Genomic DNA, 142,433 nt, shown 5'->3' with positions numbered 1-142,433 from the left:
CAAGGTCCATCCACTCATCAAGGTCAAATCTCTGATTTTAAACTATATTCTAATGTGAATTATGTATCAAAGATTTATGAAGCATTTTATGTGCAGGATGATGAAGTGGCATGGTGGATTGACTCGAGTGCAACAACACATGTTTGCAAGGATCGTGAATGGTTCTGTAGTATGAGCAAGTTCAAGATGGATCTGTACTTCATATGGGAAACGAGTCAACTGCCCCTATCCTAGGTCGTGGAAAAGTGGCGTTAGAGTTTAGTTCTGGAAAACCCCTTGATCTCAAGGATGTACTTCATGTACCCGGAATTAGGAAAAACTTAGTCGCTGGTAGTGTTTTAAATAAATGTGGTTTTAAACAAGTGTATGAATCCGATAAGTATATATTATCGAAGTGTGGTGTATTTGTTGGATTTGGATATTTCTGTAATGGAATGTTTATGCTTAATATTAATAAAGTTGTCAATTCTATTTATATGGCAAGTTCTAGTAAAAATGATTCATTTCTGTGGCATGCTAGATTATGTCATGTACACTATAATCGTATGATTAATATGTCTAAAGAAGGGTTAATTCCTACTTTTGATATAAATTTAGAAAAATGTAGTACTTGTATGTTCACAAAAATAATTAAGCAGCCATTTAAAAGTATTGAAAGAAATTCGGTAGTGCTAGGACTTATACATAGTGATCTATGTGATTTGCATGCTACATCATCTTTAGGAAACAAGAAGTATTTTGTCACTTTTATAGATGATTACTCTCGTTTCTGTTATGTGTATTTATTACATGCTAAAGATGAGGCCCTAGATAAATTTAAGATTTATAAAACTGAGGTTGAATTGGAACAAAATGGTTTGATTAAGAAGTTACGCATTGATAGAGGTGGAGAGTATTATGATCTTGTATATTTCCAATCCGTAGGCATTATTCATGAAACTACGGCTCCATATACACCACAACAAAATGGTGTATCAGAAAGAAAATTAGAATCCTAAATGAAATGGTTAATTCTATGTTATCTTACTCGGGTTTAAGTTATGGATTTTGAGGTGAAGCCATGTTAACGGCTTGTTATTTATTAAATAGAGTTCCTAACAAAAAGAACAAAATTACCCCTTATGAACTTTGGTATAAGAGAAAACCAAACTTGAATTATCTTCGAGTTTGGGGATGTAGGGCTGTTGTTAGACTACTCCAACCCAAAGTTAAAACTTTGGGAGAGAGGGGTATTGATTGCATTTTTATTGGATATGCAGAGCATTCCAAAGATTATAGGTTTTATGTAATAGAACCTAATGATTCAGTAGCAATTCACACTGTAATTGAATCAAGAGATGCAATATTTGATGAAAATCGGTTTTCATCTATACCTATGCCAAAGGATTTGGTACCAATTTCAAGTAGAGCTAATAAAGGAGACGACACTTTAGTGCCTCCTGACATGTCACCTATGCTCCGTAGGAGCAAACGAGGAAGGATTGAAAAATCATTTGGTCCTGATTTTCAAATATATTTAGTTGAAGGATCAAGAGATAAGATTGGTTTCCAACACTCATATTGTTATCATATAGATAACGATCCAAGAACTTATAGTGAAGCTATGAATTCTCAGGATGTTTCTTTTTGGAAAGAAGCAATAAATGATGAGATGGACTCCATCATGGGAAATAATACTTGGGTCTTTTCGGATCTCCCACCTGGTTGCAAGCCTTTAGGCTGCAAATGGATCTTTAAAAAGAAGATGAAAGTTGATGGAACAATAGACAAGTTTAAAGCACGATTGGTTATTCAAGGCTTTAAACAAAGAGAAGGTATTGATTATTTCGATACATATGCTCCAGTTGCTAGGATCTCTTCTATAAGATTATTAATTTGATTATTTCGATACATATGCTCCAGTTGCTAGGATCTCTTCTATAAGATTATTAATTGCTTTGGCAGCAATTAATAACCTTGTGATTTACCAAATGGATGTTAAGACAGCGTTCTTAAATGGTATTTTGGAAGAAGAGGTGTATATGAAGCAACTTGAAGGTTTTGTTATGCCTGGTAATGAGCATAAGGTGTGTAAGTTGATCAAATCATTGTATGGGCTAAAGCAAGCACCTAAACAGTGGCACCAAAGGTTTGATGAGGTTGTCTTATCAAATGGTTTCATGTTAAACCAATCAGATAAGTGTTTATGTAGCAAATTTGACGAATTCGGTAACGGAGTAATCATTTGCTTGTATATTAATGACATGTTGATCTTTGGTACTGACCTTAGACAAGTAGAGCTTACAAAAGCATTTTTGTCATCAATGAAAGACATGGGGGAGGCGGATGTGATTCTTGGAATTAAAATCAAACGTGAAACTAAATGACTATCTTTGACACAATCTCATTACATTGAGAAAATTCTTAAGAAGTTCAATTGTGATAATTGTTCTCCAATGAGCACTCCCATTGATGCGAGTGTGAAGCTTATGCCTAATGCAGGACAAGCAGTATCACAACTCGAATATTCACAAGTGATTGGCTGCTTAATGTATGCCATGACGAGCACTAGGCTAGATATAGCTTACGCTGTAGGAAGGTTGAGTAGATACACTAGTAATCCTAGTACTCAACATTGGCAAGCCTTAAAAAGGGTGCTCAAGTATTTGAAAGGAACCATTAATTATGGTTTGACATATGTCGGATTTCCTTCGGTGCTAGAAGGATATTCGGATGCAAGTTGGATTACCAACATAAAAGATCATTCTTCTACAAGTGGTTGGGCGTTTTTGCTTGGGGGAGGTGCCATTTCTTGGGCTTCCAAGAAGCAAACTTGCATTACAAGTTCGACTATGGAGTCAGAATTCGTAGCATTAGCAGCTGCTGGTAAAGAAGCAGAGTGGCTAAGAAACTTAGTGTACGAGATTCCATTATGGCCGAAACCAGTATCACCAATTTCTATCCATTGTGATAGTCAAGCTGCCTTGGCTAAGGCCTATAGCCAAGTGTATAATGGTAAGTCTAGACATCTGGGCATTAGACATAGCGCAATACGTGAGCTGATCACTCACGGGGTGATTACAATAGAGTTTGTTCGGTCTCAACAAAATTTAGCTGATCATTTGACGAAAGGATTAGCTAGGGACTTAGTGATTTAGTCGGTTAAAGAGATGGGTTTAAAGTCCATTTTAAATCTTTAATGGTGGGATACCCAATTCCTCCTAATACGACGTTAGAGGCTGAATTCAATGTGGAAAGCCTACACTTAAAGATTGAAGCACATTTTTTTTATCATCTCAAGGTATGTGCTTGGACCTGCAAGAATGAGATAGGTTGAAATATTATTTTTAATAAATACTTTGAGAAAATGCATTTGCAGGTGCATGAGGGAAAGTATTTACCTATATGAGTGTGAAGTGATGCCGCTTCAATAAGCTGGGACTTGGCTTTGTACGCACTCAAGAATGGATTGGGACACATGGCTAATAATAGTGTCAAGTATAAACATTTAGAGTAGTGTGGAAACACATGTGTGTATTATCTTCATGTGCCCAAAATGGGTTGAGAGATTCAATCCGTAGGATATCCTGATTCTCGGACATTTGGAATGTGTAATACACTAAGATGAAAATTCAATTCTTCAAACATTTTCATTTATGCATGAGTTTGATATATGTATGATTTATTTAATGAATCTATGATTACACTTAAATGGGAGACGATTGTTATATATTTAAGTGAATGAGTGCAATATTATATATGACCCATTGCAATTGTTTATATGAACAATTACAACTATATAATGAAACCTTGCAACCATTAATGATTGCAACTTTTGGTAATTAACCATATTGATAATTGCAACCCTTGGTGATTAACCATTGCAACTCTTTACTAACCATTGCAACTCTTCATTAACCATTGCAACTTTTGGTTTAACCATTGCAACTATTGGTTGCAACTCTTCATTCTCTATATAAGGAAGTGTAGGCAATGGCAAATGGATATAGAAAAAATCAGAAACTAATAGTTAGTAAGAAAAAGAGAGAAAAAGATTCATTATTCAAAGATCATCAAAGCCTTTGAAAAAACACATATAAACACTAAAGCTTTATTTATTACTCTTGTATCTTAGCGTAGAACAAGAATGAGACTTTGATTGTCTTATCATACAAAGGGACTTCGTGTAACCCAAGGTTTGGAATAGAGTCGAAATATTTTTTTAAAAAAACACGACGATTCAATCATTATCCAAATATATAATTCACAGCTATTCGGGTTACAACCCTAAATAACCAACATAAACCATACAAACTTTAAAGTTCTCCTTGTCCACCACGACACAACAACTATAGCTACTGAAACTGTTACTAACGCAACTGTTATCTCCATTTTCACTCTCACAGAGATGGATAGTTTTCTATTATTCTTTTTTCTTTTTTTTTGTAACTTGATTTTCTGTTATTCTTGAGATTTTAAAGATTGAAAATTTTGGCGAATATAATCGCATGATGTTCTTTTACCATACATTTTTGTGATTAGGTCACATGCCACGTGGCGCAAGAAGCGAACTTCAATTTGTGTGGCATGTAACGTACGTCAATTACTTTACGTTTTTTTTTTTTTTGAAAGATTCTTACGTTTCTTTGCAGATAATGAATTTTGTATTTCTGTGTATGATGCATATTCAAGTCTAACTGTCTCGGATGATTGATAAACGATTCGGAATGAATCATGTCTACAATGTACTCCGAAAATCATTTATCAAGAGAAAAGAATGTACTCTGAATATCAAGGTTGCATGGTCTCTTACAGCGTTAGTTCAGTGTTCATAAAGAATTATCACTACAAGAAAACAACGGCATACTGAGGGAAAAAATCGTCGGTATGTCGTCGGAATAACGCTATTCCGACGACATACCGACGAAAAAAATCCTCGGAAATAACTCCTCGGAAATTCATATTTCCTCGGAAATCCCTCGGAAATTTCCGACGGAATTCCGAGGAAACCCTATTTCCTCGGAATTTCCGAGGACCACAAGTTCGTCGGAAATTCCTCGGAATATTCCGAGGAAGATGTCGTCGGAATATTCCGAGGGATAAACTTCCTCGGAATATTTCCAAAATTAAAAAAAAAAATTATAAATTTATTTTTTTAAATTGAAATTCGAAAATATAAAATTAAAATTGAAATAGAAAACATATTTAAAATACAAAAAATAATAAAATAGTTTTTATAAATAAAAAAATGTTTTATAAATACAAAATTAGTTTTAATAAATATGAAATCATCTTTTTATAAATACAAAATAGTTTTTATAAATACAAAAAATAATAAAAGAGTGTTTATAAATCAAAAAATGTTTTATAAATACAAAATTAGTTTTATAAATATAAATATTTTTATAGATATGAAATCATCTTTTTATAAATACAAAATAGTTTTTATAAATACAAAAAACAATAAAATAGTGTTTTTAAATCAAAAAAATATTTTATAAATACAAAATTAATTTTAAAATATGAAATCATCTTTTATAAATCCAAAAATCGAATTTATATACAAAGAACGGTTTGTATATTTAAAAATAGTTTTTATAAATACAAAAATAAAAAAAATAGTGTTTATAAATCAAAAAAATGTTTTATAAATACAAAATTAGTTTTAATAAATATAAATATTTTAATAAATATGAAATCATCTTTTATAAATCCAAAAATCGAATTTATATACAAAAAACGTTTTGTAAAGTCGAATTTATATAGAAAAAACGTTTTGTAAATACAAAAATAATGAACAATTTATAAAAAAAGTTCTAAATCAATTCAACACAACCAAATCACAATTCTAAACCTATTACACAACAAATCACAATCCTAACCAATCACCCTAACAAAAATCTATCAAAAACCTTCTAAAATCATCAAATCTACTTAAAAACCTAACAAATAGGACCTAAGAGAGTGGGATAGGGTCCTTACATGATTTGCAAGGGAATGGAAAGGATTCGCCGGAGAGATCGTCGCGAGAGAAGGTGGAGAACGCCGGAAGGAGAGAGAGATCGCCGGAGAGGAAGAAGAGAGAAATGGGGAAGAAGAGAGAAATGGGGAAGAAGATGCGTTTCAAGTTTATAAAACCTTGGGTCCGACGGATATTTTCCGTCGGAATTCCCTCAGTATTTCAATTTCAATTTTCGCGAAATATTTGGCGGCTTGTTTGCCCGGTTAAATGAAAATATTCCGAGGAAATTCCGACGGCCACTTAAATATCCGTCGGAATTTCCTCGGAATATTTTCATTAATTCGAGGAAAAAAATATCCTGTGCATGTATTTCTATTAATTTATATTGTTCCTCGGAATTTCCTCGGAATATTCTGAGGAAATTCCGAGGAACTAGTGTTTGGGGTTTCAAAACGTCAATTTTTTTTTATAAACGCATCGATCGATGTATATATATTCAAAAACGCATCGATCGATCACGTAGATGCACCGGGCCGTAAGAATGTGATCGATCGATGAGATTATCCCATCGATCGATTGAGGATATCAAGTGTTCCTCGGAATTTCCTCGGAATATTCCGAGGAAATACCGATGAACTAGTGTTTGGGGTTTCAAAACATCAATTTTTTTTGCCGTATTTCATTTCTTATACAATTGTAATGCATACCATTGAGGATTCTTTGTATAGATGAGCATAAACCATGAAATAAAAAATTTCAAAACGAATTGTAAGTATTCCCTTTACCGTTCATTAAAGTGTATAAGTGTTTCTCTTATGTTGTGGGGATTTCGTTCATACAATCGGAAAAGTGTTTATTATAGGGTAAGGAACAAATTTTTGACTTCATAATGAACGTAAGGCCCTTAATAAGGGTTATATAGGTGTTATTCAAACCGCAAAACGTTGTTTTCGGTTTAAAAACCCTATTTCCTCGGAATTTCCTCGGAATATTCCGAGGGAATTCCGAGGAAACCCTCTTCTTCCTCGGAATTTCCTCGGAATATTCCGACGAAATTCCGAGGAACTAGTGTTTGGGGTTTCAAAACGTCAATTTTTTTTTATAAACGCATCGATCGATGTATATATATTCAAAAACGCATCGATCGATCACGTAGATGCACCGGGCCGTAAGAATGTGATCGATCGATGAGATTATCCCATCGATCGATTGAGGATATCAAGTGTTCCTCGGAATTTCCTCGGAATATTCCGAGGAAATTCCGAGGAACTAGTGTTTGGGGTTTCAAAATCTCGAATGTTTTTTTATAAACGGATCGATCGATGGATTTATGTCCAAAAACGCATCGATCGATCACTAAGATGGACCAAAGCGTAACAATGTGATCGATCGATGGGTATATGTCCAAAAACGCATCGATCGATCACTAGTTCGTCGGAATTTCCTCGGAATTTTGTAAAATCCCTATAATATTTCCTCGGAATTTCCTCGGAATATTCCGACGGATTAATGTTTCCTCGGAATTCCGTCGGTTTTTTCCGAGGAACACATTTTTCCTCGGAATTTCCTCGGAATATTCCGACGGATTGATGTTTCCTCGGAATTCCGTCGGTATATTCCGAGGAAATTCCGAGGAAACCCAAATTTTGAGTTTCCTCAGAATTTCCTCGGAATTTCCTCGGGAAATTCCGAGGATTTCATTTTCCGTCGGAATGTCCGTCAGAATACCGCTGTTTTCTTGTAGTGTATATTCTCTTATTCAAATTTTATAGTTTTTGTACATAAATATTGTTTCATTGATAAATTAATTTAACAATTTATCAAAACACGGACATGTTAATAATGTCACATATGGGAAAAGTAAGATGTCTGCCAACCTTCTTTTTTTTTTGTTTAAACCTCAATTTTATGGAATCTTACTTCCCATGAACGGAGAAAATATTCACATAACATGATAACATAGTCATCTTGCCCAAAGAAACAACTATGACAAGGAAGTAAATACAACATCTATATATATATACTAATAAAGTTGAAAAGAAAGATTCCACAATGCGACCACCTCTCCTATCTCCATTTTGCGACATGTGTCGAGCAGAGAGACAACTTCTCTTATTTCATTTTGCTTCCAATTCGTGGATCTTCTTCTTCTTTTCTCTTTGGTGTTTCTAACTCGCCGATTAGCTGGATTTTATGATAATTTATTAGGCATTTATGTTTATTTATTGGCCCATGACATGGAATCCATAAAATTTTCAGCTTTAAAAATGGTTACTCAAACCGATTATCCTTCGCGTAATAATATAATTCCATTTACATTATCCACACGCAAGCCCCATTGGTATAACCTATGTCTATATATTTTAAATACACAACCATATGCATTTCGTATTTCTATTTTCATTATCAATTTTTTTTTAAAAAAAAATCTCTCATTCTATCTCACAAAAACCAAAGCATAACCTACGTATATAAAAACTACACCACATGAAGAGTTTTCGGTATAACTGACACGGGCCCACCGTCTGCAAAAACAAACAAATATATTTTCAAACGAACATCTATTATACTAAGAAAAATCTCAATATAAAAATAATGCAAATACAAAAGATAACTAATATTATCCAGCTCTCATACAAATACACACTACACATCATTATACATGGTCTTCGAAATAAGTAACAACTCAACGTAGACAAAACAACAAACTTATCACAAACCATTGACTCAAAATGATAACGCCCCTGAATAAATGGACCTTTGAACTAAACAGTTAAAGAATTAAAAAAAAAACTCACCTTCTATAAGACATAGCTATAACAACTTATCCTCACACAAAATACTACACCATGAATAACAAGTCACTTCTCTCTTACCAGCTCTCACATCAAACATAATCTACAAGAGCAAATCCACGGTAAACACTACAAAATTACATCCACAGGCCCAACATACAACAATCCATCGTTAAATTTAAGCTACCGTCTATCATTGACAATCAAGGTAATTTAAAAGACAACAACTAAGTACATGGAATTCATGCTAACATACAATCACATTCACCACCGCCGACTCAACCTTGCTTATTCAAGAGACTACTGAATATGTGATGAATAAACTACCAAATGGCTATAATACCATAACTAATGATCTTTAAGTTACTCTTACCATCTGGAACTACAACCAAAATACGACTGCAAGACTTGACGTCGATCTTATCATCACAGATCTAGAGGAAACAAATAGGCCTCCAACTACAGAAGAAGAAAACGATATATGCACTATATGCTTCGGAAATTACGACTATGGAAACAAACTTTGCTCTTTTACTTGCGGTCATAATTTTTATTTTTCGTGCATTGATCAATGGCTTCGTACAAACAAAAGTTGCCCAATCTATAGGGAAAGTAATGTATGATTTCACCCTCAATATGATTAATAACTAGGTGACTACCCGCGCCTTGCGCGGAGTGAAGTACTTTATAAAAATATATGTTACACACATATATGAATGTGCGTTCGGGTTCTATTCAGGTTCGATTTGGATCTATTCGGTTTTCCGGTTTTTGGGTTTTTGGGGTCAAAGACTTTATCTTCATTAAGTATGTCTAAATTTTGGTTCGGATTTGGTTCGGATCTTTGCGGGGTCGATTCGGGTTCGGATAACTCATTTAAATTATTTTTAAAATTTTAAAATTCATTTTGTACATAAAATTTCTCAAAATCAATAAGCAAAATAATATTACATATAAACTTTAATAACATATGTCATAATACCTAAACTTAGTGTATATATATATATATATATATATTGGTTTGATTTAAATATTTGGATAGGGAATCAATAGTTATTTTAAGTATTTTTGGTGTTTTGAGTATACTTTAATTTAGACATTTTGCATATTTATTTTTGACTATTTGTAAGTATTTTGGACAACTTAAAAGTATCTTATATATTTTAGATGTTTTTAATATACATTGAATCTAAAAATAATTAATATATTTAGGTATATAATTTTATTTCAGATATATTCGGTTACCCAAAATACTTCAGTTCTGGTCGGGATCGCTTTCAGTTATGTAAATAACAAAAATTTTAACCCGTTCGGATATTTAATCAATTCCGGTTCAGATTTACTATTATTTTTGGATTGGGTTTGGTTCTGTTTTTTGGATTCAGATATTTTTTCTAGTACGTATGTATTTACATATAAAATGCATTTATTTCATACGAAGTACATATATAATACACCACAAAAATAATTGTAAAAAGGGTTTAAGACACCGTAATTTATTTCAAATTATATATCTAAATTTTGTGTACAGTGGGATACAAAATTTAAAATTCCGTATTATATCTAATATTAAATGTATTACAATGTTTAGAAAGCTAAATATTGGTATTTCCATTTTTTAAAAGTGTCATTAAGCTTGATCAACTTAATCACTTCCATTAGTCATTACGCATATAAGGGAAATAGAAAATTTAATATCATTTTATCAAGTAAGAATAATATCTATGGATAATAAATGAAGATTGTAATAAAAAAATACCTTAAGCCATATATTTGCTCAAATTGCCATCGTATATTATAAAAAATATTTGTGATCAACTACAAAGATGGTCGATGACTCTTTATAAATGACTCTTACGCCATTGATATTATGTCCACATATTTTTTTGGTTAATATCTTATACTACAACAAAACAGCGGTATTCTGATGGACATTCCGACGGAAAATGAAATCCTCGGAATATCCCGAGGAATTTCCGAGGATATTCCGAAGAAACACAAAATTTGGTTTCCTCGGAATATACCGACGGAATTCCGAGAAAATATTCTTATGGAATACCGAGGAAAAATGTATTCCTCGGAAAAAACCGATGAATTCCGAGGATATATTATAGCCGCTAGAGAGCCGTTGGGAGATTTTAAAAATTCCGAGGAAATTCCGACGAACTAGCCGTTTCCGTCGGAATTCGGTCGGAATTTCCTCGGTCTGTCGGCAGGATTTCAACTATAAATACAAGCACCCCTCTTCCTCTTCATTCACTTCATATCTTCATCCTCCCTCTTCTCTCTTTACACACGAATTTGATTCATAAAAAACATGTCTTCTTCAAATTATTTTCGTTCTTGGATCGATCGACCTCATTTGGATCCGAACACGAGACTGCTTACGGAAGAATACCAACGAGGTATAACCGAGTTCATGGGGTTAGTTCACCGACAACCGGAAGCAAAAACAATTATGTTAAGATGTCTTTGCTCTAATTGTAAAAATAGAAAGGTTATTAAAGAGTGGGATGTTTGGACTCATCTATATTTGAGTGGGTTTACACGAAGTTACAAAATTTGGTATCATCATGGGGAAACTGATTAAGAACATGGTAGTACTAGCGAACTTCAGCCAGCGGTTAGATTAGAAGAACCAATTAGAACGGATGTAGATTATGGTGTAGGTACTGAGCAGATGGTAAATGATCATTTTAGAGGGGAAGATTTACCCAATGCACAAGCTAGGAGATTTTATGATATGTTGGATGCTGGAAAGCAACCATTGTACGAAGGTTGCAGAGATGGTCATTCAGCTTTATCATCTGCTACAAGATTGATGGGCATTAAAACAGATTATAATTTGGCTGAAGACTGTGTGGATGCGATTGCTGATTTTGTAAAAGGTATTCTACCCGAGGATAATGTAGCTCCTGGTTCATACTACGAGGTTCAGAAACTCGTAGCTGGTCTTGGTTTATCGTATCAGGTAATAGATGTATGCAGCGACAACTGCATGATTTATTGGAGGGCGGATGAACAGCGGGTTACATGCAAATTGTGTGGAAAGCCTCGTTATAAAGATACGAGTGGAAGAGTTCCAGTGCCATATAAAAGGATGTGGTATTTGCCTTTGACGGAAAGGTTGCAGAGGTTATATCTGTCTGAACGCACAGCGCAACCAATGAGATGACATGCAGAGCACTCAACAGGTGGTGAGATCAGACATCCTTCAGATGCAAAAGCGTGGAAGCATTTCCAATCAAAGTATCCCGACTTTGCGTATGAGAGAAGAAATGTCTACCTTGGATTATGTACTGATGGTTTCAGCCCGTTTGGCAAGTGTGGAAGACAATATTCTCTATGGCCAGTCATTCTTACACCATACAACCTACCCCCAAACTTGTGCTTGCGACGAGAGTTTTTGTTTCTCTCGATTCTCGTTCCCGGACCAGAGCATCCTAAGAGATCACTTGATGTGTTTCTTCAGCCACTAATATATGAGTTGCAACAACTATGGGCTCAAGGTGCTGAAACATACGATGTTTCGTGTAAAGAAAACTTTCAAATGCGGGCAGTACTAATGTGGACAATAAGTGATTTTCCAGCATATGGTATGTTATCTGGATGGACAACGCATGGAAGGCTATCATGTCCATATTGTCAAGATAACACTGATGCTTTCCAACTAAAACACGGAAGGAAAACGTGTTGGTTTGACTGTCACAGGAGATTCCTACCACCTGATCATCCATATCGTAGGAGTAGGAATTTGTTTACGAAGAACAAGAGGGTGTTTGACAGTCCACCTCCGGAAATTTGTGGGAAAGATTTGAAGACACAACTAAGAGATTTTGGTGCAGAAAGGACGCCAGACGTCGGTGGACATGAGCGTTTTCCGGTAGATGCTGTTGGAGACCTACATAACTGGCACACAAAAAGTATTTTCTGGGATCTGCCATACTGGGAGGATCATCTGCTAAGGCATAATTTAGATGTCATGCATATTGAGAAGAAATTTTTTGACAATCTCATAAACACGATCCTTAATGTTCAAGGTAAAACAAAGGATAATTTGAAGTCAAGACTGGATTTAGTCGATATATGTGCTCGTTCAGAACTTCATGTTGATGAGAATGGTAGGGCTCCTTTTCCCATATACCGACTTGATGCAGAGGGAAAAGATGCGTTCTTTGATTGGATTTCAAACAATGTGGAATTTCCAGACGGTTACGCATCTAATTTGCGTAACTGTATCGACAGAAAGGAAGGAAAGTTTACTGGCTTGAAAAGCCATGATTGCCATGTAATGATGCAGCGCCTCCTTCCCTTTGTCTTCAAGGAACTATTACCACGAAATGTTCATGAAGCAATTGCAGGGATAAGTGGTTTCTTCCGCGATTTATGCACGAGATCAGTGACTCTTGAAGGTATTGAAAATTTGAAGACTAACATAGCCGTGATTCAGTGCAACCTTGAGAAGATATTTCCTCCCTCATTTTTTGATGTTATGGAGCATCTTGTTATTCACCTGTCAAGAGAATTGGAACTTGGTGGTCCTGTGCAGTATAGATGGATGTATCTGTATGAGCGGTACATGTTCCATTTGAAGAAGATGGTGAAAAATTTAAGTAGGGTGGAAGGTTCTATAGTCGCACAGATGATCAATGAAGAAACTTCAAACTTTGCCGAGTACTACTTTCCAGCAGAAGTTCAGACCAAAAACAGAAGACCTGCTCGACATGATGATAGAGGCGAACGGGCAACATATCATGTTACGGTTCCAGACATTTTCACAGACGTTGGACGACTTAGCGGAAAACCAAAGGACCGTCGACTTACTGAGCAGGAGCGCAGTAATTTGCAAACATATTTGCTCACCAACTGCGAAGATGTTCTTCAATATGAGAGGTAAATAAATTAGCTTACAAATTTTTATTTTAACAAGTTGAAATTTAAATCTTAATTAATTACATTATTGTCATCATATGTACAGGATTTTCATGGTAGAAAAGAAGTTCGAATATAGATACGCCACAGAGGACGAACTAGAAGAAATGAAGCAGAGAGAATTTTCTAGATGGATGTTTACTTATGTGAGTGCTTTAAACAAATTAAAATATCATTTATCACATATTTATACTAATTCACATTTATTGATATAACATATATATGTGCTATTAATATAGGTGTCTGCTGGTTTGGCCAGAGGTGAAACATTTGACGATTGGATACGCGAGATGGTCGTTGGACCAAAATTTGTTGTGAAGTCATATCCGAAATTTTGTACTCGAGGATATGCATTCACAACTCAGAAGAGAAGACGTTCGAGTACGACTTATGATGCTGGCGTTTGTTCTGCATCAGGAGATGATGTATACTACAGACACATACATGAGATTTTGGAAATCAAGTATTTGAGCATGGTTGGATTGCGCTGTACTGTTTTCTATTGTGATAGGCACGACAACACTCTAGATCGAGGTGTGAGAACAGATTCATTTAGTGTTACATCAGTAAATTCGAGGCGAAAGCTGCAATATTATGATCCTTTCATTCTTGCTTCTCAGGCCGATCATGTAATTAAATGTTAATTATTTAGAATGATTCATCATCATGTGTATTAATTTATAATTTTACTAATAATTTTTTTAATGTTACAGGTTTGTTATATCAAGTACCCTCGGGTAAGGAACAGAGATGATCCATGAGTTACTGTTACAAGACTCAACCCGAGAGGCCGAGTTCAGGGAAGTTCTGAGCTGGAAGACCCACTACAACCAAGCACATCCGGCAACATAAGTGCAGCAGAAGATTTAGCTGGAGTTGGCCTTGTAGTCGATTTAACCGACTTCGGAGAGGAAGCCGTCGTTCACGTAGAGGATGAACCAGTGATTGGAGAGTTTCACCAAGATCCAGATTCAGATTCATCTGGTGATGATGATTCGGAAACAGACTAGCATCGACTTTTTTTTTTTTTTTGGAATCTTCCGACGGAATTCCGAGGAAGATAAGGGTTTCCTCGGAATTCTCTCGGAAGATTCCGAGGAAATTTCAAGGAAGTAGAGTTTTTAAACCGAAAACAATGTTTTGCGGTTTGAATAACACTTATATAACCCTTATTAAGTGTCTTAGACTGATTATGAAGTCAAAAATTTGTTCCTTACCCTATAATAAACATTTTTTCGATTGTATGAACGAAATCCCCACAACATAAGAGAAACACTTTACACTTTAATGAACGGTAAAGGGAATACTTACAATTCGTTTTGAAATTTTGTTATTTCATGGTTTATGATCATCTATACAAAGAATCTTCAATGGTATGCATTACAATTGTATAAGAAATGAAATACGGCAAAAAAAATCGATGTTTTGAAACCCCAAACACTAGTTCCCCGGAATTTCCTCGGAATATTCCGACGGAATTCCAACGGATATTTATGTATCCGTCGGAATTTCCTCGGAATATTTTCATTTAACCGGGCAAATATTTCGCGAAAATTGAAATCAGAATTCCGAAGAAATTCTGACGGAAACTATCCGTCGGACCCTAGGTTTTATAACCACAAGCCGCTTCTTATTCCCCATTTCTCTCTTCTTCCTCTGTGCGGCTCCTCTCCCTCCTCTCCGGCGATCTCCCCCTTCTCTCCGACGATATCTCCGGCGATCTCCCCCTTCTCTTACACAAATCATGTAAGAACCCTATCCCACTCTCTTAGGTTCTATTTGTTAGGTTTTTGTGTAGATTTGATAGATTTTTGTTAGGGTGATTGGTTAGGATTGTGATTTGGTTGAATAATTTGTTTTGTTGAATTGATTTAGAATTTTTTTATAAATTTTTTATTTTTTTGTATTTATAAAATCGATTTTTGTGATTAAAAACTATTATTTGGGATTTAAAAAAAAAAATATATATATATATAATATAAATTTCTATATTTATTAAACATTTTTAATATTATTAAAACTATATTTTGTAATTATTAAACTATTTTTATTTATTAAAACTATTTTTTGTTTATTAGAACTATTTTTATATATTTATTAAACATTTTTAATATCTATAAAACTTTTTTGTGATTAAAAACTGTTATTTGGGATTTAAAAAAAAAAGAATAGATATATATATATAATATAAATTTATATATTTCTATATTTATTAAATTTTTTTTTTTTATTTACAGGTCTCATGATGATCAGACCCGGCCTCGACAGCGTCGTGGTCGTGGTGGTACGGGGAGCCAGTCTCGGGATTCCAGCCATTTTCAGGATTCTCTTTCGCCCCACAGCTCCTACCATACATCTCCCTCTGCTGCACCCGCTCCTGCTCCTCTGGGTCCTCCGGGAGTGATGAGTGTTGCGGAGTTGGTTCGACAGCCCCGTCGTGACCATCTTCCCTATCTCACTCCGTATCCACATGGACGGGGTCAAACATGGTAATTAAACATATTTTTTTTTTCATTAAAATTTGATTCATTATTAACCGTTTGTTCTTTTTATTAGGTTCAACCGACCCGGGAACGGGATCAGCGCATGGATCAATCGTATGATGTACTCGGCCCTCGACAAGGGACATCCGACTTTCACTGACTTCCCTACCGACAAGCAGCATCTGTGGTTTCGTCAGTTTGCGGTAAGTATTCTAATTTTTTACTTATATTTTTAATCTTTAATATAAATTTTCTACTAATTGTTTTTTTTTCAGCAAGAATTCAACTGGAATTCCGATGAGACGCTCTTTATCTATCACCACTTCGTCCATAAAGTTATGGACAACTATGGGAAGCAGATCCACGAGTGGAAGAAGAAGTGGGAAATCAACAAGGTTTGTTTAATGTATTAAACAATTTTTTAATTTATTAAACTATTTTTTAATTTATTAAACTATTTTTTAATTTATTAAACTATTTTTTTTTTTTAATTAAAATGTCCCAAAGTCGATAAACAACACGGTCTGGATGGAGTTGTGTGCGCATTGGGATAAGGAAGAGACGAAAGAAACTTCTTCCACCAACTCCACCAACCGCAGGAGCGACCGTAAAGGGAAGGGCGTCTTCAAGCATAACTTGGGTGCTCAATCTATTGTCTCTCTGGGAGATCGCATGGTAAGTTCAGTCGCTTTTTCTTCAATTATTTAAGTTTTGAAATTTTATTTTTTGTGCATTTTTTCTAATTTCTAATGTTTCTTTAATTTAGGTTTTTTTCAAGGCGGAAGAAAATGATGGCGAGCCGGTTGATGATCTCGCCCTAATGAAGAGGGCGTATACCAACAAGAAGACCGGCCAGATTGATGACGGTCTTGTGAGGGAAGTGGTCACCCTGGTCCAAACTCAGGTGCAAGACGAAGTGTCTCAGCTTCAAACCGAGGATGACGCTTCGACGGCTTCGACCAACTTGTCCCGGTTTCGAATCAACGAAATCAGTGAATCCATAAGTTCTTTTTTTTTTTAAAGTTCAATTCATTTATTTCTTGATTTAAATTTGGCTATTTTCTATTTCAGTCTGTTCCAAAGAAGAAGGGACGTTTGGTCGGTTTGGGTCGTCGCACCCGGTCGGTTCCTCCTTCTTCTGCACCACCACCATTTGTTGATCCAAAAGTACTTACGGCTCAGTTGAAGGACAAGGATGATCGCATATCTTTGTTGAAGACCCAAATGGCGGCTCAACAGGTGGACTATGAGGCACAGAGGAGGTTGAACCAGCAAATGATGGAGATGATGCAGAGGATGTACCCGAACGAGGTGTTCTCAGACGTGCGAGACCCGTAGTTTTGTTTTTTTTCAAAAACTCGGAATGTTTTATTTTTATTTGTACAACTTTGAACATTAACTAGTATGATTTTAATTTTAATTTTAATTTTATATTTTCGAATTTAAATTTCAAAAATTTTATTTAAAAAAAAAAATTAATTTTTTTTTAAATTCCGAGGAAATAAACCCTCGGAATATACCGAGGGACATGTTCCTCGAAATATACCGAGGGACTCATTCCTCGGAATATACCGAGGGACTTTTCCTCGGAATTTTCCGAGGGTTCATTTCCTCGGAAATTCCCGATGAAAATTCTGAGGAACATTTCGTCGGAACCTCCGAGGTAAATTTCGAGGAAGTTCTCCCTCGGTATATTCCGAGGAGCTTTCCGGCGAACTGGTGGTCTTCGGAGTTTCCTCGGAAATTTGTTTCCTCGGAATTCCGTCGGAAAATTCCGAGGGATTTCCGAGGAAAAAAGAATTTCCGAGGAGTTATTTCCGAGGACTTGTTTCGTCGGTATGTCGTCGGAATAACGTTATTCCGACGACATACCGACGATTTTTTCCCTCAGTATGTCGCTGTTTTCTTGTAGTGCTCAGTTGAAGGACAAGGATGATCGCATATCTTTGTTGGAGACCCAGATGGCGGTTCAACAGGCGGGCTATGAGGCACAGAGGAGGCTGAACCATCAAATGATGGAGATGATGCAGAGGATGTACCCGAACGAGGTGTTCCCGAACGTGCCAGACCCGTAGTTTTTTTTTTTCAAAAACTCGGAATGTTTTATTTTTATTTGTACAACTTTGAATATTATCTAATATGTTTTCAATTTTAATTTTAATTTTATATTTTCGAATTTAAATTTCAAAATTTTATTTTTTTAAAAAAAATTAATTTTTTTTAAATTCTGAGGAAATGAACTCTCAGAATATACCGAGGGACATGTTCCTCGGAATATACCGAGGGACTCGCTCCTCGGAATATTCCGAGGGACTCGTTCCTCGGAATTTTCCGAGGGCTCCGTTCCTCGGAAATTCCCGATGAAAATTCCGAGGAACATTTCGTCGGAACTTCCGAGGAACATTTCGTCGGAACTTCCGAGGATTGGATCATCGGAAAGTCCATCGAAATATCCTGAGGAAGTTCTCCCTCGGTATATTCCGAGGAGCTTTCCGACGAACTGGTGGTCCTCGGAGTTTCCTCTGAAATTTGTTTCCTCGGAATTCCGAGGAAAAATGAATTTCCGAGGAGTTATTTCCGAGGACTTGTTTCGTCGGTATGTGGTCGGAATAACGTTATTCCGACGATATACCGACGATTTTTTCCCTCAGTATGTCGCTGTTTTCTTGTAGTGTTACTTCTATACTTATATAATGGAATACAATGTAGGTTTAGGATATGTATGTCGTTGCAAGCCTTTATTTAAAAATAACTAATTATTTAAATTAACGTCTTAAGATCATATCGATAAAATAAGTATAGTCTGTAAACATTAAATTTTTTATTTCCTAATAATATACGCGTCTTCTAAGTAGCGGTTGAGTTATTATTGGGTTCACCCCCTAAGATGATGGGTTCATCAACCAATAGTAATTGATTATTTTATATTTTATATCTTTTAAAAAATGAAACAAAACAATAAAGAATTTAATTTATATTATATCTTTTAAATAAAAATATAAAAAAAACTCTAAAATAGTTATAATAACAAATTTTTTTAATAAACTAATATTGACAATGCTGTCAGCACAATAGTAAACCATAAACCCTAAATTCTAAACTTTTTTATAAATCCTAAACTTTGGGGTAAATTCTAAACCCTATAACATAAATATTAAAAACTAAATGTTAATCTAAACCCATGGATAAACCATAAACCCTAGAATTTATCATTTATTCGAGGGTTAATGGTTTACCCAAGGGTTTAGGGTTTAGTGATTAGGAGTTAGGGTTTAGTGTTATTAGTATTTTATTTTTAATGTTTTTATGGTTTAAAATTTATCGAAAATTTTAGGATTTAATCAAGTTTTAGGATTTACCCAAGGGTTTAGGGTTTAGAATTTAGGGTTTAAAGTTTAGTATTGTACTGACGGTGTTAACGATATTAATTTTTTATTGTTGCAACTATTAGTTTTTTTAAGGTATTTTTATCTTTTTATTTTTAAAACATAATATAAATTAAATTCCTTATTATTTTGTTTCTTTTTTTTAAAAGATATCAAATATCAAATAACCAACTACTATTGGTTGGTGAACCTAGAGGTTTACCCTAAAGAGTGAACCCAAGAATAACTCGTAGCGGTTTATATCATGTCCATAATGAATCCCTAATCGATTTTCTACCAACAGTTTTTTCAATTGCATCCTTAAGATGTCACGTAAAATTAATTGACATTTTAATTAAGTGATAATTAAGAAATATTTTTTTAATTATTATTACATCTTTTTAATGTTTTTCTATTGATATATAAATGATAGCTATTAGGTTATACACTTATAGTCGTAGAGGACTCAATATATTATCAAATCTCGCCTTGCTGCCAAAGTTTTGCATATTAAATATAAATTTTCTATATTTTGATCATTCCGATTTGTGTATCAAGTCTATGTTATTCGATTTTTAACTATAAGATTATTAAGTTAGTATTATTTAATCGTTTGATCTAAAAAGGAAAACATCATTTATACATAAATAAAAGTAAATCTCTTCGATGTGTCTCTTTGCTGGTTTAGGATAATTTATATTCTATACCTACCAATTTTTTTTCAATTTTATTCGGTTCAACAAAACCAGACACCTTCTTCTGTTTTTCAATTCTCGGTTATACAGAACTGTAATATCATAACTACAATGGCTACCAAGGTTTTATGTTGAAATTTTTCATGAGAAATTATGTATTATAATTGTTACTATATATTAACAGACGAAGGTGTCAGGTTTTGTTTGTTTGTCAACTTGTTCGGATGTATAATTTATCATCATAGTTTTCGGTGTCAACTTTGTATGGCCGAGTATTGTTTATCAACTTGTTACACTAGAGGATTGCTTTTCATCTTTTATTTTCCCAACGTCGATATTGTTTATCAATCGCCATGTTCTTATGATCGAGTAAATCAATTGCAATTTGTATACTGTAGTTTTCATAAGTTTGGTTCGAAATAATGACGGACAGGTCTTAATACAGACTCTTGTTCGCCATACGACTCTTGTTCGCCATACGTATTTTACATACATTCGCCAAAGTCTTCATACGGGTATTAATTTCCACTTTAAAATCGAGTGATCTTATCCCCGATATATTATTTGTGAAACATTACAACTTATTTTTGTAGCCACATGTCATCACTAAGATGATTCTTAGAATTATTAGAGAAATATGTTGGTCCATCTAATTATATAATAAGCTTTTTATTAAACTAACCATAAATTCATTATTAATGTCATTTATTATTTCCTTAAATAAAGATTACGGAATTGACTAATGTGGGTAAAGTATATATGACAATTAATGATTTTGAATAATAAAGATCTGATAAAAAAAATGTATCTTCTATCAAATTTGTTTAATTTAAAACTATTAAAATAATGTTTTTTAAAACACAATAACCATATTATAAAAATTTACATTTTTCTGTATATTTTATATTTTGAATTTTTAAAAATGACTATAAATTACTAAAACTGTTAAAAGTCTCACATTCAAATTTTTTGATCCATGGTTTAAATTTTTTGTTATGACAAAATACAAATGATTACAAAATCATATAAGTAAAAGTCTAATTTAATTAATCATTAAGATTTAAAATATATATGTATATATATCATTCTAAATTAAACTATAAACCATATTGAATAAATAAATATTTTAGTTTCAAAATTTACTTTGAATAATTTTTTTTTGATAAAAGTTTTGAACTAACATTGATAAATTTTTTTAAATTATCAATTACTAAAATTATTATTCCCACAATAAAAATTTTGTTATCAGTTATTTAAAGTTTTTACTATTAAAAATACACATGATAAAAAAACATATGAGTAGAAAGCATCATTTAAAAAGAAAAATAGACATTAATATTAAAAATATACTATGTATGTTAATATCATTTAAATTTAATTACATATCCTATCAATTTTTTTTAAAAAAAATGTTTGGATTAATAAAATTGATTTATACGTTCGCACCAATTTAATTATATATGTAATAGTTACTAACTTTTAATTATTCAATATATATTTATTATTTCATAATATGTAAGAACATATAATACATAAAATAATTTATATGTATAATGTTTATCCCGTGCAAGGCGCGGGTCTTAATCTAGTGTTATATAATTATGGAAAAACGTGGCAACGTTAGATCAGAAGGATTTAGAAAAAAGATTTAGAAGGCATTTAGATGTGCCACATAAGCAAGGGGTTTTTTTTAATAATTACAAAATTGAAGTTACATTTTTTTAAATGCTTCTCAATTAATATATAGGGGATTTATCCTGATTAATAAATATTTTTTTTCATTCACACTATTATTTTAGTATATAAAAATAAATAACCTCAATAAAGACAAATAATACATGAAACAAAAAAAAATTAAGAATATTACTTCCCAAAATTAAACTACAAATGCCGGGACTATTTTATACAATTTGCAGCTTTCTTAATATTTACCTACATTACTTAAACTATAAAACCATTAGCAACACCATGGATCCATATATTGCTTCATCATCTAATATAACTATAACTTTCAAAATACTATCCACCAATCAAGATATGCTACATCAAAAAAATACAAACTACAACAAAAGACAGCTGCTCCGTGCTACGTGCAGACAAACCACTAGTATCTATTAATAATAACAATTCAAATTAACGTGAAAAATTGTGAATTTCAGTTAAGTTGAAAAGTGGTGTCTTTTTACAATTATATGTTTCAAGAGTTGTTTCTTTCCCTTGTATAAGAAACATTAGTTTTTAAAAACAGTTAATGTGTTTTTCTATAGTAAAATTATTCTTTGAAATGATATGCCTATTTGAAATTTATTATTTTAAAATAGGTAAAGTGCTTTCAATAATAAAAATGTTTTTAACTAATGTGTCTATTCAAAATATATTTTGTAAGAGTTTTATTTTCAAATAACTACCTATAAATTAAAAAGATGTGACTATTCATATTGAGCTTTGATTTATTTTTTCAAATAACTAAACTGTCTTTCTATAAAAAAGAGTGTGTGTGATTTATGTTAAGAGTTATGTCCTTTCATCAAAACTTAAGGAATCTCATTGGATTGACTGCCTAAATCCTCTCCTACTTAGCAAACCCGCGCTGATCACCCACAAACTACTGAACTGAACTCATCGAAAAACCCACCCAAATTATTTTATTCTAACTAATTCCACATCTGAAATTAAAAAATGAAATTGAGTTTGAGTTTACTATTAGCGATTAAAGGTCTGACTGGTTCAAACGCAGCGGCTGCGGTTCGGGGAGTTTGCGTATGCTGGTGGTTGTGATTTTTAGCGGTTTTAAGAGATTTGTACAACTGGTTCTCTGGTTAAAAATCGGTGCATTTGTGGGATACTTATGACTGGTTAACTACCAAATGCAACAACGGTTAAATAATAAATTAACAGTATTTACATTTTTTATAATTATAAAAATATCAAAAATCATAATATTATAATAAATATAAAAATTATATTTAGAAAGTTATAGTTTTAAATTTTTTAAAAATTATAGAAAATATTTTTATTTTAAAATTTTGTAATACGAATTAAAATATAATATATATATATATATATATATATATATATTAGTATTTTTATAATTCCAATTTAAATTTAAATTTTTATTTTTGTATTTATATTCTTTTAAAAGAAAAGAAAAAAATTATCCTCCTACAACCGCAAACGCTACCTGAAATCAGCTTTTAAGTTTATGAGGTTTACAGCAGTTTGAGTGATTGTTGCAAAACGCTTGCAAAACACCAACAATCGCTACCAACCACAAAAGCTGCGTTTGCGGGTGATAGCGGAGAAATTAGTCATACCCTAGAGTAAAATATTCAACCCAAAAAAATGCCAAACCTGACCCACTAAACAATACACTAAAGAAAAAAAAAAAATTTCTTTTCACTTGAAATCTGGAAAGCACCGTCTTTTTCGTCTTTTTCACATTTTATTTGTTATTTTCTCCAAACCTCTGAATCCTCTCGCATTTTTAAATATATTTCCTGAGACTCGTCTTCATGCTCTGTTAGTTTCTGTCTTGATTTTCATTGGATTATTAGATTTTTTAGTTGCTTATTTACTTCTAAAATGTATTGTGTCAATGGAGGAGTGTTCTTCGCTTTCCACCATTTAATGAGATGATATGATGATGACGACAAAACATTATAAGAATAGTTTTGTTGTTGTTGATTAATATAAACATCAACGAGGAAGAAAAGAAGAAATTCATAATATTACCAACATTTTACTAAAATCATCTAAGCAATATGATTAATTCAAAATATGGGTAATTACGAGCACGGCTCTGGTTTTAACCTTGATAAACCTTTACTCCTCTCCAATCAAAGTGGTACAATTGATGTTAATAATCCAATTCTTGATACAATTACTAACTTACAGAAGCTGTGATTTCTCTGTTAGGAGTTTTTAAGGCTCGTAAGACAAATATTGTAGTATAAATGATTGTCGAACCAGTTCTGAGGAATATCAAAGCACCGAGAATGCAAATACTTACTTAATCTAAGTGCAACCGATGATTTAAAGGGGTTTTAAACTACTACTAATACTAGAAAGCAATTACAGAATGATACTTTCTTGACTAAGGGAAAAGAAAACTCATGGGCATAGGGATTAGACCTTGGGTGATCAAGTATCGAACTAAGGATGACAAATGATCAATCAAACTATCGACCTTAAGCCTAGACACAATTCTAAGCAAGCTCTATGTCTAGATGAATGCTCATTTGCTAACATATCTCAAACATCAAATGTCTTTGGTTGAATAATATGAAGGCAATCATTACTAACAAGTCTATTAGCTATCTTAGCACCTTTAACAACAAATGTTTTGGCAAAGTATACTAAAAGCCTATGAGAGTTCTCTCAGGCATTTCATCAAACACCTTTTGGGTGAGAAATGCCTATTGATCAACTTTTGAGTGGCCAACTCAGAAGATGCATTATGAATACTCTACTAGCAAGGAACAAGAATGATCTACACTAAAACATCCTAGAACTAACCTAATCACCCTTAATCTCCCTAACCCATGAATTCAAAAAGTGATTACTCACTAATCTCTATGATTCCTCTTAAACCCATATTGGATTTCAGATTAATCATGTAGAGAAATAGACAAGAAATCAACAAGAACACAAGATCAAAACAATGAAATCTGAATCAAAAGAAGTTTTACTAGTCGTTCTTCTCCAAAAAAGAGATCTGGTCTCTGGTGGCTACAAAAGGTACTTAAAACATAGGTTTTGAAAAGTAAAAATGTGCATAATGAAATGACCAAAAAGCCCTTAGAAAACATGAGTTCGACAGGCAAATAGACGCGGAGCGACCTCGGAGCGTCGCTCTGGCAAGTCGCTTCGGCCTTTGGGAGCGACCTCAGTGGGTCGCTCTGAGATGTCGCTTCGGGCTTCGTAGTCGCGAGCGACCTCGGAGCGTCGCTCTGGCAAGTCGCTCCGGCCTTTGGGAGCGACCTCAGTGGGTCGCTCTGAGAGGTCGCTCCGGGCTTCTTAAACGCGAGCGACCTCGGAGCGTCGCTCTGGCAAGTCGCTCTGAGAGGGGTGTCTCATGATAGAAACGCGAGCGACCTCTCCATGTCGCTCTGGCCTGGTCGCTCCGGGATGTGTGTCACAGCGACTTCACGGCGTCGCTCCGGTGAGATCGCTCTGGTGCGCTGCTCGTCCGTTGATCGCTTTAAACACTTCTTTTGAGCTCCCAGTGCACCCAAATGCCTCCAAGAACTCCATGTGGCACTCCAACACTTGATAAAGACTCATGTATGCAAAATGCAACCTAAACGTGGCTAAATCCTAGTCTATATGATCAAAATGCACATGGGTGAGTGGATAAGACAATGGAAATATGCAATATATCAACTCTCCCAAACTTGTTCTTTTACTTGTCCACAAGTGAACTTTCTAGAACTCATAGGGAGAGAGGTTTTAAGGTGGGGAGCTCATAGCCGAAAGAAACACAACTAGCACTCAACTCAACATCTAATCCAACCTGAGCACACTCTCTTATTACACTCTAGCTTCTCTAGGCCTATCTCAACTCCTTTTGCCCTTATACTCATCATCAAGCATCCACACATTCAAATCAACCAACTCTCACATTCATTAAGCATAAAACATTAAGTGAATTCTTGCAAATGGTCAATTGGTCCAAATCATTTGGTTGAGTAAGGGAAGGCTTTTATTCAAGTGGGTCAAGAGGTTCAAAATCCATGGTCTTTTAAAGTGGTTTACTCTCAAATCAAGTAGCCTTGACAATGCACATAATATATCTAAGAAATGGACCAACTCATGCATACAATGCTCAATCTCCATTGTTCTACCATTTTCCCAAACATACAAGTTACACAATCACTTCCCAATGTCAAACCCAACTTCCATCTCTCACCAAAAGATCTCAAGAATACTTTGCACATAAAACTCTTTTTCTTTGAAATCTATAAAGGATTTTCTCAACTTCTAAACAAATCTTAGCTCTAAAAAACTTTGCTAGCCTTCTTTTTTTTTTTTTTTTTTTTATATATAGATATATTTTTTTTTTCGGGGGCCAAGACTTTTCATAAACTCGAGCTAGACGTTTATCTATTAATTCCAATAAGATTATCTATTTAAACACAAAGAGTCTATTCTTTTCCTTCGAACTTTTCATGCTTCTAAACCATAGTCACAACACTCACCCCCACCTATAGCTAGACAATAGAGTGCCTAATCTAGCAAGAATGAAGACCAAGCATTGTCGTTCCCGATACTCTCAACATTATGCACATGTAAGGCTTTCCGAAAAAGGCCTCACTCATCAAATAATGAAATCTCAAAAGGAGGGAAGGGTTTTGGGAATGGTGTACCACTCGAGTTTGTCAAAAAGATTGGCATAAAGGATGTGACAACTCAAGTGTGTATATCCATGACTCAGTACACAAGGGACCATAAGCAAGAAGCGTTAAGTTCGTTCAGTTCAAACAAGGTTGTAGTTAGTTTCAAAGATTGAGTTTCAGCAATCAACAAGTTTCAGGAAGAGTTTTCAAGGCTCGAAGCATACAAGTCTTTTTGAGAGGTGCATAAGCTACTCAGGTGCAAAGTAGTGTTCTTTACAAGGCATTTAAAATTATTGCTCCCAATGCAAGTGAATGCAACCTATATGCTCTAGACTCTCCTAGAAATGCAAATGATGCAAACTAAATGATTTTTTTTATATGCAAATAGGTATGCAATGCATGACTCAATGAAACAACATAAAAGCAAACATGATCAAATACTTGGTACCTCCCCCAAACTTAAATGACACAGTCTCTGTGTTGTCAATAAGATAGAGATACCCAAAAAAAAAGAAAACTAATATGCAAAAACGAAATGGTATATACAAGGGAAAGTAGTGGGTTACCTTTTATGGAGAATTAGTAGGGGAGATGCTCCCTCCTCGTCGTCCTCAGGTGGTAACTCTTCAAGGTGCTCATCAGCAGGAGTGCCCATCTCTTCAATGTAGAAGGCTTGCCCGAACACAGTTCGTTTCTTCATTTTCCCCTTGATGTCAAAGTGGAGAACATGCCCTTTACCCAAAGGAGATCAATCGTGCCCTCTTTCATATTAACAATTGCTCCTACTGTAGCTAAGAATGGCCTTCCAAGAATCAATGGGTCTTGAGCCTCCTCACCCATCTCAAGCAACACAAAATCTGTAGGTATCTCATACCTTCCGATCTTCACAGGGAGGTCCTATAAGATTCCCACATGGTACTTCACTGAACGATCAGCTAACACCAGAGAGAGTCTACACTTCTTGTACTGAGTGAATCCAAGCTTCTTTGCACCAGACAAAGGCATCAAGCTGACACTAGCTCCCAATTCGCAGAGACATTTCTCAAATACCATAGGTCCAAGAGCACAAGGTAGTGTGAAGCATCCTGGATCCTCTAACTTCTCTGGAACATCAAGCCTCTGGATGATGGCACTGCGCTCATGGGTAAGAATCATCATGCCTTCCATCTCCTTCTTCTTTGCAGCTACAACATCGTTCAGGAACCTGTTGTAATGAGGAATCAACATGAAAGCATCGATGATGGGCATTGCAACCTGAGCTTCACTCATTTGCTTCTCAAACAGAGCTTTGTACTTCTCTAGCAGCTGCCTCTTGAATCTACCAGGGAATGGAAGTTTGGGTTCATAGGGAGGAGGAACAAAAGAATTCTCACTTGCTGGAGCAACAACTTCACCATCTTTCACTGTTTTCTTCTCTTCCCCAACATTTTCTTTACCTTTGGCTTCCACAATCTTCTCCAAGATTTCATCATTGATTTTCTCATCAACAATCACCACTTCATCATCTAAGTTGATGGCCACCTCCTCACCTAGTTTCTCAGCATCCATGGTGAGGGTTGTAGGAGGTAACTGCTTACCACTCCTAAGGGTGATAGCTTTGGCCTCCTTGGGGTTTTGGTCAGATTTTCCAGGTAGAGATCCTTGCTGGCGATTCTGGTGAGTGTTCATGGAAGCAAACTGATTCTCTAAATTCCTGACTGTAGAAGCAAGATGTGAGAATTTGTTGTTGAGCTCATTGTAGCTCCCATCAATCTTGGAATGAAGGTTCTTCAACTCATAACCAACATGCTTCTCACTTCTAGTCTGAGACTCCAAGATTTGTTTCAGCAAGGTATCAGTGCTGCTCTCTTGAGGAGCAGAGGAACCAGACGAGGGGTTTTGCTGAGGCTGATAGCTGCCTTGCTGGTTGTTTCGAGGCGGATAACCACTCTGTTGGTTGTTGGGATAGGATTTCTGTTGGTAGTTGTTGTACTGAAAGTTGGGCTCTTTTTTGTACCAGCTACCATTGTTGTTGATGAAACACAGCTCTTCCTGACCTTCCAAACCCTCAACCTCATGGACAACAGGTGGTGTCTCTTGGCTTGGGTTACAAACAAAGTGCAGCTGTTCTTGGGTGGCTTTATCAGCAATGAGGATGTCTATCTTATCCTGTAGAGCTTTCAACTCCTTCCTCGTCTGCTTATCATCTGTTCGACTGCCACTGTCGTGGTCTCCGCTGTAGACTGCATCACTCTTTACCATGTTGTCAACCAGCTCCTCTGCATCTTCCCCAGTTCTCCCCAAGAAGAACCCATTGCTAGCTGTATCCAGTCTGGCCCTGTACTTAGGAAGAGCACCACAGTAGAATGTGCTCAGCAAGCCTCCTTAGAGAAACCATGGTGTGGGCATTGAGCTTGGTAGCCCTTGAATCTCTCCCAGGCTTCACTGAAGCCTTCCAAGTTCTTCTGTTGAAAGCTGGAAATCTCATTTCTTAGCTTAGCAGTTCTTGAAGTAGAGAAAAACTTCTCCAAGAATGCTTTCTTGCAGTCATCCCAAGTGGTGATAGAGTCGCTGGGTAGAGACTTCTCCCACCGACGCGCCTTATCCCCCAAAGAGAAAGGGAATAACTTCAGCTTTAAGGCATCCTCTGACACACCATTGGTTTTTGACAACCCACAGTAGCTGTCGAACCTGTCCAAGTGATCGAATGGGTCCTCTAAAGCCAAGCCATGATATTTGTTGTTCTCGATCACGTTGAGGAGTCCTGACTTGACCTCAAAGTTGTTGGCTGCCACAGCCGGTGCTCGGATTCCCAGTCTGTGACCATGAATGTTGGGCCGGTCATAAGTACCAATGGGTCGAGCTGCCCGCAGTTGGTGTTCTGCCTCTTGCGGTGGATCTGCCATATCAATATCCAATCGCTGCAAGTGGGCTTGTTGTTCTTCTTCTCTTCTAGCTCTAACACACTCCCTCTCTAAAACTCTGAAGTCTGCTACTATTGGAACTAGGTTTGATGGACCCCTGCTCCTCAAGTTCATACACCTGAAAGTTAAAGGTAGGTGAAGAAGAAGAATCAGTAACAAAAGAAAATAAAAATGACTTAGTCTCAAGTAAGTGACTAAATCTCAATGTTCAAATCTACTCAGAATTTGGCAATGGCGCCAATTTGATGTTAGAAGTTTTCAAGGCTCCTAAGACAAATGTTGTAGTATAAATGATTGTCGAACCAGTTCTGAGGGATATCAAAGCACCGAGAATGCAAGTACTTACTTAATCTAAGTGCAACCGATGATTTAAAGGGGTTTTAAACTACTACTAATACTAGAAAGCAATTACAGAATGATACTTTCTTGACTAAGGGAAAAGAGAACTCATGGGCATAGGGATTAGACCTTGGGTGATCAAGTATCGAACTAAGGATGACAAATGATCAATCAAACTATCGACCTTAAGCCTAGACACAATTCTAAGCAAGCTCTATGTCTAGATGAATGCTCATTTGCTAACATATCTCAAACATCAAATGTCTTTGGTTGAATAATATGAAGGAAATCATTACTAACAAGTCTATTAGTTATCTAAGCACCTTTAACAACAAATGTCTTTGGCAAAGTATACTAAAATCCTAGGAGAGTTGTCTCAGGCATTTCATCAAACACCTTTTGGGTGGGAAATGCCTATTGATCAACTTTTGAGTGGCCAACTCAGAAGATGCATTATGAATACTCTACTAGCAAGGAACAAGAATGATCTACACTAAAACATCCTAGAACTAACCTAATCACCCTTAATCTCCCTAACCCATGAATTCAAAAAGTGATTACTCACTAATCTCTATGATTCCTCTTAAACCCATATTGGATGTCAGATTAATCATGTAGAGAAATAGACAAGAAATCAACAAGAACACAAGATCAAAGCAATGAAATCTGAATCAAAAGAAGTTTTACTAGTCTTTCTTCTCCAAAAAAAGAGATCTGGTCTCTGGTGGCTACAAAAGGTACTTAAAACATAGGTTTTGAAAAGTAAAAACGTGCATAATGAAATGACCAAAAGGCCCTTAGAAAACATGAGTTCGACAGGCAAATAGACGCGGAGCGACCTCGGAGCGTCGCTCTGGCAAGTCGCTCCTTTGGGAGCGACCTCAGTGGGTCGCTTTGAGAGGTCGTTCCGGGCTTCGTAGTCGCGAGCGACCTCAGAGCGTCGCTCTGGCAAGTCGCGAGCGACCTCAGAGCGTCGCTCTGGCAAGTCGCTCCGGCCTTTGGGAGCGACCTCAGTGGGTCGCTCTGAGAGGTCGCTCCGGGCTTCGTAAACGCGAGCGACCTCGGAGGGTCGCTCTGGCAAGTCGCTCTGAGAGGGGTGTCTCACGATAGAAACGCGAGCGACCTCTCCATGTCGCTCTGGCCAGGTCGCTCCGGGATGTGTGTCACAGCGACTTCACGGCGTCGCTCCGGTGAGGTCGCTCTGGTGCGCTGCTCGTCCGTTGATCGCTTTAAACACTTCTTTTGAGATCCAAATGCACCCAAATGCCTCCAAGAACTCCATGTGGCACTCCAACACCTGATAAAGACTCATGTATGCAAAATGCAACCTAAACATGGCTAAATCCTAGTCTATATGATCAAAATGCACATGGTGAGTGGATAAGACAATGGAAATATGCTATATATCAGTTCTCATCTCCACTTTTGAAATCTCTGCCACACTACTGAAAAACCCTAAGAAGTTATCCCCAAAATATTTTTTTGACCCTCATTTTATTTGTAGTTTTAATAGATTTAGCTTTGCGTTTGTATCAGATAGGGTTAGGATTATGGGTAATCGTAACCAAACGCCATTTGGGAGAATTAAACACCATTTCATGTTTTCAATTTCAATTGTGGAATTAGTTAGAAACTTAGAATCAAATAATTTAAGTGGGTTTTCGATGAGTACAATAGTTTGGGGGAATGAGTGTTGATTTATTTAGTAGAGGGGGTTTTAGATAGTTAACCCAATCCCATTTAATGTTTAGAGTTGTGTATTTTCAACAAAAACTGAAATTAGCTTTATTTTTTCAACATGTAACTATTGGATGTTTTTTTAAAAAGTAGTTATATAGTATATTAATAAGTGTTTTCTACAATTAATAATTTTAAGAGTTTTGTTTTCTTATTATAAAAATTGTGTCTTTTCATAAAAAAAACTGTGGTTGATTTTGTTTTTCCAACATTCAACTCTTGGAAATGTTTTTTAAATAATTAAAATATCACAATAAATGTTTTTTTTTGCAATTATTTTCAACATGCAAGTATTGAATTTTTTTAAAATTAGTTATAACATTTTAACAAGTGAATTCTTTTAAAAAGCAATTATAATATATTAATAAGAGTCTTTTTACAATTAATAATTTTAAAAGTTGTGCTTTTATTATAAAAATTGTGTCTTTTCATAAAAATAGTTATTAGTTTTGTTTTTCCAACATGCAACTATTGGAAAAGTTTTTTAAAATAGTTAAAATATCACAATAAGTGTATTTTTGTATTTATTCAACATCCAAGTATTGATATTTTTAAAATTATTTATAACATCTTAACAAGCGAATTCTTTTAAAAAAGTAGTTATAATCTCTTAATAAGTGTCTTTTTACAATTAATAATTTTAAGAGTTGTGTCTACTCATTATAAATATTGTGTATATTCATTAAAAATTGTGATTACTTTTGTTTTCCCACCATGCAACTATTGGAAAACGTTTTGTTTTAAGTAGTTCAAATATCACAATAAATGTTTTTTGCACTTTTTCAACATGCAAGTATTTGAAATTTTTAATTAGTTATAACATCTGAACAAGTGAATTCTGTTAAAAAGTAATTATAATATTTTATTTAGTGTCTTTTTACAATTAATAATTTGGAGAGTTCTGTGTCTTCATAAAAATTATGTCTTCTCATAAAAAAACTGTGATTAATTTTGTTTTTCCAACATGCAACTATTGAAAAAGTTTTTCTAAAATAGTTAAAATATCACAATAAATCTCTTTTTGCATTTTTTCAACATGCAAGTATTGGAATTTTTCAGTTAGTTATGACATCTTAACAAGTAAATTCTTTAAAAAAAAAATTATAATATCTTAATGAGTGTATTTTTTACAATTATTAGTTTAAGACTTATGTCTTCTCATCATAAGAGTTGTGTCTTTTTATAAAAACTAAGATTAATTTTGTTTTCCAAACATGCAACTATTGGAAAAAAATATTTTAAAATAGTTCTAAGAGTTATGTCTTCTTATTATAAAAGATAAGTGTTGTGTCTTCTTATTATAAAAGATAAAAAAAATTAAAATATTGTTAGATATCTCAATAAGTGTCTATTCTATAATTATGTGTTTTTCATATGAATAGAGAGTCACTTTTAATGATGTGTCTATTCATAATATATTGTAAATGTATTATCTTAAATTAATTATCTCAAATCTAAAAGTTGTGGCTTTTCACATAGATCTTTAAAAATCTATAAATAGTCTATATCAAAAATTTCCTCATTGTATTTTTTCACAAATTCATTAAATAATGATGAAAAAACTGTGTATGTTACCTGCTTATAAATTCTTAAAAAACATTCAAATGAAACGTTGTCAACAAAAAAAAAATAGGAAAAGTCATCGAGTTTGGGTAGCAAAAAATATTAAATGAAATAATGAACTTATAGTCTTAATTTTCTTTTACTAAATGAAAATTAAGGTACGTTTGACAAAAAAATGAAAAGTACGTTTTTTTCTTTTTTTGCAAAACTGCATTTCTTATTATATATGTTCCACTGACACATGATTCATGTCTTATATTTTCATACTTTTAGATTATATTAAAAAATTTGATCATGACAATGTTGTTATAAATTTATAAATATCTTAAATATTCTAATAATTCGGTTTGTTGTGTAATTTAATTATTATTATTATTATAATATTATATATTTTACAAAATTATCTATATGTTTTCAATTATATTGCATGGTTTTTAATTTCATGCTTCGGTGTGGACATTTTTGTCTTATTCGGTTTTAAGAAAAAATTCTAGGTCCTATTTAGATAATTTTATTTATTAACAGATTAATATTAAGAAAACTTAAACCATGAACAAATATTTTTTATATATGTACTATTTATTAATTGACTATCTAATTACACATAAATGGGAATGGTTGTTGAAGATTTAAGTCATTCTTTGAAACCGTTTAAATTAATTATTGCAGTTATTTAAACGAACAATTGCAACTAACTAAATGAAACATTACATTTGTTGTTGATTTTAACTTTTGGTGATGGACCATTGCAATATTTGGTAATGAACCATTGTAATTGTTGGTAATTGTAGCATCTGGTGGTTATAGCATTTGGTGATTGTAGTATTCGGGGATGAGCTATTTTAAATTTTTGTGTTTTCTATTGCAACCACTAACTAGCCATTGCAATATTTGGTTATCAACCATTGTAACCCTTAAACTTCTATATAAAATAATAATAATAATAATAATCGCAACTAAAATAAAAATTTACAACAATCACACAGTAAATTAGGAAAAAGAGAGATTCATTTTTAAATTGTTCATTAAGGATCTTGGAAAAAAACATATAAACTCGGAAAACTTTATTAGTTTGAAGAGATTGTCAAAATATTTAAGGATGTGTCTTCTCATTCTAAAAATTGCTTAATTAGATTTTTCAAAAAATACTTTTTCATTTATTTTATATCTATTTATCTACATTTAAATAATCTTTAAAATTATAAAAAAATAATCTGGTAGTTATATTTTCTGAGTAACTTAATTACATTGATAATATTATCTATTTACAAAATTAATATATTTAATACTTGTATCTTCTGAATTTCACACTATTTTTCTTTGGTCGGTTAGCCCCAAATTTTCAGTTAAGCACAAAACTACTAATGCAAAATACATGTATTATCAATAGTTAAATATAACTGAATGCAAGATATTTTTTTTAATTGAAAATAGAGCTTATTTGTTTTTATAAAATGAGTTCCGTGTGATATCGTACGGTTTCTTACCTAGTAAAGATAGGGGCAAACACCGAGCTTAAACAACTAATGACGTAAAGAAGTCCTCTGAACTCAACGACCATCAAACTAAAAAGTGAGACGAAGCCTTGGGAATTAAGACCACAAACAGTGATATGCATCCCGAAATTGAAACAGCAGCAAGTGCACAATTAAATAGCCTTTGATTAGAACTTCAAGGTTTGAAGTATCTCTAACACCAAAACCACGTAAAGTAGTTGACGAAATTGGGAGAGAAACAAGCTCCATAGAGAAGCAACCTGGATAATAGACGTCTCATAAGACCCGATCCACGGGATGAATGGAAACGTCTACCAAACTTAATAAAATACTCTCACATATGGAACAAGTAAGAGTGATTTTTTGGCAAAATCAACATCTCTGAAAAATCTTTAGTTCTGTTTTCATTATTATGTACCATCGATATCAAGTCTTCTACATGAAGACTATGTAAACACAATATTATGATCAATAAAGTATGATGTTATATAAAAAAGAGTTATTTTATTGGCAAAAACAACATCTCTGAACAATCTTTCGTTCTGTTTTCATTATTATGTACCATCAATGATAACAAGTCTTCTACATGAAGACTATGTAAACACAATATTATGATCAATAAAGTATGATATATAAAAAAGAGTTATTTTTTGAGTAATTGCATCCGATATCAACGTTCAGAAGATTATTTAGGGAATTGGCATAGTGGCTTTTCGTGACTGTTAACCTGGTGCATATGCCCAAAAATACCCCTATATACTATATCTGACAACCCTATTGCGTACAGCTAACCTAGTCTATAGGTCCTAGTAGAAGTAGCAATAAAAGCACATAAGAGTCACTTTCACGTCAACCTCGTGTACTTCACGCAGCTGAAGATAAGAATCAGTCGGCAATAGGTGAAATTAAATTGATCATAAATATTTCTCAGCTTGTTTAACTACTGAACTTTCTCTTTCATCCGGTTATTTAAGCGTATATGAAGAGACGACATTGCAGCCGAGAAGAAATAAAACCAAGAACAATAAATACATCCAAGACGCAAACGAGAAAATATGGTTTCTGTCAGGCTAGTTGATTGTTCTGATCCACCGGAAGAACAACCTGTCAGACCGATCCCTGAGATGATGTTTGCAGTTGGAGAAGAACCAGTCGGCGTGCGTGTTCTCACCTATCTCTCATCCGGAGCCATCAACCGCATCTTTAATGCGTTAGAAGAGGAGGAAGTACAGAAATCAAGGCTTTGACGACCGCTCTACGTCGAGCTAATGCTCAGATTGCTGCATTTGAGGTTTCTCGGTCTTCTGGGTCAATAAATGAAAGTTTGAAGGCAATTGAAGATCACATTTCAGCACATATAAATGAGACCCAGAAGGTGGTCCGTAACCTTGTTCTTTATTCCGGTGGTGGGTTTGCAATAGCTAGTGCCGTAATCATCTTTTACATGAAAAAGTAGATGTTTTCCAAACCCTTGTTGTGCACTCATGTTTCTTATCTGTTGTCTTAATATTAACTATTAATGTTCACCTCTTTCCGTTAATCTTTTGTTTTTTTGTGTTACGTTCTTGTATTACTACCTATCCTTGTTAAAAATTTTCAGCTATGATCCTTTGTAATATATCAATGGTTATGTTAAGTTTCTGTAATACGAGGTCATTACAAATAAATCTTACGTTACTTAAATAATTGTGACTCTATTTGACAGTGTTACGTATTATCCTAACAATTTTTGTTTCTATAATGTGGGAACGATAAAACAAGTACAAATAAGGATTATGACTTTTTCAATTGATGTCTATGAAAGTGTACAAGGAATATATCAAGAGAAAAATGTATACTACTTATCTTTCTTACATGTTCCTCACGCGCCTTCACTCGTGTTTCACTTTTACTACAAGTGGGAACAAATGAAGACAAAACCGTCTCATTCCTCTGACATGTCTGACACGCTCTTTTGTGATGCATCTACATAGAGGACAAAGCGGTAAGTTCACATTGACGGCTATATCCGCGTACCTAATTAAAAAGTTGTGTGTATAGTTACTTCAATATCTTTTGTTTCTTGTATTTTCAGCCAAATACCTCTTATTTTTTTGGCATGCATATATCCTGAACAACAAATATATCAAAATTGTTAAGAAAATAAAAAGCCAGTTCTTTTTTTTTTAAGAATCCCATTAATCTCTGAAATGGGCTGAACTTAGGCTACCATTACAAAATCACATTGTTTTAGGGTATGATGGTCTTGACTAATTTCTTCTGTGAAATCTTATTTCTCTTGCATATATAGCAAGCTCTTTTTATAAATATCACATGGGGTGGTAAAATTATATCTTGTTAAGGATAAGATGAGCACCGAATTGTGGGTGCATGGTGATGACTGTGTAAGGAGCATGAACATAGGAAGGAGAAAGCTCAAAGGAGAATTTCTTTAGAATCAAAGCCAGAGCCATCTTTATCTCCATCAGAGCAAAATTCTGGCCAATGCAGATCCTTGGTCCCCACGCAAAGGGAAAAAAAGAGACTTGCCCCTTTGTTGCCTTTGAGACACCCTCTTTGAACCTCTCTGGTTTGAACTCGGCTGCATCATTGCCCCATAGCTCTGTGTCACGATGGACTAGCAGAATAGGTAGATTGATCTGAACGCCCCCTGGCAGTGTCAGCCTGTCAGGTCGCCTAGCTTCATCTCTTTGTGAATGGCTCGGGTCAGCTGCACTGCTGGAGGATATAGCCTTAGGACCTCATATAGTATCATCGTCATCTGTTGAAATCATTCAGAAAAATTATCATAACACAACAAACCTACTGAAGTCACTTAAAGTTTTTTTTACTTACAACTTTAAGCTGGTTCAAGCCTTCTGTACTGGGTTCTTTATCGCCAAAAACTTGCCTCACTTCTTCCCGTGCGCGAGCTTACCAGTCTTGGTGTCGGCTTAACATAATCATTATCCAGACCAGAAGTACTGAAGTTGTCTCTTGTCCGGCGAAATAGAACAACTTACACTCCTCCTTTACATCTTCAATGCTCATTTCATTTCCTTTAGCTTGCCCTGAATTTGATTCCAGAAGTATACCTAGCAAATCGTCGCTTGGTGCTTCTCCAGCTTCTCTAGCCCTTAACCTTTTGTTAATGATCCCTCTCAGTATAACTCGGATTTCTCTGGATGCTGCTTTAATCCTTCTATTGTCCTTTGTTGGGAGATAACTATGCAAAAAAAAAAGGCAAAACAAAACAAAAGAGAATTTGACACATAACTCCCATCTCCAATGTATAAGAAACAGATAAGTTGAGGTTATTTTTTTTACATATATCCAGGGATGTAAGATTTCACGAAAGTTTGTATGATGAGTTGTGCAAGTTCTGCTTGGAGCTCGAAAATCCTCTGCCCTTCTTTGTAGCTGCTACCAAAAGCAGTACGAGAGATCACATCAGCATTCATGTTCACAATCCCTGGCCACACGTCCACCTCACATGAGGACCCTTTATCCGTGACTAACTTTTCCCATTTGCCAACGACCTCGCTGCAGCTTTGGTGGAATGCAGGTACCATATTCTGCACATAGAATCACAAAGTCACAATTTGGGCAGAACCAAATGAACATAACACACATACATGAAGCACTCTGAAGTTGATTCTAGGTTATGATTTAAGAAGTCTAAACCTTGATCTTCTCAAGGTGGAATGCCGGGTTGATGATTCTCCGGTGTTTCGCCCATTTCTCACCATCATAACTAGTGAGTCCCTTGGCTATCACGTTGTCCAAAGGGGCCGTATGTGGCTTCTGGAAGTCATAAACTTTGTTGAACACTTCCTTGATTTGCTCAGGATCCATTATAGTGATTGTTGGTGTAGTTCCAAGCCATGTAAAAAACGTCCTTCCTGTTTCAAGAACATACAATAGTTCAGACTACTAGTAATGAGTCTAACTCACAATCAAAATCTAGATAAGAGTGGACAATTGACACATCATTTATATATATTGCATAAGACCCTGGTCTAATGGAACCAACACAAATTCATCATCTCGAAAATACCACAACAAGATAAAAAGATGTACCACGTATACATGCTACATAAAGTAAGAAAATGTTTGGTTGGAAATCATCCGAACCATAAACTTTAATACCATGTTAGTAATGTCTAACACACCAAAAAACTACCTAAGTGTGATGATTACCACATTACTTATATATTTTTTCCAAATGATGTGGGACATAAATAGGGACTAGATTTTGATGAAAGCACGGATTTTATTTTTAGATAAAAATGTTAGTTGGTATTAAATACTTTTAAATTTTGATCTACATATTTATGTTATAAAATAATTATATATGCGTCCTTAGTTTAATTCATTGTTTTCATATATGACACAGATCCGTGTTTGAACAGGTAACATGGTGAGCCGTATATTATCCGGTTTAAATTTAATAAAAATCTTTAGTTAAAAACTTGATAAACCCCGGTAAAAATCTAAAAATAAATCGCAATTAATTCGTAACCCGACGCTGGTTGACCAACAAAAGACCCAAAAAATATCTGATAAATATAAAATTTATAAAGTAACATACAAAGCTTTATTAACATGTGTGGAAAATATCAATACTATTGAAATTAATGTAGTACAGTGAAACATATATCACCGTCGACTAATATAGAGTCTTTAAATAACATATAAGCGTTTATTAACGTATGAAAGCATTGATATTATTTAAAAATTATAGTATAAACTCATTTAGTTACTTACCATGAATAATAATAATTTCATTTAATCACTTACTATTAATAATAAAGCGAAACTGTAGGGTGATTTTGTTATAGATATTAATGTGTTAGACTAAAGAATAAGTAATTGACATATTAATTATATAGTATACTTTTTAAAAATATTTCACCTAGAACCAAATTGGGTTTAGCTTTGTGATTTTGTTTTAATAGTATTGATGATATTTTTTTGATCGGGTACTCAACAACGAAAAGGCTATACAACATTTAACATACCGTGAGTCTTGAGCATTTCGAAGGGAAAAGGCACGACACGTGGTGAGATATCATCCGTTAGTTTGATGGGTTTGGATCTTGCATCCATCGTCATACTAGAGTTTCTCTTTAAATCGCCGACGAAAGGCGTGTAAGGAGTACCGGAGAGACCTTGTCTTCTCAAGTAACTCTCAAGCATCTTTGGTCTAAACCATACCAACTTTAAAGTTCTCCATGTCCACCACGACACAACAACTATAGCTACTGAAACTGTTACTAACGCAACTGAAATCTCCATTTTCTCTAGCTCCAAGGGAAAGGAGAGATTGTGATGAATTTTATAAGATTATTTTCACTTTTATATTTACTTTTATATTCTAAAATAAAGAAACTTTATTATAAAAGTGGATTTGCTCTAATTTATGTTTCTATAATAAAATCCCTTTATTTTTAAGACCAAATATTAAAAAAATACAATTTTCATCACTAAATATAGTTTCAAAAATAATATTATTCTACATTTTTATCTACAATAATTAATAGGGAGACTCTATTATATTGACATAAACTGGAGCAAACCCATCTCTGGACGCTGCCTTCATTTTTTTTTTTTGTTGGGAGATAATTACACAACAAAAAGAACAAACAAAAGAGAATCATCAACCCTCATTCCCCCTTGAGAAGATCAAGGTATAGCATTGTTTATTTATTTAATTTAATATTAAACAATGCTTTACATTTATATATAAAATATGAATAATTATTTATTATGTATATAAATCAAAGTTAAATTAGTATTAATTTATAATATTTTTTAATAATAAATTACAAAAGCACCAAGACTTTGAGTTTTACTATGATCTGGACTTATTTCATCAGTGTATTACAAGTTTCTTTGACAACAACACAACCAAAGGGGTTTATCCGTTACAGAACTATATCTTGTGTAGGATAAGATGAGCACCGAACTGTGGGTGCAATGTGATGACTATGTAAGGCGCATAAGCATAGGAAGGAGAGAGCTCAAAGGAGAATCGCTGTAGAATCAAAGCGAGAGCCATCTTTGCCTCCATCATAGCAAAATTCTGGCCAATGCAGATCCTTGGCCCCCACGCAAAGGGAAAGAAAGAGACTTGTCCCATTGTTGCCTTTGAGACACCGTCTTTGAACCTCTTGGGCTTGAACTCGGCTGCATCGCTGCCCCATAGCTGTGTGTCACGATGGACTAATAGAGTAGGTAGACTGATCTGAACGCCTCCTGGCAGTGTCAGGTCGCCTAGCTTCATCTCTTTGTGAATGGCTCGGGTCATCTGAGGTAGGGGAGGATAAAGCCTAAGGACCTCATATAGTATCATGGTCATCTGTTGAAAGCATTCAGCAAAATCATCATAACACAAGAAACGTATTCAAGTCACTTAATATTTTTATTAATTTAGTTTTACTGACCACTTTGAGCTGGTTCAAGCCTTCTGTATCTGGTTCTTTATCGCCAAAAACTTGCTTCACTTCTTCTCGTGCCCTAGCTTGCCAGTCTTGGTGTTGGCTTAACATAACCATTGTCCAGACCAGAAGAACTGACGTTGTCTCTTGTCCAGCGAAATAGAACAACTCACACTCCTCCATCACATCTTCAATGCTCATTTCATTTCCTTTAGCTTGCCCTGAATTTGATTCCAGAAGTATACCTAGCAAATCGCCGCTTGGTGCTTCTCCAGCTTCTCTAGCCCTTAACCTTTTGTTAATGATCCTTCTCAGTATAACTTGGATTTCTCTGGATGCTGCTTTCATCCTTCTATTATTCTTTGTTGGGAGATAACTACACGAAAAAAACAAGGAGAATTTGACACAACATGATTCCCATCTTCAAAATATATAAGCAGACTAGTTGAAGTTTTTTAAATTACATATATCCAGGGATGAAAGCTTTCAGAAAAGATAGTCTGACGAGTTGTGCTAGTTCCCCTTGGAGCTCAAACATTCTCTGCCCTTCTTTGTAGCTGCTGCCAAAAGCAGTACGAGAGATCACATCAGCAGTCATACTCACAAGTCCAGGCCAAACGTCCACCTCACATGAGGACCCTTTATCCGAGACTATCTTGTCCCATTTTCCAACAACCTCGCTGCAGCTTTGGTGGAACACAGGTACCATATTCTGTCCATATATATAAGCACATGTCACAAATTTGGAAGAGCCAAATAAACAGTACATACAAACCTAAAGTCTCTAAGCATGAGTAATACCACAGCTTGCATATGTTTCTATTTCTTCAAATAATACCACAACCGACCAATAGCTATATTCTTATCAGAGGTTTTTTTATTGTTTATTTTATTCTGGTTTGGTTTTTCAGTCCACCTCATGCTCGAATAATATAATTGTGTTTTGATATTAACAAGCACTCTAAAAATGATTCCAGGTTATGATTAAATAACCTGCCTATACCTTGATCTTCTCAAGGTGGAATGCAGGGTTGATGATTCTTCGGTGTTTCGCCCATTTCTCACCATCATAATTAGCAAGTCCGGTGGCTATCACGTTACCCAAAGGGAACGTATGTGGCTTCTGGAAATCATAAACTTTGTTGAACACTTCCTTGATTTGCTCAGGATCCATTATAGTGATTGTTGGTGTAGTTCCAAGCCATGTAAAGAAAGTCCTTCCTGTTTCAGCAACATCACAGATACAAATGTTGAGACCTTTTCTTGATCAGGTACTTAACGACGATGTCAACAAGAAAATTTACCGTGAGTCTTGAGCATTTGTAAGATATAAGGCATGACACGTGTTGAGATATCATCCGTTAGTTTGATCACTACAAGAAAACATCAAGGATTCTGAGGGAAAAAATCGTCGGAATTTCGTCGGAATATCGTTATTCCGACGCAATTCCGACGAAATACGTCGTCGGAAATAATTCCTCGGAATTTCTTTTTTCCTCTGAAATCCCTCGGAATTTTCCGACGGAATTCCGAGGAAATAAATTTCCGAGGAAATTCCGAGGATCCCTTGTTTGTCGGAAAAGTCCTCGGAATATACCGAGGTAGAACTTCGTCGGGATAATTCCTCGGAAGTTCATCGATCGATGCGTGTTTGGACATATATACATCGATCGATAGGAGTATACCAACGGACTTTTTCCTCGGTTTATTCCGAGGAACTGTTCCCTCGGTATATTCCGAGGGATCCGTTCCTCGGAATTTTCCGAGGGAGTTTTCCCTCGGAAAATTCCGAGGGAAATGTCCCTCGCTATATTTTTTTTAAAAAACGGATCGATCGATGCGTTTTTGTTCAAAAACGCATCGATCGATGTAGTGAAAAATATAATTAATTTCCTCGAAATGTAAAAAATATTAATTTTTTTGAAAAAATAAAATTTCTGAAATTTAAATTCGAAAATATGAAATTAAAAGTAAAATTGAAATCATACTAATTAATATTCAAAGTTTCACAAATAAAAATAAAACATTCCGAGATTGGGGAAAAAAAAACTACGGGTCTGGCACGTCCGGGAACACCTCGTTCGGGTACATCCTCTGCATCATCTCCATCATTTGCTGGTTCAGCCTCCTCTGTGCCTCATAGCCCGCCTGTTGAGCCGCCATCTGGGTCTCCAACAAAGATATTCGATCATCTTTGTCCTTCAACTGAGCCGTAAGTACTTCTGGATCAACAAAGGGCGGTGGTGCAGAAGAAGGAGGAACCGACCGGGTGCGACGACCCAAACCGAACAAACGTCCCTTCTTCTTTGGAACCGACTGAATAGAAAAAAGCCAAATTTAGAAATTTAAACCAAGAAATAAATGAATTGAACTTTAAAAAAAAAGAACTTACGGATTCAACGATTTCGTTGATTCGAAACCGGGACAAGTTGGTCGAAGCCGTCGAAGCGTCATCCTCGGTTTGAAGCTGAGACACTTCGTCTACCACCTGAGTTTGGACCAGGTCGACCACGTCCCTCACAAGACCGTCATCAATCTGGCCGGTCTTCTTGTTGGTATACGCCCTCCTCATTAGGGCGAGATCATCGACCGGCTCGCCATCATTTTCTTCCGCCTTGAAAAAAAACATAAAATTAAAGAAACATTAGAAATTAGAAGAAATGCACAATAAATTTAAATTCTGAAACTCAAATAATTGAAGAAAAAGCGGTTGAACTTACCATGCGATCTCCGAGAGTGGCAATAGATTGAGCACCCAAGTTATGCTTGTAGATGCCCTTCCCTTTACGGTCGCTCCTGCGGTTGGTGGAGTTGGTGGAAGAAGTTTCTTTCGTCTCCTCCTTATCCCAATGCGCACACAACTCCTTCCAGACCGTATCGTTCATCGACTTTGGGACCTTTTAATTAAAAAAAAAGAAAAAGTTTAATAAATTAAAAAATAGTTTAATAAATTAAAAAATTGTTTAATAAATTAAATCGAACCTTATTGATTTCCCACTTCTTCTTCCACTCGTGGATCTGCTTCCCATAGTTGTCCATTACTTTATGGACGAAGTGGTGATAGATAAAGAGCGTCTCATCGGAATTCCAGTTGAACTCTTGCTGAAAAAAAAACACAATTAGTAGAAAATTTATATTAAAGATTAAAAATATAAGTAAAAAATTAGAATACTTACCGCAAACTGACGAAACCACAGAACCTGCTTGTCGGTTGGGAAGTGAGTGAAAGTCGGATGTCCACTGTCGAGGGCCGAGTACATCATACGGTTGATCCATGCGCTGATCCCGTTCCCGGATCGGTTGAACCTTATTAAAAGAACAAACGGTTAATAATGAATCCAAATTTAAAGAAAAAAAAATGTTTAATTACCATGTTTGACCCCGTCCATGTGGATACGGAGTGAGATACGGAAGATGGTCACGACCGGGCTGTTGAACCAACTCCGCAACCCTCATCACTCCCGGAGGACCCGGAGGAACAGGAGCGGATGCAGCAGCGGGAGCGAGAGGAGCATGAGCGGGTGCAGCAGAGGGAGATGTATGGTTGGAGCTGTGGGGCGAAGGGGAATCCTGAAAATGGCTGGAATCCCGAGACTGGCTCCCCGTACCACCACGACCACGACGCTGTCGAGGCCGGGTCTGATCATCATGAGACCTGTAAATTAAAAAATATATATTTAATAAATACAGAAATATATAAATTAATTTTTTTATTAAAAAAAAATCCCAAATAATTTAATCACAGAAAAAGATTTATATATATTAAATTTTTTTAATAAATATATAAAAATAGTTCTAATAAACAAAAATAGTTTTAATAAATAAAAATTGTTTAATAATTAAAATGTTTTGTAAAATCCAAAAAATCGAATTTATATAGAAATTTTTTTTGTAAAATCCAAAAAATCGAATTTATATAGAAAAATCGTTTTGTAAAATACAAAAATCGATTTTATATACAAAAATCGATTTTATAAATACAAAAAATAAAAAAATTATAAAAAAATTCTAAATCAATTCAACAAAACAAATTATTCAACCAAATCACAATTCTAAACCTATTATACAACCAAATCACAATCCTAACCAATCACCCTAACAAAAATCTATCAAAACTACACAAAAACCTAACAAATAGAACCTAAGAGAGTGGGATAGGGTCCTTACATGATTTGTGTAAGAGAAGAGGGAGATCGCCGGAGATATCGTCGGATTTCAGGGGGAAATCGCCGGAGAGAAAGAGAGGAGTCGCGCAGAGGAAGAAGAGAGAAATGGGGAAGAAGAAGGGGCTCGTGGTTATAAAACCTAGGGTCCGACGGACATTATCCGTCGGAATTCCGTCGGAATTCTAATTTCAATTTTCGCGAAATATTTGCCCGGTAAAATGAAAATATTCCGAGGAAATTCCGACAGATAGTAAAATATCCGTCGGAATTTCCTCGGAATATTCCGAGGAAATACCGAGGAACTAGTGTTTGGGGTTTCAAAACATCAATTTTTTTTGCCGTATTTCATTTCTTATACAATTGTAATGCATACCATTGAGGATTCTTTGTATACATGAGCATAAACCATGAAATAACAAATTTCAAAACTAATTGAAAGTATTCCCTTTACCGTTCGTTAAAAGGTATAAGTGTTTCTCTTATGTTGCGAGATTTCGTTCATACAATCGGAAAAGTGTTAATTATACGGTAAGGAACAAATTTTTGACTTCATAATGAACGTAAGACACTTAATAAGGGTTATATAGGTGTTATTCAAACGGCAAAACGTTGTTTTCGGTTTAAAAACCCTATTTCCTCGGAATTTCCTCGGATTATTCCGAGGGAACTCCGACGAAACCCTCTTCTTCCTCGAAATTTCCTCGGAATATTCCGAGGAAATTCCGACGAACTAGTGTTTGGGGTTTCAAAACGTAATTTTTTTAAAAAAAACGCATCGATCGATGCGTTTTTGAACAAAAACAAATCGATCGATTACTAAGATGGCCCGGGCCGTAAGATTGTGATCGATCGATGAGAGTATCCCATCGATCTATCGACAATCTGAATTGTTCCTCGGAATTTCCTCGGAAAATCTTGTATGTTTTTTTAAAAATGCATCGATCGATGCGTTATAGAACAAAAACGCATCGATCGATTACTAGGATGGACCGGGCCGTAAGATTGTGATCGATCGATGAGATTAACCCATCGATCTATCGACAATCTGAATTGTTCCTCGGAATTTCATCGGAAAATCTTGTATGTTTTTTTAAAAATGCATCGATCGATGCGTTATAGAACAAAAACGCATCGATCGATTACTAGGATGGACGGGGCCGTAAGATTGTGATCGATCGATGAGAGTAACCCATCGATCTATCGACAATCTGAATTGTTCCTCGGAATTTCCTCGGAAAATCTTGTATGTTTTTTTAAAAATGCATCGATCGATGCGTTATAGAACAAAAACGCATCGATCGATTACTAGGATGGACCGGGCCGTAAGATTGTGATCGATCGATGAGAGTATCCCATCGATCGATCGACAATCTGAATTGTTCCTCGGAATTTCCTCGGAAAATCTTGTATGTTTTTTTAAAAACGCATCGATCGATGCGTTATAGAACAAAAACGCATCGATCGATTACCAAGATGGCCCGGGCCGTAAGAATGTGATCGATCGATGCGTTATAGAAACAAAACGCATCGATCGATGCGTGTTCGGAAAACAGAATTATAAGGCAAAACCCGACCTTTTTTGGATCTAAACCTTAGAACTCTCATCCCCTCCGATTTCCCCTATAATTCGCCCCCCTTTCTCTCTCTATAATCATCCGATTTGAACAATTTTGGGCTCTATTCCACTTGATTTTTCGAGCTCTACCTGATTCCTACACTCGTCTTCACCCTAAGACAGGTATACTCCGCGAATCTCCACATTCTGAAATCGTGTTCTTGAGCAATTTTTTGGGTTTTGTGAATTTCTTATTTCCGTGTTGATTCCTTGATCAAATATGCATGAAACAGATGTTTAAACATGGAATAGAACACAATTGTCTGTGATCAACGAGTTTGGAACATGATTTGAGATGATTTAGGGATAGAGAATTTTTTTCAATTTCGTTTTTTTTTATCACAACTCGATTTTGCTTTTCATTTTCATGTTCAGCTTTGCCTTCTTAATTGATTATAACCATGTTGAGAGCAATGATTCTATTTTGTAGAGAATGAAGCGCACGAAAACATCAGCAAAGAAAAACACACAAGAAGCGGGTTCGTCACAGCTGGAGAAGCAAAGGCCAAAGAAGTGGGATAAGTCTGATACCACCCACTACAACAACATGAAGAAGGTAGCCGTTCCGGCTACACAACTAGCATGTCCTGAGACGATGACAATATTGGGAATCAAAGCAGACATTGAAGGACTGTTCCAGAACATGGGTCTAGGCCAACTATGCAACCTCAAGGAACCCACTTATCCGGAGTTGGTACGCCAGTTCATAGCATCCGCATACGTCACCCGTCCCGATGATAGCCATCAGGAAGGTTTTCTGGCATTCGTAGTGCAGAAAGTATACTATGAGGTATCTTTCACAGACCTCTGCGGACTATTTGGATTGAGTGCGGGGGAGAGGACATATGGTCTTTATTGGACTTCAGAGCTGTTGAACTTCTGGGAAACGATTGGCACAGGGGTTTATAGATCTTCTCAGGCAAAGGAGTCACTTATCCGGAGCCCAGTACTGAGATATGCGACACGCCTCATTGGCTCATTGCTATACGGGACAACCACAGCCGCATCAGTCACGCAATGGGAGTTGTGCCTCCTGTACCAAGGTGTGAGGCATTTGCTACCGGCATTTGGAAACTCTACATTCCCACCTGCTACTGCCTTCAACATGGGAGCGGTGCTGGCCGCAAACTTAGCAGGATACAAGGGGAAAGTAACCAAATCCAAGAGCAATGCATGTGGATTTGGTGCAGTGATTACTCGGATCCTTAGACATGTGGGTGTAGACTGTGAGAACCACCAGGTAGCACTGGACAGATCGAACAACATTGCTTGGAACTACCTGGATGTCATTTCTCTAGTAAGTAAGGAGTTCATAGCTGGTCCCCACTCGAGGATCGATCGGGATGGTCCTTACGTCTACGTATTCCAGGACCGAGCGAAGAAAACACTCTACTGCCACCTGCCTCAGATCGGCCTGACTGCTCTACTTTCAGAGGCTGCAGTTGAGTTTCTACCCCCTGCTACCGCACTAGTAGACAAGCCATCCTTCTTCACGCCAAAATATCAGACCAAAGGCAAGGGCGTGGTTGATGAAGAAGGACAAGATGAGGCTGCACAAGCCATTCCAGATGATTCACAACCCCATCAGCTACTCCCATCAGACTCCAGCCAGTACAAGCTGCAAGAGCTTCCACCGAACGCCACTTCGCGCCAGCAACAACATTGGAGAGATCAGAGCATAAAGACAAACAACGACATGCTACACAAGATCTGGGCTGCCATTTCACGTATCAGGCCGTGTCGTTGCCAAAAGGATGATGTAGTTCATCGGGACAACTCTCCATCCAGCTCTGGTTCGGGTTCGAGTGGTACACACATGGTAAGAAAGAGGTCCAAGAGACCCAACGATGCAGGAACATCTGGAGCAGGAGACGAGGAGTAGGAGCTATCACCGGCTATTTTATTTTCTTTTCTATTCTAACGTTTTATGGTCTTATTTTCTGTTAATTTTGAACTGAGTTTTTTTTTAGGTTTCTTAATTATGAGTTCGTATTTCTTTTACATGGTTTCTTTGTTTTATTTGGTTGTGTTTTGTGTAGCTTTTAATTCGTATTCAGCTTTGCCTTGCTAGATAAACCAAATAACTATTATCCAAGGAAAGAGGTTATATCAAGTGTTCCTCGGAATTTCCTCGGTATTTCTTAAAAAAAAAAAAAAAAAGTTCAATGGTAGTCTGTTTCCGAGTCATCATCACCAGATGAATCTGAATCTGGATCTTGGTGAAACTCTCCAATTACTGGTTCATCCTCTACGTGAACGACGGCTTCCTCTCCAAAGTCGGTTAAATCGACTACAAGGCCAACTCCAGCTAAATCTTCTGCTGCACTACAGTTGCCGGATGTGCTTGGTTGTAGTGGGTCTTCCAGCTCAGAACTTCCCTGAACTCGGCCTCTCGGGTTGAGTCTTGTAACAGTAACCCATGGATCATCTCTGTTCCTTACCCGGGGGTACTTGATATAACAAACCTGTAACATTTAGAAAAATTATAAATTAATACACATGATGATGAATCATTCTGAATAATTAACATTTAATTACCTGATCGGCCTGGGAAGCAAGAATGAAAGGATCATAATATTGCAGCTTTCGCCTCGAATTTACTGATGTAACACCAAATGCATCTGTTCTCACACCTCGATCTGGGGTGTTGTCGTGCCAATCACAATAGAAAACAGTACAGCGCAATCCAACCATGCCCAAATACTTGATTTCCAAAATCTCATGTATGTGTCCGTAGTATACATCATCTCCTGATGCAGAACAAACGCCAGCATCATAAGTCGTACTCGAACGTCTCCTCTTCTGAGTTGTGAATGCATATCCTCGAGTACAAAATCTCGGATATGACTTCACAACAAAGTTTGGTCCAACGACCATCTCACGTATCCAATCGTCAAATGTTTCACCTCTGGCCAAACCAGCAGACACCTATTAATAGCACATATATATATATTATATCAATAAATGTGAATTAGTATAAATATGTGATAAAATATATTTTAATTTGTTTAAAGCACTCACATAAGTAAACATCCATCCAGTAAATTCTCTCTGCTTCATTTCTTCTAGTTCGTCCTCTGTGGCGTATCTATACTCGAACCGCTTTTCTGCCATGAAAATCCTGTATATGATGACAATAATGTAATTAATTAAGATTTAAATTTCAACTTGTTAAAATAAAAATTTGTAAGCTCATTTATTTACCTCTCATATTGAAGAACGTCTTCGCAGTTGGTGAGCAAATATGTTTGCAAATGACTGCGCTCCTGCTCAGTAAGTCGACGGTCCTTTGGTTTTCCGCTAAGTCGTCCAACGTCTGTGAAAATGTCTGGAACCGTAACATGATATGTTGCCCGTTCGCCTCTATCATCATGCCGAGCAGGTCTTCTGTTTTTGGTCTGAACTTCTGCTGGAAAGTAGTACTCGGCAAAGTTTGAAGTTTCTTCATTGATCATCTGTGCGACTATAGAACCTTCCACCCTACTTAAATTTTTCACCATCTTCTTCAAATGGAACATATACCGCTCATACAGATACATCCATCTATACTGCACAGGACCACCAAGTTCCAATTCTCTTGCCAGGTGAATAACAAGATGCTCCATAACATCAAAAAATGAGGGAGGAAATATCTTCTCAAGGTTGCACTGAATCACGGCTATGTTAGTCTTCAAATTTTCAATACCTTCAAGAGTCACTGATCTCGTGCATAAATCGCGGAAGAAACCACTTATCCCTGCAATTGCTTCATGAACATTTCGTGGTAATATTTCCTTGAAGGCGAACGGAAGGAGGCGCTGCATCATTACATGGCAATCGTGGCTTTTCAAGCCAGTAAACTTTCCTTCCTTTCTGTCGATACAGTTACGCAAATTTGATGCGTAACCGTCTGGAAATTCCACATCGTTTGAAATCCAATCAAAGAACGCATCTTTTCCCGCTGCATCAAGTCGGTATATGGGAAAAGGAGCCCTACCATTCTCATCAACATGAAGTTCTGAACGAGCACATATATCGACTAAATCCAGTCTTGACTTCAAATTATCCTTTGTTTTACCTTGAACATTAAGGATCGTGTTCATGAGATTGTCAAAAAAGTTCTTCTCAATATGCATGACATCTAAATTATGCCTTAGCAGATGATCCTCCCAGTATGGCAGATCCCAGAAAATACTTTTTTTGTGCCAGTTATGTAGTTCTCCAACAGCATCTACCGGAAAACGCTCATGTCCACCGACTTCTGGCGTCCTTTCTGCACCAAAATCTCTTAGTTGTATCTTCAAATCTTTCCCACAAATTTCCGGAGGTGGACTGTCAAACACCCTCTTGTTCTTCGTAAACAAATTCCTACTCCTACGATATGGATGATCAGGTGGTAGGAATCTCCTGTGACAGTCAAACCAACACGTTTTCCTTCCGTGCTTTAGTTGGAAAGCATCAGTGTTATCTTGACAATATGGACATGATAGCCTTCCATGCGTTGTCCATCCAGACAACATACCATATGCTGGAAAATCACTTATTGTCCACATTAGTACTGCCCGCATTTGAAAGTTTTCTTTACACGAAACATCGTATGTTTCAGCACCTTGAGCCCATAGTTGTTGCAACTCATATATTAGTGGCTGAAGAAACACATCAAGTGATCTCTTAGGATGCTCTGGTCCGGGAACGAGAATCGAGAGAAACAAAAACTCTCGTCGCAAGCACAAGTTTGGGGGGAGGTTGTATGGTGTAAGAATGACGGGCCATAGAGAATACTGTCTTCCACTCTTGCCAAACGGACTGAAACCATCAGTACATAATCCAAGGTAGACATTTCTTCTCTCATACGCAAAGTCGGGATACTTTGATTGGAAATGCTTCCACGCTTTTGCATCTGAAGGATGTCTGATCTCACCATCTGTTGAGTGCTCCGCATGCCATCTCATTGGTTGCGCTGTGCGTTCAGACAGATACAACCTCTGCAACCTTTCCGTCAAAGGTAAATACCACATCCTTTTATATGGCACTGGAACTCTTCCAATTGTATCTTTATAACGAGGCTTTCCACAAAATTTGCATGTAACCCGCTGTTCATCCACCCTCCAATAAATCATGCAGTTGTCGCTGCATACATCTATTACCTGATACGATAAACCAAGACCAGCTACGAGTTTCTGAACCTCGTAGTATGAACCAGGAGCTACATTATCCTCGGGTAGAATACCTTTTACAAAATCAGCAATCGCATCCACACAGTCTTCAGCCAAATTATAATCTGTTTTAATGCCCATCAATCTTGTAGCAGATGATAAAGCTGAATGACCATCTCTGCAACCTTCGTACAATGGTTGCTTTCCAGCATCCAACATATCATAAAATCTCCTAGCTTCTGCATTGGGTAAATCTTCCCCTCTAAAATGATCATTTACCATCTGCTCAGTACCTACACCATAATCTACATCCGTTCTAATTGGTTCTTCTAATCTAACCGCTGGCTGAGGTTCACTAGTACTACCATGTTCATAATCAGTTTCCCCATGATGATACCAAATTTTGTAACTTCGTGTAAACCCACTCAAATATAGATGAGTCCAAACATCCCACTCTTTAATAACCTTTCTATTTTTACAATTAGAGCAAGGACATCTTAACATACCTGTTTTTGCTTCCGGTTGTCGGTGAACTAACCCCATGAATTCAGTTATACCTCGTTGGTATTCTTCCGTAAGCAATCTCGTGTTCGGATCCAAATGAGGTCGATCGATCCAAGAACGAAAATAATTTGAAGAAGACATATTTTTTATGAATCAAATTCGTGTGTAAATAGAGTAAGAGGGAGGATGAAGATATGAAGTGAATGAAGAGGAAGAGGAGTGCTTGTATTTATAGTTTAAATCCTGCCGACATACCGAGGAAATTCCGACGGAATTCCGACGGACAAAACTAGTTCGTCGGAATTTCCTCGGAATTTTGTAAAATCCCCCAACGGCTCTCCAACGGCTATAATATTTCCTCGGAATTCATCGGTTTTTTCCGAGGAACAGAGTTTTCCTCGGAATTTCCTCGGAATATTCCGACGGACTGTAGTTTCCTCGGAATTCCGTCGGTATATTCCGAGGAAACCCAATTTTGTGTTTCCTCGGAATTTCCTCGGAAATTCCTCGGTATATTCCGAGGATTTCATTTTCCGTCGGAATGTCCGTCAGAATATCGCTGTTTTCTTGTAGTGGATGGGTTTGGATCTTGCCTCCATTGTCATAGTAAAATTCTTCTTCAAATCGCCTACGAGCGGCGTGTAAGGAGTACCGGAGAGACCTTGTCTTCTCAGGTAACTCTCAAGCATTTTTGGTTTAAACCAAATCCACATTAAAGCTCTCCATGTCCACCACGACACAACAACAATAGCTACTGAAACTACTACTAATGCAACTGATATCTCCATTTTCTCGAGCTCCCAGGAAAAGGAGAGACTGATATTTTTCTAATATTCTCGAGATTTTAAAGAATGAGAATGTACGAGAAGATACCGCATAATGTATTTAGGACCTTATATTTTGTGATTCAGACAGTTGTTTTGTTTTTGAGCCTTTATTTTACTCTGAGCTTCGCGTCCACATGCATACCGTAAAGCATCTCCAACCCAACTGAGGATTTGAGATTTTGAAGTTTTTGTCACTTCGACTCAATCTCAAATCTTCAAATTTTGAAGTTCTGAATTGCAAAACTTTAAATCTGAAGTTTCACTATTTAAAACTTTAACACTATCTTTTATTTTTTTGGTCCTTATAACTATTTCTTTTCATAAATACATATATTAATATTAATTTAAAAAAATTTAAGTACACCAAAATAAAATAAAATAGGATAAATATCATATAACATTAAAATAAATTTCTCACAATAGAAAAATATATTAAATAAAACTCACTCAAAATAAAAATACATTAAACAAACTTAACACAAATAAATCTTATTAATCACTTCAGAATACGTTGATTAAGCACAGAGCATTACGAAAATAATGCATGAGTAATTTAGTATTTTATATGTAACTTTCGAAGTGTGTATGTGTGTTTTTTTATTATATATGTAATTTTTATTATCTTTTATTATATAATATTGTAATATTGTATGTTTTATAATATATTAAATATATGTTTTATATGTATTTGTGAAGGTTTATCATTATTAGTAATTTTTTATTAATGTCAGAAACTATAATACAAATAAATAAATTTTTCTTGATTTTTTTTTTTTTTGAAAATTCATAATTGAAGTAATTAACCCTCAAATCTTTATTTAAAGGTTTTGTTCCTTTAAAAATAAAATTTTGGATCGGAGATGCTACGAGAGACATGATTTAAATGTGTGGAAAGGACATCCTGGGTGGGACATGAACGTCATACCTTTGCCAACTATTCATTGCTTTTGACCTTTTTAATGCCACTTATGCGTACTGAACTAGTAATTTACTAAATTATATATGAAACAGATCACCTCTGCTTTGTATAACCTCTCCGTTAGATTAATTTCCTACAGCAAAAAGATTGTAATACATCACTTAAATTGAATCACAAAGATAAATGATACTGATTTGAATTATTTATTAGCAAATGATTCAAAATATGTGTGTTTAACATCAATTATAACAAACGATGATGTTATTAATTTATTTGGCACCACTTCAATGCAATTGGCACAAATTTATATTAGTTTACGTCACTTCTTAGAAATTGATAGAAAATATAAGTTTACATCAATTAAATGATCGATACAATCACTAAATTGGATTAACATCACTTATAAAGTTGATACAATAGTAACATTATTTCAGTAAATGTTGCAAATTTGACATCAAGGTAAAATGATACTAACATAGTTTTAATTAAGATATTAATATGTGTATGTAATTCATTTGTGTCGCTTGAATATATTTGATGTTGCAATCTTATTTCTCATAAATTTAAAATTCAATTATCATATGAATTTATATAAATAAAATCTGTATATTACTCTTATAAATAAAATTTACATTGATTTTAATAATTTATAAATAATTTGAATTCATTTAATAACTAAGTTAGATAAATTGATATTTTGAATATTAAAATGATATATATATATATATATATATATATATATATTTACTAAATAAAGAATCTTACATATATATTTTTAAAATATCTGTATGCTCATTATAATATATAATTAATTAAACCAAATAAGTTAGCTCAAAAAAGAAATTTATAACAAATTTTCTAAAATTTCGACATAATTGATAAATGTTAGTAGTTAATTTTATATTTACTTTGTTAGTTTCTTTTTGTAAATAAAATTGTAAGCCATTTAAACATGTTTGTTACAAAAAATATTGTCATATATCTACTCCTATTTTATCTCATCCACTACTAGATCACGATCCTTTTCAACTGAATAAAATCAACGATTCTTTACTCTTTTTTTTTAACAAAGTCTTTATCTTCCACACACAACCATCTAACAAATGTTTTCAACACAGTTTGAAACTTCCATGAGAATGTTGTTGTTTACGTCAGTACATTGTTGGTTCCGGTTAGTCAACAGTAAGAGTCTCGTGCTAAACCTTTCTTTTGATTGATTCTGTATACAAAATTTTCTTTTTATTATATGAATCATCGTGATGTTAATTTTGTTTTTGCAGAAGCAGTTAATAGTTTTAAAGTTAAACACCACCAAAAATAGTAGATGCAGAGAATAAGAAGAAAAATCTTGACCGAAGAACTCTTATGGCACAAAGAAAAGAATAGAAGAACTCTTATCTAGGCCCCGGACTTTTATCCGAGATCCGATCCAAATCCGATCCGGATATACGGAGAGGCCGAATCCGGATCCGGATAGTAAAATGTTGGATCCGTCAAAGCCGAATCCGGATCCGGATATACGGACTAAAAAATCAAAATATCCGGATCCGGATTCGGCTTTGACGGATCCAACATTTTACTATCCGGATCCGGATATTTTGATTTTTTAGTCCGTATATCCGGATCCGTAAATTTTATTAATAACTATTTCAAAATAGTAATATCTATATATAAAAACTAATTTTATTTAATATATTTTCATTTTTATAATAGTATATATAAAATTTATGTAAATTTTGTAATATTATACATAGAAATAATTAAAAATATTATATATATTTTTATTTTTAAATTATTGTTAATATTTTATATATATTAATATTTTTTTTATTTATTTTAAGAATCCAAATCTGGATCTGGATATCCGCCGGATATTATAATTTTTAGAGGGGTATCCGACACCCGGATATCCGCGAACTCCGGATCCGGATAAATATAGTAAAATTATGGATCCGCCGATAAAGATCCGGATCCGGATATCTTAAAATTGTCCGGATACCCGATCCGTCTCATGCCTACTCTTATCGCTAATGTTAATTGTTTTACAATTATTTTTCTGTTTGAATTCATCTTTTTTTTTCTTTTCCTATATCGTATAGGGTTTTTATTTTTTTAATTGTAACATCAATAATTTTTTTTTGTTTATTTATTGATAAAATTTATTTACTAATCTAAATTAATTTCGTGATATAATTTTAACAACATTAATATATATATATATATATATTAAAAAATGTTTGCCTCTCTCGTGTGCTGCACCTAGGATCCAGGTCAGAAAGTCGAGGTCCGTAGTGTCAACAAGTGTCCCGGCCACACAAAACTCAGCACTTAATTTATTCTCATATATGTTGGGCTTTTAACGCTAAGTTTATATATTTAATGTTTTTGGACTGATAATTCGTATGGTTAAGTTGGCCCGACGGCCCATAAACAGAAACCCTAATTCTAATTTCGCTAGGAAATGGACTTCGTCATCTTCGTTTTACGGCGACTCGACTCGACAACGCCTAAGCTTCTTCTGAATCTCTCTGAGACGGTGTGAATTATGGTTTGTTCGTGTTTAATCCCATTAATCCTTTCTCTTTTTTTTTTTTACCTCACAAAGATTGATCACGTGAACCCACAACTCATGTATTCATTTTCTACGCTTTCATGGAGAAGCGATTTCTAGGGTTGCCACTGTTCTTAAGCAATTGTCGTTTAAAACCGACAAAGAAGCTCCGGCTGGGTTACGGGGATGAGTATTTCCTGCCAATCTATGGTGGTAGCCGTTGTCTATGTCGAATCGCCTGGACCGTTACAAAACTCTACTGCATTCAGTCATCGTCTTTAACGATCTCATTAATACAGATTCCCCACTCCTCTCATGATGTTTGCTCTTCTCGCTTCCATTGTGCAAATCTACAACTATAAATATGTGAGTTTTCTTTCTGTAAAATTCATAATTCATTCCTCCCAATCAATGTCATTCTTAAGCTTTCAGAGATTAGGATGGCAAACTCTTCACTCCTGCTCCCCAATTTGAAAGTCAGGTGTTGTAACTCCACTGTTAAAGTTCACTGCTGATTAATAAGATATTATGGGTGAATGTCTCAGAGGTTCTGGTTAAGAAGAATTCAAAACTTCCCAAACAGTAAGAATTGACCTCTATGATTTGCTTGCTCACTTAGCTTAGGGTTTTGGAAGAATTGACATTACTCTTTGATTTGATTTCTGGGCTGTTATTAGTTTTGCTCATGTTCATTCTTGGTTTTGGTCCATTGTAATTGAAGAAACACTTCAATTATGTTCTTCACACTTCATAGTCTGGTCTCTGAGCCTTGGCACTTGAATCTTCTTATATCTGAGTGAAAAATTACACTTTTATTTTATATTTTTAAAGTACGAAAGAGTTGCTTATATATAGGTTGTTAAGAAAGATGAAGATGTGAAAGTTCTTGAAATGGTGGGGGATGAGGATTGTTTGCCTCCACCGGCAAAGGTTATCTTCACTAAAATTATCTCACTAATATCAAAAAGTCCGCTGAAGATTTCAGCCATTACATCATTGAGGTAGTTTTGTATTGTATATGCTTCCTATGTTTTCTTTTAGAAAGGAGGTTGGATGACATCATGTTGCAGTTCTAGAATATTGATGTCATCAGAATTATTAGCAGTGTTCTTGGCCAGAGCATAGCTTTGAATTACTAATTTACTATGGCCGGCAGGTAGCAATCACATATCAGTTTGTTTCTGTTAGGTTGATGGTATGGTAGCAATTAGCAAACTTAACTGAACAAACCATGGGATGGAGAAAACAGGAACGCTTACAACGGACATGAAGAAGCTGTTCCAGTTGGAGATTTTTCACTAAAGCAACTCCAAACGAAGAGTTTCTAATTTGTTTTTAGTGTGTTTTATCATTTTCTTTTCCTAGGTGAATTTGTAAGCATGCAAGAGTTTCATATATGACTTGCTGCAACCGTAAAAATTGTGTTTTTACTTTTATGCGTCAATCTTTTAATACTACAATAAAAGGGTCATGTGCTAATCTTCTTTAGAAACTTTTTTAGCACTCAATTCAGCAATAATATGACGCATACGTTCATTTTTTTTAAAGAGCCTTTGCATGCGTTCAATTTTGAAATGAAACTTCAAGTAAAGACATATTTGCAAAGTTAATTCGTTTCTTTTAATAAAAAAAGAACAAACAACACAAAATTTATGGAGTACACGACAATCAACATAATTCAAATCTATGAAGGACAGAATATAAGGGGTTATTCAATCAAGGATATAGGTATTCCAATTTCTTTGACATATAGTTTTATTTTATATGCAATAAATAACAATTAAGAATCTTAACATCGACACATGTAAATAATTTTATTTGGTATTTTTTGACAAATGTTTAAATCCAGACACATTTTTTGCACAATACACATTTGAATATATTATAGTACATTATAACTATTTTGTGAAACTGAATTATTTTACATGCTAGGATATCTATATAAATAAAATAAAGTTCTCTCTATTGTAAACATTTTGTTCACATCTCACCTTCTTATTATTTTACTCGAATATATTAACCATTTTTTCCATTCTAATCAAGTGATCATTATATTTCTTTTTTTGGTATGACATCATCTACATATATCGTTGAAAATTCTACAAATTACCAATGTTGAACCTATTATAATTTATGCATTTAAAGAAATTTTTAAATTTTTAAACTTTTAGTTTAAAATGAAATATTTCAAAATATTTAAAACAAATTTATTTAAAAAAATAGTAAATTTATTTTACACTACAGCGATATTGTTCTCGAAGTTTATACCTTCTCATATCGTACATATGTGAGTTCTTTATTAACACATTTTCATGTTCTTGGTCGTTCACATTATCTTCAAACTCATTAGCTTCTTTTCAATTGTGAAATTTGCTCTACCAAATTTTTTACCTCTTTAAAGGAAGACATTCAGATTTTTTCGCTTAAAGAACCTTATCCAGCATCTGCTTAAATAGCAGAACATCCAGCAAATTGTCCACGACTCTTTCGTTAGGAGAAAACTATCACATTTTAATTAAAATATACACAGACTAAACTACTCACACTAAAACAGATTGTTTTGGTTTAGATAATATCATATTTCTCTAGCATGATCATTGCATAATTATATGCAGACATCAGTAATCTTATTATATTAGATTGTTCTTCATAGAGTAATGAAATTTACTGTTATTTTAATTCAGTCCAAAAATATTTATTAAAAATAACAACATAATCTCTGAATTCTATTTATTTATTTTTGTTTATAATATTGTTTCCAATCTACAATTTTTTTTTAAAAATGCTTCATAATGTACATTCATATAAAATAGTTTTTTTTAACTTCTCGTCTGTAGGGCGGACCGACCCTAGTAGTTTATATAATAAATTGTAAATGATGAAATTATGGAAAATCACGTCAAAATTAATAGTTTAATTATTAAAAAAGATATAAATAATTAAAATCATGTATTTTAACTGACTCTAATACTAACATCATTTTATTTAATTGATATAAATATTAGTATCATTTTTTTGTAATTGATGTATATTGACATCACTTATAATAGTTGATGTAAATATTCTATATTTTTATATCAATTATTAATAAAATAATGTGAATTAGTTGCAGAACTATTTTTAGAGTCGTTTATTTATATAAGTGATGCACACTTATTTTACATTATTTATAGCTAATGCTAAACAACTAATTTTTGTACTTTCAATAGTTACTGACAAGAAAAAGAACGATTGGTACTTGCGATACATTAGATTTTGACATGTATCATTGTTAATTTAGACATATGATAATCTATTAATGTGCAAAAATTAAAATAAGTAGTTTTATTAATTATTTAGATCTTTTATATTTAAAAGAAACTATAGAATAGAACTGATACAAGTAAAACAGAAACATAAATCGTAAAATAAACAATATAGCAAAAAATACCCAATTTTTGGCAGAGGTAACCTTCCTCCTCCTCTCCATCATCCTCTCTCCGGATATCTTCATGGCGTCGGAGATTGACGCAGCTCCGGGTTCGTCAATAACCTCTCCGTCTTCGTCACCAACCTCCCTGACTCTCCCTTCGATGTTGGCTCTGTCGTCGGCTACCTCACCGACTCTGATGGACTTGACAAACGGTACCTCTCTGTCTCTGTCTTCATCGTCGTTGTTGTTGCGGACTTCGTCGGCTCCGATAAAGATGACCAACGAAACAACTCAACCTGAATCCGTGACTCCTCCATTGACATCAGAAGCTGGAATTACTCAAGTTAGTGACGCTCCTCCTTCAGATTCACTTAACGACGTGAATCAACCAAACTCGGTTGCTCCGACGGCTCAGTTGCAGAGAACATCGTCACTTGAGTTTCAGAACACATCCACTCCCATGGTCAACAATACATCGCAAACGGTTCTTTCTCCTTCAAATCAGCTTCAGATATCAGCTCCTGAGAATGACAATCCGACAACAATTTCTTTGGATATCGGAACTCAAGCTTCTGAAAAGTTTGTCCCTTCTTTAGGTTCATGGGCAAAACCTCTTGTCTTCAAACCTCTGGCCACGCCTTCCGAACCATGTACTCCTCATGATTACGATCCGGCGATAGTTGGGAATCAGTTAGCCGCTCTCTGGCCGTCCTTAAATGACGAAATTTTAAATAAGAAACCAAAGAGTAAGTTCCCTACTCGAGCTGTCCAGCCTCCGATTGAGAAGCTTCCTCCTCCGGAACTAAAAGCCGATGGGAGTCTCCGCTTTCCGTGGGCTGCGAGATTAAACGCTCAGTCGAGGAACCTTTACCGTGCAGCCACTCCTACCTACCGTCTTGATGGCACACCTGAGGTATCTATTCCTTCAAAAGTGCTTAAGCTAGGTCCTGAAAATAAGGATGAGTACATCATTGGAAAGTTCCATAAGTGTTCTCTACCACCGGGGGGTCTTGTGCATGCTGTGGTCAATAGAATATGGGGAAGAAGTTGTAAGATCAGTTGTAAGAAGCTTGGTGACTCTTCCTTCTTGTTTCATATTCCGCATCAACCTACTCGTCATTGGGTTATTCAGAGAGGGGTGTGGCATATTGATGATTGCTTGCTATTTGTATTGCCATGGGTTCCCGAAGGTTCCTTTAAGATCCCTGAAGTCTCCACGCTTCCGGTATGGGCCAATTTGAAGAATATACCAGACTGTTGCTATTCAAGACTAGGAATAAGTCATGTTGCCTCAGGACTTGGAGAACCTATCCTTACGCATAAACCTCGACTTGATCCTACTAGTATGGGCGAAGCAAAGGTTCTAGTGGAGATGGAGCTGGATAGAGACTTCCCGAAACTTATTGCACTGGATGATAAACAAGGTAATATTTTCTTTGTTAATGTGGAATACACATGGATTCCATCTATGTGTGAGAGGTGTGGAAACCTCGGACACAAGGCGAAGAGGTGTCTTCTACCATCTCCGACCGTCCAGGTTCCAGAAGATAACCATTCAGCAAGAGAACCTTGCTCGTCAGCTCCAAAAGATAACCATTCCGAGGTCCCTGTAGTGGATATTGATATAGTCCTACAACAAAAGGAAAATGCTAGTTCACCAGCTCAGACTTCTATTAAAGAGATAGAAGGTCTCCATTCCACACTTGAAACCATTCACGCATCGCCACCTACTTCTGTTCCTTCAGATACTACTGTGGACCACCTTGCTGCGGGAAGCACATTGATAGCTTCTGCACCTTCTTCCTTACCCATTCAGCAGGAGAATCTTGCTGCTACACTTGGCCCCGTCAACACTTTATCCACATTAGTAGATCAACAGTCTACTCCCATTACTACACTTATTATGGAGTCTTCTCCATCAAGCATTATCAACACTGAGGCTCGGAAAACTTTAGTTGTTGATCCCTTAACCACATCATCTAACGCTTGTGCTTTTGAGAGCCCCTCTCGTTTCACATTGTTAGGAGATGTGGATGAAGTTGTGACAGAACCTTCTAGCTCACTCAGCTTGACAAGAGGTGGAAGGGAAATAAAACTCCCAACCAAATACCAAGACATGGATTGGAAGACAGTTAGAGGACGAGGAAAACGTGGTCGTCGCGGCCATGGATCCTATCACTAGCTTTTGTCTTTCATGTATTGTTGGTTACTCTAGTCTCTTTCTCTATGTTTTCATAGGAGGAGATTCAACCACTTTCATGCAAACTTTATCCAGCTATAAGACTTTCGTCTTATCTTGTAATGGTTCGTTTATATTTAATTTGAAAGCCTTTAGTCAAAAAAAAAAAAAAAACAATAAAACTACAATCGATATAAATCAATATTGTATGAATTAGAAAATTATAATATTTATATACATATTTTGTAATTACATAATAATATTAACTTTGCAATAGTTAAGAGGACAAGTGTCCATGAAAGGCCAACAACTTCCAAGTATTGATTTACAAAAATGAATATATCGTATATGGTTATTGGTGACTATTTAGTATTTATAGGTGTACACTGTACACTATCCCCAATGGTGACTGTTTAGTATTTATAGGTGTACACTATCCCCAATGATACATATATTTACACTTGGAAGTATTACACTAAAAATATGGATAGAGTAGAGACCATCTTTATCAGATATTTAAAGGGATCTTAGGAGGATTTAAAGGGCTTGGGCTCCACAAAAGCATAAGAACCGGTTACAAAAGTAATGAATTAAGAATAGATCTTGGTTAATGATATTAGGAGTTTTCAAGGCTTCTAAGACAAATGTTGTAGTATAAATGATTGTCGAACCAGTTCTGAGAGATGTGAAAGCACCGAGAATGCAAGTACTCACTTAATCTAAGTGCAACCAATGATTTAGATGAGTTTTAAACTACTACTAATACTAGAAAGCAATAACAGAATGATACTTTCTTGACTAAGGGAAAAGAGAACTCATGGGCATAGGGATTAGACCTTGGGTGATCAAGTATCGAACTAAGGATGACAAATGATCAATCAAACTATCAACCTTAAGCCTAGACACAATTCTAAGCAAGCTCTATGTCTAGATGAATGCTCATTTGCTAACATATCTCAAACATCAAATGTCTTTGGTTGAATAATATGAAAACAATCATTACTAACAAGTCTATTAGCTATTTTAGCACCTTTAACAACAAATGTCTTTGGCAAAGTATACTAAAAGCCTAGGAGAGTTGTCTCAGACATTTCATCAAACAACTTTTGGGTGGAAAATGTCTATTGATCAACTTTTGAGTGGCCAACTCAGAAGATGCATTATGAATACTCTATTAGCAAGGAACAAGAATGATCTACACTAAAACATCCTAGAACTAACCTAATCACCTTTAATCTCCCTAACCCATGAATTCAAAAGGGTGATTACTCACTAATCTCCATGATTACTCTTAAACCCATACTGGATTTCAGATTAATCATGTAGAGAAAAATATAAGAAATCAACAATAACACAAGAACATAACAATCAAAATCCAAGAGATGAACTTCTCAAGAGAGTTTTTGTGTATTTCTCAATAGATCCAAGACAATCTGCCTGCCGGCCACAAAAGATGTTTAAAACATAGGTTTTGAAAAGTAAAAACGTGCATAATGAAATGACCAAAAGGCCCTTGAGTAAACTGAATTCGAGCAAACAATAGGCGCGCAGCGACCTCCATTAGTCGCTCCGAGAGGTCGCTCCAGGCTTCGGGAGCGACCTGGAGGGGTCGCTGCGAGACGCCGCTCCGGCCCGTTTTCGTGTCTCCGAGCGATGAAAACGCGAGCGACTTCTCTGCGTCGCTCTGGTAAGGTCGCTACAGGCTTCGGGAGCGACCTCAGTGGGTCGCTCTGAGAGGTCGCTCCGGCTCCATTGTGTTGTCGTCACGCGATAGAAATGCGAGCGGCCTCGGGGTGTCACTCTGACCAAGTCGCTCTGGGCTTCGGGAGCGACCTGGAGTGGTCGCTCTGATAGGTCGCTCCGGGTCAGTTTTCAGCTTCCACCGGGATGAAATGGCGAGCGACTTCTCCGCATCGCTCTGGTAAGGTCGCTCTGATAAGGCAGGTCAGAGTGACTTGCTGGTGTCACTCCGGGAAGTCGCTCCCAACGCTCTGCTCGTCCAATGATCATCTTTACACCTCTTTCGAGCTCCAAACACACCCAAATGTCTCCGAGAACTCCATGTGGTACTCCAATACCTGATAAAGACTTATGTATGCAAAATGCAACCTAAACATGGTTAAATCCTAGTCTATATGATCAAAATGCACATGGGTGAATGGATAAAACAATGGAAATATGCAAGATATCAACTCCCCCAAACTTGTTCTTGTACTTGTCCACAAGTGAACTTTCTAGAACTCATAGGGAGAGAGGTTTGAAGATGGGAGCTCATAGCCAAAAGAAACACAACTAGCACTCAATTCAACATCTAATCCAACATGAGCACACTTTCTTATCACACTCTAGCTTCTCTAGGTCTATCTCAACTCCTTTTGCCCTTATACGCATCATCAAGCATCCACACATTCAAATCAACCAACTCTCACATTCATTAAGCATAAAACATCAAGTGAATTCTTGCAAATGGTCAATTGGTCCAAATCATTTGGTTGAGTAAATGGAAGACTTTTATTCAAGTGAGTCAAGAGGTTCAAAACACATGATCTTTAAAGGTGGTTTACTCTCGAGACAAGTAGCCTTGACATTGCACATAATATATCTAAGAAAGGGACCAACTCATGCATACAATGCTCAATCTCCATTGTTCTACTCTTTTCCCAAACATACAAGTTACACAATCACTTCATAATGTCAAACCCAACTCCCATCTCTCACCAAAAGATCCCAAGAACACTTTGCACATAAAACTCTTTTTCTTTGAAATCTATAAAGGATTTTTTCAACTTCAAAACAAATCTTAGCTCTAAACAACTTTGCTAGAGCCCTTTTCTTTTTTTTTTTTTTTTTTTTTCCTTTTTCTTTTTCTTTTTTGTATTCCTTTTTTTTTTCGGGGGCCAAGACTTTTCATAAACTCGAGCTAGACACTTATCTACTAATTCCAATAAGATTATCCATTTAAACACAAAGAGTCTATTCTTTTCCTTCGAACTTTTCATGCTTCCAAATCATAGTCACAACACTCACCCCCACCTATAGCTAGCCAATAGAGTGCCTAATCTAGCAGGAATGAAGATCAAGCATTTTCGTTCCCGATACTCTCGACATTATGCACATGTAAGGCTTTCCGAAAAAGGTCTCACTCATCAAATAATGAAAGCTCAAAAGGAGGGAAGGGTTTTGGGAATGGTGTACCACTCAAATTTGTCAAAAAGATTGGCGTAAAGGATGTGACAACTCAAGTGTGTATATCCATGACTCAGTACACAAGGGACCATAAGCAAGAAGCATTAAGTTCGTTCAGTTCAAACAAGGTTGTAGTTGGCTTCAAAGATTGAGTTTCAGCAACTAATGAGATTCATGAAGAGTTTTCAAGGCTCGAAACGTACAAGGCTTTTTGAGAGATGCAATAGCTACTCGAGTGTGAAATAGTGTTCTTTACAAGGCATTTTAAATCATTGCTCCCAATGAAAGTGAATGCAACCTATATGCTCTAGACTCTCCTAAAAATGCAAGTGATGCAATCTATATGATTTGTTTTTTTTTTTATGCTAAAAGGTATGTATGCAAGACTCAATGAAAAATCAACAAAGCAAACATGATCAAATACTTGGTACCTCCCCCAAACTTAAATGACACAGTCTCTGTGTTGTCAAGTAGAGAGAGATACCCAAAAGAGAAAGCTAATATGCAAAAATGAAATGGTATATACAAGGGAAAGTAAAGAAGTACCTCAAGTGGAAAGTGGAGAAGGAGGATCCTTCTCAATGTAGGGGTCTCCACAAGTGATGGTTCCACAATACTCAACATCCAGTGGAGATTGAATTGGGTAAGAGACAGCTTTGTTGACATTGAGGAGTGTGACCTTCTTGTTGGCGAAATCGATGCAAGCACCCACAGTAGTAAGGAATGGTGTGCCCAGGATCAATGGAACTCTCTTCTCAGTTGCCATCTTCAAGACAGTGAGGTCTATAGGGATGGTGCAAGATCCCATCTTCAAAGGGAAATCCTTGATGAGACCAATAGGAGTAGTAGAAGAAGAATCCCCAAACGTGAGAGAGGAAGTATCTGGCTCCATGTGTTCAATCTCAAGACTCTTCACCATCTCCATTGAGATCACATTAACACTTGCACCAGAATCAACAAGAGCATCATCAAAGGTGAGCTTACCAAGAGAGCAAGACAAGGTGAACTTCCCTTGGGATTCTAGTTTAGGGAGAGACTTTGGTATGACTGGTGGATCAAGTTTCAAAGTTGAGATGTTGAGAAGCTCTGCTACTTCTGCTTGGTGGTCTACAATGTCCTTGATGAGCATCATTTGGACATGAGCTTCACGCATACCCGAAATCGCTGGAAGCTTAATTCCAATATCACTTAGGTCTTTTCTGACTTTGGAAATCACCTTCTTCTGAGCTTTGGTGAGAACCCTTTGTGGAAATGGGAGCTTGTCATAGGGTGACTGCTCAACCTCAGTGGTGTCCTCTAGCTTGACCTCTTTCAGCTTCTGGTTAGCTCTCTTCGCAACTGGTTTCTCAGCCATGGGTTCATCTCCCTTCAAAATCTTTACTTCAACCATTTTGTCAGCTTCCTCCACAATCTTTGCTTCAGCTGTTGCTACAATCAGATGCTGAACCTGTTCAATCTCAGTTCCAAACACCAATCTTTCAATTTCATCTACCTCTTTCTTGTGGTTACTCAATTCAATTCTTGAAGAAGTGGTAGAGAGGACAACATTGCAATACTCCTTGGGTTTTTGGTCAGATTTTCCAGGTAGAGACCCTTGCTGGCGATTCTGGTGAGTCGTCATGGATGCAAACTGGTTTTCCAAAGCCCTGAACTTGTTGTTGAGCTCATTGTAACTTCCATCAATCCTGGAGTGAAGGTTCTTCAACTCATATCCAACCTGCTTTTCACTTCTAGTCTGAGACTCCAAGATCTGTTTCAGTAGAACATCAGTGCTGCTTTCCTGAGGAGTAGAGGTAGAAGGATTAACTTGTTGTTGAGAAGACTGGTTCCCTTTGTTGGAGAAACCAGGAGGAGGGTTTTGCTGAGGCTGATAGTTGCCTTGCTGGTTGTTCCTAGGCTGATAACCACTCTGTTGGTTGTTAGGATAGGATTTATGTTGGTAGTTGTTGTACTGAAAGTTGGGCTCTTTCTTGTACCAGCTACCATTGTTGTTGATGAAACACAACTCTTCTTGCCCTTCCAAACCCTCAACTTCATGGACAACATGTGTTGCTTCTTGGTTTGGGTTACCAACAAAGTGCAGCTGCTCTTGTGTGGCTTTATCAGCAAGAAGGATGTCTATCTTATCCTGTAGAGCTTTCAACTCCTTCCTCGTCTGCTTATCATCTGTTCGACTGCTTCTGTCGTGGTCTCCACTGTAGACTGCATCACTCTTTACCATGTTGTCAACCAGCTCCTCTGCATCTTCCTCAGTTCTCCCCAAGAAGAACCCATTGCTAGCTGTATCCAGTCTGGCCCTGTACTTAGGAAGAGCACCACGGTATAATGTGCTCAGCAAGCTCTCCTTAGAGAAACCATGGTGTGGGCATTGAGCTTGGTAGCCCTTGAATCTCTCCCAGTCTTCACTGAAGCCTTCTAAGTTCTTCTGTTGAAAGCTGAAAATCTCATTTCTCAGCTTAGCAGTTCTTGAAGTAGAGAAGAACTTCTCCAAGAATGCTCTCTTGCACTCATCCCAAGTAGTGATAGAGTCGCTGGGTAGAGACTTCTCCCACTGACGTGCCTTATCTCCCAAAGAGAAAGGGAATAACTTCAGCTTCAAGGCGTCCTCTGACACACCATTGGTTTTTGACAACCCACAGTAGCTGTCGAACCTGTCCAAGTGATCATATGGGTCCTCTAGAGCCAAGCCATGATACTTGTTGTTCTCGATCACGTTGAGGAGTCCTGACTTGACCTCAAAGTTGTTGGCTGCCACAGCCGGTGCTCTGATTCCCAGTCTATAACCATGAATGTTGGGGCGGTCATAAGTACCAATGGGTCGAGCTACCCGCGGTTGGTGTTCTGCCCCTTGTTGTGGATCTGCCATATCAACGTCCAATTCCTGCAAGTGGGCTTGTTGCTCTTCTTCTCTTCTAGCTTTAGCACACTCTCTCTCTAAAGCTCTGATGTCTGCTAATATTGGAACTAGGTTTGATGGACCCCTGTTCCTCAAGTTCATACACCTGAAAGTTAAAGGTAGGCGAAGAAGAAGAATCAGTAACAAAACAAAATGAAAATGACTTAGTCTTAAGTAAGTGACTAAATCTCAATGTTCAAATCTACTCAGAATTTGGCAACGGCGCCAATTTGATATTAGGAGTTTTCAAGGCTCCTAAGACAAATGTTGTAGTATAAATGATTGTCGAACTAGTTCTGAGAGATGTGAAAGCACCGAGAATGCAAGTACTCACTTAATCTAAGTGCAACCAATGATTTAGATGGGTTTTAAACTACTACTAATACTAGAAAGCAATAACAGAATGATACTTTCTTGACTAAGGGAAAAGAGAACTCATGGGCATAGGGATTAGACCTTGGGTGATCAAGTATCGAACTAAGGATGACAAATGATCAATCAAACTATCAACCTTAAGCCTAGACACAATTCTAAGCAAGCTCTATGTCTAGATGAATGCTCATTTGCTAACATATCTCAAACATCAAATGTCTTTGGTTGAATAATATGAAAACAATCATTACTAACAAGTCTATTAGCTATTTTAGCACCTTTAACAACAAATGTCTTTGGCAAAGTATACTAAAAGCCTAGGAGAGTTATCTCAGGCATTTCATCAAACACCTTTTGGGTGGGAAATGTCTATTGATCAACTTTTGAGTGGCCAACTCAGAAGATGCATTATGAATACTCTACTAGCAAGGAACAAGAATGATCTACACTAAAACATCCTAGAACTAACCTAATCACCTTTAATCTCCCTAACCCATGAATTCAAAAGGGTGATTACTCACTAATCTCCATGATTCCTCTTAAACCCATATTGGATTTCAGATTAATCATGTAGAGAAAAATATAAGAAATCAACAATAACACAAGAACATAACAATCAAATCCAAGAGATGAACTTCTCAAGAGAGTTTTTGTGTATTTCTCAATAGATCCAAGATAATCTGCCTGCCGGCCACAAAAGATGTTTAAAACATAGGTTTTGAAAAGTAAAAACGTGCATAATGAAATGACCAAAAAGCCCTTGAGTAAACTGAATTCGAGCAAACAATAGGCGCGCAGCGACCTCCAGTAGTCGCTCCGAGAGGTCGCTCCAGGCTTCGGGAGCGACCTGGAGGGGTCGCTGCGAGACGTCGCTCCGGCCCGTTTTCGTGTCTCCGAGCGATGAAAACGCGAGCGACTTCTCTGCGTCGCTCTGGTAAGGTCGCTCCAGGCTTCGGGAGCGACCTCAGTGGGTCGCTCTGAGAGGTCGCTCCGGCTCCATTGTGTTGTCGTCACGCGATAGAAATGCGAGCGACCTCGGGGTGTCACTCTGACCAAGTCGCTCTGGGCTTCGGGAGCGACCTGGAGTGGTCGCTCTGATAGGTCGCTCCGGGTCAGTTTTCAGCTTCCACCGGGATGAAATGGCGAGCGACTTCTCCGCATCGCTCTGGTAAGGTCGCTCTGATAAGGCAGGTCAGAGCGACTTGCTGGTGTCGCTTCGGGAAGTCGCTCCCAACGCTCTGCTCGTCCAATGATCATCTTTACACCTCTTTTGAGCTCCAAACACACCCAAATGTCTCCGAGAACTCCATGTGGTACTCTAATACCTGATAAAGACTTATGTATGCAAAATGCAACATAAACATGGCTAAATCCTAGTCTATATGATCAAAATGCACATGGGTGAATGGATAAAACAATGGAAATATGCAAGATATCAGTTAATTTCTTGTATTGTTTCCGGGTCTCACTAACACGTGGAGATCCGCAATTGGTTCCCTTTTTAATTTTTTTTTAATCAGATAAAACAAAAAAAAAATTTTAAGAAACCCCGTAACAGTTTCAGCGATAAGCATGCCAGAAAATATGGTTTTATGAAAGTGATCTTGATTAGTTTCTCTACGCTGTCTTGTTTGCTCGTGTATAAGAAGTTTAGTAAAAAAAAAATATTATCACAAGATCATAGCTTGTTTATGATAAGATGGGCACCAAACTGTGGATGAATAGTGATAACTGTGTAAGGTGCATGCACGTAAGAAGGAGAAAGCTCGAAGGAGAATCTCTGTAGAATCAAAGCCAGAGCCATCTTTGCCTCCAAGAGAGCAAAATTCTGACCGATGCAAATCCTCGGTCCCCATCCAAAAGGCAAGAAACAAACCTGGTTCTTTGTTGCCTTTGAGATCCCATCTTTGAACCTCTCGGGCTTGAACTCAGCTGCATCATCGCCCCACAGCTTAGTGTCACGATGGATAAGCAGAACAGGTATATTGACTTGAACACCGGCTGGTATTGCCATATCGCCTAGTTTGATCTCTTTGTGGATCGCTCGGTTCATCTGGATGACTGGAGGGTAAAGCCTAAGGACCTCATAAAGAATCATCGTCATCTGTAGGACTCGTTCAACAAAATCATCAAAATGCTATAAAATTATGGTTTGCACATATAACATTTTCAAACTTCTTAGTGTTTTTTAGCATTTTTGAGGTGGCTCATAAGTAACTAAAGAAAATGTAAGAATCTGATGTAGAGGAAACTATGATAGTGAAAAGCCCTACTTTAGTCTTGAAATCCAATAAAAGAAAACATCAACTTGAAAAAATTTGTTTTGTTTGTTTGGTTTAATACTTACAACTTTGAGTTGCTTAATGCCTTCAAGATCGGGGTCTCTATCACCAAAAACTTGCATCACTTCCTCTCGCACCCAAGCTTGCCAGTCTTGATGTTGGCTTAACAAAACCATGGTCCAAGTCAAAAGCACTGAAGTGGTCTCTTGTCCCGCGAAATAAAACAACTTGCAATCTTCAATAATTTCTTCGGTGGTCAGTCCATTTCCTTTAGTTTCACCTGAATTTGATACAAGAAGTAGATCCAACAAATCGTCACTTGGTGTTTCTCCAGCTTTTCTAGCCTTGTCTCTTTTGCTAATGATCCCTTTTAGTATAACTTGGATTTCTGTAACTATTGTCTTTATCCTTGTAGCATTCCTTGTTGGGATATGCCTACGCCAAGAAAAAAATGAATTGTAAAATTCAGTTCTGCATTGACAAAAGTTTGAGTGATAGTATATACAAGCCATGAAACATTATCCTCATTGTCTATTGATTTTGAATAAAAAAATTGTCAATTTATTAGGAATTTCATGTTAAACAATTACTAATCAAGATAATGGAAGCCACAACCTATGGCAAAAAAAATAAAGAAAAAGCTTAGCAAATGAAAATAAAAATTCAGAATACAAGCAATGAACCATCAACTCAATTGATTTTGAATATAAAAACTCCCTCAAAAGTGAGATTTCCAAGATTAATCTATAGTTTAATAGGAATTTAATATTGAAAATAAATAACTATTAATAAAGATAATGAAAGCCACAACCTATGGCAAATAGAGCATTGAAATTCATATAACATAAGAAGATTGTATATTGTGTTAGAAAACAAATCAGTCATGCTAGTATTAGACCAAAACAAGTCAAGTTTCTTACCGATATCCAGGGATGTAATTCTTTCCAAGAGCTTGCATGATGAGCTTTGCTAGTTCCTCTTGTAGTATGAATATCCTCTGTCCTTCTTTATAGCTGCTACCGAAAGCGGTACGAGAAATCACATCCCCGGTTAGATTCACAATCCATGGCCAAACATCAACCTCACAAGAGGACCCTTTATCTGAAACTAACTTTTCCCACTCGCACACAACCTCGCGGCAACATTGATGAAACGTAGGGACCATATTCTATATATACAGGCACATAAGTTGGAATATGATCAACTCATTAGTCAAAAGAAATTTAACTTGGATCTGACATATTAGAAAAGAGAATCTAGAAACCTTGATCTTCTCAAAGTGGAATGCCGGGTTGATGATCCTCCGGTGTTTAGCCCACTTATCTCCATCAGCATTAGCGAGTCCATCAGTTATCAACGCAAGCAAAGGAAACGTGTGAGTCTTTGGGAAATCATAAACTTTGTTATACACTTCTTTGATAAGTTGTGGATTCATTATTGTGATGGATGGTACGGGTCCTAACCATGTGAAAAAGGTATTTCCTGTTGCAGCCACATACATATATCAGGACAATTTACTTATAAAAAAAAAAATCTATAATCCAAACCAAGAAAAACATATCTACCGTAAGTATTGAGCATTTGAAAGGAGTAAGGCATGACAAGTGAAATGAGATCATCCGTTGGTTTCATTGGTCTCGATCTTGCTTCCTTCAACATGCTAAAAGTTCTTCTCACATCTCCGACAAGAGGCGTGTAACGAGTGCCGACAAGACCTTGTTTTCTGAGGTAACTCTCTAGCATCTTAGGCTTAACCCAAACCCACTCCACAATTCTCCATATCCACCACAATACAACAACCATAGCCAATGATGTAAGTAATGTCTCCATTTTCTAATGTTTTTGGTGTATTAAGAGTTTGATAATTTTGATGAAGAAATGCAGGTGATCACATGTCGTTAATATTTATAGAATTTGTGTGTTCGGACAAGTAATTTTCTTGTAACAGTCGAAGTTTTTGCCTTTACTTGGAACCTCACGACCTCTGGCCACATCTGTCTTCCATGCCTTTAACTCTTTTTAATTTTTTTTGTTACAATATAACTTCTTGCCATAATTGTTATTTCGTTTGTTCCACGAAAATAGATTTTTTTTTAAACTTGAGCACACATATCAAGAACACCCTAAATTTGTATAATTAATACATTTTCTATGATTATCAGTTTTAATAGTTAAACCGATACTCCATCTGTTTCATTTTAATTGTTGTTCTAAGTTTATGCATATGGATTAAAAAAACATATGATTTTATATATTTCCAAAACAAAAACACAATTACCTATACACCTAACCATTTTTCAACCAATAAAAAAATAAAGTGCATAATCTTATTAATAAATTTTGCATTAAAACGACACTTATTTTGAGACGAAATGTTTTTCCTATAACGACACTTAAATCGAAACGGAGGGAGTAGTATTTTAATAAGTTTATTTTTTAAATAATAGTTTTATCATTAAATAGTAAAAAACATAGAAAACAAAAAAAGTTATCTTTGTGAAAAAAGTATTTTTAAACACAAAAAATTATCTTTGTGAAAAAAGTATTTTCCAAAAATATTTATCTTTGAGGAAGATCGAAGTAGTACATATATTATTATTAATTACTTGAAACACGAAACTAAATATTTATGATTTAGTTAATGCACTTTCTCTCTACATATCTATACTATATTAAAAGGGTTATATGAGCATCAAAGAGGATGTCCACGTCACACAATAAAATTGACCAATCAAAGATCGTTTTTCTGCCACGTCATCAAGCCCAGCTCCGTTTCTTTGGTTCTTCTTCACGCCTTTCGCGATCCGAGAGGCCATAGATTTGACGTTTCCCTTTTTCATTTTTCCAGATCCCATTTTGCTAGATCAAATCGTGAAACCCTTTGCTTTTCCTCTCTTAATCCACGTTATCCAGTGATCCTAAAAGAAGTGTTATTCTATCTCGAAGGATTCCGATGAGATCTAAACGCAGCGATGGAGGCTTGCCACAGAAAACCTTGCCGTCGCCGGCTCAACCTCTGTCTGAGAACCAGAGAACCGCGGCGGAGGAACAAAGGAGAAACGAGAAGATCGTGAGATTCACAGAACTGAGCCGTGGTATCTGCACGGGTTCTAAGGGAATGAAGGATCGGCCGATACGATGCATGACGTCTTCAGGAACGTCAGAAGGAAGAGGAGATCAGAAGGAATCTGGTTCTCTGGTTCTCAGACGGAGGTTGTGATGAATCACTTGGAACTCTTGGTGGCGTTTGGTTCACTGAAGGATTTTCTTTTTGATGGTTGTGAACAGGTCAGATATGGAAGAGAAGAAGCTTGCAGATAGAGTCAGCGATGAGCAAGTAAAGAGAATTGAATTGATGGTTTCTGATGTTGATGCGAGGGATACCGAAGATGAGGTATTTGAGGAAGCTATCGACAGTTCGAAGCCTGAATCTTTCCAAGCCGATGATGGGTTACACGAGGATTTGCCTTCAGAGGAAGTGAAAGTGCCAGAGGTTAATGGAGAGAGCCATGGTGAGGCAAACCTGCAACATATAACTACGGGAGAGGCTGTACCAGGTTTTGTGACTTCCCAAATGAATGGTGATGAAGGGGAAGCAGGTGCAGGGAATGTCAGTGAGACAGCTACACTTTCTTTTTCTGAATATGGAATCGTCTCCCCTGAGAAGAAAGATGTTCTCCACTCCTTCGGGTAAGCTTTTATGGTTTCATTTTCAATGAATTCTTCTTCTATGTATATCTTTGAAAATAGACGAGTACTCTATAGTTTGTGGTGATAATCCTGAGCTATTGTTTTGTTTCTACTCTATTTTATTGTTAGGGTTGTTGGAATTTATATCAAACCTTAAGTCTTTTTGTTTGATTGGTGCAATGATTGGTGATTTCGTTTTGGTTATGCTTCTGAGCAGGTCAGAGAAGGAAGAGAAGAAGCTTGGAGACGATAGAATCATCCATGACCAAGTAGAGAACAATATATTACTGGTTTCTGATGTTGTCTTTGTGGAAGCTATTGTCGGTTTCCAAGCCGATGATGGGTTGCACGAGGATTTACCTTCAAAGGCAACTCCTGAACATTCCATGGATGATCTGGAAGAAGAGAATAGCAATGACAAGGAAGTGAAAGATTCCAAGGTTAGTGGAGAGACCCATGGGGAGGCAAACCTGCAACATATAACTGAGGGAGAGGCTGCACCAGGTTTTGTGACTTCCAAAATGAATGGTGACGAGGGGGAATCAGGTGCAGAGCAGGATGCTTTATAAAAAAGCACAAGAATAGATTGAATCATCAAAAGCTTGAGAATTGTGAACCAGAAAGGAAAGCAGCCGACTTTAGGTAGAGTACTCGGCCTTTCCTCAGTCTTGTGGAGAAGAAATGGTTGGCGTTTCAGGTCTTCTTCTCTGTCTTGCATCACTTTATTTGAGGCTTTTTTATAAAGCATCCTGTTTACTGAACTTTGGTTTTTTTCTGTAACAGAGAAGAACAAAAGTTAATAAAATTTACTCAAACTTTTGTTTTCTTTCAGAGTGGATCAGCACAAGAACAGATTGAATCATCAAAAGCTTGAGAATTGTGAACCAGAAAGGAAAGCAGCCAACTTTAGGTAGAGTACTCGGCCTTTCCTCAGTCTTGTGGAGAAGAAATGGTTGGCGTTTCAGGTCTGATCTCTGTCTTGCATCACTCTATTTGAGGCTTTTTTTTATAAAGCATCCTATTTACTGAACTTTGGTTTTTTTCTGTAACAGGGTAGATGAGACATACAAATTTCCGTAAAATTTTCCTTTCGCAGTGTTGTACTTTGCATTTAGCTTGACATTTGTACATTAACAAATTAGATTTAAATTTACATAAGGTTCTTTGCATGATATTTCTCTCTTATCTGTCTTTATTTTCATTGCAGGCTTCACTTGAATCTGAGATGATAAAGCCACAACTGATCTGAAACTCTTTGGTGTCAATCTAAAGGTACATTCCCCTCTTTTTGCAGCTTGGATCGATCAATGTTCTAACTGCTTACGTTGCCATTTTGTCTGAGGTCATTCATTTTTCGTTTTCATTTTCCAAAAGCTATTGGAAGACAATCTCCCGCTTAACAGAGTATACAAATTAAAAGATGTGTCTGCTGCTCCAATTCGTTTCTTTCAGTGACATGAAGGGGTCGTTGGTCGGATTTCACTGAGTATCAAAACGAAGCTCCAAAAGCAGAAGTTACACGATGAAGAATCTGGAGCGAAAGACGAGGAGATAGAGAGGAAGATGGAGATTGGGCAAAGGGTTTAAGCTCAGCTTGGTTGTCTCGAGGAAGAGACTAAGCGCATTGCCTTGATCCGTGAGGTATATATGAAAACTAATCATCCCCATTTTAAAATCTTATTTAGTTTTTTTTTTTAATGTGTACTTGAATTTTTATTTCACGACTTGGCAATTGTGTTGAAAAGAAAGAAATATACTTTTCTTTTGGGTTTTGTGTGATTTGTTCCGTAACTTTTGTGTTAGGTGAAGTGATCAATATCACGAAAAGCTGGATTTAGTCTGGTTCCTAGGGCTTAGATGAGTTTTGTGGATCAAATCTCTTTCTTTTTTACGAGAGGAACCATTTGATTCTTCTCAGTATTGTAATGTTTGATCTCTAAGAAGCTCTATGGTTGAATTGCATACAGAAGCTTAGCATGATAACGAGTAGAAAGAAGTTGCATTGGTCAGGAAGAAGATTGATTTTGTCAACAAAGAATTCTCAACAAGCCAATCTGTAAAGCTACCACCACCAGCAAAGAATCCTCAAGGTGATCTAGAAAAGGTGAAACGAGGCTTGAGAAAAATACATAATCCTGTTATTGAGAATTCTGTTCAACCTTGACAGGTTCCAAAAAAGAGGAGATTGAGTAGCCAAATCCAGGTTGAAGAGAAAAATGATGAAATCAGACTGTGGTGGAACATCCTGAGGAATTAAAACAAATTGATAGTAATCAGAATAGTAGTTCGGGAGTAAGCTACAAGCAAGCTACTAAATCTGCGACAGCAAGCTGAGGCTACATGGCACTTCTTCCCCTCGGCAACAAGGGTCCGAGAAAACCACTAGACGTTACTCGCTACCATATTCAGGTAATAATGCAAGAGTTACTTCTGGTTTTTCTGAAACAACAGGAGTCTCAGACTCGGGCGGCAACACCATCTTTTATCCTATGCAAATATGTTTCTCCGGTTACCTGATCATATAAATTTGTTTCTGTGTTGTGCGAGCAGACAAATCTTTAAACATGAACATGTTTTTTTTAGAATTGAATATGAACATGTTACCAACGCCTTATTCCTTTTTTTTAGTTCTTACAGCACGTGATGGTGGACAGAAAATATTTTGCAGTGTGGAATGATCAACAGATTTTAGTGATACATCAATTGGTGTTGCACATAAAGAAAGCATTTGTGATGCGGCAAATATATTTGTGTTTATTTTTTAAGAAGACGTTTTAAAGTGGACTCTAATAAAATATGCCAAGAGAAAATAGAAAGTGATCTTCCAAGAGATTTAAGGTTGTAAGGTTCAGTTTTGTGAAGTGATTTATGAAATTGATTCCAGAGATCCTGTGGAAGCTTTACAAGAAGAGGAACCACGGCCTTCTCTCAACGCCCATATCCAAAATATTCAACTCATGCTCTTGAAGATAGGAGATCACAAGGTAGCCTTTCAAGCTAGAGAGGAGAATAGAGTGGCAGACAAAATTGCAAAGGAAGATCTCTTTTGAGAATAATGTCCCTATATTGTATTCTGTTGCCAAGTTGGTTAAATGTCTTAGTGAAGAGTGATAGTGTGTAAAACTATTTGGTTAATGAAAAGTATGAAGGTTGAGCCAAATAAAAGAAAGTGATTAATATATTAACATCTAAATATGGAATAGTGTTAGTTTTGATGATAGTTATGCCAAGTTGAAACAATATTTTTGTTTTGGCGTACTCTTCACATTTTTTTTTTCAAGTAAGCAAGTCGCGCATATGACAAACTACCATCAGTTTAACAGTTTAGTAAGAAAATAATTTTGCAAATTAAATAATTTAATTATCTATCTCTCTAACAGTTACAGTATTGTGATGTTACATCATTTTAAAAAGTGGTGATATATGAAAGAAATGAAACCAGTAGAAAATAAATATTTGTTACAGCATATTGTAAATCATTGCATTTCAAAATTTAAATTAACTTTAAAAGTGACTTAAATTACTGATTGTAGAGAAGACTTTACATACAAGAAAAGAGCAAAAATACAAAAGTTAGTTTTTCATGTTGATCAAAAAGAAAAATAATTTTATATAAGCTGACCAAGTCATCTAAAATTATATTAATTTCATCATAATTAAATATGAACAACATATATATTCCACACCAACAGCTATACTTTATAGCAAAAGGCAAAACCATGTCATGAAATTATCTCCAAACTTCTTCCCTCCCCTAAGACTTTTTCCTAAGCTAAGACAACGAAAAACATTGACAACAGGTCAGGAACGAAAAGTATATCCAAGACAAAAAACAGAACTTTTCTCCTTGGACGGGAAAATATGATTTCATGGATATGACGTAAAAAAAATAAAATTGTGGTTTTGGTGAGAAAATCTGATTTTGCAGTTTTAGCAGAACAATCCAATTTTTCGGTTTTAACGGAACAATCAGATTTTGCGGTTTTAGCGGAAAATCCATTTTTGTGGTTTTATCGGAAAAATCCAAGATATTACGGTTTTTGCACGACAACGTGATTCCATTTTTAGCGAGGAAAATTAATTTTACTATTTTAGCGAAAAATCCAGTTTTACGGTTTTGGCGAAAAAATTTTGTTTCAAGGTTTTCGGAGGAAAATTTGATTTCCGGTTTTGGATGGAAGTTTGCTTTTTGTGGTGGAAAAATTGATTTCGTGGTTTTGACTGAAAATTTTGATTTTCTCGGCTTTGGCAAAAATATTCGATTTTGTGGTTCTGGCGGAAAAAAGAATTTGTTTTTTTAGCGGGCTAGAAATTTTATGTTAACGATTTTGGCGGGAAGATTCAAGTTCACAGCTTTGGCGAAAATTTCAATTTTGTAATTTTGGCGGAAAATTTTTCTCTTGCGGTTTTGACGGGAAAAAACAATTTTTTTTATTTTGGCAGTAATTAAATTTCAATTTTTTTATTTTATCGAGAAATACAATTTGCGGTTTTAGAGGGAAAATCTAATTTGCTGTTTTAGATGAAAATCCGATTTGCGGTTTGGAGAAAAAATTTAATTTTATGGGTTTGCCGAAAAAATCGAATCTGCGTTTTTTCGAAAAAAAAACAGCTAAAACCTCATTTTCCATAATCAATCTTTAAATATTTTTATAATATTTTTAAAAAGTGTTTTTTCTTTCAAATAGTCTTACATTAAAAATAAATATTAAAAACAGAAGATCATATATCATTTTAAATTGGTCAAAACAAGTTTAAATGAGTCAATGTAATATTTGAGGGTCTAAATGAAAAATTCTAATAGATCTATTTTAAAATTAATCTAACGGCATAGCTTTTGAATGGAGTGTGTCTTAATTTTTTTTTTTTTTTACAACATGGGATGTGTCTTAAATGGGGTGGGTTTCCCCATTTTAACATCCATATACTCCAATGTAAAGAACATTACCATTAGATTATTTTGGTTTGACATTAGAAGTTCGGTAGCTCATATAAATCTAACACCATGTTATGTTGTTAAAGGTTTCGGAAATTAGTAAATTAATAAAAATGTAGCAATCAATAATGTGAATTTATTATAGTATATATTGTAATCAGTCTAAGTATAAAAATATATTTATATTCAGATACAAATTATAAAATAATTTAAATTTAATTAAAATATATGGAAAATAACCCGGGCGTAGCCCGGAAAAATCTCTAGTATATCTAAAGAGATTAAAGGAAATGCAAGAAAACAATTAAAAATCATTTTTCCAACATTAATGCATTAATAAAATTATCTTTTCAATTAATACATTATAGTAATAAGGCAAAGATTGAAATATTGTCTACAAATTTGCATTAAAAATGTAAAGTAACACTTTTGTAAAACAAAATTATAATGCTAAAACGACACTCTTTAATTTATACTCCCTCCATTTCTAAATAAGTGTCACTCTAGCATTTTTCACACATATTAAGAAAGTAAATAAAATGTAATTATTTTTTTATTATTACACATGTTTGACCAATAATATATAAAATAAATAAAATTATTTATAAGATCAATGCAAGTTGCAATTAATCTAAGCTGAAAGTAAATAAAATTTATATTGAAATTTTAAAGTGACAATTTTTGTGTAACAAGCAAAAATATTATAATGACACATTAATATGAAACATATGGAGTAAGACGGAATGAATACCGTTCGGTCAAATTCATCTATAAACTATTTATTTGGTCATAAATTATTTTATGGTCAAGATTTTCTTGTAAACAGGTAACACATTTCCTGGAATATATACTAATTTGATGATAAAAAATAATATTTGAACAAGAAAATATATTAAGAACAAAAATATACCAAGATTTCTTGTAAACTGTTTACAAAAAAAATGTTGACCACATAATATTTTTTTGACCAAATAATATGAGTTGTTTACACTGGGAGACACATTCTGTCTTTTGTTTAGTTATCACTATAAGACACTTTGTGGTTAGGGGACACATTTCTTGGACAGGTATTTTTTTGGTTGACAGAAAGGCCCTCAACGGTTTACTAGAGGGAGAGGATGTTCCCTCCAAGGAACCAAACTAGACATTTTTTTGTTGTAATAAATGAAAAAGGTGAATTAGAGAGGTTTTAATTGTGACGGTCAGATCATTTTGAAAAAAGGAGATCCAATGGCTAAGAGTAGGCGTGTTGGTTGGGGTCGCCATAAAGTGTTTTCTCTTTGGTTTTCGCTTCCGAAGCTGAAAGATAAGGCGAGGAGAGAAGTAAGAGATAGAACCGACGTAGGGAGCTCCGCGCCGAGTTCATGCGCTGCCGAATTGAAGGTTAGTTTGTACTTCTTATGGATTTATCTTGTTACGGTGTAGTTTCTAGATTGTGGTTAGGGTTTTGTTTTTTAGTATTTTCTAGATTTTCACTGTAAACGATGTACGTTGTTAATGCAGATGGACGAGATGTGTATGGTGATGTGTGGAGCATGGCTTTGTGGGTCTGACGGGAAATGGGAGTTTGTTGTGGACAAGACAAATATGGCGAGGACGATACCTGTCCATGAAGCGCTGACCATAAAGGAGATCGAGATTCGGGTGTTTGCTGAGTTCAAGAAGTCGGAAACTTCTTTCAATGTAGCGCTTAGCTATTGGCCTCCGGACAGCAAGGACCTTGCAACCGGAATTAAACCCCCCCCCCTGTCCCGCTGACAAGCGATGGTGCGCTTAGGTATTTCTTTTTCCACATGAAAGTCACCGGGAGTTTGAATCTGTTCGCAACCTTCGAAAGTTTTGGGTATGGTAGGGCTGCTCCTGACATGGATGGCTTTGAAACACCAAGATGCAGTACGAAGCAGCGCGAGAGTGGTAATAAAAGAAAGACTGTCGACCTCTCCAGCGTTGGGTCGAAAACCAACTTCATTAACCTTGATGATTTTCAGCTTATTGAGGACGTTGAGAAAATCAAAAAGCGGTTAAGGTCATAAAGTAACCCCACTTGTGGAGGTGATTGTAATGGCATGAGCGACGGTATTGATAGCGACTACAGCGGGCCAGAAGAGATTGATGAAAGGGATGTTAGGCCTAGAGGATATGACGTTGAGTTTTGGGAGCCACTAATAGATGGTGATTTGGGAGGCAGCAACGCCGTGGAAGTTGTGTTTAACGAGAAAGAGGCAAACGGGGTTGATAAGTCGTCGGAGGGTAGCAGAAGTGAGCCTGTCGGGGGAAGCAGCGGCGGTAGTGGTTTGAAGGGTGTCCCCGTGGATGACTTCGCGTGGATGGGTCGAACGAGTATTGGTGGACGTACCAGCCGTGGTCGGGAGTCTGGTGGTCAAGAGCCGAGTAGCCGCAAGCTGGCAGATGTGGATGACGAAGAGTTTGACATTCCACCTTTGTATGATGACACGGTGTACGAAGCTGCCGAAATCCCAGGGTTAGATGTCGAAGAGGCTGATGGTGTTGTTCATTTTGGGAAGGTGTATGGTAGTAAAGTCGATTGTCAGATTGCTTTGGCCATTTACGCTATTAAAGGGCAGTTTCAGTTCAAACAGACGAGGACAAAGGTTGACTCGTTTGTGTGCGAGTGTCCTGATGATCGTTGTGACTGGAGAGTCACAGCTCATGAGATACGGGGTTGTGGTTACTATGAAATTAGGAAAGCTCAGCTGGATCATTCTTGTCCTATCGAGAGTAGGAATGGGTATGGCAGTAGGGGAACTGCTAGGGTTATCGCAGCAGTGTACAAGGCAAAATTTAAGGATCCTTCAAAAGGGCCAAAGGTGGTTAAAATACAAAGGCTCTTGATGGAGGATCTTAGGCTGTCGGTATCATACATGAAGTGTTACAGAGCCAAAGAGCAAGCAATGTTTGAGTTGAGGGGACCAGATGACGACTCGTATATGAAGCTGGCTGAGTATTTTTATATGCTGAAACTTGCTAATCCCGGGACGATAGCTGATATTGAGACAGAGGTGGACGACGAGGGTGTGGAGCGGTTCCTTTACATGTTTTTGGCGTTTGGGGCATCTATTAAGGGGTCCAGAAGCTGAGGCATGTGTTGGTTGTAGACGGCACACATCTAAGTGGGAAGTACAAGGGAGTGTTGCTTACAGCAAGCGGACAAGATGGCAATTTCCAAGTGTTTCCTATGGCATTTGCAATAGTAGACAATGAGGATACTGAGGCATGGACGTGGTTTCTGCAGAAGGTTGAGAGGCTATTGGCAGATTCGAGCAACCTTGCTATAATATCAGACAGGGCCAATTCAATTGCCAACGCGGTCAGCTGTGTGTATCCACAAGCCCATCATGGGTTTTGTATCGTCCATTTGGCCAGGAACGTGAAGGCTAGGTTTTCTAGTAAGGGGTTAGCGAGGCTGGTGACTGCGGCTGCGACTGCGCATAGGATGAGGGATTACAAAAACTTCTGTGACAAGATCAGGGCGTCAAACAACGAATGTGGGGTCTATTTGGGGAAGATAGGGTCTGCACGTTGGTCTAGAACGTACTTTGGGGGGCAGAGGTATAATATAATGACTAATAACATAGCTGAACAGCTTAACAACGCGTTGGTAGAGGGTAGGTCGTCCCCAATAATTGAGTTGGTGATGTCCATACAAGGAATGATGACAAGGTGGTTCAGTGCAAGACGTAAGAAGGCCAATAAGCTTCGGGGTTTGATGACAATAGAAGTCGATAAATTGATGACGAAGACCATGGCGATGTTTAGGGGCAGCAAGGTTAACTCTATTTCTAGCTGGAGCTGCCAAGTTGTTGGGAAGTTTGGTTGTTCTGAGAGTGTTCAGTTGGAGCAGAAGAAGTGTACTTGCAAGTACTTTAACAACATGAAGATACCATGTGGACATGCCATGATTGCAGCCGACAACATAGGGCTCGCATATGAAACTATGGTAGGACATTGGTACAAGACGGTGGCGTGGAGGAAAACCTACGCAGGTATTATTAGGCAAATTGACGACCCTAGGGACGAAGATATTCCAGACGATATCAGGGATGCAACGTTAATGCCACCATTGACTAAGAGGCCACCAGGAAGGCGTAGGACCAAACGATTCCCCTCGACAGGGGAGATGCTGGTAGATAGTGTTTTTGAAATTAGTGTGGGATTATTTAATAAATGTGACTATCCATCTGTGTGCTAAGAGGTTTTTTGTTTTTTGATGCAGGGTGCTAAGAAGAAGACTGTGCCTAATAAATGTGGGAGGTGCAGGGTAGAAGGACACAACCGGACTAATTGCACTGCTCCGATATGATTGGAGATTTATTGATATGTAATGGAAGTTTTTTGTGGACGGGTATTGTAAGGGGGTGCTGGGAGAATTGTTTTTTGTACCGAACTCGTGTAACCTCAAGGAGTAATAGTTTTGGTATATGTAATAGAGATGTTAATGCCACCAACCACCATTTGTGTGAGCAAAAACCTTGTTGGTATGATTCTAAGAAACAACTCTATAGACGCTTATGTTTTGGTTGATTGTTGTTTTAAAGGAATTGGAAGTTTGGTATTCCTATTTAGTGTAGTATATGATATGTGTGGAGTAAAAGCTGGATTGGAACCAGAATAAAAGGTGGAGTAGTATATGAGAGGGGCGGGGGTGCTTAGCATTAGGGTGTAGTCGTGGTGGATGTTTTGATTTGGGTTTCTGGGTGGATGACACGTTTGTGGTCTTTGTGTATTTGTTTTGGCTACAAGGTGGTGGAAGTAAGAAAGGAAGTGTGAGGGGTGGGGTTATGAAGGCTGTGGTTAAATAGGTCATGGTTGGGAGGTATGTAGGGATTGGCATGGATGTATTGTGTTTGGTCGTTGTGGTTAAATAGGTTATGGTTGGGAGTAATGTAACGGAAGCTATTTGCGTGGCTTTCTGGTTTTGGTGGTGGTGGTCATGGTTGGGCTACAAGTGCTGTAGGTATGAATGGATGTGTGTGTGGTCATGAAAAATGTGGTTAAGTTGGTTCTAGTCACAAGGTGTGTCGCGTGATAGTGACCACGTGTTTAGGTTTAGGGAGGTGTGTGTGGTCATGAAAAATGTGATTAAGTTGGTTCTGGTTACAATGGATATCACGTGAGATTGGCCACGGGTTTAGGTTTAGTGTGGGGTGTTAGATCTTTGTTGGTTATGGTTATGGATCACGTGGTGGTGATTGTGTAACTAAAAAAGCAGGGGTTGTGGGGTTGATGTCACCATGTTGTGTTGGGGTTTAGTCTGTTTGTGAAAATCGCTTGTTTAGGGTGTGGTTGTGGTGTTGGTTTAATGATGGATGACGGGGTTGTGGTTGGTGGAAGTAAAACAAGAAGCTATAGTGGTTATCGTAGTGGTTGGGGTCAGTTTTTGTACAGTTATATTTTATTAGTTGCAGGGCGATTTCTTGCAAACGTTTTGGGTCCATGTTGTTTGGGGTCATGCTGTGTTTGAACGTGGTTAGGGATGTTGTGGTTGAGATTGGGGATGGAAGTTGGTTATCATTAGGGTGTAGTTAGAGATGTTTTGGTTTAGATTGGGCTAATAACTGATGGCTGAAAGGTGATTGTTTAGCCATTTTGCGGTACATGGTCCACAGTAGATGGGCGGAATGTGTAATACAAGATTTTGTGAGGCAATAACCCATAATTTTTGAATACTCTGATTGCAGCAATGCTTAGAACAAGTTTATGGTGTCTGCAAACATATCCAGATCTATACCTTAGATCTGATACACTCTAAAACCTGAAGAATCTCGCCGATGTCTTTCTTCATGTCAAGAAGCTCTTTCTTAAGTTGTAGCAGATCTTGATCCAACCTGACTTGTTTGTCTTTCAAAAGGTCTAACTCTTCGGAGTTCGCTTCGTCAACCCATTTGAAAAGATGGCCTGGACTGGCAGATGTCTCGCAACGAAAGAACCTTCTCCCTGGATTTTGTCTAGTCTTGGAAGTTAGGACAATGGTGTTAGAGCCGCAATGGCAATGCCTGGGGATCCCCTGAACCGTCTCCATGGTTTGGACCGGCTAAAGCAAGTGTTGGTTTTAAGAGGAAAGTAAAGGAAGAGGAATTCCAAATAGTGTAGGCTTCGGTTGTGTTTTAGATCTGAGATCTGAAACTAGAGGCTTCATTATAGCAGGTGAAGATATTAATATTTTTTCCTTGGATGGTCCCACAACACGAGGTGATTGTACTAAGCGCTGAGTTTCAATGGTTTTTTGGTCATGGACGCGTTCGAGTGGTTGGTGTGATAGGGTGGATGTGTTTGTTTGTATTGTGGACATGATGACGTGGTTACGAAAGTGCCCTGTTGACATGGTAAAACCGATGCGCACCAATACAACAACAATGAATCTAACCATCGCAGAAGTAGATAAATTGAGAAATTATCTAAAGCCACTGCCTAGTTTAGTTGGTTGATAAAATGTTACATAGTAGTTTCTAGCCGGGATGATAACAATACAGAAAACACAAGTAGTCCGAGAACAAGGATGTCACATTAGTAGAATACATGAAAAGGTGCATTGTTAATCCGTAGAATAAAGTTAGGGAGAGAAGACTAGTAGTAAGCTGGTAAGACAATGGTTTTATACGCTTCCATTGCGTATTGTTGGCGGAACTTGTCAACCATGGCATCTGTGAGACCGCTCATGTGTGGATACGGGTCACCGAATAGATGTAGCTCCATAAACTTAGCGCAGATAGGACCGCAATCGCCAGACCTGGTGTTTTCATAGGTGTCCGTCCTCCGCTGACATGTAAAAGGAGATAGATCACGGGAGTTGTTCTTGACCAGGTAGCGGATGAGATAGGGGAGCATCTGGAGGATGGGCCTGAGAAATCGTTGAACATCTTCCTCATCGTATAGAGAGGGTAGCGAATCTAGTACGTCGACATGTCCAGCCCGGAGGTCGATGGCTAACCCCACCCAGTGTCTGTCAGCCCAGATCATTAGAGTGTATACCTTCTGAACTTCTTTCATCCAGGTTTTGCCAGGGAGCAGGATCAGTTTGGAAATCCGATGATCCCACCAGATTTTGTCTTTCTTAACTGCGGTTTGGAACTGGCGATCTTTAGACTGCATCAATGAGGTAATGGTAGGAGGCATAAACGTTGCATTCTCCATCTGTAGCACATTTTTGTGATGCATGTCTAGCATGTGCATTAGCACAACCATGTGGTGGAGGGGAAAAGATAAAGCAAAAAGAGATTGAGTTAGTAATAGGTGATAGTGGGAGACGATGCTATATCAGAACCTGTGTCTGCACGTACCAGAGAGTCTGTCCACTGGGAGGGAGTTGCGAGCTGGAGGAGAAACTGGTTGCTGAAGTCGAGTTTTGAAGGTGTGACGTGGAAGCTGATATACATAAGAAAAAAAAGAGTTAGTTGATGAGTGAAAATTTAGAAGGTACGGTTAGAAGAAGCAGGTCAGTGATGTGGCTTACACTTTTTTGTTGGTTGCCATGGTTTTTACGAAAATGTCCCATAGATCCTCCGGTGGAGGAGTGACCAGAAGGTAATGGGGGAAATCCAGGCGGTTGAGGAAAGTTTGTGCTAGGACCTTTTCTGCCTCAGACGGGTGATGCTCCTTTGTTTTTCTGGCTGGCGATGAGTCACTGAGCTCGCAAACTTCCGGGACAGACGTTTGTGCCTGTTTGAGTTCGTCCACAACCCTGCATACTGTCTTGTCTGGTGATGAATCACTATCTTCTCCCACTCCGTGTTCGTTGGTTGGATCCTAGAGCAATATTAAAGGAGTGAGTGAGTTTAGAAAGAATGGTGGTTATAAGAAGAGGATCAATAAAGTATCAGTGAATGAGGAAGTGTCCTTTACTTGGTAGATCAAACGGCTGGTAGACCCTTTAAGACTAGCAGTTGCAGCGAAAGCATTTGGCGTGGAGTAGTGGGTAGAGAAGCCAGCGGGCTTGTTTGGGGAGCTGGTTGGTGTGGTGATCAAACCAGGTGGTGGGGTAAATAGTGGATTAGGGAATATGGTGGGTGGGGTTGTGGCAGCAGGTGTGGGGTTAAAAAGTGGAATTAGGGAGTACATAAGGGCTGAGGAGTCGTAGACAGGTGGGGCGGTATCAGGTTCGGGTAATGTAAGACCGTGAGAAGGCGATGATTGAGATGATGGTTTGTTAAGAGGGGTAGCATCAAACTGTGGCAAAGTCCCTATTGGGGCGTATTGTTGTGAAAAGCTTCCTTGAGGGGAGAGAGCAGGAGCAGGTGGGAGCGGGTGTTTTGGAGAGGTGGCCGCAGTGAAAAGGAGAGATAGTTCGGTAGATGTGTTCATGGTTGGAGAATGTTGGGCGAGGGAAAATGCGGGCAGAGGAGAGTTATGGTCAGGTGCGGGTAGGTCTGATGTTGTGGTGGTAGGATGAATGTGGATGGGCGGTGCGTGGTCAAGTGGGTCGACGACTAGGGCCTCATAGGATTGAGGGTCTTGGTTCGAAGAGTTGTGGTCAGCATAACCGCTAGTAGGTGATGGGTGGTTATGTGTTTGATGGTTAGGAGATTCGTGGTCAGATGAGTTGTGGTCAGTAGCTAGGAGTGGGGTGGATCGTTTGTTATGAGAGTGGTTAAGGGGAGAGTGTGGGCCGGGATATTGATGTGGAGAGTATGTGTGGTCAGCAGAGGGGTGGTCCGCTGATAGGTGGTCAGTAAAAACGGGGTTGTTGAAATCAATGCGTCTAGAAGCACAACGCTGGGCACGGTATTGACTCAGAATAGGAGATCCAGAACCCAAAATGCCATCAGAGACCTGGGAAACAATTAAACCTCAAAGTTTGAGAAGCAAAATTATGTAATGGATATGTATGTTATTATACAAGTCAAATGGGTTACCTGCTTGGTCTTACGCCTCTTAGAGTTGGGAGAATCATGATGATCGTCACCGGGGAGATCATTAGTCTGTGGTGCCTGAGGTGCGCTCCTGCGACGATGCGTGACAACAAACTGTGGAAATAAAGAAGTGGCTCTGCTCCTTTTACGTTTCCGGTGTAGCTTTTGTTTAAGACGCTCGTTGGATGCTCCCAACTTGGCAACTGTGGCTTCCAAGCCGGTGATTCTGGCTACCATCACGGTGGCATTGGCTTCCAAAGTAGAGATTCTAGCTTTTAACAACTCGTTGAAGGGGCGTGGGGTTGGTGTGGAGGACGCTTGCAAGCGTGTGCTACGCCTTTGATCTGTAGGTACTGAAGTTTCTTTCCCCGCTTTGTGAGGTTTGAGCGTAGACTCCTTCCTTTTCCTCGGAACAGTGTGTTTCTTGTGGACGGGTTTTTCCGGTATTGGAGTAAACTTGAAAACAGGCTCCGAGCAATCTCCTCCGGGCCACATAGCTTTAGAAAAGCAGTGGTTGTTGGCTATCAGCTGCTCCATGTATGTCACCTTATCATCTGTCTTATCGTTTGGCCATATCCCCACCCAGGATGCGGTCCCCTGATGACCGGTATGAGTGGTGTCACCCGCAGCTGCATGGGACAGAACACATAAAGTTAGTGTGGTCAGTCAGTAGAAAAAGGAAAACAATGGACGCTAGAGGAGCTATATACTTACAGAGGGGTTAACTTCGACTTGTAGAACTGCGTCTAGTTCAATGGACGGATGGTTAGGTAGATTAGACTCGGTAAGGTCCATTATTGTCTGGTCGTTTAAGGGAGCAGAGATCTTAGAGAGCAACATGGGTATGGCTCTGAAAGAGAGTAACTGCAGAGCTAGCGGGAACCCGGTGAGACGGAATGTTTCTTGTTTGAGCTTCAGAACAAGCATATCAACTGGGCTGTCAACGGTTTTGCCTTTCTCGAACTTAGGCGGTTTCATGCAGCGCACAGTGTGTAGGAACGATTCACGCCCCCAAGGAAATTCGAGGAAAGCATCAACATCGTCCAGCATCTGAACGTACCTCAGCGTAGGACGGTGAATCTGTTGGGAGGCGATCAAGACTCCATCGAGTATGATGATGAGAGCAAGCCGGATTCTCCTCCACTCATCCATTTCGTGGTCGTGCTCAAGCTCGTCAGCTAAGTCTACAATGGTGATATTGTCATACTTGCCTACTATCTTCTGCCACAACGGATCTTTGTGTGAGCCCTTCTGCTTGTTTGCATCCTTTCGGTTGTGGTCAGGTGCTTCGTAGCCATCGGGGAATGAGCCACAATTAAGGTCGGTAATGGTCCCAAACTCTTCGAGGCTGAATCTAAGAGGGTCTTTACCAAACACAGACCATAGCGTGTGTTCTTGATTGCAGCGCAACTGGCGGGAGAGAAGGCTATGTATCAGCTTACAGGAAATTGGGCACTGACGAGTTGGGAGATCAAAAAGCTTTCTGAAGGAAGATTTCCTAATCTTTGCAAACGCTTCAGAACCGCGAAGAACGTGGCGAACGAAAGCTAGAATGTTCGGCCTAGAGTAGATATTCAAACGATTACGGGGAAATCTATCAGTGGCGAAAAGCCTCTCGGGGAGACGGGTATCACACGCGTTATTTGCAAATTATAAGGAAAAATTCAAAATTTTAGGTTTTGCTCCAAACCGACAGAATCAATTAAGATTATATTTAGGAATAGAGAATAAGGAAAATAAAGTGAGAATCAGGATCTAACCTTCCATTAGGAGTTAGCCGGTAAACCGGGAAGCGAGTATCAAGAACCGGTGAGGTTTGTCGGTGAAACAGATAAGCGAAATCGGTGCGACGAACAAGAAAATCAAAGGGCCTAAGGTCTGGGAGGTTTGATTTGGACCGCAAAGCTCAAGAACTTCCGGGACGAGAAACGAAAAGCGAGCCAAGATTAGGGTTCATCGGAGTCACCAGATTAGGGGTAATCGGAGTCACCGGGTTCGGAGAAGATAATCAGTAAGTGATTTCGGTGAAGATACTTAGAAAGTAACAAAGCCAAGATTAGGGTTCATCGGAGTCACCGGGTTCATCGGGTGAAAAAGATTAGGGTTCTTGGAGATTGAGATTGATTTACAAGAACCGTAAAAATGTGAAAAGATAAGGTAAACAGATGGTTGGTGAAAAGTAAAAGATAAGGAATTGGTTTTTTTTTGGTTAACTAGATTGGTTTAGTTGGGTGAGGGTTATATTAGTAACCATAGCATAAAGAAAGTGTGAAAAAGTGTGTTGTATCACAATGTGCCTTTAAGTGAAATTAATAAAAATTATAAAAAAGTACAAGAGACATACACCAAATAAATAACTGAAGCATGTAATATGATTCTATGAATAACAGATAAAGAAAAACTGTTTATGGAAAATATATATCATTATATTTTTTATTTTTTATTTTTTACTTTCAATATCTGAATAGACCTGGGGCATAAACAGTTTTGAATGACTTCTTATTGGCTACAGAGCGAAAAGAAAATATTCTATCGTGTATTTTTCTCTTCAGAAGGTGGTCACTTGTCTCGAGATGTCATGAGGAATACTCGAGACTTATCCACAATAGTCTTTGTCTTTTTATTTGGATTCAATCAGGCAAGATGAGTTTGATCAAGTCTTTGTTTTAGATTTCGATGAAAACAGATTAAATAAGATAAACAAAATTAAGGGCCAGGCAAATACTCTTCATTTGTTCTCAGATTTATGTTAGTAAACTTGTGAATGAATATCACAATCCTAACAGCATCAGCATTAGTGAATCCCATCAAAGGGCTTCACAAAGTATTTTTTTATTATTATTTTTTTCTGTTTGATTTTTGTTTTTAAAAAAAAAAAAAATTATTAATCGGACCAATCGCGGGCCGCCACGTGTCGTGGAGCCCGCGCTACAGTGATGATCCGGGTTCAGTGCGGTGAACTCCCAAGAGGCAGGTTCATTACTTCTGTTTATTTTAATATTTTTTTTTTCGAAAACTGTGTGAACTCTCCTTGAAGTTCAGTGATGCAAATGCTCTAATATCCTTTTACATAAAGTCGTTTCTACTGGTTAAAATACGTACTCAATAAAAACTAAGGATTTTGGATAAATGTTTTTAGCTATCTGATATTCATTGATATTTGTTCTTCGATAAAGTTGTGTTTCAAAAAAAAAAAAAAAAAAAATTGTTCTTCAATAAAGATAAACTAATGCGAGTGTGACAGATTATGGAGATGCTCTGAACGTAAAGTACGATAAAGTATACATACATCCATGTTACCATTGAGTAAGTTCTGGCCCCTAACACTAGCGCTTCTGATATTATTTCCGAAAAGCCAATAAGGGAGAAACAAGTTTTCACACTTTCATAGTGATTCATAGGCATCATAGACCATATGAAACAATGACACTTAGCACAAATACTTAAAAAAAAATTATTATAAAATTATGTAAGTTCCATTTCATCTATGTTTTTGTGCCAACAAAATCTCTTAAACTCTCTAGTTAAGAATTTGATTTGCTGAGCTTCTTAACTATTCACGTGCCCCACTGATACATAGCGTTCCGTAATTGATTAGTTTTTTTAAAAAAAATCCAAAAAATAAAAAATAAAATAATCATAACTATTATTTTTAAGAATTTGTGCCTTCAATATCGCCATCATTACTGATGCCCCCCGGAGAAAGGCCCCTCTAACCCTATCTTCAGCTTTTGTCCTACTCTCTTGTTAAGTATCTGCTTCTGGATACATCACATCATAAACTCTAATTTTTTACTTTTTATTACTAATGGAGGATTTTGGAGTCAGTGCAAACTTGGAGCTCTGGTTTGCTTCTACGAACCACTATATTCTTTTTTGTGACGCCATAAAAATTAGATTCAAAGACGTGTTTCACGCAATGGAGAGCGAGTGAAATCTCTGTCCTTTTGATACAAACTAGACAACTAAAGAAAGAAACCAGAATATGTTGCATTCCTCGGGCACATCTTTGTAAACCCAGTCTAGGACATAGGCAAAGGAATTGGTCGTCTAGGACATTACAATTTTGTACGATAATTTAAATGTAATGTATGTATGACATTATGAAAAATACTGACACAAATTGATTTAAAATGTCAGACTGGCACCATCCCCATCAAAGACCATGGTGAAACCGATCTTAAAGATTCTTTAGAGAATGTGATGCTGACCGATCAAGGATCAAGGATCAAGGATCAAGAAGCCAGAGACGGTTTTCTCTTGGAATCGATGAGTATTATTGTAGAGTTGAAAATGAGTTCGTAATGCAGCAACATGGAAAACGACCATTAAGACTTGAATAAAGAAGATTGTGCAGACAAGTATGAGCTGTTTGATGTGTGAAAAAAACATAAACCCTAAGAGTTGAATGGTTAACATGCATAACCGCCATTGTTTAACTTTCTCAACATTTAAACTTTTTGCCATCATTTTTGAACCAACAAAACTTTAGAAAGTGATGAAAAACCTTAATATTTTAATCATACCTAGATAATAAAAGTTCAAAAGATGCAAACGTACAAATTTCATGAGACATACTCCAAATGGTGTTTTTGTTCAGACTGAGGAACAAGAAACCTAGTCTGATCTGGTTGAAAAAGGACAAAGACAATCATGCAAAGATTGGTTTTACATGAAAAGGTTGGGCTTTGAGGCCTTGTACGTAGTCTTGAGCTTCCTGGTCGGTGGCCTGACCTTCCTGAAAACAAGAGGGAACTTGATCTTGGAGTTATGGAACTGCTTGGTGCTCTCTCTCTTGCACAGACCCGCAGGGACTGTAGCGGTCTTGATGATCTGAATGCAAGGGAACCTCACTCTATGGCGAGAAGCCATCTCAGTGTACATCTGCTCCACTGCACCGTTGAGAGTGGTGTCACGGAACTCCTTGTACATGTTGTGGTACCCAGTTCTGCTCTGGTAACGCAGCCAGATACCGTAGTTCTTGATCTTCGTGGGGCTCTTCTCGAAAATCTACAAGAGTAGAAACCACAAAAATCATAAACAGACTGAACATAAAAAAAAAAGGGTATGTAAGACAATTAAATGACCTCATTGATGGCAAGCATTTGTCCGTTGCTCTTCTTAACCTTCTTGAGCTTCCTCAGGAAGTACCTAGAGACAACCAAATGAACTTTAGGATCAGTGAATAACTTATGAACTGCAATTAACAGAGGGTATTGCATTGACTCACCAGAACTTGGACTTGGCTCGGACTTCATTTGTAGCCCATAGCTTCATCCTGTAGATCTTTGGCTGCACATCTTTCTCTGTAGGGAGGGCTCTCCCAACCACTTGATACTGGTGAAACTGCTCAAAGAAACAATCCATTGTAAAACATAAAGACCACATTTTTCATAATGATCAAACACATAGACCAAACCTAAAGAACAAAGGAAACAAAAGGTGATGGAATCAAATCCACATAAAGATCACATTTTTCATAAGGATCAAACCTTTATCAACGAATCAGAACTAGTTCATCCCTATGATACATTCTCTGTTCGAATCCAGATAATAACTATCCAAATCAGGATCATAACTACAGTGTGCGCTCGAGAATCAACTAACAAGGATCAAAGCTCAGGATTACTCGTAACTCAGATTCCTCTACGATATGATGAATGAAACTTACCCGGAAAGCAACCATTTCAAGGGAAAGATCAAGCTCCAAGGAAACCGAGAGGAGAGAAAAAGCTGATTGGTGGCGGTGATGAGAAACTATAAGCGAGAGCGCTCTCCACAGTACCAACCCTAGGCCGTTTCTGTGGGCTTTTTTTTTTTTTTTTTTGTATTTGGGCCTTAAAGAGCGTTCCATGGGACAAACCTTAGGCCCTATTAGTTGATGACAAGAATATTTCATCTTTATTTTTAACTTAATACTACATTAAATTTTAACTATAAAAAAATTTAATGTATTTTATTTATGACATGATCTCTTTTTCTCTCTTTTTCTGGTTTTTATTTTTTTCTTATAACCAATAGTTGAGAGAGATTTTGCTAATAATGTTCTAAATATATAAAGGACCTGAATCCGCTGAAGAAGAAAGATCATGGTGATCCAGATGAGGATGGCACCAACATAGACAGAGGCGCGGGAGGCCCGGTACTCCCACAGTCTCCATGAAGATATGCAGTTGGAATTGTCAGGGACCACGGTTGAAGGAGATAGTACGTGATGAGTCTCCTGATATCTTATTTCTATGTGAAACTATTAGTAAGTGTGATGTAGTTAGTGATCAAGCTGTTGTCTTAGGGTTTGATAATGTTTTTTCGGTCCCTCCTGTTGGTAGGAGTGGAGGTCTAGCTATCCTTTGGAAAAAGGAAATCTATATTAGGATGTTGTGCTATGGCGAAAGGTTGTTAGATGTTGCTGTTAAGTTTAATGATATGAATTTCTATTTGTCTTGTGTGTATGGGGACCCCAATCTTCAATATCGTCACTTTCTTTGGGAAAGATTAGAGAGAATTGGAACCACAAGACATGATCCATGGATTCTCATGGGAGACTTTAATGAAATTCTATCTAATGATGAGAAAAAAAGGTGGAAGAAAACGTGATGAATGGACTTTTGTGGGCCTGCGGAATCTGTACAACACTTGTGATCTGTCAGATTTAAAGGCTCAAGGAGATCGGTTCTCCTGGTCGGGTAAAAGATATAAACACACGGTTTTGTGTTGTCTTGATAGGGTTGCTGTTAATTCGGCATGGCTCACCAAATACCCTGCTTCAGAAGCTGCGTTTTTAAGATTCTATGGTTCTGATCATCGTCCGGTAATTACCAATATTTTGACTACACCAGCGTCAAAAAGGAAACGTCAATTCAGATTTGACAAACGTTTACTTGACTGTGATGATTTTAAAAATTATGTTCATCATGGATGGAATGTGGGCAACAATACTGACCAGAACATTGGAACCCGCATTAGATCTTGTCAGAGCTATGTGGCAATGTAAATATAACTCAAGGTACGAAAGCGAGTTTCAAAAACATACATGGCAGTAAAAACATATATCACAAAAGCCTATGATCGTGTAGATTGGTCCTTTTTGGAACTAACTATGTCTCACATGGGCTTCTCCGCTAAACTTATTGGCTGGATTATGGAAACTGTCAGAACGGTTAGTTACTCGGTTCTCATTAATGGAACTCCATATGGTAATATACAGCCTGAACTAGGTTTAAGACAAGGAGATCCCCTATCTCCCTATTTATTTATTTTATGTGCTGATGTCTTAAGTCACTTGCTTGATACGGCTGCTTCTAAATGACAACTACGAGGCATTAAGATTGGGAATGGTGTACCGACGATCACACATCTTCAGTTTGCAGATGATTCTCTATTCTTTTGTCAAGCTAATCAACGGAATTGTTCAAGGTTGATGCAAATTTTTCATACATATGAAGAGTGTTCTGGTCAAAAAATAAATAAGGCAAAATCGACGATAACTTTTAGATCACGTATCCCCGACGATTTACAAGGCCGACTAAAAAGAATTTTACAAATTGATAATCAAGGTGGTGAGGGAAAATATTTAGATTTACCGGAAAGATTTGGAAGGAAGAAGAAGGATATGTGTGGTTTTATTGTTAAAAAGGTGAAGCATAAAACAAAGGGATGGAGTTCGAAGTTTCTCTCTCAGGCTGGCAAGGAGGTACTACTGAAATCTAATGCAATTTCAAGTCATGTTTTCAGTATATCATGCTTTAAGATCCCTCAACAAACAATTGGAGAACTCACAAGTGTTATGTCTGGTGGGAGAAATCACCAACTGTAAAAGGAATTCCATGGGTTGCTTGGGAAAGTCAGCAGTTTCCTAAATGCCAAGGGGGTTTAGGTTTTAAAAATTTGAATAAGTTCAATGATGCATTACTTGCAAAGCAAGTTTGGCGGCTTCAGCTATATCCTAATTCCATCTTAGCGAAGCTTTTCAAAGCTCGCTATTATAAGGATACTCACTTACTACAAGCTACATCTAAAAGATATCAGTCTTATGGATGGTCTTCTATAATGGTGGGTATCAATCTATTGAGACGAGGTTCACGTTTCATCATTGGGAATGGAGTTTCTGTAAGACTATATGAGGATCACTGGCTACCAACGGATCCTCCTCGGTGTGCTACCCGAATGACGAATACACAACACCTAATGGTCTCAGATATTATTATTGCTACAGATACGTCTCAGCAGTGGGATTTAGATTATGCTCGACAGTTACTAAACGAAGAAGATTTTCAACTTATGCTCATGATCTATCTTCCTCAAACAAAGACTGGTGATTTTCTTGTCTGGCCTTTTAATCCTTCTGGAAATTATACAGTCAAAAGTGGATACAAAAGAGACATGCTGGAGCTAAGTAGAACATCCCCGGATTTACTCCGTCCACGGGGAGACCCTTTGTTGAAAAAGCAAATTTGGACGCTTCCGACACTACCAAAACTGAAACCCTTCCTCTGGCGCCTCATTACTTTAGCTTTGGGAACAAATACAAGATTAAATACAAGGGGTATGTCTTTGGATAGCCTCTGCCCTCGTTGTTCTAGTTCCCCTGAAACGGTGAACCATCTTTTCTTCATGTGTCCACTTTCGATTCAAACATGGAGATCGAATCAGGTTACCTTAGGCTACTCTGCAGCGTTTACTGACGACTTGGATAACAACATGAGACGTCGGTTTGATCTTCAGTCTTCATCAACCCTGACACTGGAACAGAAGTTGACACCTTTTTGGATACTTTGGAAGATTTGGAAATTGAGGAATAACCTCATTTTCAAAAATCAAGTTATCAACCCTCAACGCGATGCTGGTTATGTTACCGCAGAAGTTCGTGACTGGTGACAAAAAACGGTGCAAGATACTACTCTTATGAGAAGTCCACAGCGTCAAATCTCTGTGGCGTCGTCCAACGTTACCTTATTATAAATGCAATTTCGATGCTGCCTATAATGCTCAAAGCTTACAAGTCTCTCCAGGCTGGATCATTTGGGACGTTAATGGCGTGGTAAAATACTGGGCAATGGCTAGTTTAGGCACTTCTCTTTCACCACTTGAGGCGGAGAGTAAGGCCTTATTAGCACCCATTCAATGTGTGTTTGCCTTGGGTTACAAGAATGTGATTTTTGAAGGTGATTGTCTGGTCATAATGAGATCAATCTATGCAGAACATGGTGATTTTAGTATTGCTACGATTTGTAATGATATCAAAAGTTGGGGTAGCAGACTTGAAAAGGTTCAGTTTACGCATGTTCATCGAGAAGCAAATGGGGTGGCTCATATTTTAGCTACAAAATGTAACGCTGATGTCTTATTTACATCTTCTTCTACATTAATTCCACATTGGCTTTCCAATGTGATTTGTAATGATTACATTAGATGTACTTAATAAAGTTACTTTGTCGAAAAAAAAAAATTAAATCACATATATATATTATTTCAGTAGAAACACTTTAATATCGTTTTTAGGAGACGGTATTTTTTTCTGAATGCTCTGTAATCTTCAAACAGTATACATTGAGCTCTTTAAGTAAAAAACACACATGTACAATCTTCTTATGCACCAGTATCTCCCGAACCGGTCTGTACCGGATTTGGAGCACTACATTTCACTTTACTACCAGACCCCGGATCCTCTTATAGCTCCAAAAACGACGAAACCCGTGGCAATAACAGCCTGTTGGTCAGAATTAATTTAGTCTCATCAGGACAATTAAAAAAAAGTGTATTGGTAAAATAAGAGATAAATAATATGGAAACTCACTCCAATTGTACAAGCTATATATCCTGGTTTCTCACGCGGATTTCTAGAGCATAGTAAAAGGAAGAAGCCAATGTACCAGGGGATAGCACCGAAGAAGAAACCAAGGATGAATCTATCAAGCAAAAAAAAAACATAAAGGTGGGTTTGTGTTTGCTTGACAATAGTGTAAACGATCAGAAGAGAAGGTATAATGATGGACTAGGCTTACAATAACCAACCAATGCCTATACCACAACAAGGAAGACGTTGCTCTTCTGTTAGCCCATTTACGGCATAACCTAGAGAAACACAAGAACGAGCATTAGATTAGACCAGCCAAGTAGTGCGTGGTGGCGATAATGGCACTACCCTTTTGAGAAACTAGACTATTGGGAAGAGAATTTTGACAGAAAAGAGATTATATGTCTTATTTTCTAGTAAACACTGGTCTCCATTGTTTTTTTTTTTTTTTTGCATTTGTTGAGATTTAGAGTGTATTTTAATTTTATATGAACCCAACATCTTAAATATTCTGAAGTAAAGTTCATTTTGAATTTGCACTGTTTTTTTTTCAGTATGGAAAACAGTTTTTACCACCAAGTAATCAACTCATCTCCAATTCTTAAGTACATATTGATGTCTCTCAAATCTCTCAAAAGTAGACATATATACCACGAAGAAGTACGGTGCAAAAGAGGCAATAGATAGATTCTCTTTTAATTACTTGATCAGGTTAGTACACAATAATACAATTACTGGATCAGGTTTGAATAATATAATGGTACTACGAAATTAAATAAATCATCTAAAGAATATTCACTAGAATATATATCAAGAAAAAAAAGCTTTTAGTCCCCACAAAAACACGAAATCAGACCGCTAATCTGATAATTTAACATTTTGTCCATATAATGAGAACATAAGAAACTTACCGGAGACGTAGGGCTGAGCCGGCTGTGGATAACCAGCAGGCGGCTGCTGTGGATAGTTGGGGGCGCCTTGAAAAGGAGGAGGCTGCACTGATCTGTTTTTGTCATCTTCGCCGCTCGTCATCTCTATCTCTCTCAGATCAGTGAACAATTTGTTTGATCTGATGAGACGGTGAACCCAACGATTTCAATCTTTTCATTTAAAGGTTTTGAATTTAGGTGGTGCACGTTCACGTGGCTGTTTCTAGGGTTGGTTTGACCTCAACCACATTCTCCTATAACTTGAACCTGCGTAATCCAAGGAGAAAAGATTTGCTTCCTATAAATATAAGTTTAACTTGCTATAAATATCTTTTTCAATCAAAGAAAAAAAATACGTAAATATTTGGCAGAAAAAAAGAATGTAAATAAATATGTTGTATTTAATTCCTTATATTAACAAATTGATTGAAATCATGCGGCATTAGCATGACATATACTACTACATACATGAATATACGTTTGAGGTTAAATTCATCCATACTAATTATTCTGTTTTATATTAAGTATCACTTTATCATTTTTTTTTGTTACATAAAAAATGTCGTTCTAAAATTCTAATGCAATTTATATTTAGTTTTAGCTCAATATTAATTATAAAATGCATTGATCTTATAAATAAATTTATTTATCTAAAATGTTATTGGTTAAATATATGACATTAATAAAAAATACATAAATGCATTTTAATCAGTTTTTTAACAGGTGTAAAAAAATATTTAAGTAACACTTTTTGTGTAACGGAGAAAGTACGAAACAGCTAGCCTTCGGCCCTCTGTCATATGAATTCAGTATCATTATTCCCTATTTGTCTTTTCTGCGCACTCCTAAGCTCAAGCCGGAAACCTAGGAATCACGCAATTTCCCGAAACAGAAGCAATAACCCTCGTTAACTTCAACTTTCAGATGACGAATCACGGAAGAACCGAAAAATATATTGAAGAAGTTAATAGGCTTATGTCCTTTACTGCCTTGGTAAGTAATTATATGAAAACAGAGAGATTGAACGAGGGTATCTGCAACCTTTCAGGTTTTGTAGAGAAAACGTTTATTCAAAGCTCATAACTTTCAGCAGTGTGTTCGGCACAGACCAGCAGAGGCACTAACCAAATTTTGATTTTCTATAAGTTAATTAGTACAAAATTTTGATTTTCTTTAAGTAATTTACTTCAACTATATGAAAATACTTCCGGTTAACTCAAAATTTATGATAGTCCTCTCGGGTAACAATTGTTTTTAGATCCACTACTGCAGACGGGATGCCCTTCCTTGGACTAAACGTTCTACCAGAATTAGATATCTATTAATGTCCTTGCTTTCATATTATTATATTGATATTGTCCGATTTATACTTTAGCATTTAGACCACCTCCATTGGTTACAACCTTTAATGGGTTCTTAAGGTTAATTTAATTATTAATTGTGTACTTTAAGTAGTTTAGAACCCTTAATATTGTAATTAGTTTTGAGAAGGTCCAATGGGAGAACTACTATGAGGTTCTTAATTATTATTTTTATTTTTTAGAAATTGAATTATTAAATTTAGTTTTGCTATAATCTTTATATTTTCTGGATAATTAAATTCATCAATAAACTCTCATTTTTTAGTTTTGCTATAATCTTGATTATGAAAATAGCTCATACACACGACTCATGATCACACAACTCACTCAGCTCTGGATCAGTCTGCCTGAACCGTGATTGGCTTTCCTCTTCCCATCGAGAATCCTCTGGTCCCATCAGGCATCCTTGGTCCCGTTGGTTGCTGTTTTGGCTACTCCATGCTGCTCATTGGATGGTTTGAAGGTGGTGTTCCAACTTGATGTTGATGGTGATGATTATGATGATTCCCACGCTACGCCCTTTTCTCTGCCCACCCGCTTTCTCATTCCCTTCATCCCTTGCTCCTCTCCCTGTTATTTCTTAAAGTTAAGGAATCATCCATGGAGAAACAATGCAAAGACCCGAGAACATATTTGGTGTGTTACTTACTACTATCACTGCCTGCTCAGGCACATTTGTATCCCATTCTCCAGAGAACTCCTCAGCTTGTTTCTCAATTGGCTGTTGCTCAGATGTCGTGGCATCATCTTCTTCATGTTCTACTTCTACATCATGTCCTTTTCTTCCTCGCCCTTGAACCTGTTTTGGTTCCTTTGTCTGTATAATTAAAACAGCAAACATGAACCGGAATCAACTACACAGATCCTAACCGAGACCAATGGCTTCTATCTGAAGAAAAATAGAAAAACACAAGAGATTTGTGTCATTAAACTTGCATAACCAATGTCATTACAATGCCACATATACACAACACCAAGACACAAACACAATACAATAACATTAATCGATTGACCAAGACACAAACACAAACACAATGCAATACAAGAGCAACCACAAGACTATGTACTTCAATACTCATCTATCACTCAAAATTAATCGATTGACCCAAAGAAAAAAATGTTAACTTTGACTGAAAAGAGGTCTATATAAAACCACATGATCAACAAACCAATTCAGGAGGAAAAGAGTATAGTTTTGAAGAGCTTACATAAAGTAATCAAACCAACACACATATTAGGCAGAAAAGAAGTAAACACCACCGGTTCTTTTATCTATCCAGACCTTTTGCAGATTCATTTCTTAGAAAATAAAGCTGACATATTTTGATTTTTGATTACAGAGAAAGAGAGAGAATGAAGTAGACGAACCTTGGTGCCTTGATCGAAACCTTGCAGAGGCAAGTGTAATTAGCTCTTTTCTGAAGATTTTCAGGGAAACCACCAAAGATCCTCTCAATACAAGTGTGAATGTCTCTTTTCATAGACTTATTCCCAAATTGGAAGAAACCTAAATTCCCAAATCAGAAAATCAAAATCCCTAAATTGAGATAATACCCACGAAATCAAACATGATGAAGAATAGATAATCAAGGTTTGGGAGCTGTGTAGAAGAATGATTTACCAGACAGATTCGAATGAGAGAGTCACGACCAAGAGAGGAAGAGGCGAGAGAGAGAGACAAGAAGAACCAATAAAAAACAGACACGTTAGAGGTTTTTAACAATTCTAAAACCTCTTTTTTAGGAACCGGTTGTTGTCATTTTTTTCCTTTTTGATTTATTTTTAGGGCTTTTTTCTTAAGAACCCTTGCTTAATAACCTCTGATGGAGGTGCTCTTTATGGATTTGCTTAGAAAGTATTTTTCCCCAAGAAGTCTACTGCATTTTGCGGGAGAGAGAAAACGAGATACATATTTAAGAAGTCATGTGACTGACCAACTAATATGATTTGATTATATTTTAAATTAAATGATCGTCTGACATTTTTTCCTCCCACTCTTTCCCAACAATAAGCACAGATGTTTATCAAAATATAATAACAGAAGATAGTAGTTGTATATCGTTAATTCATTCGATGATATCTAAGTACTCCACTGAAACGTGTGCGCGGACGCAAACTTCTAGGGTTTTTACTTACTATATGACAGAGTCAACTGAAATGGAAACCAAACATTACAACGAGTATCACTAAAGATTATTTCGACTATATCTTTTGGACAATACCAATATGGAATCAACAGGATCGATTTTTGGTCCTAAAAATCTGCCTAACGTTAACAGAGTCCTTCTCCATCTCAAGACCAACGTCTCTCTCTTTCCTAGCCGTTGGCTTCACAATCACACTCTTTCCCTGAAACCGGAAAAATACCACTTGGTTTGCGTTAGGGCTACTCAGAGTAATGATGATCTTGAGAGAACTCGTCCCTTGGTACACTTTTCTCCCACTCTTTGGGGAGATCACTTCCTTTCTGTTCCCCTCGATGTCGATGTAAGTGGATATATAGATGGATAAAATCTCACATGATGACACTATGTGGTTCAAGATTGTTGGTTCAGATAACATTATTACTTATAAAAATGCATCTAAGCTTTGTAGGAATTTGATAATTTGTCGAGAGAGATTGAAGTGACGATGAAGCCAAAAGTGAGAGATATGCTCATGTCTTTCAAAAATAGGGACAGTGAAAGGATCCGTCTCATCCATTTGCTAGTGAACCTTGGAATCGCATATCATTTCGAGACTGAGATTGATGAGATTCTTAACAAAGCTTTTGGGAATGTGGATGACATAATAGCCCAGCAAGATGATTTGGAAACAATGTCCACCATGTTTGAGCTATTCAGTCTACGCGGTTACTATATGTCTTGCGGTAAGAACATCAGCTACCCTGAGTCACATAAATATATACACGTGTGTAATTTCGCTTTCGGCTTCATTGTAGATGCATTCAGTAGATTTAAAGGTGCAGATGGAAAGTTTATGGAAAGTCTTGCCGAGGATATTAGAGGGATGCTACAGTTGTACCAAGCAGCGCATCTTGGGACACCATCTGAAGATATAATGGACGAGGCACTGAGTTTCACTCGGCATCACTTGGAGTCGTTGACAGGTAATCACGCAGCAAATGTTAGTCCCCATCTCTCTACGCATATAAAAAACGCATTGTGTAGAGCTCGATATCATAACTTGGAGATGCTAGCCACAAGAGAATATATATCTTTTTACGGTCAAGAAGAAGATCACAACGAGACGCTGCTCAAGTTTGCTAAGCTCAACTTCAACTATTGTCAGCTACATTACATCCAAGAGCTAAAAGATCTGACCAAGTACGTTGTGGTAATTAATTCTTGAGTCTCAATATTTGTCAGTCTTGCTTTATTTGCATATTTTATTTTTATTGCAGATGGTGGAAAGATATAGATCTTTCATCTAAGCTACCTTACTTCAGGGACAGAATTGTAGAGGTCTTTTTCGGGTCACTGGCAATGTATTTCGAGCCACGATATTCACTTGGGAGAATTATAGTCGCTAAACTTACAGCGGTGGCGACTGTTTTTAATGATACATGTGATGCATATGGCACCCTTCCTGAAGTTACAAGTCTTGTGGATGCTTTCCAGAGGTTTTATCTTTAATTCCTATTCTATTAATTTCCTTATATAAATTTAAGAGTAGGTAAATTGACATGCATTTTTATTGTCCAGATGGGATCTTGTGGGCACTGAAAAGCTACCAAGCTATGTAAGAATCGTTTTTGGAAGTGTGTTTGAGACTTTAGAAGAGATTGAACAAGAAATGAGGCCAGGAGGAAGATCAGAAATTGTGCAAGTAGTTGTAGATGAGGTAAGTCCTAAGAATTGTTGCTGTCAAGCTTATTTGTTGAGGTTAAAAAAAAACATAATGATTTGCATATAGATGAAGAAGTTGGCGAGAGCGTACTTGGCCCTCTCGAAATGGTCAAGCAAAAGTCACGTGCCAACCTTTGAGGATGTTGAAAGTTAAACTTGATTTGAATCACATTTTTGGCTAATAATTTACTAATCATTTTAGTCCAAACTTAGTCCAATATCTAGAATCATCCTCCACCTCAGAATAAAAATCTAGATATTCTCATAGAATTATCTAGATAATTATAATAAAAAATCTTAGATATTATGGTAGAATTCTCTAGATTTAAGATTAAAATATGTAAGATATTTTGTATTTTGGAGGCTATAAATACCTCCATTCCCCTTTCATTTTGTGTCATCAAGAAATAATCAAGTTTGTAACAAACTTTCAAGTAATAATAAATCCTCTTCTAAATTATAAAAGCTTTCTTTTTCACAAAACTTCTTTCTCTTCAAACACTTAAACACTTTCTCCATCTTTATAAAGTTTTTCATTCCAACAAAGTGGTATCAGAGCTACAAGTTCCTTTTGAAGATGGCAAACAATGGTGTTCCCTTCCAAGTTCCATTGCTCACTAAGAGCAACTATGACAATTGGAGTCTTAGGATGATGGCTATCCTAGGAGCACATGATGTGTGGGAGATAGTCGAGAAAGGCTTCCATGAACCGGAGAATGATGGTGGTTTATCTCAAACACAAAAGGATGGTTTGAGAGATTCAAGGAAGAGAGACAAGAAGGCTCTCTGTCTAATCTATCAAGGATTAGATGAAGATACATTTGAGAAGGTTGCTGGAGCAAAGACATCCAAAGAAGCATGGGAGAAGCTTCGGACATCTTACAAGGGAGCAGAACAAGTTAAGAAGGTACGTCTTCAAACTCTAAGAGGAGAATTTGAAGCATTACAAATGAAGGAAGGAGAACTCATCTCAGATTACTTCTCAAGAGTCTTGACGGTTACTAATAACCTAAAAAGAAATGGTGAGAAGTTAGATGAGGTGAGAATCATGGAGAAAGTTCTTAGATCATTGGATTCAAAATTCGAGCATATTGTCACCGTGATTGAAGAGACAAAGGACTTGGAGACTATGACGATGGAGCAACTTCTTGGATCACTACAAGCTTATGAAGAAAAGAAGAAGAAGAAAGAAGATATTGTGGAGCAAGTTCTCAAGATGAGAATTGATCAAAAGGAAGAAGCTGGCCGAAATCATCCGAGACGTGGTGGTGGTCATTTTCGAGGACGAGGTCGTGGTGTAAATGGACGAGGTTGGAGACCTTATGAAGACAACTACAACCAAAGAGGAGAGAATTCATCAAGAGGTCGTGGAAGAGGAAACCCAAAATCAATGTACGATAAATCAAGCATCAAATACTATAGTTGCGGAAAGTTTGGACATTATGCTTCTGAATGCAAAACTACAAACAACAATAGAGTTGAAGAGAAGTCCAACTATGTTGAAGAAAGGAGTAAAGAAGAAGAAATGCTATTGATGGCTTACAAGAAGGATGAACCAAATGAGGTTCACAAGTGGTACCTTGATAGTGGTGCAAGCAACCACATGTGTGGGAATAAAAGCATGTTCGTGGAGCTCGATGAATCGGTGAAAACCAATGTGGCTTTGGGAGATGAATCGAAGATGGAGGTGAAAGGTAAAGGAAATATTCTCATCCGCTTGAAGAATGGAGATCATCAATTTATTTCCAACGTTTACTACATTCCAAGCATGAAGACCAATATCTTGAGCCTAGGACAACTCTTAGAGAAATGTTATGACATTCGACTAAAAGATAATAGCCTTTCTTTAAGAGATAAAGCAAATAATCTCATCACAAAGGTGCCAATGTCAAACAATAGAATTTTTGTCCTAAACATTCAAAATGACATTGCACGATGTCTCAAGATGTGCTACAAGGAGGAATCTTGGCTTTGGCATCTTCGATTTGGGCATCTCAACTTTGGAAGCTTAGAGCTACTTTCCAAGAAAGAAATGGTGAAAGGATTACCTTGCATCAATCATCCAAATCAAGTGTGTGAAGGTTGCTTACTTGGAAAGCAATTCAAGATGAGTTTTCCAAAGGAGTCGGAGACAAGAGCAAGAAAGCCACTAGAACTCATACATACAGATGTATGTGGTCCGATCAAACCAAGTTCACTTGGTAAGAGTAACTACTTCCTTCTCTTGATTGATGACTTTTCAAGAAAACATGGGTTTACTTTTTGAAACAAAAATCAGAAGTGTTTGAAAATTTCAAAAAGTTCAAAGCCCATGTTGAGAAGGAAAGTGGTCTTAAGATCAAGTCCATGAGATCGGATCGAGGAGGAGAATTCATGTCCAAGAGTTTCTGAAGTATTGTGAAGATAATGGCATCCGAAGACAGTTGACGGTGCCAAGAACCCCTCAACAAAATGGAGTAGCGGAAAGAAAGAATAGGACAATACTTGAGATGGCAAGAAGCATGCTCAAGAGTAAGAAGCTACCAAAGAGTTGTGGGCAGAAGCAGTTGCTTGTGCGGTTTATATATCAAACCGTTCTCCAACAAAGAGTGTTTTAGAAAAGACACCACAAGAAGCTTGGAGCGGAAGAAAGCCCGGAGTCTCACACCAAAGAGTCTTTGGAAGCATTGCTCACGCTCATGTTCCAGACGAGAAGCGGAGCAAACTAGATGATAAAAGTGAGAAGTACATCTTCATTGGGTATGACGCTAACTCCAAAGGCTACAAGCTCTACAATCCTGAAACAAAGAAGACAATCATTAGTCGGAATGTCATCTTTGATGAAGAAGGAGAATGGGATTGGAGATCAAATAATGAAGACTACAACTTCTTTCCATCCTTTGAAGAAGAGAATGTGGAGAAACCGAGAGAAGAGCCAGCTACACCACCAACTTCACCAACAACAAGTTCTCAAGGAGATGAAAGCTCAAGTGAAAGGACTCCGCGTTTTAGAAGTCTACAAGACATCTACGAGGTAACCGAAAATCAAGACAATCTTACTCTATTTTGTCTATTTGCGGATTGCGAGCCTATGAACTTTGAAGAAGCCCAAGAAAAGAAGTCATGGAGAAGTGCAATGGATGAGGAAATCAAGTCGATTCAAAAGAATGATACATGGGAGTTAGCTTCACTTCCAAATGGACACAAAGCAATTGGTGTGAAGTGGGTGTACAAGGCAAAGAAGAACTCTAAAGGAGAAGTTGAAAGGTACAAGGCAAGATTGGTGGCAAAAGGCTATAGTCAAAGAGCCGGGATCGACTATGATGAGGTATTTGCTCCAGTTGCTCGCTTAGAAACGGTTAGACTAATCATTTCATTGGCAGCCCAAAAGAGTTGGAGGATACATCAAATGGATGTAAAATCAGCCTTCTTAAATGGAGACCTTGAGGAAGAAGTCTACATTGAGCAACCACAAGGCTACATAGTCAAAGGAGAAGAAGACAAAGTCTTAAGGCTGAAGAAGGCGCTTTATGGATTAAAGCAAGCACCAAGAGCATGGAACACTCGGATTGATAAGTACTTCAAGGAGAAAGGCTTCATCAAGTGTCCATATGAGCATGCACTTTATATCAAAAATCAAAACAATGATATATTGATTGCATGCTTTATATGTTGATGACTTGATATTCACTGGCAACAATCCGATTATGTTTGAAGATTTCAAGATGGAGATGACAAAGGAGTTTGAGATGACCGACATTGGATTAATGTCATACTACCTTGGCATTGAAGTAAAGCAAGAAGAAAGTGGAATCTTCATTACTCAAGAAGGTTATGCTAAAGAGGTGCTTAAGAAGTTCAAGATGGATGACTCAAATCCAGTTTGCACGCCAATGGAATGTAGAGTCAAGTTATCAAAGGAAGAAGAAGGAGAGAGTGTGGATCCAACACTCTTAAGAGTCTAGTTGGAAGCTTACGATATCTAACGTGCACAAGGCCTGACATCCTACACGCAGTTGGAGTTGTGAGTCGATACATGGAGCATCCAACAACAACTCATTTCAAGGCAGCTAAGAGGATCCTACGCTATATCAAAGGTACTATCAACTTTGGCTTGTACTACTCTATCTCTGAAGATTACAGGCTTGTTGGATATAGAGATAGCGATTGGGGTGGAGATGTAGATGACCGGAAAAGCACAAGTGGCTTCGTGTTTTTCATTGGAGAAACCGCTTTCACATGGATGTCAAAGAAGCAACCAATTGTCACTCTTTCTACTTGTGAAGCGGAGTATGTGGCAGCTACTTCATGTGTTTGCCATGCTATTTGGTTACGAAACTTACTAAAGGAGTTGAACCTACCACAAGAGGAGCCAACAAAGATCTTTGTGGATAAGAGGTCGGCAATAGCATTGGCGAAGAATCCAGTCTTCCATGATCGGAGTAAGCACATCGATACTCGTTATCACTACATTAGAGAATGTGTTACCAAGATGGATGTGCAGTTAGAGTATGTGAAGACAAATGATCAAGTATCTGATATCTTCACCAAGCCACTCAAGCGAGAAGACTTTATCAAGATGAGGAGTTTGCTAGGAGTAACCAAATCAAGTTTAAGAGGGGGTGTTGAAAGTTAAACTTGATTTGCATCACATTTTGGGCTAATAATTTACTAATCATTTTAGTCCAAATTTAGTCCAAAATCTAGAATCATCCTCCACCTCCTTAGAATAAAAATCTAGATATTCTCATAGAATTATCTAGATAATTATAATAAAAAATCTTAGATATTATGGTAGAATTCTCTAGATTTAGGATTAAAATATGTAAGATATTTTGTATTTTGGAGGCTATAAATACCTCCATTCCCCCTTTTATTTTGTATCATCAAGAAATAATCAAGTTTGTAACAAACTTTCAAGTAATAATAAATCATCTTCTAAATTATAAAAGCTTTCTTTTTCACAAAACTTCTTTCTCTTCAAACACTTAAACACTTTCTCCATCTTTATAAAGTTTTTCATTCCAACAGAGGAGTACATGGAGATTGGCATGAGGACGTCAATAGATCAATATGCTGCCTATAGCTTTATCGCGATGGAAGATTGTGATGAGAGACACAAATCTGCGAGTGGTACAATTCCAAACCCAAAATGATGGGAAGCTTTGAATGGTGTTTTTCGTATTGTGAACGACATATCCACCTATGAGGTAATACATTCAAAATCATGAAAACGACTTTTTGTATTTACAAGTGAGCTTAGCAAGTGTAATGATGGATGGACAGCGAGAGATGAAGAGAGGAGAAGTGGCTACAGGTCTGAATTGTTACATGAAGCAACATGAAGTTACCAAAGAAGAAGCTATTGAAGAATTAAACAAGATTGCTGTTGATTATTACAAAATAATAATGGAGGAGTTTTTGACAACAACCGCTGTGCCACGCCCGGTTCTGGTGCGTTGCCTCAATGTTTCGCGACCCGTTGATCTTATCTACAAGGAGAGTGATAAATTCACAAATCCTGGGGAGCTGAAAGATGCCATCACATCTTTGTTCATTCATTCAATTCCACTTTAATACGGTGAGAACGTCTTCAAAATAAAATATTATACAAAACAAAAACATCCATCGTTCTATGTCACTCATCCAGCGGTCCAGCGAATCTTCACTAGTGACGTCTCTGAAGGCCTCGGGTATCACGATTCATCTATCCTTTGTTTTGTTAGTCGTTTATATCTTGGACTTCTTTTAATTATTTTCTAGCTTTTACTTATGTGAAATGTTTCGTAATGGGACGTAGGGTTTTCGTTTTGTTGTCTTTTTCATTTGACTGAACGGCACGGCTTGTTGTTCGTCATTGGTTACTTTTTTTTTCTGTGGTAATCCGGGTCGTCCGGATCTTGTTCTTGTCTTTCATAACTATTTGAGACTTTTATTTGACGTACACATCGCTATTTTTTTAAAAAAATAACTACTTGAGACTCTTATTTGACGTATAAATCGCGGCTATATGATTAATTTCTACTAGTATCTGTGATTTCGTATTCTGATATAGTGGTGGCTCAGACGTTTAGACACTTCTGATTCAGATCTTCACAAACTCTGGCTCAGATGAGTGATTTTCTCACAGGGTTTACTTTAAATTTGAACTTTTTCCTCTACCTCTATAAAACATGAAACAACTATTGTAAAAATGTTTTTCTGAGTCGAATATATTTACATTCATTACAAAAAGAGCCAATTTTTCTTTTCTAGAATTTCCACCAATAGTAGTATAAGATAGACTGTGGCTCTTTCATCTCATAATTGAATATCCATATATAACTTGTTCCCAGGTTATACAATTTAAAATAACATGAAAGACGTTGAACTTCGAGAAAACTGAGATAAGAGGGTCTCGGTGAGAAAGGACTCTCCCAGGCACATATACCAATGCAAGGTAATAACGTCTTTGAGGTTTGAAAGTCTTGACAGCAACATATCAGCGGAGTTCCTAAACTGGAAAGAAGCTACCGGTCCACTACGATCACTTCTTTGGAAGCCCTATTTCTTTTCTAGAAGTAGCATCCTCCAAGATTTCGTTTTTCAAATTTCAAGCCACAAACCCTCATCTTCCATCAAGAATCTCATCTCCGACTCCGAACTACTCAAGTCTGAGAGTAATTGAAGACACAGACACAGGCTCTAGTTCATCAACAAGCGCTCGCAGCAAGGTACCTGTGAAGGAAACATGGCAAGACGGTTCTCAAAAGAAGAAAAAGGAAAGGGTCACTTGGCTGAAGATCATGAAACTCACATCAAACGAATCAAGGCTCCCTGTGTGGATAACTCAGCGCTCATCAAGAAAAACGCCCTTACCCTAATAGGTAGGGTGACTAACCCGCAGGAACAAAGAATCTGGGCACTTCTACCAGCCCTACCTTGCAAATGGCATATTCAAGGAAGAGATACAGAGTCAGATCTGGGTAATGGGTGCTTCCAATACAGATTTGAGAGAGAAGAAGACCTGCAGAGAGTACTGGATAACAGACCTTACCAGTTTGCTTACTGGATAACAGACCTTACCAGTTTGCTTACTGGATGGTCATAATCCAAAGATGGGAGCCGGTAATATCGGCCTCATTCCCTTCACAAATCCCTTTCTGGATCCATATAAAGGGACTTCCTCTTCACTTCTGGCTCGAAGACATGATATGCAATATCGGAAAGGATCTAGGAATGCTCCTAAACCATGAACTGACAAAGACAAACGCAAGGGTTAGAGTTCTGGTTGATGGACTCAAGCCACTAACTAAGGAAGCCATCATCGAATATGACTCTGGAGAAGAAAGTGTGATCTACCTGGAGTACGAGAGGCTTGAAAACCACTGCTCGTACTGCTACTCCATGTCTCACCTGAAGAAAGACTGCAACGCTTATGTTTTGAAAGAACAAGCGGGAGAGTTTAAACAGAAGAAAAAGGTAACAAAACAAAGAGAGGAGATCTATGCCGAGGAAGGAGACTCATACCGCAGAAGCAAGCAATTAAATACAGACCACCACTACAGAGAAGTAGTATCCTTACCCAAAGGAGGGGGGAGAGCTGAGACCAAGAGCGATCATCACACGGGAGCCTTCCATGAAAGAGTAGACCGCCATGGGAACAGTTTTGGTGCTAGAGTTGCGACCAAGCAGACACGGGTTCCTCCACCAACAATGACCCTAGAGAAAACAAGGGAGGAAACCTACAACTGGAGAAGTAAAGCGCTGGAAAAATCCCCTGATGATCAAATGTACAGCTCTCCGCCATACACAAAGAGAAGAGACTTATTGAGAGAGAGAATCACTCAAAGGCAAAAGCCCTTTCCCCAAAAAGGACTCAGCGAATGGAGAATGAAACCAACTACACAGATTCTCTCGAAGGTGCACACAGACGCTCCAAATGCTACGACATCCCACGACCAGGGGCTCATGATCATACAAGGCAAAAACCAGCAAGAAACATCAAAAGAGCAAACGGAGGAACAAATCATTAACGAGTTGAATGAAGCAACACTACTTTACCTTAATTGCCCAGACCCCACGGAAGCGGCCGCTAGGAGACAAAGGGTTCTGGCAGGAGATGCTAAAGGCCAAACGGAAGAAACGGCGGCAGGTCTTCTGAGACTACGTGGAGCCCCGGGGGAGCATAGAGGGGAGACACCTCAGAACCACCACAACCCTGTGACTGTATCTAAAGAACAGATACTACAAGAGCTTCAGGAGGTTACAAAGCAGTACCTCAGCTGTGCAGACCCGGTGGAGGCGGCATCAAAAAGACAACGCGTGTTAGCAGGAGACGCAGAAGGCTTAATGGAGAAAACTGCTAACTCCATTTTAGCTGTATCAGCAGAAAAGAGACGCCCTTTGTCTCCTTGGGAACGGGGAATTCGATCAGAAAGCCCACCAGGAATTGAGTTTGATTTGGCGATGCAACCATCAGACATTGAAGTCACACCCCCTCCTGCAATGAAAAGGATCGAAACCAATCAAAAGGATGTTTCAATACTGAGAAACCAAACAAACAGAGCTATGGAGGGAATCTACCCTGAGAGACTCAAATCAATTGTAGTAAGCCCTAAAGGGGTCATGGGAGGAGGAGCTGAAGCAGCAGAAGGCGCTGTAGAAGTAGCAGACGATGAAGAAACATTACAGAACTTCCAAAGTAAGGCGAAAAGTAAGACAACAAAACAAGCTAAGGAAGAAAAAGCACCTACACAGACGGCTGGAAGAAAAAGAGGACGCCCTATCAAATTAAAACCGACACTGGCCAGCCCAAAACAACTAGCAGGAGCTAGTTCAAAGAAGAGAATCTTATCTTTAGTCCAGCATTCTCCTGGAAGAGCAAAGAGATCACCGGGAGCAGGACCCCCTAGAGGAAAAAACAAACAGCACGGCCCAAATATTGGCACAGGACCATCTGCAACAAACAACGACCCAAAGATCAAGTTAATTTCGGCTATGAAAAATAAGAAGAAGGAGGATTTTCAAGCACCTCCACCCCGGGGTCCTTAGTCATAGCAAGCTGGAACTGTTGTGGGTTGGGGAACCCCATAACAATCCAGCGGCTAATGGAGATCCGCAAGAGGAACTCTCCAGATATTGTCTTCCTAATGGAAACAAAAAACCCTGATGAGAAAGTGCTACAAGAACTAAAGGAACTACAGATGGACTCGTTCCACATAGTGTCACCCCACTCCCCAGGGGGAGGAGGACTCTACCTAGGATGGAAACCGGACATTAAACTCACAGTACAATCAAGTTCCCACAACTTTATTGATACATATATATCCTACAAGGGTTCGTCCTTCCACGCTACCTTTACCTACGGGGAACCAGATCACACCAAACGCCAAGCAGTCTGGAAGGAACTATCTTTGCTACACCCTGACCCTGAGAGAGCGTGGTTCCTAACAAGGGATTTTAATGAAATTATAGACAACAGCGAGAAGAATGGAGGCTCTGAAAGAGCTGAAGGCACTTTTTGCGCTTTCCGATCGTTCCTTTCGGAAAACGGCCTCTTTGATCTAAAGCATCATGGTAGTTTCTTGTCTTGGAGGGGAAAAAGACATACCCACCTCGTAAGATGTCGTCTAGACAGATCGATGAGCAATAGCGAATGGATAGAACTATTTCCCTCCTGTAGAAGCCAATACCTCAAGTTCGAGGGATCAGATCACAAGCCTCTAATCTCCTTTCTGGATACAACAAGGAGAAGGGGTCGAATAATATTCAGATACGACCGGCGCTTAAAAGAAAATACTGAGGTGAAACAGTTGGTACAAGATACCTGGAATGCTCATCAACACTTGTCGGTAGAAAGAAGACTTGGACTCTGTCGCAAAGAAATCTGCAAGTGGAGCAAGAAACACCATGAAAACAGCAAGAAGGAAATTGAAGACATTAGGGAGCAACTTGATCTAGCAATGAGCAGCCAGTCCCTTAATGAAGAAAAAATCAATGAGCTAAATTCAAAACTCCTCGTAGCCTACAAAGCAGAGGAAGAGTTCTGGAAACAGAGGAGTCACCAATTTTGGCTCTCCTTGGGAGATGCAAACACATGCTATTTCCATGCGGTTACAAAAGGAAGAAAGGCAAGGAATCGCTTCTCGGTCCTGGAGGATGAGGATGGCTTACCAGACTATGAAGAATCACAAATCTCTGAGGTTATTTGCAAATTCTACGAAAAGATTTTCACCTCCACTACTATTGACAGTACACAAACGGTGGAGAAAGCAATTAAGCCATGCATAACACCACAGATGAATGAGAGTTTGATTAAGATACCATCAGCAAAGGAAATCAAAGAGGCGACCTTTGCGATCCATGCCGACAAGGCACCTGGTCCAGATGGGTTCTCAGCTAGTTTCTTCCAAGCGAACTGGGAAGTGATAGGCTCTGCAATAGTAACAGAAATACAACATTTCTTCACAACATGGTTTTTAGCCACAACACTTAACGAGACACATGTACGGCTAATCCCTAAGACTCTGGATGCAACAAGGGTGGAGGACTATAGGCCCATTGCCTTGTGCAATGTATACTACAAAATCATCTCTAAGGTCCTAACAAGGAGACTTCAGCCAGTGCTGTGCGACATCATTTCCAAGAACCAGTCAGCTTTCGTCCAAGGACGAGCTATATCTGATAATGTGCTAATCACACATGAAGTTCTCCATTACCTAAAAACCTCTCAAGCAGAAAAATGGTGTCCTATGGCAGTTAAGATTGACATGTCAAAGGCATATGATCGGATAGAGTGGGAGTTTATAGCTAAGGTTTTGAAACGTATGGGTTTTCATGACATTTGGATTCAGTGGATCATGCAGTGCATCACAACAATCTCCTATAGCTACCTTATAAATGATGCAGTATATGGATCAGTTAAACCTTACCGGGGAATCAGGCAAGGAGATCCCCTCTCCCCCTACATATTCATCCTCTGCGGAGAGGTGTTGTCGGGTCTGTGCAAAAACGCAGCCACCACAGGCGAACTTGAAGGTGTAAGAGTCGCAAGAGGCTGCCCACGCGTGAATCATCTGCTCTTTGCGGATGATACCATGTTCTTCTGCAATGCCTCGGCCGAATGCTGCACCAATCTAGTCAAGATACTCTCGGAGTATGAGGAAGTGTCTGGACAGAAAATAAACTGTAATAAATCAGCCATCACTTTCTCATCAAAAACACCAGCAGAGATGAAAGGAGCGGCGAAGGCTATTTCGAACATCAACAAAGAGGGTGAGCTAGGTAAATACTTAGGCTTACCTGAGCATTTTGGGAGAAAAAAGAAAGATCTCTTCACATCAGTGGTAGATAGAATCAGACAGAAATCATTGAGCTGGACTACGAGGTTCCTGTCAAAAGCCGGAAAGCTCACAATGTTAAAGTCAGTACTCACGCCTATCCCCAACCACTCTATGTCGTGCTTCTTACTACCAGTCTCATTATGAAAAAGAATACAATCTGCATTAACAAGATTCTGGTGGGACGGACCTGATGGGAAAAGGAAAATGTATTGGGTTTCTTGGGATACTCTAACAAAACCAAAGGCTGAAGGAGGACTAGGCCTACGAGACATCCAACTGTTCAACCAAGCCCTATTGGCAAAACTAGCATGGAGAATCCTCACAGTTCCTAACTGCCTACTTGCTAAGATCTTACTTGGGAAATATTGTCATAACAAAAGCATCCTAGAAGTATCGGTACCTACAGTATGCTCTCATGGGTGGCGTAGCATTCTCCACGGCCTAGAACTCCTAAAGCCACACCTGGGGAAGGCTATTGGAAATGGTATGTTTACAAAGGTATGGCAAGACTCCTGGATCTCCTTGGAAAAGAATGTGAAACCAATCGGCCCTTGCACTGAGAAGTATTAGACTTGCGGGTTTCAGACCTCCTCACATCAGACCTCAAATGGAATCGACGAAGGCTAGAGGAAATCTTACCGTCGCTGGCGTCACAGATTCAAACCATAAGACCAAGCACCAAAGGAGCAGAAGATATTTTTGTTTGGCAACCTTTGCAATCAGGAGTGTACTCCACCAAGTAAGGGTACTCTACAGCTTCAGCACTCAAACATCAACAAACGCTACAACAGGAGAACCAAGAATTCCGCTGGGTAAAAGACATATGGTCTGGGTTTTTCTCCCCTAAGCTCAAAGTATTCCTTTGGTCCACCATCCAAAAAGCACTCCCAACTGGCGAGAACCTGCAGAATAGAGCATTACATCAGATCTCACTTGCCCAAGATGTAAGGAAACAAAGACATCAATGCATATTTTCTTCAACTGTTCCTTTGCAAGAAAGGTTTGGGAAGCTGTACCTTTAAGACAAGTGATTCCCACAACTGCGGAGGACACAATAACATCGATGATGGTCAAGTTCAGAGGAGCCCTATGCCTCCCACCGACTGGAGTTCAGAACCCAATCCTCCCCTGGATCCTCTGGTCCATATGGACAGCTCGAAACAAACTCCTCTTCGAAGACAGGAACATGCTGCCTGAGGAAGTCGTAACAGGAGGTATTAGGCTTGCGAGAGAGTGGAACCAAGCACAAAAGCCAAGGAACTTACCAAAGACGCCAGTAAATGCTCCAGAGGGGAGCAGCGGCGGGAGGGCAACGTCTCGAAACCTTAGCGACAACAGCGCGATCACTTGCACAATGGACGCCTCTTGGGATGCGGCATCAAAGAGGGCCGGCTTAGCGTGGATCTTCAGGGAGAACAACGGATCAATCGCGACTCAAGGATCGGAAATCCAACACTCTGTCTCATCCCCCTTGATGGCTGAAGCCCTAGCAATTAGATCAACCCTCGTCATGGCAGCAGAGCTTGAGATTCCCAATCTCAAAATCTACTCCTGACTCACTAACGCTCATTAGAGCTATCAACACCAAGATGCAGGATAAAGAAATTTATGGGATCCTCTGCGACATCCATCAAATCTCTTCTATATTTGGCTCAATCTCCTTCTCGTTCTTGCCTCGATCACAAAATAGAGAAGCGGATGAGCTTGCTAAACGCTGTCTCCGTTCCTCTTCTTTCTCGTCTTGTAATGGGCCCACTGGGGTAAACGCTTAGTTCTATGCTTAATGAAATCTTCAGTTGAACAAAAAAAAGACGTTGAACTTCGTTGCTTTGAAGTCCAAGAAACCTATTAAGAGCTTCATATGCTCTCTATGGGCAACCCAATTATAAAATTATACTGGAGAAGGTGGATCAGCCATGAACACTGTGAATCTCAGCTTCTCCGTCCTCTTCATCCAATCCAAAGGAAGACGATACAACTCCATATCCTCTGCAAGAGTCTCCCAAAACGCACCGTTTTGTCTCTCTCATCTGGTCTCACCTCACGAAGCGGAGACATGATTCCACCAGAAAGGAAACGCAATGATCACAGCTCCACCTTTGACTTCAAGTCGTATATGATCGGTAAAGCCGAATCTGTAAACGCGGCTCTCGACGTTTCCTTACCGCTTTTGAAACCTCTCACGATCCAAGAGGCGGTGCGGTACTCACTGCTAGCTAGCGGAAAACGTGTGAGATCTGTTGGGGAAAGTCACACGGCGCAGCGGAAATACTAATGGTCGTGTTCTCCTGACCTTGTGTGAACCTGTGAAGAAAATACTTTGACGATGGCGGGATGTGATATGCAGAAAAACGTAAATGAGACACACAATTTTTACGTGAAAAACCTCCTCGATGTGAGAAGGAAAAACCACGGGACCGTAGTCCACTCAAAAATCCACTATATAAATGGTATGAGTACAACCACGTCCTCCCTGTTCAACAGCCTGAACAGAACAGAGAGTCTAGCTACAAAGAGCTATCACCAACTCAAGCAACAACAACAACAAGAGAGCAACACAAATCTTCAAAACCGGCAGCAACCAAACAACCTCATCTCACAAGGATTCCGGCATCCAGAGACTAATCCAACCATAAAAATCCAAGATAAACAGGTCGACAATACCTCTGCAAAATTTCAGCTCAAGAAGAGAAGATCTCACCGTCGGATTTACCAAACACCCAAGACTGTCCCGCTGAAGAACTGTGACGACCAGCTTCACTAAATCCCAGACAAAAGAAGATTCAACCGTTGAAATCCAAATCCCTTCGGTGAATCTTTAACCCACTGACTGAAGAAGCTTCCCACAAAATATCAGTCCGATCAAGTTACGTTTGATCCTCCAAAACCAGTCTTGAAATAGCCTGACGAGTTTTCTCCTCCTTCTCTCTTCTTTCTCTCTTTTGTCTCTCTCTCTAAACTCTATTATTGTGATTCTACAGTGCAAAGGGTCATGAGAATTATTATGTCTCATGCCCACTTGGTTCTCTCCATCTAGGAGGGACCCAACAAACTCCCCCTCCGACTAGATGGAAGAAACAGCCATTCCGGCTATCTCTTGGCATACCTCAAGCTTCCCCCTCGGTAATGACTTCGTCATCATATCAGCTCCATTATCATCCGTATGAACTTTTTCAAGTTCCACTTCCTTAGAAGCAACCACATCACGTATCCAATGATACCTTCTCTGAATGTGTTTTGACTTCGAATGAAATGTAGAATTCTTCCCGAGACAAATAGCGCTTTGACTATCACAAAGCAACACATACTTTTCTTGCTTGAAACCGATCTCTTCACAGAAGTTCTTCATCCACAACAGCTCTTTACAAGCTTCAACTGCAGCAATGAACTCTGCCTCAGTGGTATATAGTGCAACACACTTTTGCAACCTTGACTGCCATGCCACAGCTCCACCCGCAAATGTTACCAAGTAACCCGAAGTAGATTTGCTAGAATCAGCATCTCCCGACATGTCAGAATCAGTATAACTGACAAGCAATAGCTTCTTACCTCCAAATGTAATCTTCAAATCAGAAGTCCCTCGGAGATATCTCAAAATCCACTTCACAGCATTCCAATGTTCTTTTCCCAGATTGGAGAGAAACCTGCTTACAATTCCAACGGCGTAGGCTAAATCCGGTCTTGTACAGACCATGGCATACATCAAACTACCCACTGCAGAAGCATATGGAACCTTCGCCATATCTTCCTTCTCCGCATATATATGTCTTCGGACTTTGTTGACTGCTCAGTCTTAAGTGTGGAGCAAGAGGAGTACTCAACACTTTAGACTTGTCCATGTGAAACCGCTTAAGTACTTTTTCAATGTACTTCTCCTGAGATAAGTGAATCAGCTTCTCACCTCTATCTCGAATAATTCTCATACCGAGAATCTGTTTAGCTGGACCCATATCTTTCATGGCAAAGGACATACTTAGCTGCTCTTTCAGCTCCTTAATTATGTCCATGTTCATGCCCACAATCAACATATCATCGACATACAGCAACAAGATGATAAAATCATCCTCGCCGAACACCTTCACAAATGCACAATGGTCTGAATCAGTCTCTGCATAACCATGCTCCCCCATAACAGACTTGAACTTCATGTACCACTGCCTTGGTGCTTGCTTTAATCCATAAAGGCTTTTCTTCAAGCGGCAAACCAAATTTTCTTTGCCCTTTTTCACATAGCCTTCTGGTTGTTCCATGTAGATCTCTTCCTCCAAATCACCATGAAGGAAAGCAGTCTTCACATCCATTTGCTCAACCTCTAGATCAAGGCTCGCTGCCAATCCAAGTACAACCCGAATGGATGACACTTCACAACAAGAGAAAAGATTTCATCATAATCAATTCCCTTCTTTTGGCTGTAGCCTTTCACAACCAATCTAGCCTTGTGTCGAGGTGGCAAATTGTCATCCTCATGCTTAATTCTGTACACCCACTTATTAAGCAGAGCCTTCTTGCTCTTAGGCAATTCCACCAACTCAAAAGTATGGTTCTCCTCAAAAGAATCCATCTCCTCATCCATGGCTCCAAACCACATATCCTTGTGTTCATCCTCCAAAGCTTCATCATAGCTTTCAGGCTCTCCCCCATCAGTAAGTAATACATACTCACTAGGATCATACCTTGTCGACGGTTTAAGACCTCTCTCGGATCTTCTAATAATAGTAGGTTGGTTCTCAGCAGCTGGTGTCTCACCATGATCGTCACCATGATCACCACTACCATCTTCATGTGCGGGAGCATCTGCACTGGGTGTATTATCCTGAACCTGAACCTCAACCTCACCGTGAACCGATGTAGAAGGAGTAGCCTCTGTATCGATCAAACCCTCAAAAATCTGAGTTGGCTTTTTGGACTTGTCAATGTCCTTAATCGTTTGATCTTCCATAAACACAACATCTCTGCTCCTTATGAGCTTCTTCTCAACGGGATCATAAAATCTGTACCCGAACTCATCCTGACCATAACCGACGAACACACACTGCCGCGACTTCATCTCAAGCTTCGATCTATCAACCTTGGGAATATGAACAAATGCCTTACACCCAAAGACCCTCAAGTGACTGTGAGAAACATCCTTACCAGTCCAAACCCTCTCTGGAACATCACCATCCAATGGAGCACTTGGTGACAAATTCAGCACATGAACCACCGTGTTCAAAGCTTATGCCCAGAAAGTCATCGATAAGCCTGACTGTGAGATCAAACATCTCATCCTCTCGACAATCGTCCTGTTCATCCTTTCAGCCAACCCATTCAACTGTGGAGTATAAGGCGGCGTGTACTGATGCCTTATTCCATGCTCTTTGCAATAAGCATCAAATGGTCCAAGATACTCTCCACCATTATCGCTGCGGACACACTTCAGCTTCTTCCCCGTTTGTCTCTCAACCAATGCCACAAAATGCTTGAAATATCCCAGCACCTGATCCTTCGTCCTCATAGGAAATACCCACAACTTTCTTGAATGATCATCAATGAAAGTTACAAAATATGATGCGCCGCCAAGAGATCTTGTCTTCATTGGACCACACACATCTGAGTGTACCAAATCCAGTACCTCGGGTTTCCTAGAAAGTGCGGAAGACTTGAAAGATACTCTGTGTTGTTTTCCCGCAAAGCAATGCGAACACTTCTGTAGGTGCAAACCAGAGATTCCTGGAATCACTTCATTCTTAGACAACACAGCCATTCCCTTCTCACTCATGTGACCGAGTCTCTTATGCCATAACTCCATGGCATTATCATTCTCCACCGCATTAACAACATCTTTGGAGACCTTAGCCTGCATCCAATAGAAAGATGAAGACTTCTCACCTCGAGCCACAATCAAAGAACCGCGAGAGAGCTTCCATTTACCACCACCGTGCAAACTGAAATAACCCTCATCATCAAGTCTTCCCGTCGATATCAGATTCATCCTAATATCAGGAACATGCTTAACATCCTTAAGCACCAGCTTAGTACCAAAACTAGTCTCCAAGCAAACATCACCAATGCTAGCAACCTGAGCCATCGCATCATTCCCCATCTTCATAGAACCATAATTACCTGTAGTATATGTAGAAAACAAATCCCGATGTGATGTAGCATGAGTAGTAGCTCCACTGTCAATCACCCAACTGGTGTCCTGGCATGCGACATTAATGGCATCACTCTCAAGAAGAATGAGAAACTGATCTTCGGTGAGAGTCACCCGATCCACCTTTTCTTCTTGATTTCCTTGCTGCTTGTTTTTCAACTTCTAACAATCCTTCTTCATGTGCCCTTTCTTATGACAGAAATAACACTCCATATTTGCAAATCTATTAGACTTGCTCCTGCTCCTGTTCTTGTCTCTCTTGGGATCTCTACTTGTACTTCTCCCCCTTGACTCAGTAACAAAGACATCTGAACGCGAACTGCTAGCATTCGACTGCCTTCTTGCTTCCTCATTAAGAACACTGTTCTTCACTGAATCCATCGAAATAACACCTTCCGACGCGGAGTTACAAAGAGACATCCTGAAAACCTCCCAAGAGTCCGGTAAAGTACCGAGAAGCCACAGACCGTGAATCTCATCATCAAACTTGATGCCCATATCAGATAACTTGTTGAGCAATCCCTGAAACGCATTCAAGTGATCCGTCATCGGAGTCCCCTTCTGATACCTCAGCTCAATCAACTTCTTGATCATGTACATCTTGTTGTTTCCGGTCTTTCTAGCATATAACTGCTCCAGCTTCTTCCACAAAGAACGAGCATCCGTCTCAGTCTCAATATGATGCAACACATTATCATCTACCCACTGCCTTATCAACCCACACACTTGGCGATGCTGCAGCTTCCACTCTTCATCCGTCTTCTTCTCAGGTTTCTGCTCCTCGAAGACTGGAACATGGAATTCCTTAACAAAGAGCAAATCCTCCATCTTGCCCTTCCATAGATGATAGTTAGCACCATTCAAGCTTATCATCCTGCTCATATTTTCCATCTTTCACACAAGCAAATAATAACCCAAAGTTATCAGAAACCAAAGCTCTAAAACCAGAAGCTCTGATACCACTCTGTTGGGGAAAGTCACACGGCGCAGAGGAAATACTAATGGTCGTGTTCTCCTGACTTTGTGTGAACCTGTGAAGAAAATACTTTGACGATGGCGGGATGTGATGTGCAGAAAAACGTAAATGAGACACACAATTTTTACGTGGAAAACCTCTTCGATGTGAGAAGGAAAAACCACGGGACCGTAGTCCACTCAAAAATCCACTATATAAATAGTATGAGTACAACCACGTCCTCCTTGTTCAACAGCCTGAACAGAACAGAGAGTCTAGCTACAAAGAGCTATCACCAACTCAAGCAACAACAACAACAAGAGAGCAACACAAAGCTTCAAAACCGGCAGCAACCAAACAACCTCAGCTCACAAGGATTCCGGCATCCAGAGACTAATCCAACCGTAAAAATCCAAGATAAACAGGTCGACAATATCTATGCTAAATTTCAGCTCAAGAAGAGAAGATCTCACCGTCGGATTTACAAACACCCAAGACTGTCCCGCTGAAGAACTGTGACGACCAGCTTCACTAAAAACCAGATAACAGAAGATTCAACCGTTGAAATCCAAATCCCTTCGCTGAATCTCTAACCCATTGACTGAAGAAGCTTCCCACAAAATATCAGCCCGATCAAGTTACGTTTGATCCTCCAAAACCAGTCTTGAAATAGCCTGACGAGTTTTTTCCTCCTTCTCTCTTCTTTCTCTTTTGTCTCTCTCTCTAAACTCTATTATTGTGATTCTACAATACAAAGAGTCATGATAATTATTATGTCTTATGCCCACTTGGTTCTCTCCATCTAGGAGGGACCCAACAAGATCTCTGCTCTGCATTGCTGCATGTGAGCTTGTGGGTGGCGACGAGGCCACTGCCATGTCAGCCGCTTGCGCGGTCGAGATGATCCACACGAGCTCTCTTATCCATGACGACCTTCCATGCATGGACAATGTGGACCTCCGCAGAGGCAAGCCTACAAACCACAAGGTATGTTTTCTTTTAATTTGACCGGGGGTATTTGGCCGAAGACCAACCATAGCCGGATAAAAATTTTGAAGAATTTTTACATACGCATAGATTTCAAAATTATGAAAAAAATGTTACTAAAATTCTTAAAAAATGTTTCAAGCTCCCCCTCCCAAAAAAAAAACTCCCATGAGCCCAACACAAGGTATGTTGTTAAAACATATGAAGGCTCAGAGAAATGCTAACCAGAGTTGAATCATTCATTAAACCTTTTTTTTTGCTCAACAAGGTATTTGGAGAAGCTATGGCGGTTTTGGCAGGTGATGCACCCCTTTCTTTGGCGTTTGAGCATATGACCGTCATGTCGAGTGGGTTGATCACCCCTGAGAGGATGATCCATGCTGTGATTCAGCTTGCAATGGCCATTGGGACAAAAGGGCTAGTGGCTGGGCAAGTGGTTGACCTACGAAGCCAAGGGTTGAATCCGGACGACGTCGGATTGGACCGCCTAGAGTTCATTCACCTCGACAAAACAGCGGCTTTGTTGGAGGCAGCGACGGTTATAGGAGCCATAATGGGAGGTGGCACACAGGAAGAGATCGACAAGCTTAGAAAGTATGCCAGATGCATTGGCCTTTTGTTTCAAGTGGTTGATGATATTCTTGACGTGACGAAATCTTCCGAGGAATTGGGTAAGAACGCCGGACAAGACGTTATCACCGGAAAAGTGACGTATCCGAGGCTGATTGGTTTGGAGAAATCGAGGGAACTTGCGGAGAAATTGAGCAGAGAAGCAGAGGAACAGCTTATAGGGTTTGATTCTGATAAGGCGGCTCCTCTAGTGGCTCTGGCTAGCTACATTGCATGTAGAAACAATTGAGTCTCTGCAGGAAATCTCTTGAGTTCGATCTCTCGTCTTGTTATTTTAAATTTTCAATTTCTTCTTTTAACTCGTAGTATATTATATTTTAAAAAATGTTATTTACTTTTAATAAACGTCCCACTTCTAAAGTATACAAACCCTAAAATTAACTAATTAAGTGAAAACGTTAAGCAATTAACCTATGACTAGATTAAGATCCGCGCCTTGCGCGGAATAAACATTATATATATAAATTATATTATGTATTATATGTTCTTACATATTATGAAATAATAAATATATATTGAATAATTAAAAGTCAGTATCTATTACATATATAATTAAATTGGTGCGAACGTATAAATCAATTTTATTAATCCAAACAATTTTTAAAAAAACTTTGATAGGATATGTAATTAAATTTAAATGATATTAACATACATAGTATATTTTTAATATTAATGTCTATTAAATGATGCTTTCTACTCGTATGTTCTTTTGATCATGTGTATCTTTAATAGCAAAAACTTTAAATTATTGATAACAAAATTTTCACTATGGGATTAATAATTTTAGTAATTGATAATTTACAAAAATTTATCAATGTTCGTTTAAAACTTTTATCAAAAAAATTATTCAAAGTAAATTTTGAAACTAAAATATTTATTTATTAAATATGGTTTATAGTTTAATTTAGAATGATATATATACATATATATTTTAAATCTTAATGATTAATTAAATTAGACTTTTACTTATATGATTTTGTAATCATTTGTATTTTGTCATAACAAAAATTTTATACCATAGATATCAAAATTTGAATGTGAGACTTTTAACAGTTTTAGTAATTTATAGTCATTTTTTAAAATTCAAAATATAACATATACAGAAAAATCTAAATTTTTATAATATGGTTATTGTGATTTTTTTTAAAATTATTTTAATAGTTTAAAATTAATCAAATTTGATAGAAGATACATTATTTTTTATGAGATCTTTATTATTCAAAATCATTAATTTTCATATATATTTTATCCACATTAGGTAATTCCGTAATCTTTATTTAAAGAAATAATAAATGACATTAATAATGAATTTATGGTTAATTTAATAAAAAGCTTATTATATAATTAGATGATCAACCTATTTCTCTAATAATTCTAAGAATCATCCTGCTGATGACACGTGGTTACAAAAAAAAATTATAATGTTTCACAAATACTCCCTCCGTTCCTAAATGATAGACTTTTTAGTATTTTCACATATATTAAGAAAACACATTAAACTACCTTAATAAATATATTGTTTTCTGCAATTTTCAATAACTTTTAACCAATAGTAATTTAATAAAGTCAATTAATTTTTTTGAAGTTTACAATTTTATCATAGAAAACACAAAAAAATACATCTTTTTGAAACAAATTTTTTTTAAAAAAAATCTATCATTAAGAAACGGAGAGAGAAATATATAGAACATGCATGCTCCCGTGGGTTTACGTGAAACGATAGTCTGACATTTTTCCCAGATACCATGTGTATCGAAACCGTAATCGAATATATTCGTCTCTTTCCGGAAATTATTGTTAATGTGTCTCATCGATCGGTGACTTCGATGTAGCATTACTTTCTCTTTTGGAAAAAAGTAATATTTCTAGTAAACTTAAGGATTTAGAACCGTAACTTTCTGTATATTATTAATGAATAAGTGTTCTATTTATATAAAGATTACAAGAGAGATAAATAGAAATACAATAATAGGAAATATTACAAATCATAAATATAAACGAATTAGGAAATAGGCAAGTTGTAGTCGCCTGTCTCTCTTTTTCAAGTCTCGCGGCCGCCTCTCTCTCTCTAGGGTTGGCCGTCTCTCTCTCTAAGTGTATGGGTTGGTTATGGATTGGGTCGTTAATGGACATCCACCAATTGATTTATAACACTTCCCCTTGGATGTCATAACCATACATAGATTGTAATACGCTTAATGTTGCCTCATTAAAACCTTATCAGGAAAACCCAGTGGGACAAAACCATGATGAAGGAAAAAGAGTACAACACGTACTACTCCCCCTGATGTGAACCTCAGTGAAGGTCCTTCAGCCTACGCATCCCAATCTGATGCGTGAGCTTCCTGAACGTGCAGGTAGGAAGTGCCTTGGTGAATAGGTCAGCTGAATTGTCACTGGATCGTACTTGGACGACCTGGACCTCACCGGCTTTCTGAATCTCGTGAGTAAAGAAGAACTTAGGCAATATGTGCTTCGTCCTATCACCTTTTATGTAACCGTCCTTGAGCTGAGCAATGCACGCAACATTGTCCTCATACATCACGGTTGGCTTTTTGCACTCGGCCATCCCCCAATCAGCTCGGACGTGTTGGGTCATCAACCTCAACCAAACACACTCGCGGCTGGCCTCATGTATGGACAAGATTTCCGAGTGATTAGATGAAGTGGCCGCGATGGTTTGTTTCATGGAACGCCATGATATGGCCGTACCTCCATGTGTAAAGACATATCCTGTCTGTGATCGAGCTTGATGTGGATCTGATAAATAACCAGCATCAGCAAAGCCAACTAAACCATCTTTGTTATGGTTAGTATAATATAGACCCAAATCTTTCGTTTCTTGCAGGTAATGAAGAACATGTTTGATCTCATTCCAATGCCTATGGGTCGGACAGGAGCTAAACCTAGATAGTAGGTTCACGACAAAGCTTATATCAGGCCGTGTGTGAGTTGCCAAGTACATTAAAGCTCCTATGGCACTGAGATATGGCATTTCGGGACTTAAGTCATCTTCATCGTCCATCTTGGGACGGAATGGGTCAGTGTCCAGGCCGAGAGACCTCACGACCATGGGACTGGTCAGAGAATGACAATCAACCATATTGAATCTCTTGAGTACCTTTTCAGTGTATGTCATCTGATGCACAAGGATCCCATCATTTATGTACTTAAGTTGTAATCTCAAACAGAATTTTGTTTTCCCGAGATCTTTCATCTCGAATTCTTTTTTAAGGTATTCAACCGTTTAGGAAATTGTATCCAGAGGTTCCTAGGATATTCTGATCATATATTTCGATGATTATCAATATTGTTCTCGAGAACTTGCTGTACATTCAGCTCAATACCCTCTAGTACTTTCATTATCCAGTGGACCGTATAAATATGCAGTCACTACATCAGTTTGCTGCAAACCTAATTTTCTCTCTTATATAGCCAGACTTATGAGAAATCCTAAAAGTATTTGCATCCACCACATGGGAGTATATCTCCTCATAATCTATTACTGGTCTTTGTGAGAATCCTTGTGCAACATTAGCTTTATATCTCACGATTTTTATTCCTCACAAGACCCATTTATATCAACTGGCTTTAACATCATATGGCGTCTTAATCATATGGCCAAATACGCCTTTCTTCTTTAAACTATTGAACCCCACGTTTTCATTCAATCTGTTATACGAGTGCGCACTCTTATATTGACGTGGGTTCATGATCCTCGCTTATATTCATAAATTCAAGTGCTACCTTGTATCATCTTATGTCGACATTCCTTATTGTGTTCCATTATGTTCCAGACATGATATAATCGATTGAGATTTATTATTATCAGGACTTTTAATACTTTGCAGCTTGGCGTCCCAAGCTACATTGTTTGGTACATGTACCTTAGAGCCGGCCGGCCTTATCCCTATGTCTGGGATGGTTTCCTTGACCTCAGATTTGTTTTATCATTCTATGCACCTTTCTCTTTTGTTTTCGAGGATTCTTATCTTTTGGAACTTATTGGTCTATCTTGTATAGACTCTGTAGCAACTTGACTGTGTCTCTCTTGGACATCAATTTAGTTGGTGTTTTACAAGCTGGTTTATATATGACTTAGTCATTCTTTTTTGGGTCAACAAATGTGTCTGGCATTTGATTAGCTAGCTTTGTAAATGTATAATCTTTGGACGTCTATTTCACATTATTTAGTCCGAGGATCTTGCCAAGACAATGATGGTCAATGCCATTATGTTTCTCTTACCAGCTTATTATTTTCTCCCCCTAATGTTGGATAGTCGGATCCATTAAACTTTGCAATCCGTGTTCTTGGCCACTAAATAGATCACCCATATTTGGCTCAAGGTACTTCATTATTTGTGGGAGATTCATATCCAACATATATCTCCATCCTCATCATCTTCTAAGGATCCATATTAGACGGCACATATATTTGTGGTGGCTTATCTAAATATCTCATGATGTTATATGTCTGGCTTATGACCCGTAATAAATTTGAGATGGGAATATCTATGCTCACTTAATGGTTTGATGCTTATTAGTTAAGATGCATGTAAATTTGTGTGTCCCCAAGCCTTGGACTGAGAGTTTGGACCTATGGGTAATGGCCAATACAGATTTATAAAAGGATTCAGCCAAACTATATATAGTATGGACATGTGCGGATTTGTCCTCATGCCCCCTCATGGACATACTATAATCTTTAAGTGCTTTGGGACATCATGTCATAATGAGTTTCCCTTGTGTACATGCTACACACGTGAGATTCTATGGGATAACTCTTTGTACCCTTTCCAATATCAATTTCGCATCATGTTTTGGACCAGGATGGTCAATCCGGTCATACCATAAAGTGTATAATTTCGTGGGTAAACCATTCTGGTTACCATGACTATTGCCTCTATCATACTGATCTTGGCATAGTCTAGATCAATAGAGAATGCATGTATAGTTTTTTAGGACTCATTATGGCCTTGGGCGATTTTATACATATATCTGAAGGAACTCTTTGTTTCCTTCGCCCATTGTTTTAATATGGAAACCATTCATTCTTATATCTCTATATAATCTCAATGAGTTTTTCTGCGTGAATATAAAGCATCTAAATGCTTGCCCTTATACATATCTGGTCATAGCCCTTAATGTGTACCACCCGCAAATCATATTGGCGTTTTCAAAAAATTCATTCATTCCTTTTATTAAGTTTTAATAAAACAAATTCATAGAAATGAAAAACATAGAAATGAAAAACATCAAAACAAAGAACATATAATTTAGATTACAAATGTCGAAATCAATCTTCAGTTTTTTTTTAGACAATCTGAAGTTTCATAATCCATAAGATCGTCCTTCTCATGATTGAAGTCGTTTTCATCATCTTGGTTAGACATATGGGCTTCAGGATTATTCCCTTTCAATCTCTCTTGATAGAGGTCAACTAAATGCTTGGGGGTCCTACAAGTCTTAGCCCAATTATTGCTCATTCCACATCTATGGCACACGTATTTCTCTGATTTAGTCGAGTGTTGGGGTTTGAAAGAAGATCCACGGCCACGACCATGGCCTCGTCCAAATGAGCCACGGTCCCGTCCATGGTCTCGACCATTTCCTCGCCCGCGGCCAAAGGATCTTCGACCGCCGCCACGTCCGTTCGATTTGTCTCGACCACAACCATGCTGGCCGTTTCCTTGGACGTGGTTAGACTCTTTATTGTCCTCTGTAGCGTTTGCATCATGTAGTGGAACTGATCCAAGTGGTCTCATCTGACTGTTTCTCATTAGTAATTCATTGTTCTGCTCAACGAGCAAGAGACAAGAAATAAGATTAGCATAGGTTTTGAAACCTTTCTCTCGGTACTGTTATTGTAACAGCACATTGCTTGCATGGAAAGTGGAAAAGGTTTTCTCAAGCATATCCTGTTTCGTAATACTTTCACCACACAGTTTCATTTTAGAAACAATCTTAAACAGTGCAGAGTTATATTCGTCCATAGACTTATAGTCTTGGATCCTCAGATTCGTCCAATCAAACCGAGCTTTTGGTAAGATCACCGTTCTCTGGTGATCATATTTCGATTTCAATTCATTCCAAAGATATAGCGGATTCTCAATGGTTAGGTATTGGTCCTTGAGACTCTCAGCTAGATGACGACGAATGATCAAGATGGCTCTATAACGATCCTTTTCATTGGCATTATTGTTCTCGGTGATACACTCACCGAGTCTCTTGGATTTCAGGATGATCTTAGCATCGAGCGCCCACTGAAGGTAATTGTCTCCAGATAGATTTAGGGCAGCGAAATCAAGGTTGTTGATTTTCGACATCTGAAGTTATAGATTAATATTTTTAGATCTTTTAGGAATAGTTTTTAATGTTTAAACGATTAGCGTTTTATGTTCAAACAAGCCTTCACAGCCAAGATCTATGCCTCACGGCCAATGAGCAAGCCGCACGGCCATGGATGCAAACTAGTTCATTTTTATGCATTTAGTTTGTCGTGTAATTGCAATCCTAACATGATTTGTTTCTATCAGTTCATGATGCAATCAAAACAAGCAAACCTATCGGCCAAGCAAAGATCAAGCCACACGGCTATTTGATTCAATTCAACACCATTCCTAGAATAAGTTCTAAGTGTAATTGCAATCAATTAATGTGATTAAGTTATGGTATGAATGCAACAAAGCCACACGGCCACGAGTATGATCAAGTCTAGAATAGTTTAACCTAATATGTAGTTTCAAATTTCGATTTTAAAATAATCTAAACTACGTCATTAGGGTTTTAGTTTAAACAAGTCAAACAATCAGATTCGAGTTTGAACAATCCTAACAATAATTCTAGGTGATCAAATCAACCAATCAATGTTCATTTCAAACAATTAAAATCGATTTTCAGAATTAGGGTTTTAGGGTTTCGATTTTATTAACAAGCAATTTCAATTTCAGGATGATCAAATTCAATCTCAATCAATCAATCAGTTTTAATTAATCAATAGTTTTCGAATTAGGGTTTAGGGATTTCGAAAATTTGATCTTAGGTCAAAGGGATTTGATTTGAGAATCAAAACCTTTAATGTTCTGATTTTAATTGATCAATGGATCAATCTCGATTTTTAGGGTTTGGGGATCGAACTTATAGAGCTTCGATTTACTCGCTTATGGATTGATATATTATCCTATGACTTTCATCTTAGAGATTATATTTTAGGGTTTCATCCCTTACAATCAACCAAATTTGATTCATTATGTTCTTAGAATTCAAAATACCTTTAATTTAGTTGTTTGTAGAAACCGGACCACCAAGAATGAACCTCGAGCTTAGACACGATCGGGACGCGAGCTGGTTGGGATGCGAGCTGGACACGAGCTGTCTTGGACGCGAGATGGAACGAAGTCGCGAACGGATTAGGGTTCGTCGGTATCGTCGGGTTCGGATTAGGGTTCCAAAGCAAATCGGCACGCACTGTATCTGTGCGTGAGGGCGCGTCGGTGGTCAGACCGACAAGCGGTTTGCACTGACTGATTCGTCTCGGCCAGGGCTTCGATTTAATATCTTGATCGTTTTCTGGGTCCTCACGGTTTGGGAGAACGGTCTCTTCGAAGTTCCAAGGCATATTCCTTTTCATTTAGGGTTTTAGGGTTTTAGCGATTTGGTTTAGGCTCAGGGTGTTAGAGATTATCATGCTGATAACGTGTTGTAAACTTAAGGATTTAGAACTGTAAGTTTCTGTATATTATTAATGAATAAGTGTTCCCTTTATATAGGGGTTACAAGAGAGATAAATGGAAATACAATAATAGGAAAGATTACAAATCATAAACATAAACAAATTAGGAAATAGGCAAGTTGTAGCCGCCTCTCTCTCCTCTCCAAGTCTCGCGGCCGCCTCTCTCTCTCTAGGGTTGGACCGTCTCTCTAGGGTTGGGCCGTCTCTCTCTCTAAATGTATGAGCCGGTTATGGACCAGACCCGTTATGGACATCCACCAATTGATTTATAACAACATTAGTTTTTATAATACATTTTACAAGATTTTAAAATACCTTTTCATGTATTTTTTGAAAGCTTTTCTGATCTCTAGTTTACTTTACTGCTATATAATGTTTCAGATTCCCTAGTTCGACAGAAGACATACCAGTGAAAGCACATCAAAACAGAAGAACTGAGTACCTTTGATATTGCATATCCCTTTTTGTCTGTCACGAAATATGGAAGCATCAAGAATGAGTTTCGGTCTCAGTAGTCCCCATCACGCTTGCAAAGTTCCAATCTGCCTAAAGACCAATCTCTCTCTTGTTCCTCAATGTTTGCTTCAAAAAAAAAGTTTTTTTCGAAGGCAGAAGAAACACTTGTTCTGTGTGAGGGCTACTAAGAGTGCTAGTGATGATGATCTGGAGAGTAGTCGTCCTCTGACTCAGTTTTCTCCCTCTTTTTGGGGAGATTACTTCCTCTCCTTCTCCGTTGACCAATCCGTAAGAATACATCTGACCCATCCACGTGTCATGTTGTAGAGAAGATGATTCTTGATCAGCTAATTCTTGTATCTTAGAGCATGATTATTGTCAATAAAAATTTTAAGAGAAGTTTTTTTGCTTTTTTAGTTAAAAGTTAAGAGACCGGTTCTTATATTCCGATAAGAACATCGTCATAAGAACCTCTCAATAATCATGCTCTTAAGGCATTAGCATTTGTGATCTCTAGAGGCGTTTTTAGAGGAGTTTCTAGTAATAAAAATTTATAAAATAAGAGATAGGCTTTCAATAAAGAAATTCTTGCAAAATTTTGAGAAATCTATTGCCACATGGTAATCTTTTAAGGGTTTGTTCTATTGAAAACATAATTATACATTCAGTATCAACTTTTGTAATTTTTAAGAGTCTTAATTTCACCACTAATGATGCCCTTAACTTGTAGGAATCTGATGGACTAGCAAAAGAGATTGAATCTGTGATGAAGCTAAACGTGAGAGACAGACTCATGTCTTCTCACAGTGGCGACAAGGAGAAGATTCGTATAATTCATTTGCTTATCTGCCTCGGCATCTCACATTACTTCGACAAGGAAATCGAAGAGATTCTAGATCAAGGTTTTCGGAAATTGAATGACATAATAGCCAAGGAAGATGACTTGGAAACCATCTCAATCATGTTTGAGGTATTTAGACTATACGGTCACAAGATGCCTTGCGGTAAGAACATCATTTTCCTCAACTTAATCACATATATACACAAAATATGCTGATAGCTATATGTGTTTCATTATAGATAACTTCGAAAGATTCAAAGGTGAAGATGGGAGGTTCAAGGAGAGTCTAGCCGGAGATGTTAGAGGAATGCTACAGCTGTACCAAGCAGCACATCTCGGTACACCCTCTGAAGATATATTGGAGGAAGCCATGAGTTTCACTAGGAACCAGTTGGAGTGTTTTGCATCCCAAGAAATGAGTACTCTTTCTCCCCATCTTTCCACATATATTCGCAACGCCTTGTATAGACCTCGATGTCATAACATGGAAATACTGGCCGCAAGAGAATATGTTTCTTTCTACGACCATGAAGAAGGTCATGACGAGGTGCTTCTTAGGTTTGCAAAGCTAAGCTTCAACTATTGCCGACTGATTTACATCCAAGAGATCAAAACTCTCACCAAGTACGGCACCCTACTCTTTTCTTGTCTGTGAAAAACAACGTTGCGGTTTGGTCTCAAAACCAACCGGAGCATATAAATCCATATCATAATTATAAGGATTTGCTAGATTCAAGAATATGTCAATTTAATGAATTAGCTGGTCTTGTAAACTTTTTAGGTATCAACGTATATATATGTAGACTTAGTAAGGTCTAACTTAGAAGCAGGTGCCTAGAATTAAGCTAGAAGTTTTATTAAGTTATAAGAAGGTATCAACGTATATATATGTAGACTTAATAAGGTCTAACTTAGAAGCAGGTGCCTAGAATTAAGCTAGAAGTTTTATTAAGTTATAAGAACATTTCCATCATTATCTCACATGATTTTGTAAATTATTATTGTCATTAAATGAGTATCTAATTTAGTTGAAAAATTCATCCAAAAAGCTTTCATATAAGAAAACTGTAAGTCAGTTTTCAACAATTTGAAGTTTTCACTTAGTTAAATAATATAATATTTATAAATGAAATTTTCAAGACTGATATAAGATATTAAAGAATTAAGATGCTTAAGCAAAGTTGAGGGATAATACTTTCTATCCGTTCCTGATATATTTAAAAGCTTTATTTTGTTTTTTTTTTCTTTGCAGGTGGTGGAATAACCTAGATGTGCCCTCCAAGCTTCCTTACGTGAGGGATAGAATTGTGGAGACGCATTTCCCTGCTTTAGGACCATATTTCGAGCCACGGTATTCACTTGGGAGAATTATAATGACTAAAATTATCATAGTCGTGGTTATTTTGGATGACACATGTGACGCGTATGGAACTTTTCCTGAAGTTAAAAGTCTCATTGATTTTTTGCAAAGGTATAGTGATGCATCTACATATCCTATTTGTTCGTAGAATTGTATTTTGCCAACTTTAGTTTGAAGTCACTTTGTCTTTGATTGTAAATTCGTTTAACAAGAAATATACATGGTGGGCAGGTGGGATCTTGGTGCCATTGAAGAATTACAAGGCTATTTGAGAATAGTCGCCCAAACTTTATTGGAAACTTTAGGAGAGATCGAAAGAGAGATGAAGCCCCGAGGAAGATCAGCTAGTGTACAACACACGATAGATGAGGTAACTGATAAAGAAAATTATACACAAGCAGGGCGCGGGGAGGCAATTCGATGGCAAGGGGTCTGCTGACCCCTATAAATTTTATAAAATCTATTATTTGACTTGAAAATTAATTATGGCAAACCCCAATTTAGAATATATAACTTTCAACCTTATTACGAATGTAGTGGATATTGAGGGATAAGGATGAATTTGTTTTAGATATATTTAGGAGATAATGATGTGTGATACGTAGATGTCGGTAAATAGGTGTCGGTATTTAGGAGATAACTACTACGATATCACACATCATTATCTCCTAAATATATCTAAAACATATTCATCTCTTATCCCTCAATAGTGTAAGCACATAAAATAAAAATGGGTTTGAAAGGTAAGGTCTTGAGTAAACTACCTTCGACTGGTAACATGAGTTGCATGATGTAGTGTGAGTTATGCATATAACTCAAAATTGTTACTGATAATGAATTTGTTTTGAATTTTTAAAGTTAGGTTTAAGCTATCTCTATACTATTATTTGAGAAGTGACTTTCCTATGTGGCGCGCTCACGTTAACTCTCACGGTGGTTTGTTACATCGATACTCTTAATGAATTAAATTTGATTACATATTTACCATTATTAATATTTTATTTTTATTTTGTTTCTATTAATACATTCCTATTATAACCAAATTTTTATCAAAAAAGAATTTCATATAAAAGGCCATATCTATAAATATTTCTATTTTACTTTCATTTTTATTAATAAAAGCATATTATGATGGTTTATTACTAATTGAGTTTATTATTATAACTTTCGTTATTAATATTTTATTTTTATGTTCTTTTTATCAATACATTCCTTTTATAACTAAATTGTTATCAAAAAGGAATTTCATATAAAAGACAATATCTAGAAATATTTTCGTTTTTATTTTATTTTTTATTAATAAAACCATATTTTTATGGAAAATGCAATATTTTTACTATTAAAATGCATACTTATAATATATTTCAAATATATTCTTTCTTAATAAAAAGGAAAATATGTGATTATACCTTTTTGATAATTATACAATTGTTTATTTCTATAAAAATATCCACACAATTTTATGCAATTTTTGTACATCATAAAGTCTTAATCCTAATACTATTTAAATGCTTCAAAAATCATAAATAAGCAACCGATTCTCATATATCTAAACTATTAAACTATCGACATCAATACAAAATATCAGTCAATTATTCATTCACGTAAAATATTTCTTATTCATAAAAAAAATATTTTTTTCCTTGGTAGGAAAACAATTTCTATGACTTCCATCCAAAAATTTCGTTTTTCTTTAGATATATGCATCTAAAATCAAAATAAACATTATGACGTTTTTGGAAAAAATATCTTAAAAAAGCTGTTTCTATAAAGATGGTTTTGATTGATGATGAGATAATTTTTAAAACTCATATCTTTCAACTTTTACTAATCCTACAATTATAAAAGTCAAAATTGAAGAAGAGGAAACATAGCAACTAAAAGTAATCACTAGTAAAAATGCATCGCATAGCCACTACAGTACCGTGGTTATACAGCGATAATTCGTGGCTATAAAGAAAAAAGCCACGTTTTTAGATCAGAAATTTACCGTGGCTATAGCTTCGTGGCTATAGCTTCGTTGCTAAAAAACAACCGTGGCTAAACGTGGCTAGTAACCACGTTTAGTCACGATAATAACAGCTATTGGCGTGGCTATACTAAAAATAAAAAATAAAAAAATAAACAGAAATAAAAAAAAACAAATAATTTTTATTAATTAATACTAAAACAAAAAATACACATTATTGTTATATATATATACATAAATACGTATATACATACAAATACACTACCGCCGCACTACGCTTCACCGGAGGCGCTGCACTGTCACACCACCACTTCTCTTTTCCGTTTCATCATCTTCCCACACCACCACTTCTCCTTCCCTTCATCGTCAGATTCACCTTGTGCCAATAAACGCAAAGAGAGTCAAGAACAAATGAAACATTAACCAAGAACTCAGCTTTTTGGCATCTAAAAACACAAAGAGGGTCAAGAACAAAGATAAATACTTTATGAATCACAACTACCACAGATACAAATTAAAGCATATAAAAAGACAATTAGATCGAAGTAAACGAGGAGAGAGAGGATTTGGTACCTCTTGAGATACTCGCGGAAGGAGTCGAGAGAAGTGAAGGGTCAGATTTGCATTGATCAATGAAGAATTTTAACGTCACACCGTCGTCTCCGTCACCCACGTTCTCCTTGAAGGTTCATCACTGCTCCTTCTCAGATCTATAAACAAAACAAAACATATCAACTAGAAATAGTGAAAGTGAAGCCAGAGAAGAGGAAGACAAAGAGAGGTCGACCGGTGGTGATGGTGAGGAGGTGAATACATGAGTCGATCGTTACAGAGAAAGAGATAGAGATAGAATGAAAGAAGAATGATCAGGCGAAGGAGAGCGGAAAAGAGAAAAAAGAAGAAGAAAGAAACACAAAAGGATTTTAATCTGGACCCTTCATAATTTTAATCTAATGGTTAAAATTATCAATCCACGCAACTCCTTCTTATTGGTTGAGAAAAGAGAGGTAAGGAGAAAAGAAAAAAATAAAGAAATAAAAAAATCTGTGTGTTTTATTTATGTTGTCCATTTCTATTGTTGTTTAGTTTTTATTAATGTGTATAATTTTTTTATAAAAAAGTTTATACTTTTAAAAACAGTGTATAATTCTTCATATACTTTGATAATTTATTTTATAAAAAAATGGCTAGCGTTTAATGTTTAGAAAATGTATAGGGAATGATGGTTAAATATAAGATATATTGTTTAATGATTTAATATTATATTTTAAAATAGAATTTGTAGTTTGAGAAATAGGATTTGAGTTTAAATGTTAAGGCTTAAATTTAAATGTTAAGATTAAATGTAAGAGTTTATCGTTGTATGTAAGGTTTGAGTTTGAGATTTAGGGTTTGAAGTATGATATAGGATTTGAGTTTATATGATATATGGTTTGCCAAAAAGTTTTGAAATGTTAAGTTTATAGTTTTATATTTAAGATTTAGAGTTTAAGTTTAAAATGTTATAATTAGAATTTGTTTTTAAAACATAGGATTAAAGAATGTATAGTTTAAGAATTAAGATTAGGATTTTAAATGGAGCTTAAATATTTGAGATAGAAAAAATGATTAAAATTTGAGGTTTAATTTAATAATGAAGTTTTATTATGAAAATACTTGAGTCTTAATGTTTAGGTTTAGGGTTTAGAGTTTAAAAATATGTTTAGGGATTAGGGTTTCAAATAGCCACGAAAAGTTCATGGCAACATTGTGGCTATTTTATAAAAGCCCCTAGTCACAAAAATCTTAGTGGCTGTTGTCGTAGCTACTTAGTTTTACCGTGGCTAATTTGAAATCGTGGCTAGTCCGTAGCGAAACCATGGCGTTTTTTATACAGCCACGGTTTTGGAGTGGCACTACCGTAGCTATGCAATAGATTTTTACTAGTGAATGTTTGGTTAAAAAGTTCGAGAAAAATTGGTAAAATTTGAATCCAAAATAATTAACAATTTAAGATCAATTTTTACACTAGATTTTTGAAATAAATATTATGGCCAAGTTGAATATATTGCACAGAAATTATAACACAGCAATTAAATAATTTATAAATAAAAGTTTAATTAAAATAACATGAAAATACATAAACAAATACAACTAAAACTAAAAAATTACCCAAAATTATTACATTTTGGTTCATTAAAAAAGTTTATATCCGCACATAGGTGCGGGTGAGTCACCTAGTAATATATAGTTGAGTTACAATTTTAAGTTATAAGTTTCGTAAAAGAGATAAATCAAACGTTAAATCAACATAAAAAAAATCACGATTTGAGTTTTTTTTTAAATGGGTTCCTATTCATTTCTCCACATTTTTAATAATTTAATATATTTATCTACTTGTTTGCCAAAGATTTCATTTTAAAAACTTTCTTATTTCATTTTAGTTAGTTAATCAAAATTATTCCTAAAATTTTAACTTTTAGTTTTATGGAAATAAAAAAGTTATCTACATAAATTTATATATATATATAAATATGGGAGTCTTATATGCATATATTTGAATATCTTTAGTTAATTATAATAATAAATTTTAATTTTATCTTAATATTTTTATTATTTTGTAGTATATATTAATATTATAATAATAAATATCATCAGTAATTATTTTGGCAAAATAGTAACTCCTATTCTATCGCAAATTCACTGCATAAATTCATAATTTCTAACATTAGTTTTTACTATAATTTATAGTCGTGGGTAAGGCATATTATCAGAAACACAAAACCCGAAAACCTAACAAAAAACAAAAATGAAACCGGACCAAAATTAATAGAAATCTGAACGGTTTCTACTTTTCTAAACCTAAAAATCAAAACTAAACCAAGAACCAAATGAGTATTCCGAATATTCAAAATATAATAAAAAAATAATTATTAAAAAAATAATAAAAAACCCAACCCATCATTATCTGAATTTATCTGATCCGAAAATGTCTGGTTCCTAAACGGATCTTAAACACCCCAGCCCGATTAATCTGAAAACCGAATAAGCCGAACTGACCTTAACCGAAAACCTGAATGACCAACCCTGGTAAGTTATAACAAATTACCTTTATGTAATATAACTGTAAAGCTTTATTTTCAAAATGAGTGAAACCCATAGATAAAGAGCATAGGGAGAGCGTACCTAGCGCTATCAAACTGGGCACGTGAAGGGCATGTGCCAACTTTTGAGGAGTATATGGAGGTTGGGATGGTCACCGCAGGGATGGATGATTTTGCATCATACAGCTTTATAGCGATGGAAGATTGTGACGAGAAACCACTGTACGAATGGTTTAACTCTAAGCCCAGAATCTTCCAAGCCTTGTGTATTATGTTCCGTCTGAAAAACGACATAGCCACCTACGAGGTATGGTATACGATTGAGGGAATTTTCGCATTTCTTTGGTTTTTTACCGTCTTGGATAATAAACATTACGGTAAAATAAAAATATTGACATGAACGATGCAGTTAGAGATGAAGAGAGGAGAGGTGGCAAATGGAGTCAACTGCTATATGAAGCAACATGATGTTACTAAAGAAGAAACCGTGGAAGAATTTAATAAGATATATAGAGAGAACTATAAGATAATGATGGAGGAGTTCTTGACGACAAAGTGTGTACCACGACAGATCTTGATGCGATGCCTCAACATTTCTCGAACTTTTGATGTGATTTACAAGGAAGGCGATGGATACACTGAACCCCTTGAAAATCTCAAAGACATGATTACCTCTTTCTTCCGCCATCCAATTCCGCTTTGAACACTTTAAACTTCACTTGTAACGTAGTTTACAAGTTCAAAGATATGTACTTGGATCTCTTACTGGTTCACTATTGAATAAATGATGAGCAAAATAAGGTTCGCTATATGATTTTAATTTGCTTCTATTGAGCAGATTTCTTTAATTTAACTTGAAGGCTATCCCATTAGTAAAACTTAAGATGGTCTATGAAGTAAAAACTAGGATTTATACGAGCCATTCCTGATATGTAAAGTTCTTTCAGACTTGGTAGTTGACCGAGATGGTAAGAAGGAACAGTTTTGACACTCACTTATGCGTATGCACACGATTCTAGGTAATGAAGATTGAGCTAGCCATTGTGGAAACTATAATACCCCGACCGCCCACAGCTAATGGGTCACTTACGTCCGCTCTCTCGGCCCGTGGGCCCATCCCGTTCTAGCGATCGGTTCGTTAATTTTTCTAAAGGCTCGAAATCATTGTTTACTGACCCTGCAATCACCACCCGACCTTTTCTCATGCTTTGGCCTCACTCGCACACTATCGCGAATCACTTCCCGATAGGTCACCCATCCTTCTACTACTCCAGCTCAAGCACGCTTAACTCTGGCGTTCTTTCAGGATGTGCTCCGGAAAATGTAAGTCAACTTTGGTGACATAGATAGCCAAATCAATTCTCTTAAGCCTTTTCACATATCACAACTCGGGATGTTACAATTCACCCCCTCTCAAAGAACGCAACGTCCTCGTTGCGCCCCACGACAGGTCTCAAGACGCCTCTCAGGTCAGAAATGAGATGGCTAACCAGCTTTGATACCACTTATAACGCCCCGACCGCCCACAGCTAATAGACCACCCACGCCCGCTCTCTCGGCCCGTGGGCCCATTGAAGGGACCCGACCAATTTTTTCGTACCATCAGTACGAGTCTGGTTCGACTTCCTCGATCAGACTTGGGCCGTTTTCCTATTTTTCTTTACTTAGAATTATTTCCGGATTTTAGTTCGTTTTCAGACAATCAAGCAAGCATAATAAGATTTGAATAGATTAACTGAGGTTCGAGTTAACAAGTGAGTCTGCTATAAGCTATTACAAGTTAAACTCGTCCTACATCTACCCAAATCCCCCATCCTTCCTTCCTGCCTTAGTCCCGCGGTCATGCTATGTCTTTACCCTTACGAGTCTGGTCCTGATCGGCATCCAAAGCAAGGAGGCATAAGCAACAGTATGCTTAGTGATGCGGTCATCCGTCTCACTCAGCCAAGTAAAGCAATCGAGTCAATCAGTCAATAAACGGACATGCTTATCATCAGTCAGTTACTTAGCTGACCCAATCGTTCCAAGCCAGCGCGCTATCAGATTCAGTCAAGCCCTAGCAGGCCAATAAGACTCTAGGCGCATGATCTAATCCAGATGCGTCGATGGAAGGAACCGACTGTTAGGACCAAGCCAGAACTTAGCAGATAATTCGAATTAGACAAGAAATCAGTACATAAAACATTCCTATCAATCAGACTACGATTCAGTACGATAGGCCACAGTCACACACTCACCTTTGTCTTAGAGTCGGTATGTTCTGTTTGATTCGGTCTCTTCTGACACCTCTTGAGCGGTTTCCGTCGGATCTTCGAGCGTTCAGACAGTCGGATTCACCCCACAGACGATCGTTCTTGACTCGGACTTGATCGATCCAGCCAAATATCGAAAGTTCTCTCTTAATCGGACTTTTCTCTGTGGTTCTTTCAGTTTCCGTACAAGAATGGCGAAATAAGACAAAGGAGACGATTAAAATGGGCAGTCGGGCGGTTTAGGCCCGAGAAACTACC

The 142,433-nt window shown here is 37.3% G+C and overlaps 12 protein-coding genes, 1 long non-coding RNA gene, 2 other non-coding genes and 2 pseudogenes across 46 annotated transcripts; 9 read left to right on the top strand and 8 right to left on the bottom strand.

Annotated features, from left to right (window-relative positions):
- Positions 1-28,916: 28,916 nt before the first annotated feature.
- LOC125584622 lies at positions 28,917-29,023 on the top strand. The gene has a single exon (XR_007321534.1). It is a non-coding gene; the product is annotated as a small nucleolar RNA R71 (small nucleolar RNA).
- A 4,425-nt stretch (positions 29,024-33,448) lies between these two features.
- Positions 33,449-40,196, bottom strand: LOC106439374 (annotated as a pseudogene).
- A 141-nt stretch (positions 40,197-40,337) lies between these two features.
- LOC125584504 (cytochrome P450 72A15-like) lies at positions 40,338-41,966 on the bottom strand. The gene is made up of 3 exons (XM_048753082.1): positions 41,468-41,966; positions 41,010-41,379; positions 40,338-40,924 (listed from the first exon to the last, which is right to left on the bottom strand). The coding sequence occupies exons 1-3, from the start codon at positions 41,770-41,772 to the stop codon at positions 40,499-40,501; spliced, it is 1,101 nt and encodes a 366-aa protein (XP_048609039.1). The 5' UTR covers positions 41,773-41,966; the 3' UTR covers positions 40,338-40,498.
- Positions 41,967-42,389: 423 nt separating this feature from the next.
- LOC125584503 lies at positions 42,390-44,459 on the bottom strand. Its single transcript, XM_048753081.1, has 7 exons — positions 44,374-44,459; positions 44,180-44,309; positions 43,986-44,105; positions 43,724-43,900; positions 43,396-43,617; positions 43,057-43,319; positions 42,390-42,780 (listed from the first exon to the last, which is right to left on the bottom strand). Exons 1-7 carry the CDS (start codon positions 44,457-44,459, stop codon positions 42,390-42,392), a joined length of 1,389 nt encoding a protein of 462 aa, XP_048609038.1.
- An 11,681-nt stretch (positions 44,460-56,140) lies between these two features.
- Positions 56,141-63,029, top strand: LOC125584502. 27 transcript variants are annotated; one of them, XM_048753069.1, is made up of 5 exons: positions 56,333-56,717; positions 56,831-57,086; positions 57,153-57,302; positions 57,576-57,721; positions 57,909-63,029. In XM_048753069.1, the coding sequence occupies exon 5, from the start codon at positions 60,212-60,214 to the stop codon at positions 62,312-62,314; it is 2,103 nt and encodes a 700-aa protein (XP_048609026.1). In that variant the 5' UTR covers positions 56,333-56,717; positions 56,831-57,086; positions 57,153-57,302; positions 57,576-57,721; positions 57,909-60,211; the 3' UTR covers positions 62,315-63,029. The 27 variants fall into 27 exon arrangements, with proteins under 27 accessions (XP_048609037.1, XP_048609036.1, XP_048609034.1 ...); XM_048753068.1 differs by having other exon boundaries at positions 56,336-56,717; positions 57,160-57,302; XM_048753079.1 differs by lacking the exon at positions 57,576-57,721 and having other exon boundaries at positions 56,143-56,717; positions 57,202-57,302; positions 57,895-63,029.
- Positions 63,030-66,044: 3,015 nt separating this feature from the next.
- LOC125582994 lies at positions 66,045-66,887 on the bottom strand. Its single transcript, XM_048749511.1, has 2 exons — positions 66,456-66,887; positions 66,045-66,407 (listed from the first exon to the last, which is right to left on the bottom strand). Exons 1-2 carry the CDS (start codon positions 66,885-66,887, stop codon positions 66,045-66,047), a joined length of 795 nt encoding a protein of 264 aa, XP_048605468.1.
- A 961-nt stretch (positions 66,888-67,848) lies between these two features.
- Positions 67,849-67,955, top strand: LOC125584705. Its single transcript, XR_007321614.1, has one exon. It is a non-coding gene; the product is annotated as a small nucleolar RNA R71 (small nucleolar RNA).
- A 1,440-nt stretch (positions 67,956-69,395) lies between these two features.
- LOC106387085 (cytochrome P450 72A15) lies at positions 69,396-73,028 on the bottom strand. The gene is made up of 5 exons (XM_013826894.3): positions 72,613-73,028; positions 72,312-72,529; positions 71,968-72,215; positions 71,113-71,482; positions 69,396-70,869 (listed from the first exon to the last, which is right to left on the bottom strand). The coding sequence occupies exons 1-5, from the start codon at positions 72,875-72,877 to the stop codon at positions 70,444-70,446; spliced, it is 1,527 nt and encodes a 508-aa protein (XP_013682348.1). The 5' UTR covers positions 72,878-73,028; the 3' UTR covers positions 69,396-70,443.
- Positions 73,029-73,141: 113 nt separating this feature from the next.
- On the top strand, positions 73,142-78,328 carry LOC106387086 (translocase of chloroplast 132, chloroplastic-like). Of its 5 annotated transcripts, none has more exons than XM_048753051.1 (9): positions 73,142-74,260; positions 74,336-74,737; positions 74,955-75,434; positions 75,570-75,702; positions 75,790-75,813; positions 75,945-76,009; positions 76,190-76,378; positions 76,705-76,827; positions 76,905-78,328. In XM_048753051.1, exons 1-3 carry the CDS (start codon positions 74,001-74,003, stop codon positions 75,304-75,306), a joined length of 1,014 nt encoding a protein of 337 aa, XP_048609008.1. In that variant the 5' UTR covers positions 73,142-74,000; the 3' UTR covers positions 75,307-75,434; positions 75,570-75,702; positions 75,790-75,813; positions 75,945-76,009; positions 76,190-76,378; positions 76,705-76,827; positions 76,905-78,328. The 5 variants fall into 5 exon arrangements, with proteins under 5 accessions (XP_048609008.1, XP_048609010.1, XP_048609006.1 ...); XM_048753053.1 differs by having other exon boundaries at positions 76,112-76,378; XM_048753049.1 differs by having other exon boundaries at positions 75,790-76,009.
- A 3,411-nt stretch (positions 78,329-81,739) lies between these two features.
- LOC106383567 lies at positions 81,740-83,994 on the top strand. The gene is made up of 3 exons (XM_048749510.1): positions 81,740-82,706; positions 82,757-83,817; positions 83,908-83,994. Exons 1-3 carry the CDS (start codon positions 81,740-81,742, stop codon positions 83,992-83,994), a joined length of 2,115 nt encoding a protein of 704 aa, XP_048605467.1.
- A 9,042-nt stretch (positions 83,995-93,036) lies between these two features.
- Positions 93,037-94,454, bottom strand: LOC106387081 (annotated as a pseudogene). Its single transcript, XR_007321421.1, has 4 exons — positions 94,212-94,454; positions 93,771-93,886; positions 93,628-93,691; positions 93,037-93,550 (listed from the first exon to the last, which is right to left on the bottom strand). The product of XR_007321421.1 is annotated as a 60S ribosomal protein L18a-2-like (transcript).
- Positions 94,455-96,589: 2,135 nt separating this feature from the next.
- LOC106383566 lies at positions 96,590-97,417 on the top strand. Its single transcript, XM_013823647.1, has one exon. It carries the CDS (start codon positions 96,590-96,592, stop codon positions 97,415-97,417), a length of 828 nt encoding a protein of 275 aa, XP_013679101.1.
- Positions 97,418-97,984: 567 nt separating this feature from the next.
- On the bottom strand, positions 97,985-99,558 carry LOC106387083 (60S ribosomal protein L18a-like protein). Its single transcript, XM_013826892.3, has 4 exons — positions 99,248-99,558; positions 98,545-98,614; positions 98,337-98,448; positions 97,985-98,249 (listed from the first exon to the last, which is right to left on the bottom strand). Exons 1-4 carry the CDS (start codon positions 99,366-99,368, stop codon positions 98,190-98,192), a joined length of 363 nt encoding a protein of 120 aa, XP_013682346.1. The 5' UTR covers positions 99,369-99,558; the 3' UTR covers positions 97,985-98,189.
- A 17,183-nt stretch (positions 99,559-116,741) lies between these two features.
- Positions 116,742-117,332, top strand: LOC106383565. The gene has a single exon (XM_013823645.1). It carries the CDS (start codon positions 116,742-116,744, stop codon positions 117,330-117,332), a length of 591 nt encoding a protein of 196 aa, XP_013679099.1.
- A 6,313-nt stretch (positions 117,333-123,645) lies between these two features.
- Positions 123,646-124,845, top strand: LOC106385166 (putative geranylgeranyl pyrophosphate synthase 8, chloroplastic). Its single transcript, XM_022699526.2, has 2 exons — positions 123,646-123,852; positions 124,121-124,845. Exons 1-2 carry the CDS (start codon positions 123,646-123,648, stop codon positions 124,709-124,711), a joined length of 798 nt encoding a protein of 265 aa, XP_022555247.1. The 3' UTR covers positions 124,712-124,845.
- Positions 124,846-132,341: 7,496 nt separating this feature from the next.
- Positions 132,342-141,073, top strand: LOC106387077 (terpenoid synthase 30). The gene is made up of 7 exons (XM_013826889.3): positions 132,342-132,958; positions 133,401-133,674; positions 133,751-134,135; positions 134,764-134,982; positions 135,103-135,241; positions 139,982-140,230; positions 140,333-141,073. The coding sequence occupies exons 1-7, from the start codon at positions 132,695-132,697 to the stop codon at positions 140,624-140,626; spliced, it is 1,824 nt and encodes a 607-aa protein (XP_013682343.1). The 5' UTR covers positions 132,342-132,694; the 3' UTR covers positions 140,627-141,073.
- Positions 137,003-139,276, bottom strand: LOC106387078. The gene is made up of 2 exons (XR_001277655.3): positions 137,414-139,276; positions 137,003-137,216 (listed from the first exon to the last, which is right to left on the bottom strand). It is a non-coding gene; the product is annotated as an uncharacterized LOC106387078 (long non-coding RNA).
- Positions 141,074-142,433: the final 1,360 nt, after the last annotated feature.

Source organism: Brassica napus, chromosome C3 (genome assembly GCF_020379485.1).
Source record: "Brassica napus cultivar Da-Ae chromosome C3, Da-Ae, whole genome shotgun sequence".
Taxonomy (NCBI): Eukaryota; Viridiplantae; Streptophyta; class Magnoliopsida; order Brassicales; family Brassicaceae; genus Brassica; species Brassica napus.
This window is presented reverse-complemented; position numbering and strand designations above follow the sequence as displayed.

What these genes read in the sequence shown, in the direction of transcription:
- LOC106387085 (XM_013826894.3), bottom strand. Translation starts at nt 72,877, where the DNA reads ATGGAGACATTACTTACATCATTGGCTATGGTTGTTGTATTGTGGTGG. An exon ending in TCCACTTTGAGAAGATCAAG is followed by an intron (nt 72,216 to 72,311) that starts GTTTCTAGATTC and finishes CTGTATATATAG; the next exon opens with AATATGGTCCCTACGTTTCA. An exon ending in AATTACATCCCTGGATATCG is followed by an intron (nt 71,483 to 71,967) that starts GTAAGAAACTTG and finishes TTCTTGGCGTAG; the next exon opens with GCATATCCCAACAAGGAATG.
- LOC106383565 (XM_013823645.1), top strand. Translation starts at nt 116,742, where the DNA reads ATGCATATTTTCTTCAACTGTTCCTTTGCAAGAAAGGTTTGGGAAGCT.
- LOC106385166 (XM_022699526.2), top strand. Translation starts at nt 123,646, where the DNA reads ATGCCCACTTGGTTCTCTCCATCTAGGAGGGACCCAACAAGATCTCTG. An exon ending in GCAAGCCTACAAACCACAAG is followed by an intron (nt 123,853 to 124,120) that starts GTATGTTTTCTT and finishes TTGCTCAACAAG; the next exon opens with GTATTTGGAGAAGCTATGGC.
- LOC125584504 (XM_048753082.1), bottom strand. Translation starts at nt 41,772, where the DNA reads ATGTACTGTTTATTTGGCTCTTCCAAATTTGTGACATGTGCTTATATA. An exon ending in GCTTTCATCCCTGGATATAT is followed by an intron (nt 41,380 to 41,467) that starts GTAATTTAAAAA and finishes TTTTTCGTGTAG; the next exon opens with TTATCTCCCAACAAAGAATA. An exon ending in GCTTGAACCAGCTCAAAGTG is followed by an intron (nt 40,925 to 41,009) that starts GTCAGTAAAACT and finishes TGCTTTCAACAG; the next exon opens with ATGACCATGATACTATATGA.
- LOC125584502 (XM_048753080.1), top strand. Translation starts at nt 60,212, where the DNA reads ATGGCGTCGGAGATTGACGCAGCTCCGGGTTCGTCAATAACCTCTCCG.
- LOC106383566 (XM_013823647.1), top strand. Translation starts at nt 96,590, where the DNA reads ATGGTGGGTATCAATCTATTGAGACGAGGTTCACGTTTCATCATTGGG.
- LOC106387086 (XM_048753051.1), top strand. Translation starts at nt 74,001, where the DNA reads ATGAGATCTAAACGCAGCGATGGAGGCTTGCCACAGAAAACCTTGCCG. An exon ending in TCTCTGGTTCTCAGACGGAG is followed by an intron (nt 74,261 to 74,335) that starts GTTGTGATGAAT and finishes GGTTGTGAACAG; the next exon opens with GTCAGATATGGAAGAGAAGA. An exon ending in GATGTTCTCCACTCCTTCGG is followed by an intron (nt 74,738 to 74,954) that starts GTAAGCTTTTAT and finishes GCTTCTGAGCAG; the next exon opens with GTCAGAGAAGGAAGAGAAGA.
- LOC106383567 (XM_048749510.1), top strand. Translation starts at nt 81,740, where the DNA reads ATGAGCGACGGTATTGATAGCGACTACAGCGGGCCAGAAGAGATTGAT. An exon ending in GACAGAGGTGGACGACGAGG is followed by an intron (nt 82,707 to 82,756) that starts GTGTGGAGCGGT and finishes GCATCTATTAAG; the next exon opens with GGGTCCAGAAGCTGAGGCAT. An exon ending in CCTCGACAGGGGAGATGCTG is followed by an intron (nt 83,818 to 83,907) that starts GTAGATAGTGTT and finishes TTTTTGATGCAG; the next exon opens with GGTGCTAAGAAGAAGACTGT.
- LOC106387077 (XM_013826889.3), top strand. Translation starts at nt 132,695, where the DNA reads ATGGAAGCATCAAGAATGAGTTTCGGTCTCAGTAGTCCCCATCACGCT. An exon ending in CTCATTGATTTTTTGCAAAG is followed by an intron (nt 134,983 to 135,102) that starts GTATAGTGATGC and finishes CATGGTGGGCAG; the next exon opens with GTGGGATCTTGGTGCCATTG. An exon ending in ACGACATAGCCACCTACGAG is followed by an intron (nt 140,231 to 140,332) that starts GTATGGTATACG and finishes TGAACGATGCAG; the next exon opens with TTAGAGATGAAGAGAGGAGA.
- LOC106387083 (XM_013826892.3), bottom strand. Translation starts at nt 99,368, where the DNA reads ATGACGAGCGGCGAAGATGACAAAAACAGATCAGTGCAGCCTCCTCCT. An exon ending in GGCTCAGCCCTACGTCTCCG is followed by an intron (nt 98,615 to 99,247) that starts GTAAGTTTCTTA and finishes GTGTTTCTCTAG; the next exon opens with GTTATGCCGTAAATGGGCTA. An exon ending in ATATAGCTTGTACAATTGGA is followed by an intron (nt 98,250 to 98,336) that starts GTGAGTTTCCAT and finishes TCTGACCAACAG; the next exon opens with GCTGTTATTGCCACGGGTTT.
- LOC125582994 (XM_048749511.1), bottom strand. Translation starts at nt 66,887, where the DNA reads ATGGTTGAAGTAAAGATTTTGAAGGGAGATGAACCCATGGCTGAGAAA. An exon ending in TCACCTTTGATGATGCTCTT is followed by an intron (nt 66,408 to 66,455) that starts GTTGATTCTGGT and finishes GAGATGGTGAAG; the next exon opens with AGTCTTGAGATTGAACACAT.
- LOC125584503 (XM_048753081.1), bottom strand. Translation starts at nt 44,459, where the DNA reads ATGAGGGTTGCGGAGTTGGTTCAACAGCCCGGTCGTGACCATCTTCCG. An exon ending in TGTGGTTTCGTCAGTTTGCG is followed by an intron (nt 44,106 to 44,179) that starts GTAAGTATTCTA and finishes TTTTTTTTTCAG; the next exon opens with CAAGAGTTCAACTGGAATTC. An exon ending in TCAACGAAATCGTTGAATCC is followed by an intron (nt 43,320 to 43,395) that starts GTAAGTTCTTTT and finishes TTTTCTATTCAG; the next exon opens with TCGGTTCCAAAGAAGAAGGG.